The following is a 142,712-nucleotide window of genomic DNA, read 5'->3' as shown; positions in this document are numbered from 1 at the left end:
TTAAATATCCCCAGAGATGGAGATTCCACAAACTCCCTGGGCAATTTATTCCAGTGTTTGACCACCCTGACAGGCAGGAAGTTTTCCTTCGTGTCCAACCTAAACCTCCCTTGTCAAGGAGCATGAAGTTTAGTTATTATTGTATAATATTAAACTTTAGCAGGAACCCTCACAGTTTGCTTCAGCATCTGTGTGCTCCCTTTCTCTGCCACAGAGCATCCTGTGAAATGCCCTGGTGTATTTATGTCTCCAGGGAAGCCAAGAGACTTGCCGGGTCCCTGAGCAAGGTGCAAAGAGGCAACTCTGTGCTCCCAGAAGGAACCAGGCCTTCGGCAGAAGAGGCAGGGCCGAGACAGCCAGCCCTCAGTGCTGCTGGGACCGTGCTCTCGCTCAGCGCTAGCTGGAGGGCACCAGCAGGCGCTCTCCAGCATGCCACTCAGGGCTACAGTGGAGATTTAAAGGGTCCACAGTTCCAGCCGCCACAACTGCTACAGAAGGCAAGCAATAGGCAGCAGCTGACCCCTTCCCTCCCCGCCCCCCCCGACCCAATCATCAGGCCTGATGCCAGCTGGTACCCGAGAGACATAGGAAAGAAACAAACAAAAAAATCGTTATTAAAGCCATCCCATGCAATGACACATTAGAACAACCCGTCCGTACAGAAGAGAGGCCTCACCTGGTTGGGTCAGAGCAATGGTCCATCCAGTCCAGTATCTGTCTTCTCCTTGGCAATGGCCAAAGGAAGATGTCTCAGTGGAAAGTGGCAGCACATCAAGTGGATGATTATGGATTAGCCATCTGGTAGGGGAAGAATCCTACCAGACTGTCCCATCTCCTGAATATAAGAACATAAGAGCGGCCAGGCTAGGTCAGACGAAAGGTATCCTGTATCCTGTCTGCCCACAGTGGCCAATGCCAGGTGCCCCAGAGGAAGGGAACACAACAGGTTACCCTCAGGTGATCCCTCTCCTGTCATCCATTTGCAGAAAAACAGGCTACAGACATCATTCCTACCCATCCTGGCTAATAGCCAGTGATGGACCTAACCTCCATGAATCTATCCAGCTCTTTTTTGAACCCTGTTAAAGTCCTAGTTTTCACCACATCCTCTGGCAAGGAGTTCCACAGGTTGACTGTGCACTGAGTGAAGAAAAACTTCCTTTTTGTTTTAAACATGCTGCCTATAAATTTCATTTGGTGACCCTTAGTTCTTATATTGTGGGAATAAGTAAATAACTTTTCCTTATTCACTTTTTCCACACCAGTCATGATTTTATAGACCTTTATCATATCCCCCTTTAGTCTCCGCTTTTCTAAGCTGAAAAGTTCCAAGTCTTTTAAATCTCTTTTCATATGGGACCAGTTCCAAACCCCTATTCATTTTTGTTGCCCTTTTCTGAACCTTTTCCAGTGCCAATATATCATTTTTGATATGAGGCGACCACACCTGTATGTGTGGGCATAACATGTTTTTATATAGAGGCAATAAGATATTCTCTGTCTTATTCTCTATCCCTTTTTTAATGATTTGTAACATTCTATTTTCTTTTTTGACTGCCACTGCACATTGAGTGGATGTTTTCAGAGAACTACCCACAATGACTCCAAGATCTGTCTCTTGAGTAGTTGTAGCTAAATTAGTCCCCATTATATTGTATGGATAGTTGGGATTATTTTTTCCAATGTACATTACTTTACATTTATCAACATTAAATTTCAGTTGCCGTTTTGTTGCCCAATCACTTATTTTAGTGAGATCTTTTTGAAGCTCTTCACAGTCTGCTTTGGTCTTAACTATCTTGAACAGTTTGGTATAAAATAATAGAATCATAGAATCATAGAGCTGGAAGAGACCTCAGGAAGTCATCAAGTCCAGCCCCCTGCCCTAATCTCAGCTAAATCAACCCAGCCAGGGCTTTGTCAAGCCGAGACTTAAAAACTTCTAGAGATGGAAATTCTACTCCCTCCCTACTTCACCACCCTCCTAGTGTGGTATCATCTGCAAATTTTGCCACCCCACCGTTTACCCCTTTCTCTAGATCAATTAGGAATGAGTTGAATAGGATGGGTCTCAGGACAGACCCTTGGGGGACCCTGCTAGTTACCTCTCTCCACTCAGAAAACTGACCATTTATTCCTACCCTTTGTTTCCTGTCTTTTAACCAGTTATCAGTCCATGAAAGGACCTTCCCTCTTATCCCATGACAACTTTACTTAAGAGCCTTTGGTGAGGGACCATGTCAAAGGCTTTCTGGAAATCTAAGTATATCCACTTGATCTGCCTTGTCCACATGTTTGCTGAACCCCTCAAAAAACTCTAGCAGATTAGTAAGACATGATTTCCCTTTACAGAAACCATGTTGACTTTCCCCCAACAAATTATATTCATCCACGTGTCTGACAATTTTATTCTTTACTATAGTTTCAACTAATTTTCCCAGTACTGACGTTAGTCTTACCGGTCTGTAATTGCCAGGATCACCTCTAGATCCCTTTTAAATATTGGTGTCACATTAGCTATCTTCCAGTCATTAGGTATGGAAGCTGATTTAAAGGATCGGTTACAAATCACAGTTAATAGTTCTGCAATTTCCCATTTGAGTTCTTTCAGAACTCTTGAGTGAATGCCATCTGATCCCAGTGACTTGTTATTGGTAAGTTTATCAGTTTGTTCCAAACCTTCCTCTAATGACACCTCTATCAGGGACAATTCCTCATATTTGTCACCTAAAAAGAATGGCTCAGGTTTGGAAATCTCCCCAATATCCTCAGCCAGGAAGACTGAAACAAAGAATTCATTTGGTTTCTCCACAATGACTTTATCATCTTTAAGTGCTCCTTTAGCATTTCGATTGTCCAAGGGCCCAACTGGTTCTTTAGCAGGCTTCCTGCTTCTGATGTACTTTAAAAACATTTTGCTATTACTTTTTGAGTTTTTGGCTAGCTGTTCTTCAAACTCCTTTTTGGCTTTTCTTATTATATTTTTACATTTAATTTGACAAAGTTTATGATCCTCACTAGGATTTGACACACACTTTTTAAAAGATTTTTTTTATCTGTGTCTGCTTCTTTTGCTTGATTGTTTTACAGGGATGTTAAATTTTATTACGTTATGTCCACTATTTGCACGTGGTCCAGTTATATTTACCTCTTGGACCAGATCCTGTGCTCCAGTTAGGACTACATCAAGAATAGCCTCTCTTCTTGTGGGTTCCAGAATCAGCTGCTCCAAGAATCAGTCGTTTAAGGTATCAAGAAATTTTGTCTCTGCATCTCATCCTGAGGTGACATGTACCCAGTCAATATGGGGATAGTTGAAATCCCTACTATTATTGAGTTTTATTTTGATAGCCTCTCTAATGTCCCTTAGCATTTCATAGTCACTATCACTGTCCTGATCAGGTGGTCGATAATATACTTCTACCGCAATATTCTTATTATTGGAGCATGGAATTATTATCCATAGAGATTCAATGGAACATTTTGGCTCATTTAAGATTTTTACTTCATTTGATTCTACATTTTCTTTCACATATAATGCCACTCCCCCACCAGCACGACCTGTTCTGTCCTTCCGATATATTTTGCACCCTGGTATGACTGTGTCCCATTGATTGTCCTCATTCCACCAAGTTTCCGTGATGCCAATTATATCAATATCCGCCTTTAAAACTAGACACTCTAGTTCACTCATTTTACTATTTACTCTTCTAGCATTTGAGTATAAACACTTTAAAAATGTGTCACTATTTATCTGTCTGCCATTTCCTGATGTGTTAGACTCTTTTATGTCTCATCTGATCTGACCTATACTTCCATCCTGTCCTCCTGACTAGAACAAAGAGCTTCTCTATTAATAGACCCTCCCCTAGAGATGTCTCTGTCTGATCCCTGTGCTCCTCCACATCCAATGGCTTTTCCCCAGCCCTTAACATCAAAAAGGTCGTAGAGCAGTTTTTAAACTAAGTGCCAGCAGTCTGGCTCCATTTTGGTTTAGGAGGAGCCCATCCTTCCTGTAGAGGCTCCCCCTATCACAAACGTTTTCCCTGTTCCTAATAAATCTAAACCCCTCCTCTGTACCCATTTGTCTCATCCAGCAGTTCAGAGAACGCTACCATAAAGGTCCTGGATTTCAGTCTCTTTCCTAGAAGCCTAAATTTGGTCTCCAGAATCTCTCTCCTACCCTTCCCTATGTCACTGGGACCTACATGAACCATGACCACCCGCTCCTCCCCAGCATTACACATAAGTCTATCTAGATGTCTTGAGAGATCCACAACCTTTGCACCACGCAGGTAAATCACCATATGGTACTCCCGGTCATTGCAAACCCAGCTGTCTATATTTCTAACAATTGAATCCCCATTACTAACACCTGCCTTTTCCTAATGACTGGAGTTCCCTCCCCTGGACAGGTATCCTCAGTTCAAGAGGATCCACAACGTCCTATGGAAGGAGGGTCCCAACTATGGGATCGTTTCCCTCTGCTCCCGTTGACTGTTCTCCTTCCCTGAGACTTTCATCCTCCTCAATAGCACAGGGACTGTCTGACCAGAGGCGGGACAGTTCTGCAGTGTCCGAGAAAGCCTCATATACGTACCTCTCGGCCTCCCTTAGCTCGGCCTCCCTTAGCCACCCTGGCTGCCAAAGCCCGTACGTGGTTTCTGAGGGCCAGGAGAAAATTGCACCAAATGCACACACATGCCACCTGCCCAGGGGGCAGGTAATCATACATGCTACACATGCAATAAACAGGATAGCCCCCATTCTGCTGCTGGGCTTCTGCCTCCATTCTCTCTTACAGAAAATTAGATTATTGATTGGAATAAAAAGCCTGTCAGGTAGATTGGTTTTAGTTTAGTTTAAAAGTTTTAAAGAATGTGAAGTGTACATCACTCGCTTCCAACTCCCCCTCTGAACTCCTTCACGGAACTCCATGGGAGCTGGCCCTGGTCGCAACAAGACAAGCTTCCCTTCTAAAATAGGGTATCATTTTATCTAATGAACGGTGGATGGTCTCATGCGCCACATAGATATCCAGACTGTGTTTTGCTTTTGTTCTTTTGAGTCTCATTAAACTCTTGGCCTCAATGATCGCTTGTGGCAGTGAGATCTAAACTGTAATTATATAATTGGTTCATGGATAGCTTACAGGTGGGACAAAGGGGTTACATTCATAGCTCCCCCAGCGCTACTTGAGATACTTAGATAAAAATGCTAGGAGAGGCAATAGAATGGATGTTTATTGTGATGTGAGTGAACCAGTCTTCCATCAGTTATTAAATCCCCCGTCCTACACAGCCTGTGTTCTTCGGGAAGAGAGGGGGGAAGGCTAAAGGAAACGAGCCCTTAAGGCACTATAGCCTGTGGTTCTGGACATCTTGATTCAAATTCTTGCTCTGACACCGACTTGGTGACATGAGGCAAGTCTCTCAGGCCCAGATACTCAGATGGATTAAGGCTCTTTTGAAATCATTGGGAGCTGGGAGCGTAAAGACCTTTGAGACTCCAGGCCTGCATCTGTGTGTGTGTGTCTCCTAAAAGCACGTCTCATAGCACTTCTGTGAGTAAGGATAGTACAGTGCTTGAGGCTATCACTGAGAGATTGCTTAGGCCCCTTGCGGGCTGTTTCCTGGTGCATAAGGCAGCCTTGTAGTTGGGCAATATTATTACAGAGCGACCTGAACAACCCTGTATTAATCAAAGCTTCCTCCTTGGTAACTATATTTTCCTATTCATTCATCCCTTTGTCCTTTCTTCAGTGTGTGAGCCATGGGGCAGGGTCCAGGCTGGCGTAGTACAGGGTGCCCCAGGGGACTCTGATTGCTGGACAACGTCAGGCAGACAAATGGGGGCTGCTCTGGGGGAGGGGGAAATCCAGCTGTGGCGGCTGGTGTGATTCCGAACATCCCAGCATCTGTGTGGCCGCACATGCCCAGCTTATCTGTGACGGGAAGGAATGCCGAGGAGAGGCCGAGCTGTGTTTTGTCATACGGCCCCTCTGGATGTTCTCACAAGATGCTGGTTGTGTCCATGGGGTGACAGAGAGGCGAGGAAGAGAGGACGAGCCCTTTCCATCTGCAGGACAGAGTCAGCGCTGTGCTGTCTGGAGGTAGTTGGAGAGCTGAGTGCAGTGGGGTCTGGCGCATGCACCGGGGCACTGCACAGCACGAGAAGCACAGTGGTGGGCAGTTGTCAGCCCTCTTGGTGCCTCCTAGGTTCACGACTTCAGTGGGGCTGTCTGAGACTGCTCTCAGTAGCACCTCATACCCGAACCTCCAGAGCACACGCCCCAGACCCAGCTCCGGCAAGCCCGCTGCACCAGGCTCAGAAATTGGGGCAACATCGGGCTGATGGAAGTGACCCCTGTCCTGCTTCTGCACTGGGAGAATTCTGCCCCTACCTCCGGTGACATCCTGGAAGCACCGGTACACTGCCAGAGTGGCATGTAGGCTACCAGGACGGGGGAATTTTTGCACCCTACACTGGCTGAAATCCAAGCAACCACCTTTTCTCCATATACTATGTTCCTCTCATAACATAAGGACTGGGAGTCACCAAATGAAATTAACAGGTAGCAGGTTGAAAGCAAACAAAAGTAAGTTTTTCTTCATGCAGTGCACAGTCAACCTGTGGAACTCCTTACAAGCTGATCTTGGGAAGACCAGGACTTTAACAGGGTTCAAAAAAGAGCTAGATAAATTCATGGAGGTTAGATCCATCAATGGCTATTAGCCAGCATGGGTAGGAATGGTGTCCCTCACCTCTGTTTGTCAGAGGCTGGAAATGGGTGACAGGAGAGGGACCGCTTGATGATTCCCTGTTCCGTAAGCAATTTCTGGGGCATCTGGCATTGACCGCTGTCGGAAGACAGAACATTGGGCTAGATGGACCGTTGGTCTGACCCCGTCTGGCCATTCTTATGCTCTTATGTTCTCTTCTCATTTCCAGAACAGTGAGGTTCGGAGAAATTTTCCTAGCAGGGCTCCGAGCATCTTTTGGTCATGTCCTGATGCTTCGTATTGTGACATTCAGAATAACCTGTATTTGTATCTTAAAACAGAGAGTCTCATAAGGGTTTAGAACTTAGTAATGAAGGATTCTTACTTTGGTTCACTCTCCTATACACCTGGAGACACCAGCAGACACACTGAGACATATATACTAGACAATAGATGCACACTGACTGACAAACACCCTCAACTACCCCGTCACACACCGATATACACACTCACGAACAAGCACCTCTACACAAACAAATCCCCACCCCCACATACTATGCACACACCCTTGTGTGCAAATTATCCATCTTCCCTTTGTATTTGGCTTGGCTGAACAGCCTGCGCTCTGTGACTCAGCCAATAGATATCTGGGCTAAGATAAACACCAGACAGTTCCTGGAAGACAGAGATAGTTCTGTGATTTACTGTGTGCGGGGTTATGCAACAGAGGCCCTCCGACCCCCACCCACTGCCCCCCTAGAACAGGCTGTTGCTTTTCAGATTTCTACTTCTTGGGCAGAGATTGGTGGCGAAAAGAGATGCTCCCAAAAGCCACCAGTGTGACACTCAAGTGGAAGAACCCAGTTGCTCAGCTCCCTTTTGTCTGAGGGGGAAATGGTGCCAGCCAGCTTCCTGGAGTACTTATTTTACAACCTTAGAGCTCAGAATGTAAAAATGGGGTGATTTTATCGCAAGATATTTTGGGCCTACGAAGACGAAGGAAATATCAGAAATCGTACAAGCAAGCTTGTTCTCATGGGCTTTACGGCTTAGCTCAGAGTAAGTTCCGATAGGCATTTGAACTACCGAGTGCTGGACGAATGGCTAACCTTTCTGAAGCTCACCTTTAACTATACTTCGTTCTTCTGACTGAAGTCACCACTGTACTGTACCTTCCGCGCTATGGCGTTAGGCATATTGCAGTAGCACCTAGGGCAGCGACGGGCAACCTACGCTAGTGAGTGGTCTGCGTGAGCAGCCCTCCTTCATCTTAGTAGGTCGCAAGATGGTTGCAACCAAGATGGTCTTGTGGGCAAGGGTCGTTTTGCTCACTGCGCTTGCGTACCTAGGATTTGCGGGATGTGCCGACTGAACCGTAGCAGCGCTGTGATTGGATGCTAAGGGAGCATGTGGCTCTCACGATCATTGGTGTGTGCCATCAGCACACACCCCACTTCACACGCCCTTGCTTTATGTGCGTGCATCACTTTAGCAGCACCGGTAGGAAAGAAACCTGTTCAGACAGAAATCTGTAGAATCTGGCGATCCTGTGTGTGAGCAACGGTAAACAAAATGTCTTGCAGGTCACACATGGAACCCCGATGGGCTGCATGTGGCCCTGGGGCTGGAGGTTACCTACCACTGACCTAGGAACCATCAGAGTTCAGTTCACTCTGTGCTCCACACTGTACAGATGCATAACTAGAGGATACCCAAAAAGCTTACAGTCTAAACCAGCGCTTCTCAACCTTTTTTAATAAAGTACCCCTTTTAAAATAAAATTATAAGTACCCCCAGTACCTACAGTTTTCAGACACACAAAATTTTTTCTACCATTGCAACACATTTGTTTAAACAACTTAATCATAGCCGGGCGGGTGATGAAATGTTTGGGTGTAAAAAGTACAAAAATAATAAAGTGCTGTAAAACTTAAAACAAAAATTCAGTTTTCTCCAAATTTCAGTTGTGTTGACGTACTCCCAGACTTCTCTAAAGTACCCCTAAGGGTACTCGTCCCACTAGTTGAGAAACACTGGTCTATACAGACAAGCCAGAGGAAGGAAGCATTGTGATCTGTATAGGAATCAGAAGCAGAGAGAGATTAGGGCTGATCATTGAAAGGGGCTTAAGCGAGTTAGGGCTAGGTTTGTAAAGATATTTAGGTGTCTAATTGACATCGAAACCAATGAGTGCTAAGTGCCTAAAAACCTTTTCATCCCTGTTTCTTCTGAGATCTGGATTTGACACCTGATTCTAACACAGATTAAGGATAAATTATTTAGGGTAGGATTTTCAAGAAGCCCATGGGAGTTAGGCACCCAATGAACTCCCAGTGAAATCTGTGTCCCAGTTCAGAGTCTTAACCCAGAATATTTTTCTTCTCAGTAGTTTTCCTTCTGGAAAATCAAAATGAGGGAGGCTGGCAGAGCTATGGACACCAAATTCTTCTTAGACTCTGGCAGCCACATCTAGAGGCCACTCCCACTTCTAGCTTTGGGTCTAATGCTGTTTTGACCAAGGAAAGGGAAAAAATAGGAAGCTGCTCACAGTGCTATCATAAAAAGCCAAGTCTAAGGATTAGTGAATAAGCCATGGCCTGAGAAAACAAACACATTGACCTCGAAAGGAACTACTTCAAATAATCTTGTGTTGTTGTTGTTGTCATTAAACTCCGCCAGCTGCAAGTCTGGTTTCTACCGGCCGCGGTGTGAACTCTAAAGGCACTATGGCATAGGATGAAATCTTTCCAAAGCTGCTTCATTTGGGGTGGGGAGAGGAGTCTGAAATCCGGATGTGGCTTTGCGATTTTGTGACTTGGACCCATCTTTGTGTGAGATTCTTAGAATCATATATGGCTGAGCATTCCATGGCCTCTATGTGTTATGCAAGTTATAGAGAGGTAGCCGTATTCGTCTATTTCAGCAAAAACAAGGAAGTCCTGCGGCTTCTTTAGAGATGTATTTGAGCATAAAGTTTCATGGGCTGGAGGGTCAGATGCATGAAGTGGAAACCTCAGTTTGGAAGGGATATATCCCTATGCAAAAGATGGGTGTGCTACATTACTATGTGGAGGACTAGTGCTAATGATGCCAGTTCCCAACTGTTGATGAGACAGTTAGAATACGAAAGGAGGGAAAATTATTTTTTGTAGTGAGCTAACCCCTCCCAGTCTCTATTCAGACCCAGTCTGTTAGTTTCCAGTTTGCATGTGAATTCCAGCGCTGCAGTTTCACAATGCAATCTGTTTTTGACTTTTTTTGCTTAAGGTTGGCAATTTTCAAGTTTGTTACTGAGTGTCCAGGGAGATTAACATGCCCTTGTACTGGTTTTTAAATGTCATCATTCTTGATGTCAGATTTGTGTCCATTTATTCTTTTTCATAGAGACTGTCCAGTGTGGCTAATATACATGGCAGAGAGGCATTGTTGACATGTGAGGACATATGTCACGCTAGCAGTTGTGCAAGTGAATGAGCTTGTGATGGTATGGCTGATGTAGTTAGTGTGACAGGATGTGGTCATAGAAGTCCCCTAGGGATCATTCTCCAGTGTGCTGAACATGCCCCTGATACCCACCTTCTTGCTCTCTGGGCCCCCAATGCCATCCTGTCCTACTGGGCCAGATCCTCTGTTCTCCTCCAGACAAGGCACTACGTTGGGTTGACCACCCCCCAGCAGAGCAATGCAGACACTGAAACACTTCAGCTCTGGGGTGGATGCATTTCTAGGGCAGAGCACCCAAGAAACCAACTCCCAAAAGTTTTACACAGGGAAAGCTTGTCAGGTAAACTCCCTTTATCAGTGAAAGAGAGACATGCACAGTGGTTGCTCCCTACAGGTAACAATTATTTACACAGGGTATGACAGTAAACAAAAGTGTTTTTATTAAGTGCAAACAGTAGGATTTCAGTGGTTGCAAGTGAGACAGATAGATCAAAGTAAGTTACTAAATTAAAATGAAAAGAAAACACATAGCTAGTTCTAATTCATGCATGTAAATTCTTATCTTAAAGAGCTGTTCTTATTTCAGACATACTCTTCAAGTCAAAGACAAACTCTTTTACTCTGATTTGGGCCTCCAGCCTTCTTTAAAGTTCTTTGTATACTTTTAGGGTGTGCTGGGTAGTTTCAGAGGCCAGCCAAAGACAAAAGGGGATTGCTTCTTATTGCTTAAATCACCTCTCTCACAACATGGAAACCTATTTTACATCCCTTTTTCATGGGAAAATGCCCAGTTCAAAATGGATTCCAGCACCAGGAGGTACGGTGATATCTCTTCCCAGACCAACCATCTTCAAAACTTACAGGAAAAACTAGGCTGTTAACAAGTTGCCGAGTTGATCACCCAGTCAGTAGGCTTCCAGGGCACAAGTAATGGTTCTCATTAGCACATTTAAAACTATAAACAGACTCACACTTCATATTTCTAACTTCACATACAAGACTGAGGCATGCACTAGAATAGGAGATACAGATTATGACGTAGTGGGGGGTACCTTGCTGGTTGCTATGCTGGGCAGTGGGTTGTGAGTGACCTCCACTGGCTGCTGTCTGTAGCACGGCTCAGCAGGGCAGGGGATGAGTCATTGTGCAAACGGGGCTCCAAACCTGTTTGACCAGCTATCTACCAGGGAGCGGAACAATGGGAAGAAGGGAGAGTGGAGCCCTGGCTGGGGGCAGGGCTGGAAGAGAGTTAGTTTCTGTCTGGGAAGCAGGGGAGAAGGAGCTAGGGAGGGGGCTGGGATTGTAGGGCCCAGCCACCCCCCATCTCAAGCGGGGGCACTGAGGCCTCCTAGCCCCAGTTCCTGTAACCAGATTACATCTGTGCTGTGCTGTATCCTCGAGAAGCAATAAACTCCCTCTATTCTACTGGCTGGTGGAGTCTGTTCGTGCCATTACGGGGGTGCAGGAGATGGGAAAACCCCAACGCGTCGTCACACAGATCAATCAGATCATAACACTAAAATTGATAGGCTACAGGAGGTATTATGTTCAAAGCATCCCTGAGTTATGTACGTCTATTCTCATAAGCCAATTTTCATAAAACATGGGGGCACCATCACAGTTAGTTGTGATGTCACTAGGGTAGTTATGTGGACAGAGTTGATAATAGGGTTTGTGGCAGGGATTGGTTCCTGGGTTAATGTTACTGAAGTTAATGGTAAATGTTTGCTTCAGGTTGGAGAAACAGGGAGGTGTCTGGAAGTGTGGACTGGCCTGCCTCCCATGGTCAGTGAGAGTGCGAGATCATGATCTAGGATAGGTTGTAGATCCTTCATGATGTTCTGGAAAGGTTTTAGTGGGGGGCTGTAGGAAATGGCCAGTGGCGTTCTGTCACTTTCTTTGTTGGGTCTTTCCTTTGTTATGTGACTTCTTCATATACCACCTGAGTATATGTATTATGCAGGAGATCAAACACTGCTGTTGCAATGATCTCTTCTGGATTTCAGATCGATGAATCTACGAACTCTGGATAGCCGGCAACCATGTATCCATACGCAAATAGTCAATAAGGTCTGAGGGCACACGGCCCTTTCCTTCTGCCTCTGTGCTTTCCCTTCCCATCCTAAAGTGCGAAAGGTTAAATGCCGGGGTCTGCTGAGCCGTGTTCTGCCGCGGCGGAGCCATCGGGAGCTTTGTGCAGGAGCAGAGTCCACCCCCGAGGCGCGGCGGCAGCTCCGAGCAGCTCACGCTTTCATGCCTAACTTCAGCCCATCGTGGGCTGAACTCTGATAATGAAATGATTGAGGCTGGCAGTGCTCTGACAACTTCACTGATGGCTGTAACTAGACACTGGCCCACACAGCTGCCAGTGAGCCTACGGTGCAACATAGGCCCTATTGTTGCAGGGCAGGCGGGACCAAGAGCCGGAGTTCATGTGAGGGCAAATGACATGCTTAGGAACACAATACATAGTGATAAAGCCCTTGGAAATATATAGGGTCTATATATGGTATATATACTGACTGGGAACCCTTTGACAGTCTTAGGGCTTCTTCATGCCCATTTAGGAGGCACTGCATGCCACATGTTCCATCACAGTAAAGATGTTTGAACTGTTGGGGTGAGGGATGTGCACAGAATAAATACACACAAGTGCATGTTCCCGAGAGGGGCTGTGCTCTGTGTGTGTATGCATGCAGTGTGTGTAGGAATATGGGCATATACAAGAGAAGGAGGTGAGCATTTCCATGTACATATGTGCATGTGTACTCGGAGTGTGTATGCCTACGTGGAAGATGTCAAGACTTTCCTAGTGTTGCCTTGGTTTTGGAATCTGCTTTCTCTCCCACAGGGCTATCTCTGATCACTGGCATTTTCAAGGGGGTTTGAGATATTCAACTCTTACTGGAATTCAGTAGGAATTGGGGGTCTAACTCATTTAGGATCCTTTAAAAAAATCCCAGATTTAAATCTTTGCTCTTGTCCGTCTCTTACTCCCGCTCATTTGGCCCATCTTGTTTTCCTACTACTGATCTTTCTCTCTCTCTGGTTCTAAACACAACTTGTTGCTCTTATCTTTTCACCCTCTCCTCCCCAAATGGCTGACTCCAGCTTCTCATTCCTGGACAATATTTGCTCTTCTCTTTTGGTTGTCATTATACCACCTCTCCAGGTCTCCCTGTAGCTCTTAGCTAATGCCTGCAACCAGCAAAGTGATTGAAAGGAAAGCAGCTATTGGGGCAAAATTATCTCTGGCATAATTCCATTAAAGACATGCCTCGTTCTCCTCCCCTTACACTGATAAAAATCAAGTGAAGACAATGGAAGCATGCCACAGTAAGCCAGTGAAAGGGGAGCAGAATCTGACTTGTGGTGCCTGGCACAAGAGGAGTAACCCCACTGCAGTCAACAGAGCTGTGCTGCTAGAGGACTGGTGAGGGGAGGAGTAGAAGCATTAGCCAAGCATTTTTCATGGGGCTGGTAGGGCAAGCTGCTGGTGGGCCCACGCCACTTTGTTTACTTAACAAGTCTGTGGCCACTGAGCCTCTCAGCTCTCATTGGCTGCTGTTTCCAGCCAAACTGCAGCTCTGCCTGCCTGGAAAGGGTGAACCACAGCCGACAGGAGCTGCGAGCGGCACATGCTGGCCAGCGGCTTACCCTCGTGACCCTGCGACCCAAGTTTAAAAGCACTGCATTAGGCCAGTTGTGTTTATGAGCAGCCATAACCTTAAATAACACTTGGAAACACTAAGGGTACGTCTAAACTACATGGCTCTGTCGACGGAGTCATGTAGATTTGTTGTTTTGGCAAAGGGAAATGAAGCGGCGATTTAAATAATCGCGGCTTCATTTAAATTTACATGGCTGCTGTGCTGAGCCGACAAACAGCTGATCAGCTGTTTGTCTGCTCGGCGCGCTAGTCTGGACGCTCCCCTGCCGACATCAAAGCCCTTTGTCGGCAGCCCCGGTAAACCTCATCCCATGAGAAATAACGGGGCTACCGACAAAGGGCTTTGATGTCGGCAGGGGAGCGTCCAGACAAGAGCGCTGAGCCAACAAACAGCTGATCAGCTGTTCGTCGGCTCAGCGCGGCAGCCATGTAAATGTAAATGAAGCCGCGATCATTTAAATCGCGGCTTCATTTCCCTTTGCCTATAACCCTAATCTACATGGCTCCGTCGACGGAGCCATGTAGTTTAGACACAGCCTAATAGAAATCTTTTCCAGTGCAGCCTCCCAGTCCAAATAAAGGATTAGATAGGACATCTAGCAACAATCCTTGCTTTAAAAATGTGTGTCCTGTGGTTTAAAAATTCCGTACTACTTGGGAAACAGCCAAAGCCCATGGGCAGGTACCACTACCAATCAAAGCATTGTTCCGCCTGCACAAGCGTTTTACCCTCTGTAGTGGTTCATACCTGATGCATTAAAGGACAGTGAATCCCCATGTGTCCACAAGTAGACTCACGGATGGTGCACCCTCTTGAGGCTGGGCATGGTGTAGGCAGGTTTTGTGCCGCTAGCAGCTCCTGCTTGGAGTTGAGGAGGGATGGCAGTGGTTCGCGTTCGCCTCGTAACTCCGGTGTCTGGCTAAGTGGTGTTTTAATGCCAACCCGTCTGCGGTAACAAAGTCCAGCAAACAACACACTGGAATCTCAGTCCATGAAACCCAGCCCGCCTTTCTGATCGTGAACAAAGGGGATACTATTGTAATTCTATGTCATGGTGACTTTGTTAACAAGGCAGCTGACAACTTGGACACCCCGTACTGTCAGAGAAGCTCCGCATGTGACTGCACAGGAATTTAAGAATCTCATCAAATCCTTCCCCAAATAACTCCAAGAAAACTCTCCAACCTCATCCCCCATGCACCCACTGGAAAGCTTTCTTTCTCCGTGCGTTCCAGGGTTCACAAATAAGGGAAGCCAGGCAGATATGTCATTTCTAGCTGTGGCACTCTTATGGGCTTAAACTGCAGCAAGGGAGGTTTAGGTTGGACATTAGGAAAAACTTCCCACTGTCAGGATGGATACACACTGGAATAAATTGCCCAGGGAGGTTGTGGAATCCCCATCTCTGGAGATATTTAAGAGCAGGTTAGACAGACACCTGTCAGGGACGATCTAGGCAGTGTTTGGTCTTCCGTGAGGGCAGGGGACTGTGCTTGATGACCTCTCGAAGTCCCTTCCAGTTCTATGAGTCTATGATAGCCACGTTTGAAAAGCACTGCATCAGGCCCATTGTGTCTATAAGCAGTCATAACCTTAATCAAATAACACTTGCAGATACTTATCCCAATATTGAAATCTTGTAACCTCTTCCATGGCCTCCCTAGATTTGCCTTTCTTTTAGGGCAGGGACTCACAGGTCTTTCCCCTGGAATCCCACAATAAAACTCAAACAAAGAGTATACAATTAACCCAACTTGCCCTCTTTGAGCTTGACCTTTCATGCCTCTTAAATTTCCCTCACCCTGTTCCTCAGTTAAACATCTCCCACGTCTCTCACCCTGGACTCTGAGTTCCTGCCCTTTTATCAGGAGTCAGCATTGAAGCTTGCTGTACCTCCAGTGTCTGCTTTGTTTCTGTCCTGGGCATCCGCTGGTCTCCTCCACTCAGTACAGGATGCCAGGGCCAACTGTCCATCTGGTCTCTCCACTCTCTAGTACCAGAGAATAACTACAAAGTTGTCCCCTGTATTCTCTTTCTGCTCCATAGAATCATAGAATCATAGAACCAAGAGCTGGAAGAGACCTCAGAAGGTCATCAAGTCCAGCCCCCTGCTCTTTTATGGCAACTGCTCATCTCCTTTCCTTGCTGGGACTCATCTTTAATTGGGGTTGGCCCACCCTCCAAGGGCACCTCTTGGGTTAATTGGATTCTGAGGCTTTTATTTATCTTTTTTTAAAGCTAGGATGGTTCTATACGCCATCACACCCTAGTGCAACTGGCCAACTGCGCTACGCGGTACAGGAAGGAGGAGGAGTCTTTTTTGATTTGCTGCCATGGTCCCTTGATCCCCTGAAGCACAAGAGCTAAGAAGATCCAACTTCTCCAAGAGCCACAGGGATCTAGAGTTACCCATTTCATTCTGTGTGACTGGATATGGGGAAAAACCAACCCCCTAGGATTTTTTCTCCTTTCATGTAAAATTATGTTGAATGGGAGAGAAAAGAAACAGATCCCGGCTAACAGAGATGCAAGTAAATAATCGCCAGCCTAATCCACTTTGACAAAGAAAGAAATTCAAGCAGAGCATTTGGAAGTCTGCAACTGACCCTGTAGCTGAAGCACGAGGAAGTAGTGTCAAACGAGGAGGCAGGTTCTTCTAAAAGCTTTTCCATTTCCAGACCCAGGTCCCTAAGCCAAAAACCCAGCGCAGGCTTTGAGCCATGACATCTGAGAGCACAAGCCTCACGGAGGGACGTGCTAAGCTCTGCTGGAGAGACAACGGATCAGGAAAATATCCTAAAGGAAGGAGGCCATCAAGCCAGAATGAAAAATCTCTCACAGGGGGAGGCCTACAATTCACTGGTTAAATCCAATAGCAGGTGGACCCGCCTCCCATGGGGACTGGTGGAAGCCCCGTCATTGGAATAATTTACACCCGGACTGGAGAAGTCATTGTGGGAGAATCCATTCTCGGCTCTCTCCGTGCAATCCCACAAAAGTCAGTGTGCACCTGGGTAATCCTGCTCGCTGCAGGGAAGGGTAGCCTCAGGGCAGGGCGGGGTGGAGGGATGTGTTTTGCCCGGCTCTCGTTTGAGCAGCGCACTTGATTCTCACCCAAAGAGGATAAACAATGCATGAGGCCTAATGAAGTGTGCACCCTGCCCCCAGCAGCCTGATTGCACAGGGCCAGGGGAATGGCCAATGATAAGCTAGCGCTGCTAGAAGCAAGGGGTGATTAGGAAGGCCTGTTCTCCTACCCAAGCTAGTCCTCATTGCCCGTGAGATGGCGGCCACTGCTAGCTGTGTGCATGGGGATGGGTACCTGGCACAGTGTTAGTGCCCCAGCTGGCAACAGGGAACATGGAAGACACACACCAGGCGCCAGTTCCCTAGGAGGAGAACCAGACAGTATCTGGCCTCAGGGTTGCAACACCAAAAATATGGCGTCAGCCCCCCTATGTGGGCATGCCTGGAGGAGAGAGGGAGCTCTCTGGGGGGCTGGACATCTCCCCGTACATGTGACCCACTGTGACGGGGCAAGGCAGCCCCGCACTGAACCTGCAGGGCCCAGCCAGGGTTACCTGGCTGCAGAGGCCCCTTCCCCACAGCCCTACCGAGCATGCCCGGGCTGTAGCTGTGCTATAAAAGCCTGGGGAAGGACTCAGTCAGGGGAGACAGCCGGAGGAGAAGGACCGGTGCAGGGAGCTCCCACTCAGCTGTTGCTGGGGACTCCAGGAGAGGCCGGAAGGGACGCGGAGGCGAGTTGGTGTAACCCAGGGACTGCCTGCCGAGGGGACGCCGGCACGGAGCTCGCAGCAAGCTGGGCAAGTACAGGGGAAGGAACCCCAGGGGACCAGGTAGGAAGCGGCCCAGGGCAGGAGCGGGAGCCGCCTCTCCCACCCAGGGAACCTCGGCGCGTTTCGGCCGGATTGCCCCGCCGAGGGAGAGACCCGTTAACCGGTTGCTCACAGGGCCCTGGGCTGGGACCCGGTGGAGTAGGGTGGGCCCAGGTCCCCCTACCTGGGGTGCATCCCCGCTACAACTCTGAACTACATTGCGGACTCAGGCCGGAGGGCCTGGGCTTGCTTAAAGGGCCAGCTATAAACTGCATTGTGGACTCGGGCCAGGGGGCCTTGGACTCAAGAGGGCAGGCGGGAGGGGCCCACCACACCCACATATAACCACTCGGCAGCATCCCAGGGCCTCGTGGCAGCTCACCACCCCGCACTGACTATGGTGCTTTGCTGGAGCGTCGTGCAGCGAACATACCTGTAAAGAGCAATAAGAGGGCCACCGTGGAGAGGCAGATAATTGGTTAGCGCTTGACACCTTCCTGCCCCTGCTGTACAACACCGGCAGCGCAGACAGCTGCCAGCTCTCCAATCAACGCTGTAGAGCGGTGGCCACATCAGTCTTTGATCGATTTCCAGGTAAAATGCTTTCCGTCCTGCAGCTTCGAGACACACTCCCGCCAAGCCCCAAGTCAGAATCCATCCTAGCAGCAATGTTCTGCGGGGCATAAGAAGGCTCGCACACAAAGGGAACAGCCCATCATGGTACATCCACATGAAGAACCACATCAATACTCCAACTTACCAGTCACTGGACTGCCCTCCAACCTCCAGCAAGGGGTGTGGCTTCCTCAGGATGCTCCTGTATTCCCCTTGTTGTTCCAGGTCTACTTAAATCTGGCTAGCGATGGTACCAGAAACAATGCAGCAGGAGACAGGATATGTCCAGTTTGCATGTATTAATGCCTACGCACTGGAAAGGGATCTAGGGGTCAGAATGGATGACCAGTTAAACATGAGTCAACACTGTGACACTGTTGCAAAAAAAACCAAACCTGATTCTGGGATGCATTCACAGGAGTGTTGTGAGCAAGACAGGAGAAGTCATTCTTCCTCTCTACTCTGCGCTGATTAAGCCTCAGTTGGAGTATTGTGTCCAGTTCTGGGCACCACATTTCAAAAAGGATGTGGAGAAATTGGAGAAGATCCAGAAAAGAACAACAAAAATGATTAAAGGTCTAGAAAACATGAGCGATGAGGGAAGACTGAAAGAACTGGGCTTGTTTAGTTTGCAAAAGAGAAGACTAAGTGAGGACGTGATAGCAGTTTTCAAGTATCTAAAAGGATGTTATAAGGAGGAGGGAGAAAAAATTGTTCTTCTTGGCCTCTGAGGATAGGACAAGAAGCAATGGGCTTAAATTGCAGCAAGGGAGGTTGAGGTTGGACATTAGGAACAATTTCCTGCCTGTCAGGGTAGTTAAACACTGGAATAAATTGCCCAGGGAGGTTGTGGAATCTCCATCACTGGAGATATTTAAGAGCAGCTTAGACAGACACCTGTCAGGGATGGTCTATGTGGTACTTGGTCCTGCCGTGAGGGCAGGGGCCTGGACTTGATGACCTCTCAAGGTCCCTCCCATTTTTAGGGTTCTATGATTCTAGCTGGTGATGGAAATTTCGGGCGTGACAGCCCCTGCACATGCACAGTGGCCGATGTCCTTCGTAACCTGAGCCTGGGAGGATTTGTGACCAGGTGACACATTTTGCCCAGGAAGCAGGACAAAGGCTGGAGGAGGAGCCTGGCTGGGACCAGGAGCTGGGAGTGGGCCAGTCTCCGCTGGTTTGAGCTGAAGGGGGAGTCCCAGGGCTCTGGTCCGGTCCCCCCCTTTACAAGATGGATTGCACTGACGGCGTCTGGTTTCTGTGCTGACAAGTTTGTTCTACACTGTATCCCTTTTGTTTACTAAACCTTCTCTTCTCCCTTCTGGCTAAGAGTCGCATCTGACCGCAGACTGGGGTGCAGGGCCATGCCTCCCCCATAGCTCCGTGACAGGCATTGGGTTGGCTCTTGAGAGCTGTGAGGGCAGATCAGAGTATTCCAGGGTACATCCCGGCTGCAAAGGCAACAGCTCATTACAGGAGATGCTACACTTTGCAGTCAAAGGGCAAGCTCTCTCTTGAAGGCTCTGGGTAGGTCTACACTACGGGGTAAGGTTGAATTAAGGTATGTTAATTGCGTAGCTGAAGTCGAAGTACCTTAACTCGGCTTTTGGCGCTGTCACGCTGTAGGAAGGGGGAACACTCTCCTTTCGACTTCCCTTACTCCTCGTGGGAGCAGGACTATCCGCATCCACCAAAGTGTCGACAGGCCCTGTGGTGGCACAGGCCTCCTGGAACCTATGGGGGAAGTGAAACTATGCACAGGACAAGGCCGGATCCAGATCTGCCACCAGGAGAGTGGGGAGAATCGTGAATGATGAGAGTGATTATTTTACAGCTCAGGGGCTCCCATCACTCTGTTATATCTGCATCCGACACCCTGGCCTCTGACCCAACCTCAAATGACATTGGCTTTCCCCAGCTCTCTACTCCTGCCTAGATCTGTGTTAGACTTTGCAGCTTCAGGTTCAGACCCTGTTACTCTCTGACTCCTCCACCTCCCAGCGGAGCCCTGTTGTACTTGCAGCCTGCACCCTCTGCCTGTGTCGACTGCAGTGACACTTGGATTCCGCTGGGCAAGGGGAAGCATTGAAGAGACCGTGCAGAGAGACAGGCCAGAAACTCTATGCTCCAAAGCCCAGATCCCAGCTGGGTGGCTTATGTTCTGGTTGGGACTCATGTGGGTTGCACTCAGTCTTTCTTTGGCATATGTGAAAACTTCTCTACAAGTGGCACTTTGGGCCACAAAGGTAACCAATACTACCTGGTGTTATAGTGATAGAGATGTAGCCGTGTTAGTCTGGTCTTGCTGAAACAAAAGACAGGACTATGCAGCACTTTAAAGACTAACAAGATGGTTTATTAGGTGATGAGCTTTCGTGGGCCAGACCCACTTCCTCAGATCAAATTCTGGAAGAGCATTGGCATGGCCGTATATACCAAAGGGATACAATGGAAAAAAATGAAAAAAAGTGAGCTGCCGAGTGTAACACACATTCATTTGCTGTTTCACTGGCGTTTGGGGTGTGCTCCCACACTTTTGACACTGTGACGAGACATTGGGGTGCAGGCCAGATCAGCACACCGAGTGGCAGCTGTCACTTTTGCATCACTTATCATCATTAAGCCCATCAATTCTGGGCCCCAGCCTGTGCAATGGCTAAGACCACAGCCCCATCTAGTGTCCTCCCTGGGAGCCTGTTGCAACCGTAAAGAAAAGACCAAAGGCTCCCTCTTATGGAGAACCAGAGGGAGGACCAGGCCGGAGGAAAGGGATTTTCGGGCTAGAGATGTCCCCTGCTCCATGGAAGATGTGAGATAGTGTAGCTCAGTAATGCAGCCAAAGAACAACCGCGTCACGGCAGGGTCTCGTCCATCTCTGGCATGATCAATACGGAACGTGCAGCCAGGTCTGTGGGCGTCTCATTCCAGGCATTGCAATGTCATTGATGCTTTGTCTCCCCAGCGAAAGAGGCAGATATCTCTATCCCCCTGACTGTGACTGCAGGATAAAGACATCACCCTTCATTGTGAGAGTGCAAAGCTGCTTTAGCCCCGTGTGTGCAGATGGCATCGAAATGCTTTTTATGGGCAAGGTGACTCCCCCGTTTTTCAAAGCGTTCGCCTGATGTGCCCCTCTCTTTGGTGGGTGATCTCTGCCATGCCACTGGGCCTGCTGTAAACCTCCCATTGCTGTGACAGCTGGTGTGTGGGGGCCCAAGCCTAGAACCCCTCACAGCTCTGCCAACATACACCGTCTGGCATCGCAGAGTGGAAAGATTGTTGCGTGGCTGGCACACTAGCTTAGGACAATAGAATTGGGTTCAAGTCCTTTCTCTGGCACAGACTTCCCATGTGATCTTGAGACATTCACTTAATCTCTCTGTGCCTCACTTTCCCATTGACAAAATGGGGAGACTAGTACGGCCCTACCTCCCTGGGGTGTTGCGAGGATCAGTGCTTTAAATTTTGTGAGGTGCCGCTCAGATATTATAGTGATGGGGGCCATGGATGTAGCTTAGATCAAAGGCATTCCTGCTGCACCATTCCCGTGTGCTCACTCCGCTCCGCCAGTGCACCTCCATCCCAGACCACCACAGACCCTGCAGCTCCATCCCGTCCCTATCCCACACTCAGACCCGCCAGCACCGTTCATCCTGGTGTGCACAAATGCTCGCTGCACAGCAGTGGGCCTGCCACACTCTGGTCACGAGTGACCCATGCCTGTTGACATGTTGTAGCTATAACATGCACTTCACAGCAGGGCTGGTGCGAAGCATGTGCAGCTGCTTCCCTCGCGCATGGCCCTGTGCCTCGGCAGCGTGTGCTACCTCAGGCACATATGGAAGATGCGGGCTGCACGTGGCAGTGTTGGCCTCCCCGCCCAGCAGGGCCCGTAGCTGACGGGAGAAGAGGAGGAGGCTGCTGTGGGTGCTGCTGCGGCGGGCACCCGGGGTGGCCCAGCTCCCCCCATTTCCAGCCCAGGAGCTCTTTGCACCTCTGGGGAAGCAGCTGCTGCTGTAACACAGCTGGAACCCTGGACCTGGTGTGCATCCGCCGGTGGCCCAGGCCGCAGCGTCCCCTTTGAACTAGGCTCTGAAATAATCATGCCAGCCCAGCTTAATAGTGACCATTCCCACTCCCACGCCTGCCCCCGTCTCTGCAGTCTCATTCTTATGAAGTGTGTTGTTCAATGGGAACATTCTTCGTACGGATTGGCCTGCCAGCATTCCAACTCTCCCCGGCCAAGCCCTCTTCCCTGCATCCCCTTCCAACGCGAACACCGCAGCCCGAGGTCAGGCCGTGTGTGAAGCAGGACTGGATAGAAGCTTTCAGCTTCGCTCTTTCCCAGCGCAATGAGACCCAGAGAGCCGCTGCAAAGACAGCGTCATTTTCGAGGCTGAATTCAATCCGTGCCGTCCAATAAAGGCAGTAAGAGAAGGCCCACTCCTTCATTTTAGGTGTAGCCAGGACATTTTTCCACAAGGGAGCTGAGCCGGGCTCTACCACACTGTGTTCCATCAGGTAGTCTTAGACCACGACAGGGAAATATTGACATTCTCTGACCACTGTGGGGCAGATATGGGTATTTTACTGAGTGTCCTAGCAACAGCCTCACCGCACTTGGGTTGTGTACGTTCACATTGCTAGTTAATCCTGTCTCCTCACTTACCTCACCACCAAGCTGAGCTTTCCAGGGAATATCACCTCTGATGTCTTGCCAGCCTGGTGGTCACTGTCTGTGAGATAACGTCTCTTCATTCTGGGTCTGTGACATAATAACATTCAGTCTCCTTTTGCCGGTGCCCACATTCCAACTTCAGGACAGAAATTGACCAGAGAGAAATGTGAGAGGTTAGTGACATTCTTGGGCTGGGCATTCACACAGCTCTTCGTGGAAAGGAATGGGACCAGGAAGAGACACCCTTGATGTTTATTTTAAAAGTCCCTGATGTGTGATGCACTTTAATACACCCTTCTCTGGTGCAGCTTTTCAGCTTCAGGTGAGCCTTGCACATGGGGCATGACTACATTACTTTTGTTGGTGGAATGTAGCAGGTCCCGTAGAGCCCATAAAAGGACCACGGAACTTCATGTCTAGGGCTCATCTGCACCCAGTTTTCTACAAGACAGGGTTATGGCGAAGAGTTTTATTCTTCCAGACAGAGGTAGCGGTAGGAAGAGACGGACCGCGTTGCCAAATGACATTGTAAGAGGTAGTGTCCTTGGAGGGCCGGACCTTCTGTGCAACTTGTGGTGACATCACAGAGGCAAGGGAATCAGAGATGGAGATCTTTTCCTGTAATAGGCAATGGTCTATATTTGTGGCTGGAGCTTGTTGCAAGAGAGCTCATTGGCAAGAGAGAAAAAATCAGTTGCTCGAATGGTCTGGGCGTGAAGAAGATTTGGTGCAAAGTTTAGATTCACTGGCTAATGCAGAAGGGCCATCCCAAGAGAGCTTTTGGTGTAGAGAGGAGCTGGCGAGTTTGGGAGGTTTTTATTTTCCAGCCAGACATAGGGAAGCACCGTTTAACTGCTCAGCATTTTGCTGCATGGGAGGTGAGCATGAGCTAGAGATGGGAAGTCTCTTTCCTGCCCATATTATTCAACCGTCTCCAAATCCCCTTTTCTAAATGAGCAATGTTCTCTTCAGAGCCACAGCCTGAGAGCCAATCATGTGCATGTTGGTTCAGACACGGCACATGGTGGTTCCATCACTTCTTGGTGGCCTTTCACGTGTGGGGGCATTTGTGTGTTCGTGGAGAGAGGAATCCACCAACTTTTATTGGCCCCATACAATAAAAATGCAGACAGGATCTCTAGAGACTCAGAAGCACACTTTGTTAGCACAAAGGAATTCTTTACATAAAGCTTAACCCCTTTGCATGAGACATAGCACAGAGGCGTCCAGTTAGGAGGGGGGGGGGAAGGGTTAATACATTATGTTTGCAACACCGCAGCTCCTCGAATGGCCCATGCATGTGAACATACATGCAAATCAACAGCACAACGGCATTGCTAGTGACACAGACTAGAGATAAATTACAAGGGCTATTGATTGTCATGCCTCATGGCATAAACAGGGCACCAACTGGAGTCAGGGAGCAATTTACACTGAGGTTTCCTGGCTTTCTCTGAGACATGGTGGCCATTATGAGGGACAGAATACTACGCAGGCTGGGCCATTGGCCTGACCGTATGTAACGATAGCTTACCCTTATATACAGCCATTCATTTATTAGTATGTGTGTGGTGGTAGCAGTCAAAAGCTCCCTTCAGGATCAGGTCCCCACTGCAGTAAGAACTACACACATAGGTGGGCTAATTTGAGTGTATTAAAAAAATGGCAGGGAAGAGGCGAGGTTCTTGCTGGTACTAAATCATCACTAGTTTGAATTCTATACACTTAATTATTTAAATTAGCATCAGCATTCCCATAAGACAGGGGTGGGGAACCTTTTTACTGCCAGGGGCCACTGAAAAACCAGTCAGAGGCCACACAGGAGCAAAAAAAAAGGGGGGGGGAACACAAGAAAACCCCTTACTACTCACCTGCTCCCAGTGTGCCAAAGGTGGGAAGCAAAATAAAACAAAACAAAAAACAACACAACAACAACAACAACCAAGGGCTAGAGTGTGAGGCTGGCCCTTGTGCACCAGCCCAAAGGGGGCAGGGGCATAGGAGGAGCAAGGCTCAGGACTTCTGGCCCACGGTGTGTAGACTTCAGTAAAATCCAAGGTCTGGCTCTGGCCCGCAGGCCGTAGGTGCCCCAGCCCTGCCATAAGATGTGCCACCCAGTCCTTTGCTGGGTGACTGATTTTGTATTTCATTTCATTTATTCATTTACGCTGAGTGTTATGGCAAAGGATTAATAGACCCACAGCACGTGACAACCTGCAGCAGAATTGCTTCACAACTCCACATGGTCCTGCAGGGGTAATGCCGCTAGTGAACAACCGTGACCCGCCTGCCCAGCTGACTAGGACAAGAAGTGAAGTCTTATTTATCTCTTGGAAAAGGAAACTTGGGCTGAAGAGAATTAGCCAAGTCAGGAATTGGTATCTGCTTCGGCAAAAAATACCATGGGACGTTAAAGCGCCAATTGGTCAGCACTTTACATCTCATTTGAAGGACAGAGCAAAGCTGGTTCCGGTCTGACTCTGAAACCCACCAACTGATCCGGGCCCCAGCACCTACATACAGGTGGTTGCCATCAACGAGATGGCCTGGCCCCAGGGTGGCATCTGAGATACCCCGGTGAGTCCATGCACTCAGACCAGGCAATAACGCCAACACTTGGATTCGGTGGTGGGATAATGCTTAGAGCTTGCCTGGACGTAATATTTAATTTGGAGTGAGTGAGAATTTAAAATGCACTCGCGATTCCGAGGAATCCCAGGTGCGGACAAGCCTTTGGAAAAGTTGGTGCTATGGTGGCAACCACAGCTGCGGCCCCAAGTGAATATTGGCCAGGCCCCCTTCTCTTTAGCTCTGTGAGATCTGCTGGGATTGCAGGGAAAGGTGTCAGGGCAATTCCTATGGCTTTATATGCGTGTGTGTGACTGAGTGAGTCACAGTAATCAATTACAGCTATTAAATATCAAGTATTTCCCATGAAGCTGACATTTCTAATCCCCTCATGGCCTTCTCTTTTCACACACCAGCGACTGAGGCGTTCCCCCACTGGGAGAAGCTTTTTCCAATTTCTCCGGCCTTATTGCTCCCTCCTACTTCAAGTTTAGAATTAGAGACACAATAAAGAGCCCTTTAATGGGAGGGGGAGCATTGGGGAGGGGGAAAAGCAGGTCCCTTGCTTGAGCCCAGGATTCATCTGCCTCTCCCTGTGGAGATAAAGAGGCCCTTTCACCCCAGCAACCAGAAGGTTCAAGCTGGATATGTGCTTCCTAGATAGGCTATAGCTGGGAGCTGCCAGCCTGGGGCCTGCTTGTGGTGACATTTTTACCTCAGATTAGACAGTATGTCTCCAAATGCATTAGAGTCAAGGCCTAACTGGTTGCTGGGGAGACAGGCCCTTCATCAGGTTGCAAGTTTGAAGGAGAGCTGCTGTATCTATGAAACCAGGCCTCCGTTGGCTTCAATGGCTGCTTTTCTTCAGATTAAAGTTAATAACAGCCTCCCCCTACCTTCTATGTTGGCAGCAGACTCACAGCGGAGCCCAGACCTGACGGAGGTGGGAGCTTAATGCTTCAAATCTCCCTACCGGAGAGCTCGCTCCTCACCGGCTTTTGTTCTCTGCTTTTGCTGAGTGATTTTCATTACAAATATCCTCTTATGGTGTGTGCGTGTGGAGAGGCCAGGAGGGGTGAGCGGCCCACACAAAGAGAAGGAAAAGGCCACTCGCTATAGAACCTGTAATTACAGGGGCTCTGCCTCGCCTTGCGGAGGAGCTGACGGGATTCCTACCAATTGGACATGGCAGCGTTTCACACGCACAGCCCCTCCGAGGGCAAGCGCTTGTTTTTATTTCATTACCACTGGCGGGGATGCAAGAGAACTTTGCCCCCCAAAACACTGAGCTCCCAAGCGGTTTGGGGGATTTTTTTTAAATTTTAGCTAAAGCTCGACTAACTTTGAGTGTTCCCCAGCAGCCTCTGTGCTCTCTGGTTCCATGCTGGAAAGGCAAAAATACGGCTGCTATTGCTGTAGCCAAGATGCAGGCAATAAGCACCGGAAAACTCAACAGAGTTCTTGTTCTCTTGCTACGAGCGTGTCCAGACCGTTCTAGAAAATGCAAGCGGTTCTAATAATTGCCAAATGGGTGCTGAACCAAACCTCTGAAGCTTGTAAGATCTGCCCGCCTTGGAGGAATATCTGCCTAAACAAACTCACTGCTTCGTTATAAGAATTTTTCATCCATCCTGCTACAATAACAATTACAATGAATACATAGAATTTGGATCAAGATACTCAATTCAGATACAATTAAATGAAAATAGAATGTCACCTCCTAATTACAGCCAGTGGTGCATGCATTGCATGAGTTTCTTCATCCATATTAATATTTACACTGCACCATTACCATTATAACCAACAGCCTCATACCCTTTAATATACTTTACACCACAACTCCCATTTTAGAGATGGGGAGACTGAGGCGCAGAGTGGCTGACTAATTGGTCCAATGGGAAGTGGATTTGTCCATCTGGGAAGTGTAAGAGAGCAGCCGAATACGAGCAATTATCTTTGAGACCTCCTGAAGGATGGGGGCAGTCCCAGAAGACTGCAGATGGGTCCACAGTGCCCAAGATGTTGGCAGAATATGTGCCAGTGTATGCCAAGGATCCCCATGCCTCAACTGAACACTGACAAATACACAGCTGGAATAAGCCCGGCTCATCTGTGTGTTAGTATTGATAAAAGTGATTGTCTAGGAAGGAGTCTGCAGAAAGGGATTTAGGGGTCATAGTGGACCACAAGCTACGTATGAGTCAACAGTGTGACGCTGCTACAAAAAAAGCAAACATCCTTCTGGGATGTATTAACAAGAGTGTTGTGAGCAAGACACAAGAATGCATTCTTCTGCTCTACTCTGTGCTGAGTAGGCCTCAACTGGAGTAGTGTGTCCAGTTCTAGGCACTACATTTCAGGAAAGAGGTGGAGAAATTTGAGCAGGTCCAGAGAAGAGCAACAAACATGATGAAAGGTCTAGAAAACATGAGCTAGGAGGGAAGGCTGAAAGAATTGGGCTTGTTTAGTTAGAAAAGAGAAGACGGAGAAGGGACACGATGGCAGTTGTCAAGCTCCAAGGAGGAGGGAGAAAAATTATTCTCCTTCACACCTGACGGTAGGACAAGAAGCAATGGGCTCAAATTGCAGCAAGGGAGGTTTGGGTTGGACATTAGGAAAAACTTCCTGCCTGTCAGGGTGGTTAAACACTGGAATAAATTGCCTAGGGAGGCTGTGGAATCTCCACCACTGGAGATATTTAAGAACAGGATAGACAGACACCTGTCAGGGATGATCTAGACTAGTGTTTCTTAAACTTTTTGAGATTATGGAACACCAAACAATATTTTTTTTATGCAGAAGACCTATGAAAATTTTCTTCCAAAAAATTGTTGTCAGATAAAAAAAGACAAAAACAAAGAAGACCTGGAAGTTGTTCATGGAACACCAGTGAGCCGCAGAACATAGTTTAAGAAACACTGATCTAGACAGTGCTTGTTCCTGCCGTGAGGGCAGGGGACTGGACTCAATGACTTCTCAAGGTCCCTGCCAGTCTTAGGAGTCTATGGACGTAGGTATTCAAATTCTGATCTCCAACAGAAGGTGTCATGCCCTGGCCAGTAGAGAAGATTCCTTGACACCAGAGAGCCTACTGTGGAACATTAAAAAGGACAATATCCCCTCCCTGACTCTCATGAAGATAATGGCATAGAGTGTAGAGAGAAAAGACTTAGAGGTGACCTGGTAATGGACTTTAAATAGGGGAAGGGCTATTCAAGAGAATCTAATGATCAATTGCTCTCCATGGAAGGCAGGACAAGAGGTAATGGACTTTATCTGCAGCAAGGAAGGTTAAATTGAGAAATAACAAAAATGTTGGTAACTCTAAGGCTAGTTAAACTCTGGAATAGGCTCCACAGGGAGGCTGTGGAATCCGCCAGTGGAGGTTTTGAAGAACAGGTTGGCCAAACACCTATCAGCATCGGTCTTAGGCTTCCTCGGTCCTGTTTCTCTGCAGGGGGCCGGATTGATGAAAATTCAAGGTCTCTTCCAAATCTACATTACTATGATTCCTTGACAGAGCAGGGAACCTGTTTCTTTCAGCTCCAGGCTTATTCTTTAACTACTGGAGCCTCCTTCATGACTACTATCTCGATCTTCAGTTTGTTCTTGAGTGTAGTAGGTAAGAAGCACGTCTCCTATTTTTAGTAATTTCTTCCTGTTGCCCTTGGCTACACATTCTAGATCAGGAAGCATGCTATGCAAATGTGGGGCATCTGCAGAAAAGCTCACACGTGGGCCAGCATACCTACTGGTCAGAGATGGGAGACCTGGGTATTAATCCCAGTTCTGCCAGGGGTGAATTGTGAGACCTAGGGCCACTTTGTTTATTTGTATCTCCATGTCACCGGCTGTAAATCTGGGCTAAAAAATCCACCCACCTCTGTAGAGTGTTTTGATAGCCAGAATAAAAAGGAAGGTGCATTCTAAAAACAGCTATAAGACCCCAGTCAAAATCACTGTGCTAAAGTCAGTCCTTCCCTACAAATGCTTAGGATCTATACAGAAGCCTGTATATGTGTTCTGCGACCCACCCTATAGCTGTGAAGGTTGGATCAGGATCCTGGTTTGAGTGTCTATTGTTCCCCCACCTACCACAGATACATTCCTCATGGGGGAATTCAGCAAGTGTTGCATTGGGAGCCATCGTAAAATTGAAGAATTCCTGCAGGACTGATACATTCAGGCCTCGGCTTTTGAGTTGGTTCTCTGTAATGAGGTTCAGTTTTCTAGCACACCAGAGGCCAGCTCCCAGGGTTCTACTTTGGATCAATCTAATTCCCACCCTCTTTTTTCCTTCCCCTTTTTACTTGTTAATTTCCATCTGGGTCTTAATTTCCTTCACCCTGAGATCTGTCCAGGCCTGGCCTCTGCCTACGTGTGATCACACGCTTTAGTCCTTTACTTTTCGGGGAAAGGTCAGTAATAGAGTTTTAGTGTGTGGAGAAGAAAGGCAGGGGCAGAAAGACAGAGAGTGCTCACAAAGTTCTGGCTGTGAGCCTCTCTGAGAAAATGTCAGGTTGGGGAGTCTATAACAGTCTTAATCTGCAGTACAAGGGGATTAAAAAGGCCATTCTCACAGGACAAAAAAGAAAAGTAGAAGCAGAAGAGGAGGGGGAGGTAAGAGGCAGGTTAAAAACCCAGAAATAAAGAGCATCAGGATTTAAAAAGCTCTGTCCCCTGGTGTAATAAATGCATCTGAAGTGGCCGGCATGGAAAAGGGGCCTTAGCAAATGGCTTTGCTTTTGCTTTTCACACTAAGCACATGCACTTCAGCTGTCTTCAATCAAGACAGACTGTTTTGTTTGGCTGGGTTGATTTCCAATGGCAAAGGAGTGGGAGGGGAAAACAGGTCCTTAATGAGTTTCTGCCAGACTCAGCACTCCAGAGAACTGGTGGGTATTATTTTAAAAGACTGATTTATGGTCTTTGATCCTCATCACCTTTGTCCACCCTCGGGACTGGCGCTCAAGTGAGCCCCACATGTGAGGACATGGGGGGAAAAAGGGGGTCTGGGAACAGGAAGGGAGTGTGCTGAATTCTGGGAGGATTTGCTACAGGGATGCTGAGCAGCCTTTGGAGTGGCTCAGTGAGGGGGATGAAAAGATTAAAGGAAGGAAGGAGATTTTTAAATACAATTGAAAATAGAAGTTCCTTGGGGAAGATGTAAAGGCCCCTGAGGTGCAGGGCAGCCCGGGCCACAAAGACCGTAAGCAAGGAGGATGGATGCTCTGAGATGGCCACAAATTATTTGCACTACTATTTACTGACCTGTATGCCTGCGAAGGGGGACCCCTTTGTGCTAGTGCTGGATACACAGAGTAAGGAACAGTCCCTGCCTACAAGGCTGTACAATCCACTCCCCAGCCTACAAAGCTTATCGTAGGCATGGACAGATGTCCCATTAAAGTCAATGGGACTATCGACACTGCATTAAGTAGAGCATGTACGGGAATCTTCAAAGGGGAAACGGAGTGACATGAAGTGATATCATACAGCTGGTCACAGCTGGAAAGAGACTCCCCATCTATTGCCCTATCTGCTAGATGGCACTGCTGCCAGCAAAACACTTTCCTATGCCCTTCCACTGATTGTAGAAGCAGAAGTGGGTTATACAAGTGAATACAAATCGACTCTGTTTAATGAGCTGTTCACCGTAGAGTTAGGGCCAACATTAGATTTCTACCTGGCTTTCAAAGAGACAACTTCCTTATCTATCGCCTGCCACCATCCCCATCCCTTGTGCTGTGCTTTCACCCACTTTCTTTAGTCAAGCAGGGTGGATAATCATGAGACACCCCTAAAGAACATCTGGAGGGCTGCAGAAAGTGATGTAGGCAGTTCAGTAGGCAGAGGTTTATCGATGAGATCCAATCTTGCAGAATGGAGTTAGCAAGCGCCAGAGGTGGTCGAGTGCCTTGAGAAGTTGTACTAAAATGTAACAGTACTGGCGAAGTTCACACTGGAAACAGGAACTCACATATCCAGCGGGGCCTGGAAAATGGGGTGGCAATAAGATAAGAGGAATATAGCTACCGGAGCACCATTATTCCAGTGCTCAGGTGAAGGGAAAGGCCTTTGAATGAATCATCATCCGCCATGCTCTGCATCCCTAGGTGGTGACTTCCCTAGTGCTCTGACACTATCCCTGCACAGAGTGATGCAGCAGGTACATCACTTGTCTACTCCAGCAAGGCTGTGCCTGCACATCTGGTGCATTGGGAAACTTGGCCCCTGTGCGCATAGTCCTGGGGGTGCGCTGGATCAGCATTTAGCCATGGATATAGTTCCAAGCAGGTTCTGTAGAGTGTAGTCCCCCACCCCCCCCATTGGATCTGGTATTAATTATCCAGTGTTCTGCAGAGAGATAAGTACTTAATCCTCAAGCTGTTGACACTGGAAATGGACCAATCTTCCCTGGGGTGGATATTATGGAAAGGAACTTGGCTCCAGCAGCTCTCCCTGCCACATGTGCTGTGCAAATGTTCTCTTACTCATAGGTAATGGATTTCATAGAGCATATGGGATCTTTCTGTGGCAAAGCTAATCTGCAATAATATATGACCCAAGCGCTTAGTTGTATATGATTTCTCCCATTTTTTAACCTAATATTTTAATTCCTACTTGGAATTTTTCTTTTCTAACTCTCTCCTCCTTTTTGCTTTTAATTATCAATCACCATCACTACACAAAGGCATGTAAACTGGTGAAAATGGTGAAACGTGGGCAATATTTGTGCGACAAAAGCTTTAGTGTTACTTTCACTTCTCTTCTGTGCCAGGATTTGCCACCTACGCTGTGGGACAAGCTATTCACCCACTCTCTGGTCTCTCCTCAGTTTTTGGTCATCCTCCCTGTTTTATACTCTTCTTTCTTCACCGTGCTTGGTGTGCAAGGATATGTTCCGCTCAATATGCATTTAAAATCCACAAGCATGTTTGCATTTTTAGGTAGAGTATTATATACACATGACAAGAGCACACTTCACAGGTATTTTGGTACACTATTTGTCTACATTGCTATGTACAGGTGTTGTTATGCACAGTATTATCATACACAAGTAAGTCCTCACAGAATTGGTGTCTGGTTTTGTCCCCAAGTGAAAACATAGGGAGTTGGTGCACCATTACAATTCTGCCGCTGTTATAGGGGGTTGTTGTTATTATTTGGGCTGTGGTAGAGTTTAGAAGCCCCAACAAAGATCAGGGCCCTGTTGTGTACTCTATATACACAGTCCCTGCTGCAAATGGCAGGTGTGGAAAGAAGCACATAGACGTGAAATGACTTGCCCAAAGTCACCAAATATGGGAGCTGTCGATCTCGGAATAGAACTGAAGCCTCCAGTCCGGCAGGGTCATGCCCTGTCTGCTGGAGCACAATGTCTCTCTTGTGGTACAAGCTGAACCTCTCTAGTCCAGTTCCCTCGGGACCTGACTGGTGCCGAACCAGAGAATTTGTCTGATCAAGGGAGGTCAATATTGTCTGGCAGCATCGCCAACACTTCCACTGCTTACTAGGCTCTTAGGAGACAGTTAGGGCTAAGCTGGAGCTAAAGAACAGCCCAGAACCCTGAGAACCAGAACTGGGAGCTGTAAACAAACTTTCTGGGACCATGGGAAAGTTGGCCACACCCAAAACGGGGTGGTCACTATTTATTTTTGTTTCTTCCACATGACAGCTCACGCAGTGCTTAAGGCTCCTCCACAAAAGTAGCACAGGGCTTGTCACATCTGAGCCATGCTCTGTTCTGTACCTTGGGTAGGGATGGGTAACTGCGGAGCTTTTGCTTATGAATCCCAAAATATTGAAGATTTCCTTGCTGTTCTCCTGTTCCTGCAAATGCCCCCTTATTAACAGGCTGTGACAAGCCCCTGAATTCCTGCCAGTAAAATGAGTTTGCGGAGTGTGGTGTAGCGAGGAGGAGGCAGCTGGATTCTTGCTAAAGAGGGATTTTCTGTGAGGGATAAGAGGAGATACATTGTTAACTCAAACCCACGGAACACTTTTTCCTCGGCACTTTTTCCCCTTTTCATTTGCAAACTCGGGCCAAGTGGCCTGTGCAAAGGACAGAAACCCTAAGAGAAGCTTGATCTTAATACGATGCGCATAGGCATGTGCAGGGGGTGTGCCCAGACACAACCTAATGTCTCAAAAAAAATGGCTTTGCGTTTTAATGTAATCACATGATATGCTCTTTTATGTAAAGCTTAGTTGTTAATTTAAAAAAAAATAAAGTTTAGTTAAGTTTTAGTTTGTTTGATGAATAAAATAATGTCCTTTATGACTGAGTATTCAATAAATGTTCACCTTAAAAAAAAACCTCCCTGGGTGCACACCCTAATGAAATGTGCTGCGCACGCCTATGACAACGTGTGCTGGGCAATGGCAGCAGACAAGCTGGGGCTTTCAGAGTAAGCCAGCAACAGGCTTTCTCTTCCTACTTCTACCCCTGTGAATGTGGGCAAGTCACATCACCGCTCTGTGCCTCATTCCACCACGTGTCAGCCAGGAGCAAATAACGCAGGGGAGCTCCGGAGCAGCATGCAGTGAAGTCTGCAAAGTTCTCTCAGCTCTGTGGACAAAAGGGACAACACAGCACAGCACAAGCAGCAGCGTGTACGCTTGACACGCCTCCCACTGCAGCACCAGGGCTCTGGCTATGTCCTGCAGAGTCTGCAAGAGGAACTCACTCCCCAAGCCCAGTATGATGAATGGGAACTGATTCATTCATCCACACCTGCCCTCAAATAATGTCAGAGATCAAGGCAAGATATCTGAACCCGAGTCTCAGCCTCTCTGCTTCCCAATCCTATTTCCTCCAACGTACAAAAGTGGCTTTAAGGATTGCAAAAATACCCCTCTCCCCTGACTTCTCTGTGACACTGCACGGTCTGATTTATAGGCGAGGGGCTCGCCCACCTTCTCACAAAGCAGCCTTTTTATTTTGGCATCTCCGGTTGACGTTGGGTACAAGTTGGGACATCCAAAATCACGAGCTCATGACCACGCAGCAGCCCAAGAAAACCAGCCAGGGCTCGGTAATGTTCTTTCAGAGACTGGCCTTGTCTCTTCGTGCCTCTCCTAGGCTTCTTTCGGGCGAGGCAGGTCAGGGCATGCCGTAAACTCAAATACTGGGCAAGGGGAGCAAAACAGCAAGCCTGCGAGTCAGGAGGAAGGAGCAAAGTGGGACGCTGAAGGTCAACCTGTTCCCTAAGAATGAATAAAGGAAAGTGAAGCTGGGAAGACCTACGGGGTCCCGACTTCCATACCACGTGTTCTGCCACCAGGGAGGGACTATCCTCTATAGTATGTTCTCCAATTCTTTGCTCAGATTCACTCTTGAAATGACTCACCCAATGGCCTGTATCCCTTTCCACTTGGGAGGCTAGTCCTTCCCCTAACGGATCATGGCACTGTTAGGAAGGCTTCACACGCAGGCAGCCTAAAATTTCCCTTTGCTCAATTTCATCTGATCCCTCTTTGCTTGTAGACTCCCCCAGGCCATCCTAAATAGCCCCCATCCTTGGCATCTCTACCTTTCACATCCTTGTAGGCAACACACACCAGAGTTGATACCCACATGGTGGCTGTCTCCCTCTGGGAAGAGCAGGGTCTGTGTCTTCGTGGCCAGATGCCTACCCCTCTGGCTACACGTCCTCTCCAATGAAAACCCTGTGCACCCGAGTCCAGCACAATGATTAGGGAACAGCAGGCCGGTGTGGCCGGCTAATACATTTCTCTTTTTGTGCCTGGAGGCTTGAGTGTGGCACATGCAAAGGAATCACATTGGGGTGTTGTGCAGAATGCAAATGATGGCCAGGACCTTGCAGGCATCTCTCATGCCAACTCTCTCCCACTCACTGTTTTAGACTGCAGAGACTCACAGGAGGCAGGGTCCCCTTGGACGGCAAAGTCCAATGCCAGCCAGACTGCGGCTCGTGACCTGATGAAACATGGCCCATGGGCTGAAGGAAACGACAATACTTTTGCTGATGCCTATACTCCCCGCTCACCTTTGTAAAGTTAGTTCAACAGCTGGGCACCATAAGCCTTTGGTATGTAGAGATCGTCACCCGGAGCATCATACAGTGATGGGAGATTATATATAATCACCTTGTGTTGCTTCTATAACATCCCCTCTTTCTAAAGCACTGTGCAAACAACAGAGCAACACTAATAACACACCTTTTTACAGCTAGGGAAACTGAGGCACAAACAGGTTAAAGTGACTTGCTCACAGACACATGGCAAGCCAGGGCAGAGATGGAGGGGTGGAGGAGATTTGCAGTCCTAGGGTTCTCACCTATCCAGAGCATTCAACCATCCTGCCTTGAACTCTGACATTACCTGAGGGCAGGTTTTCATGAATTATTCAAGTTCCCATTCACCACAGTGGGCCCGTGGAGTGAGTTCCTTTTGCAGACACGGAAGGACATGCCCCTGTACTCGCTGCCTCCTTTAATCACCTCCCATGCATCATCGCACGGTGAGGTGAGGCATCTCCAAGGACTCGCAGCAAGAGGCAGTGTATGGTGATAGCAACTAGCGTATTGCCCGTGGGCCTCATATGGGTTGGTTCCTTTTCTCCATAGAGCCCGGCCATTGTAACCCAGGGACCTTCCCCCCCCTTCCCGCCACACTTACTCGATGACATGGGGTGGATGAGCCATTGCCCCATAATTTTCCATTTTCCCTGCAGGGGCACATGACGTGGGGGGAGGGGGCTCTGCATTTCTGTTTCACCCCAGATTCCTCTCCTCACCCTGGGCAGCAAGGAATCTCAAACCAAGATGATCTTGGAGTTGCGATGGTGGGAGGCTGCTTCCCCTACTGCTGAGGAGGGCATGGGCTTCTGCTAGTCACCCGGCGCTTTGGAGTTCCCAGAAATGTGGATGGTTGCTCATGATGCCGACTTGGGGCCATGGAGGAGGTTCCACTCCGTCATTCGGGGAGGCAGAGTTCTTCCCTCTTGCTTCACGCTGGGCAGACAAATGGGCAGAGTGAGCGATGGGCAGAGGAAGGAGACCAGGGGGAACGTGCCTGGAGACGGGAAGGACAGCACCAGAGGCAGGAACTCTCCCCGGGGATGTCCCCATCTCATCCTCGGGAGGAACGGAGGTGGAACGGGGACATCACCACTCACAGAATCTGAGAAGGTCAGGCAGCTCCTCATTGGGTGAAGGCTGCATGGGGCTCAGAGTCCTAAGGGGTGAATTCATTCCCGAGGAATAAAGGCTGGATCCTTCTTCTCGTTGCCCTGGATGGTGTGGGAGTCGATGGGCGTTCTTGTGACACCACGTCCTGGGGCCACATCTCCGCACATCATTGCCAGAGCCCGAAGCCTTCCACGTGCCACCCTGACCACTCCGGGAGAGGGCAATGCAGACGGAAGAGGGCAGGGTGTGACATTACTTCCGAGTGGGTTTTGTGGCTGGCCTGGTCTCACTTAGAAGCCCGCTTGCCCCAAGAGAGATCAGGCGCTTTCCCGCCATGAGCTCCTTGCTCTCCAGCACGTGAGTTATGGAACGGGCACTTGTGTTACACACAGACATCTGCCCTTGCCCTCACTGGGTACAGTCAGTCGCCCCGCCAACTAGGAGAAGCCTGGAAGAAGCCTCACATCAGACCAGCTGGGGAGTTGATTAAGAAACTCCTAGGCCTGCCCAGAAAACACTGAATGCCAGTCGCCGGATGCCTGGCAGTTCTTCACTTTTCTCTGTTGCCCGTTCTCCTGTGCTGTGGGCAACCACGGCACTGCTTAACCCGGGGACGTGCCTGTGGTCTGGAAGCTGTTGGAGACAGATGAAGCTACAGCTGCTGTTCTGGGGTCCTCCCCCGAGTTGTTAAGTATCAAAAACTCCAGCAGGACATCCGAGAGGCGATAAACCAAGTGCCTGAAAGAGACAGAAGAGAAAACAGGCTCAGCACTGCACGGAGACAGGAGTCCCACCTCTCTGCTACCAGAGGCGACTCTGCACTCATGCAAGCAGGGTGTGCCATTAGAGCTCACATTCTCTCAGAGACCCGGGATGGGGTGTGGGCAAAATCCCACATACTGAAAAAGAAACACTTCAGTGGACAGGTGATTCCCCTCCTCCCCCAAACAATGCTTGTCTGCTGCTGCTGCTGAGAAGTTTGGAAGGTTAGAATCAGTCCCAGGGAGAAGGATTAGTACCGGCTGGGTGTCTGTGTGGCTCAGAGATGCATAATGCTCAGTGGCCTGCCGTCTGTGTATGCAGCACATCCCCGCAGGCCCACGAAAACCAGGAACAGGACTGCCCTGTCTGGCTGTGCCCATGGGGATGACTGTGCCTCCAATGGAGCTATAAAGTGTAGAACGGCGTAGCTATGGCAGCACCGGCAGCAGAGGCACAGCTGGGTCACGCAGAGAGCACGCCGGCCTGAAAGGGGTGGGCATGTACTTGGCTAGCTCAGCTGTGCCTCTGCTGCCACGGACTGTGCTCCCGCAGCCACACGACTGTTTGTTCTCACGCTGGCTCCAGGAGAGCTAGTGTGCGAGGGTGTGTGCACACCTGTGGTGCAGACATCATAGTAAAGCCTTTCCAAACAACTGGGCAACCCAGGACTGGGTCCGGCTTTGTCTCCTGCCGCACCCTTGGTCCCAGTGAAATCAGCAGCTCGGCTGAGCGAATTCATGGCATGGTTAGATCACTATTTCTGACCGTGCTCTCAAGTCAACGTCTCAGGAGATGAGCTTTCAGAGTGAGGCCCCTTGATCTGAGACTTTACTAGTTGCAGAGAATTTCCCCATCACCTGAAACTTTCAAACCAGGGGGTTTTCCACAGTCCACCACACAACGCACTGCTTAGTTGTGGCCTAGCAATGGCCATCGCTTTTGGAGGCTAAGGCGGCCCTATCGTAGAGGCTACCTGTTTATGATGGGTTGTTGTAGTGATTCCAGCACCAGGTTCCAGCGCAACTGACATCTGCTTGTTCCAAGGATTTCCAGAATTAAATCTGTAACATCAGAGACACGTTTTATCTTTAAAAAAAACCTCCGTGTTTTAACTACTATACAGGACACACTGCACTTGTTCAGGAATTTCCACTCAGTTGATATTAAAAAGGCTCTTTTACCTGATTAAATGTCCCCAAAAGTGATACTGAGCTGGAGAAATGCCGGTAAAATACACATCTTAAAGCCCAGACTTAAAAATCCAGCTCTAGACCCGAATGTAAACCTCCAGCTAATTATAATAAACAGCAGATGGGCAAGAATCTTAATGCACTTTACAAATGCACTTTACAAATTATCCACAGATAGATTACTTCACCCACTTCTGAAGTGCAGCCACCTCTGGGGTGAACCGCAGAGGGAATGTAAAAGAACACCAGCTGGCCAGCACTTCAGGGTTAATGGAACAGTGGCCCAGGGATAAGCCAAAGGAACTCTGTTTTATAGCTCCTCTGAGAGACCTGAGGTGCCTTCAGCAGAACAGCCCGTGCTTGCTGTGCGGGGACATGAGCGCCCTAGGAAGCGGGTGAAGGAAGAGCACTGCCTACCTCGTGGCCAGGACAAGGAGGAGATGAGGAGGCCTGCATCAGAAGTCGCCAAATATCAGGCGGTCTCCCGCCGGGCGCTGGACTTTGCTGAGGTGGCACTGTGAATTATCTCACAGGACTGTCCGCTGGGAGCTAGTGCAGACCCAACTGGTGGGCCATTTCCCTCCTGGAGTGGTGTGAATTTGCCGTGACATGGATGGAGCCTTGCCGGACAAGGGTGTCCAGAGGGCACAAAGTTCAGAAGGCGGGAGTTAACACTTCCCAAAGGGTTTCATACGAGAGGGGCGAGCGAAGCAGGGATGGCTTCAAGTCCAGGCCTCCACCATCACGCCTGTGTCAATACAAGGAGGCTCACTCGTGCCCTGAAACCAGGTCCCTGAGGTGACAATGCAACCTGTTCATGGGCAGAGATCCACAGCCGCTACTTTGCCCTGTTCTCGGGGGGGGTGGGCACCCAACTTATGACAAACTCCCACTGGTTTGCCAGCAGCCTCTCACTGCTCCCGGCCTGTGGCGCTCCGTGGCTCCAGGAGTTACTGTCACTCCCGCTCTCCATCATAACAAAGGGGTGGGGTGGATTTCAGCGCCTGAGCCCTAAAGAGCCCAAGCGTGTGAACCGGTTACCACAGCCCGGGGCTCTCGGGTGTTTACCGCAAGGCCAACTCACCAGGAAGGATTCCCATCAAGCTTTGCAAGGCCTGCTGTGCCGCTGCCTCCTTCTGCGCCTGTGTCCTAACAGGTTTAGGCACCGCCGGTAAGACTCCCCCGGGCCATATGGATTCCTGCAGCAGTCGTAGGTATTGGACCCAGCGCTGGGTGCAGGTCAGGTTAGCCACCTGAACTTCCAGCCATCTACCGGCAGGCAAGGGGAGAGAGGAAGCGAGAGAGGTGAAAGATGGGAATTAGCTCTTGAGCCTCCCCGTCTGGGGAAGGGTTATAAAATGCAAATGCAAATGCGGCCTCTTTCACTGCAGCGGTGTGACGTAGTGGGGGTACCTGGCTGGTTTCTATGCTGCTGGCTCTGGGGTAACCCCCACTGGCTGTCGTGGGGGCCATGACCCAGCAAAACAGGATGAGTCACTATGCAAACCAGTGACCAGACACCCCCCATGGAGAGGAACAAAGGAAGGTGGAATGCTGCCCTGGCTGGGGGGCAGGGCTGGAAGTGAGAGAGTTGGTGGCTGGCTGTCTGTGAGGATGGAGGAGACAGCCTAGGGAGAGGAGCTGGAGTTTAGGGGCCCAGTCTCCCCCCAACTCAAGGGGGCCTGAGGCATCCTAGCCCAGCTCTGTGACCAGATTACATCTGTGCTGTGCTGTATCCTGGAGAGGCAATAAACTTCCTCTATTCCACCGGCTGGTGCGGTCTGTTTGTGCCATTTCGGGGTGCAGGAGACAGGGGACCCCCAACGCGCCGTCACAAGCGGTCACAGGGCATTGCAGCCGCTTCACAGTAATTAGCTGCTCCTCCTCACGCACCTGAGGCAGGCAGAGATGGCTACCCCCATTTTACAGATGGGAAAATTGAGACACTGTGCACAAAGGCCAGATTCTGACCCTCTTGTGTGCCCCGGGGAGGAGTTACTCCCATGAAATCAGTACAGTTACTCCTTTAACCGGCCCCTGGTGGGATCAGTGCTCCACAGATCAGATTAGTCCTTGAAGCCTGTGCTTTGTGCTAGCTCTTAACACTGGTTTGAGGGCAAACTATGGCACAGACGGCAGTGGAGCCCTGGGCTTCTTGCTCCAAATCTGGGGCCTTAATGCTGAGAGCATCCTTAGTGCTTTTGGTTTCAGAATCAACCCGGCTCAGAGACTGAGATCCTCTCAGCTGAAGACAAACACAGGCCTCCCGGATGTGTCACTGGAAAAGGAAGACCGCTCCCAAGGCTAGGGTAGCATGCGGGGTAGTCGGTTTCCCTCCCTTCCCTGATCCCATTGCCAGCATGGTCTGGCAAGGGACTCTGGTCCAGCATCCAGAGCCCTCCTTGTCCCGTCCCACTGCTAGGAGATAAAGTCAAGTCAGGACCCTGTGTGAGTGATTTGGTGTCACTTGTACCAAAATCTAGCCTCGGGCATGAGGAGCGGCTAAGGAAAGTGCCAAGGGGAGGCACTCGGGAAAAGAAGGAGCTGTAAGGAGACACCCGAAAATCTTTGCTAATGTCGGTTCATAAGACTAAAGCTATATCGTCCAAGGGCAGGAGGTGAGATATACTGCTGGCTTTCCATCCCCTCTCCCTTAGCTCTGCTCACCTCCATCGCTGGAGAGCAGGGAAATGATTGCAATGTTCCTCCAAAAATGTAAGCTGTACGCCTATTAAAAGGACAGTTATGTACCCCCCAAAGAAACTTCTCGCTGGCCCTCCTGCTGGGTCAGGACTGTGCCCTTTATATGGTAACAACCTGCAAATCCCAAGGCGGTGGCCACGAGAATGTCATTCCAGGTTGGAGCCAGGAGGCATGTGCAGCCAGTGCAGGAAAGTTTCGTTGACACCACCCGTGCTGGCCAGCAAATGTTACTAAATCAAGTGTGGGTCCCTAGCCGCCAAGACATTCCAGCGCTCTCCCAAGTAACAGAAAATGCCTCTGCAGCCAGCCAGCCCTCAGCTCCAGAGCTCCTTCTCCTGCCAAAATCAGCCATGCTGAGTGGAACCCGCCACGATCCTAATCCGGATGTGCCCGTCCATGCCAAGGCTCCCTCTGACTTTAGCAGGAGCAGGACTCAGCTCCGCGGCATGGAGAAGGCGGGTATGATCGCCCCAGCGCTGGGACGCTTGTCTCTGCCAGGAAGGGGCTGTTCAAGGAAGAGCGAGGACTAAGAGAAAAGTTTGCAATTTCTCCAGCCCTTCCATTTCCCACCTCCTGGTGCCCTGCAGCCTGGAATTCAGCATGAGCCAGGGAGTCCACACAGCAATGAACAACCCAAACTCTCCTAGCCTGAGCTGGATGGTAGGGGACAGCCCCGGGCGTCTAGCTGCTGTCCCAGCAGATACCAGTCCACAAGAGCGGCAGGAGACCTGTCCCATTTGGCAGCCTGCGCGGGTGCTCGCAATTCCATCATCACTATGCTCCAGTGGCTTGTAGTTCATCCAAGAGCCAGGCCCTGCCAAGACAAACTTTATTTAACCTGCGCTCTGCCAGACTGTCTGCATTCTTCTCGGGCTGCCCATTCGGGCCCAGGGCTTCTTTCCCGGCTTCCAAACGCAAGTGGACAGAACGAGAGCAGCACTAAGGATAGAAACACCAAAAGGTAACCGAGGGAGAGAACTCTGCGTCCTCCCAATGGCTGTCTGGGCAGGGCTGCAGTGATCTTACTCCTAGTGCACCCCTCTCTCACGCCATCTCCCTAGCTATAAGCTTCCAGGCACCCACGTGCACACACACACACACACACACACACACACACACACACACACACACACACGGGTGCACACGTGTCTCCATGTTAAAAACAGTGACTCAAAGTAAAGACAAGAACATGACACCAGCCTTGGTTCTACCGAGCTGTAAGGCCTTTGGAATGCCCCTAAACAGCCCAGTTCCCGGCCCTACTCTGCGGCGCCTGGATGATTATTCCAGAGACTTGGGCCAGCAGGGGAAAAGATACCATCAGCAGCGCTTTGTGTCTTCCTCTGTGCCCCACGGCCCCAACCAGGTTCAGAGCCCTCTTGTGCCATCCCAGCACGTCCTTGGGGCTCAACAGACGCGTTTCCCCCAGCTGTGGAGGGCAAGGTAACCAGCTCCTGGTCTAGATGAGGACAACACGCATGTTTGAAAATGCGTTGGCTTGCGCTCAGCTTTGCCCCCAGCATCAGCATGCTGGAACATCTTTCAAATCTTGCCAGTCATGCTTAGTTGGGCCAGGAACGCTCTAGGGTCAGCCACCACCAACGCGCATGGTGTACAGGGCGTGGCACTGCGCCAACTCTACGGGCACTGTCATGCTGAAAATCCCATTAATGAACAGATTTTCAAGTGCAATCTATTTTCCCAGTCTAGGCAGCAGCTAAGAGGGTTGCAGAACTCCAGGGACGTAGCGTCAAAGCATAGCAATCGGGCCAAAGATCTTTCCAGGGATGTTAGATCAAAAGCTGCACTGGATTAATCTCAGCTATGCTCAACGACCTTTCTCTACTTGCTTCTGACAAAGAGCAAACACGTTTCTTGGCAGGAATGCCAGCGAAAGAGCGATTTTGGAGCTAATATTGCAGAAAGATAATGTTGAACATGGAATCATGAGTATCAGCAGCGGAAGACTCACCCGGAAAAGTTGCTCTCCTCCAGTTAGGGGACTGAATGTGCAAATGGGTGCAAGCCACAGCCCAGGACGGGTAGGGATTATTTAGTACACTCTATAATTTTGCATTTTCAGTCTAGTTCAGTGCCTCCCAAGCTGGGAAGTGAGTGCAGCACCAGAGGAGAGGACGAGTCCAGATCTGCTCCCCATCAGGCACCCACGTTTCTCCCTGCTCCGAGGTCAGCCCCTAATGCAGCTCGTTTCAGGAGCAGTTCATGTGAGCAGGGATGCGGCAGTCTGCTGTCCCAGCTGTGCTCAGCTGCAAGAGCACCCACGAGCTGGCTCCTTTCGATCCCCAGTGGGCACCGCTGTCCCAAGCAATCTGTCTGCTCTGGGGAGCAGCCCCACACACAGAGAACAGAAAAGAATCAGCATTAGGGAGTGAGATGAGGAAAAAAGAAAGGAAAGAAAGCGAGACACAAAGTGGAGGAGAAACAGAAAAGAAAAGGGACCACGGTGGGGACTCCCTTATGCCATGTCAGAACAAGGCTGGGAAGGTCAGAATTGCTAGACAAAATCAGACAAGAGTTCCCTCTAACCCCAAGCGTGGCCGATACCACATGTAAGAAATGCCCAATGACCTGACCACAGGGGAAGTTCCTTCCAAACTCCCCACTCTTCATGGCTAGATCACTGGGGGTATGTCTACACTACCCTCCTAGTTCGAACTAGCGGGGTAATGTAGGCATACCACACTTGCAAATGAAGCCCGGGATTTGAATTTCCCGGGCTTCATTTGCATAAGCGGGGAGCCGCCATTTTTAAAACCCCACTGGTTCGAACCCTGTGCAGCGTGGCTACACGGGGCACGAACTAGGTAGTTTGAACTAGGCTTCCTAGTACGAACTACCGTTACTCCCCATTTCACGAGTTAAGGGTGATGTTAATCGTTTAATCAGTCACATCCCTACTCTGTACCAGGCTCCATAGACGTCGGAGAGGTTCGCATTTACTTTAATGAGCCCTGGATCAAGCCTCTGTATTTCTGTGGACAATAACTTTGTATTACAGAGTCACGGAAGTCACCAGGAGCACAAGGCAGTCACCCGAGAGCGCTGAAGGAACTCAAAGATAAAATACCGAACTAATAACTGTGGCAGTTAAACCAGCTAACAGAAAGTTGGGACTCATTAAGGAAGGGATAGAGAACAAGACAATATTGTGTTGCCTTGCTACACATCCATGGCATGCCCACATCTTGAATATTTGGGCAGATCTGGTCGCCCCATCTCAACAAAAGATATATTGGAAGTGGAAAAGATACAGAAAAGTGCAACCAAAATCATTAGGAGAATGGAACAGCTTCTGTATGGGGAGAGACGAATAAGACTGGGGACTTTTTAACTTGGAAAAGAGATGACTAAGATAGGATAGAGTCTATAAAATCATGACTGGTGCAGAGAAAGTAAATAAGAAAGTGCTATTTACTCCTCACAGCACAAGGACTGGGGATCACCAAATGAAATTAATAGGCGGCAGGTTTGAAGCAAACAAAAGGAGGTGTTTCTTCACATGACACAATCAGTCTGTGGAACTCCTTGCCAAAGGGTGTTGTGGAGACCAAGACTGTACCAGCGTTCAAAAAAGAACTAAGGGTAAGTCCATCAATGGCTATTAGCAAGAGTGGGCAGGAATAGCGTCCCTAGCCTCTGTTTGTCGGAAGCTAGGAACAGTGACTCAGCATAGCTGCTCTAAAACACCTGGCATTGGTCACTGTCAGCAGACAGGACTCTGGTCTAGATGGACCTTTGGTTTCACCCAGTCTGGCCGTTCTTATGTTCTACATTCATGTGGGAGGCAGGAGTAATGTTTTAGACCCTTAGGCTGTGTCTACACTGGCATGAATTTCCAGAAATGCTTAAAACAGAATAGTTTTCATTATAAGTATTTCCGGAAAAAGAGCGTCTACATTGGCAGGCTGCTTTTCCGGAAAAGCCCTTTTTCCGAAAAAGCATCTGTGGCCAATCTAGACGCGCTTTTCCGGAAAAGAGCCCCGATCGTCATTTTCGCGATCGGGGCTTTTTTCCGGAAAAGACTACTGGGCTGTCTACACTGGCCCTTTTCCGGAACAGTGTTCCGGAATAAGGACTTATGCCCGAGCGGGAGCAGAATAGTTTTTCCGGAATAGTGGCTGATTTTGTACAGTAGAGCATCGTTGCTTTTCCGGAAATTCAAGGGCCAGTGTAGACAGCTCGCAGCTTATTCTGGAAAATCGGCTGATTTTCCGGAATAAGTGGCCCAGTGTAGACACAGCCTTAAAGTTTCCGGAATAAAAATGCCTCTTCTTGAGGCCGAGTGGATCAATGAATTGAAACCCCAGAGGATTCAAACCCAAACTCCTGTGACAAGCTGCCACGGCCAGCCGGCACACCAATTACACTCAGCTCCAGCCCACAGATGTGCACCAATGCCATATGACAGCTAAGGGTTAACATTTTTCGTGCCTGAACTTAAATGTGTAAAGCTGCCAATCTGGCACCTTTCACTGGCGCTAAATTCACAAGTAATTTGTTGTGTTATTAAAGCCCTAATATTTTAAGGTAGACACCCAGACGAGACACGCACACACACAGAGGAAATCAGGTAGAAATAAACCTGCTGACAAACACAAATAGAGCTGGGTTTATTTGGAAGAGCGATAAGTTGCTATTTTCACTCTGGTATTTTACCCAGAAATAGGGCCCCAAAAGAAATTACAACAAACCCATCCCTGAACCATCTCCTTGTGTTGCAGAGGAGACCTGAAATAGACAGCAATTGACCCCTGAGGCTCAGCCACCAAAAAGCGCTGAAAATGCCCAGTGTCAAGAGCCAGAATGCAGAGGCAATGGGCCCTCGCCTCTTGTCTGGAGGAGCATAACTTGTCCATGTGGTAAGGATCCTCTTTTTGAAATAGCTATTGATGGAGGAATGAAGTGGCTGCTAAAAACGAGCTGATTTAATACCAGGGCTTAGGATGGAACTCCAAGGTCAACTGAAGGGGCCCCATAGCTGGAACAGGGGCTCGGGGATGAGCGTGCACAGTGGCCCTGTTTCACCAGCAAAAGATGATGGGCGCTGCTGATCTGGGAAGATCTTGCAAGGCAGGTACGGGAAGGTCTTGTAGGGAAGGCACGGCACTGGGGCTCAGCAGAAGTGGAGAAGGAGCGGTGTGTGGACTGAAATCTTGCTTGACTCTTAAATGCAAGATGGGCTTCTGTGCCCAGAGAGAGCTTGGCTGGCCGCCTACTGGATTCCTTGCAGATGGAAAAGCCTGAGTACAGTGTCCTCTCAAGCTTGGAAGGGAGCCCTTGAGACTTTGTCTACACACAGGAGTTGCAGCAGTTTAACTTAAGCCTGTTTTTAAACCAATGTAACTAAAGCAATGCAAACCCTTGTGCAGACACACCGATTTACAAGTGGCTTATTAGAGTTTAGCTTAAACCTGTTCCTAATGCACTCAAACTAAACAGAAGTAAGCCTGCCTTCAACTGAAATGCAGGTGCCCATGCAGGCTTTTGCAGCAAGTTAGCTAAATCAGTTCTCTAGCCCTTGAGTTAAATCAGTGAAGCCCCACATGCAGACAAGCCCTTGGGCCACCAATCTCAAAGGGCACGTCTACACTATGCAGAAGATCAATGCTGCCATGGTAGATCTTCTGGGGTTCAATTTAGTGGGTCTAATGAAGACCCACTCAATCGCACTCCGAGGGCGCCACCATCGGCGCTGGTACTGCAGCTCCACATGAGGAGTAAGGGAAGCCAATGTCAGCCTCCCACTGTGTAGATGGCATGGAAACTCAATTTAAGTCAGTTGACTCCAGCTACATCATTAACCTAGCTGGAGGTGCATATCGTAATTCAACCTTCCGCTGTCGTGTAGAACAGGCCAGATGGATTCAAATCCCTGTTTGCGAGAAGTGAAACAGGAATGTACTGATCCCAGAGTTGCAGCTCACCACTCCCTCCCATGATCAATGACTGAAACAGAGTTTAATTCTCCAATTAATGCATCTCCCAGGCAATCGGAAAGTGAAAAGCAAGGCTCCCAAGGGAGTACAATATGCCAAAGAGAAGGGTGAGACATGGAGATAAATTCCTGGCCTCGTCTGCAGGGCGAGGATGGAATCCCTCTGTCTGAAACTTCAGAGGGCATTGTTACTCCAAACTCAGCATCACAAATGTCCTGCCAGGGTTATTTTGACTAGACCCAACAACTCCTTAAAAAACTAGTATTCTTCAGTAGCCACAAGTGGGCAGGACCTCCGAGCCTCAGCTCTTATCAGGAGTTCTTCCTTTGTAACATCCAGTAGGTAGATTTTTAAAACAGACACACTCCTCCTCTATAAAAGACAGGCACCTGGACAATTCAATTCAATTCGATTTCTTATCCCAGGTGCTCTCCTGCTGGTTGTCAGTATCTGCAGCAGTATTCTTCATTCATCTTCATTCATATGCTCTCCCCAGGGATAAGTTCACTCGCAATACAAATGATTTTTAAATGACTCAAGGCACCACACGCTGCAACTGAATCATGCCCAAAACCACGGGGAGCAGGAGAAGGGGAAAGAAATGAGGCTACATACGATTTTGTTTTTGGGGCTGTTAGAAGAACAGAAAATAAAGAAGGAAGATGGAAGTCCAGCAGTGGCTAGTAGCCAGGAGGGGTAGAGAGGGTGTCCCTGGTCTCTGTTTGCCAGGCTAGAAATGGGTGACAGGGGAGGGATCACATGAGGATTCCCTGGTCTGTTCCTTCCCTCTGGGGCACCGGGTATTGGCCACTGTTGACAGACAGGACATTGAGCTGGATGGACCTTTGGTCTGACCCAGTCGGGCCATTCGTATGTTCTAAGATATCCTCCCTCACCAGCCTCCACTTCCGGCACCCGGTGATGCTACAATGACCAGAATTTCTCCCTCGTGCTGTCAACAGAAACGCACGGAGTTCAGAGCTGGAAAACTTGGATCCACTGCCTGCCAGGCAAACCAGCCTTCATACCGTTTGCTGAATTGTTTGCAGCAGACAGGCAGGAAAAAAAAAAGAGCCCTCCATAAATCAAAGACTATGAAGCACCCTGAGCCCTTTTAAAGAGCTGGCCAAGAAGAAAGGAAAAGAAGTAAACCATCTCCTTGAATTACTGGAAATGTTCGTCTCTCGCTGCCCTGTAAAAAGTTTACAGTGGTTTAAGCTGCGAACAATGTGTTCCATACCCCCAGCCCGAGGACAATATGATGAAGTGTTTGTTCAGTGGTGCAGCAGCCTCCATCCTTCAGGGCTGAGTGCTTTCCCGTTGAACAGGCTGTCTTGCCAATTTCACACCTGCTAAACACACCGAGCACGCTCCGCTCTCCCTCGTGCTGCAGGGAAGGGAAGGCAGCAGAGTGAAGTGGAGCTGATCCAGATCCAGTAGTCTCATTTACACCAGTACCAAGGGGGTCAGAATGGGAAGGCTTTACAGTCACTGGTGTAAATAACTCTACTTGATTCGGGCCAATGGGGCATCAGGCCTTTTCTTTTTCCCGTCTTACCCCACCGACAGGTTTGAGACAATGGGGACTATGTGTGGGGGGCAATCGTGTTCTGCTGCTCTCTGGGGTGCACCCGATATGCAGCCAGAAGGATTCATTCCTCTGGAGCTCTCAATCTTTCCCCGGGATTAAAAGCACCAAAGCTGCAACTGAATCACTCCCAAAGCCACTGAGGGTAGGCGAGGAGGAAAGAAACAGAGAATAATGATAATAATAATAAAGTCCCATGTCCTTGATTTATAATGAAGACAGAAAGTTCCCCTGCCTCCGATAAGGTCTTAAGTATTATTGAAGCACTCGGCAATGCCCCACAGTGACGATGGTGACTGAGAGCCCTAAATTGCTTCATTAGCTCAAGTCCGACATGACACACAGAAAAGCACAGTTAACCCTTTGCCGGCGAGATAAATTAACCCTTACTAAAGCGTGGACTTTTGCAGTCAATCCAAGGACAAGAGACAGGGTTAAAACAACGTAGTGACAGAGTTTGCCTGTTTCTAGATGGAAACGTCTGAGACAGACACAAAGTTTAGAGGGACAATTCCCAGGTGTTTAGGGAGATCTGGATTATGCCATTATCCAACAGGATTTCAATATGCTTCTTTTTCTGTCTCTTCCACACACACCCACTGCTCTCACCTGGGAAACAGAAATATATAGCTAGCTCAGATTTGGAAATAAGATGGTATAAGATAGACTCTCTTACAAATAGAGTCCATCACAGACCCTCGCTGTGCAGAAGAGTCTAAGAGCATGTAATTGACAAGCTGAGAGGCAGGCGAAAGGGAAAGTAAGCTGGGAGTAGCTTGAGGTACCCTTTTCTGTTACTGTCCTTCTCTTGCTGCATAGTCCCCAAGGTGTGAGTTACCCCAGCTCAGATGGCCTTCAGCTCAGTAGGAGGAATTCCGGGGTGAAGCATGGGGTGTGTGTGTGTGTGTGTGTGTGCATTACTCACACAGGATCTCTTTGGTGGTCCATGCTGGGGTTATTGTATCTGAGCAGCCATGCCAATGCAGCTGTGCATTCCATGACAATGCCTTGTACCAATGGGATTGGTCCCAGTCTCAAATCAGTGCATCCTGCATTGGTGCAGCACATCTGCACTGTGAGTTCACATAGGTGTTCACCCATCAGTGCAGCCACCTTCGGACAAATATCCCCAGGAGAGAGACGCTCTGAGTTATTACAGGGTTCCTGAGCTTCGCTGGGCAAAGCTATCGCGTGGCTGCCAGAGAGACGCCTTCCAGACTTTCTGGGACTCCTTTCTGAATGCAGAATCCTGGATTCGTTGGGTTCACGTGGAGAAACCCAACGCAGGCACTTCTTCACCACTCCTGCAGAGCAAATGATTGGACAAGAGAGACGGTTCCCGGGTGGAGTTTCGCATCCAGACACCTTTGCGCTTGGGAAGGGGGGAAGGTCGGAGCGTTCTCAGTTCCGTTCTTGCAGAGAGGGGGGTACATCACAGTCAACCCCCCTAGCATCCTGACGGCCCCTTTTTTCTTGGTGGCCTCAGCAGAAGCCATCAAATGGGGCATGGAGACTCAGTCCCCTCCTTGTCCCTGGGGAGATCCCACCAAGGACGGTGGCTGTGCGGCTGTGGAAGAAGCCCGCACGGTGAGGTGCCACTCTAGTCCTGGTCCAATGATGAGCAGAGGGCCTCAGGGCTGTCACTGCACGTGGAGGGTAAAGCCAATTGGCAAGGAAGCGTGGCACCAGGTGAGGCGTAGGGTCCACCTGTTGGGACAGCTGTACAGCTCAGTTGCTTCCTCTCCATGTTTTGTGGGATGGGAGGGAGGTGAAATGACCCCCAATTCCAGAGCTCTCCCTGCCTCCTCACCTGGTAAGTGCCTGTCGCCCCCCAGCTGCCTGTTAGCGGGGGTGGCCAAGTCAGACTGTAACACCGGGCAACTGGCCTCCTCCTGCCCACTTGCAGAGCCAGCGCTGTCTCAGGGCGATGGCGGCTGTCACAGCAGGGCGCGGCCGCCCGTTGAATCCACGCACACGTGACAGGAAGAGCAAGATGGGAACAAGCGGCGGGGGCGGGGGCGGGGGAGGGGGCAGCGTCTGCAGCAGGGAAGTTCTTGCTTGTTTCCTGGGGAAGGCATGGCCAGCCTCGCTGCAGGTGCTGGCGTTGTGTGGAGACGGCAGCAGGAGCTTTCATGGCGTTCTCCTGGCAGCAAGATTCAGATTCGCTGCAGTCTCTGGTAGCGGGAAGAGAGGCCATCAGCAGCAGCCAGTGTTCTCATTTTTCCATCCATGTGCAGAATGCATTTTGTTATCTGCACCCAGGCATGTGCGGATGTGCACCGCCAAGAGACACACACACTGCCGGCTGTGGGTGCTCTGCTCATCAGCCAGGCAGCATTTGAATCTCTCCTGGGTGGCCGCAGCGCACCACTTACAGGGAACCCTGCCAGCAGCCTGCCTCTAGCGCTGCTCAGTGTTCTGGTACCCCGGTTCCAACCTCGGTCCAGTTTCCCAGGGGCTTTGCTTGGCAGGAATGACATCCGTCTGGATCAAGGCTTTGCCCTCTTTCCCTTGATCCGCTTGTGCGGCTTTCCGCCACCAGCAGCCAGCAGGATGGCAGTGGGAGTGGTGTGTTGCTTTCTGAGTCATGACAGCACCTGGACACGCCCTGCAGAACGAGCCGGCGACGGGAGCAGGCAGAGACCCCACAAGCCCGTGTCCTCGTTCGCCTGCGTCTGACCCCCAGAAGGGAAGGAGGTGGAGCAGAAGCAATGACTTCCCCTTGCCACTCTGGATGCGGTGCGAGGGAAGGAGGGAATCCCTCCCCCACCTCCATGCAGGGGGGACACCAGCCGTTCTGGGCCAGCAGAGCGAACGTCACTGGCTTTTAGGACAGCAACAGCCTTCTGCAGTCAATTCAGGGGAAGCCCTTGACTTGGCCATCTAGGCAGGACACAAGTCAGGACAAACCCCTCTCCTAGTGCCACAGGATCTGACATGGCTGCAGGGACGCCCTTTGGTTCTGTCTCTCCTGCGAGAAGGGCAGGCGGGGGTCCTTGGCGAGGCCTACCCTGCAGTCCCGGCAGCTGGATATTCGATCCCGCCCTCTCGCCCCATGTTCCAGATGGCTCTGGCAGCCACGCCGCTGATTCACCTCCCTCCGGGCCTCAAGGAGCTACAAAGCGCAGGTGCCCGGAGACTTGGGGCCAGGCCAAATGCTGGCAGTGTGAACAGGCAGGTTTGCGCAGGTGCAAGAGGGTCGGGAATGCCGTGCGTCTTGGCCCCTTCTGCAGGCCAGGGGAGCCCGGAGGCTGCGCCAAGCCATTTGTTTTTGCCGGCAGCGTTGGCAGAAAGCGCTCGGGAGAGAGGCGGAAAAACCAACCAACCCCCAAGGCTACAAGCGCCTTGAGTCACACTTGGACGTCCAGGGCTGCCCGTGCTGGTAAGATCAGCTCATTCCAGCCTCAGTGCCCAAAGCCAAGGGGGCAGGGAGACGATGCGGCCTCCCCTTTCAGCTCGCCGAGTGGAGAGCGCCCAACAGGCTGGCCCATGAGCACCCGGGGAGCTCATCGCGACTGCCGCGGGGCTCCCCTTCCAGCCCCGAGGGGGAAGGACGATCAGCGACGAGGCTTTGATTTCGGAGTAAGCCGAGGGGCCTTTTTGATTGCGGTGCCCAAGAACTTGAGCGGCCACCGGCCTCCGGTCTTACCTGTGGCACCCTTTGCTGGCCCAGTCCTGGACCTGCTCACAGCTCGGCTACTGCCCCTCACTCCTGACCGGCTGCATTCGCCCCTGCTCCAAGCTGGGACGTCCCTTTCCAGCGGCACGTGACAACCATTTCCAGCCCTGACGGGGGAGGACAACGGCGGGGAACCTCAGGCCCAGAGGCTGGATGTGGCCCCAGCTTGCCTGGATTCAGCCTCCGAGGACTCCCCAGGCATTGGGGACCCTGCGCTGGCACTCCAGCCTCCCCGGTGTCCCTCCCCAGGGCCGGAGCACACAAAATCTACTAGTCTGCGCCCCCAGCCTCTGGGACGGGAGGGGGACATGGGGAGGGGGGTGTCATCCCTCTCCTCAGGTGGGGGCCCTGCCGGTGAGGGGGTTGGTTGGTTGGTTAGTTTGTCGCGTCTCCCTCGCGTGCGGCCCGACTGCAGTCTGGGCAGTTCAGCGGCCCCCGACCCAGAAATCTTTCCCGCGCCCCCCCCCCCCCCCCCCCCCCGCTCTCTTACACATCCCTGAGGTCTGAGCCCTGGGCGGGCCATGGAGAAGGAGGCAGCGGTTCTATCGCTACAGCAGGAAACTGAGGACACGCCCTTCCCCCGTGCTCGCTGGGGCCTGGCTCGGACACCCAGCGAGCCGGGAGGGCACGTGGAGTCAGGCTGGCTGAGGCTGTGGACGGTCACGGAGCCAACCCCGAGCGCTGTTCCTGGCCGGCCCTCCCACGGCCCCTTGTGGCCGCCTCGCCCCCCGGAAGGAGAGGAGAAAGCCTTCCACGGAGCCCCCAAGCTGCAGCACGTCCCCTCCCGCACGGCGTGGACCATTCTGGGCAGCGCTTCTCTGTGTGCGGGTCCCGTCCCCATCCCCCGCACCAGCACCAGTGTCTGAGCCCCGCCCCACCCTCCCGTCCCCCCGTCAGACAGGGCAAGGCCCACAGCTGGGGAACCGCGGCGCAGGGAGTCTGCGGGGGGAGCAAGGAACTGAAGTCTCCAGTCAGTGCCCTAACCACTGGACCACCCTTCCCCCGTTGGTCACTGAGAAGAGCGCTGGGAGCGAACTGGACGAGGGAGAGGCACAAGGGAGAGGGGATGGAGAATCCAGCTGGGACACGGTGAAACCTTCCCATTGCTCCTGGGTGCAGGGCAGATTTCAGCCACGGGCCGGCTTCTCCCCTCCATCTGCTCCGCACGGGACCCTCACCGCACGGGCGCTGCCTGCACTGGGGCTTGTCCCCCCGCAGAGCCAACTCAAATCCCCTGTGACGTCCGCTGCCCCCCCGCCCGGCGCACTGGGGCTTTTCACCCCAGCTGGCCAGCCCAGGGGGGAGACTGGCCTCTCGCCAGGGCGTCCGTCCCAAGGGTCTGTGCACCGAGACGTAGCCTCTGTCCTCTCTGCAAAGCAGGCAGGCTGCAGACCAAGTCAGGGCAGAGTCTGGCCTCTAACCCACCCTCCCTGCTGGGTCACTAGCCCAGGCGTAAAGCCCCTCTAGGGCAGTCAGAGGTGTCCGTGTGGGGAGGGAAGGGGGCTAGGCTAAAATCCAGGAGGAGCCCGGGCTGAGCGTGCCGGGAAGACAGACGCTGGCTGGAGAGGCGCCCTCTGCGGAGACAACTCCAGGCTCAGCTCTAAACACTCTTTGCGTCCACACGCCACGTGGTCGATATGCAGCTAGAGACCGTGGCAGCCAACAAGCGTCACCCCCGTCAGTGGCCTGCCCTGGCGCAGCTTTGTCATCGAGTGACACACAGGGGCGAGTGCACCGTGTAAACGGGCTCCCTGAACTGGCCCACCAGTTTGTCTTCCTCCGAGCGCTGTGGGTAGTGGATATCCGGACTCCAGCTGCCCTCCTCCTTCCCTCAGGACAGTCGCGACGGCCCTGGGCATGCTCCCGCCCAGCTAGATCTCCTGCCGAGGCATTGCGGGACAGCTGGCCAGATTTTCCCAGGATGCCACGCACGGTGGGTGGTGCGGCCGTGCAAGCTTGGCAGGCACGTGGGCACCACGGGAGCAAACCCGGCCTATTGTAATGGCACGTCCTCCCACCACGTTTCCTCACTCTCGTGTGAACGGCGGCCTGGCCCTGTTCTCAGGCGACCCGTGTTGGGGAGCCAGCTTTCCAGTGCAAAGTCCCGGGAGTGGGGGGGGGGGCCTAATTAAACCAGCCACGCAGCTGAGCCACCGCCCCCAGCCGAGATGCGGCGTGGAGGTGAAGCCTGACGGGGAAGGCGGCCATGGAGGTGATGGCAATTTATTGGTTGTCCTGGTGACCAGGGGCCTCATTCTTCACGGGGACTTTACCTCAGTGGGGAGCGACCTCCCTCGTGGCCAGCTCCCAGGCCGAACCGAGGGGCAGGAGGGGAACGGAACAGAGCCTGGCTGGGAATGGGCAGCCCCAGGGCAAGGCCTGTGTGAAGGCCGAGGGGGAATCGTACTCCCCACCACCAAATATTCATCCAGGCTGCCGGTACAAAGGGCCACTGTCTGAAAGGAGAATAAATAAAAGAGCTGGAATACCGTGGAACCAGGCAGGGTCCAAAGATGCTGCAGCTGCCCCTGGGGCCCGCAGGAACCCAGCCGGGAGGAGGACGCGCCACGAGGCAGATAACGGGATGGGTGTGTGGGGAGGAGTGATGTTAAGAGTCTCTGGCCTAGCGGGAATAAAAAACCAGATAGCCCATGGATTCGGGGGGAGGGGAGGCAGCAGTGGAGAGCTAGAGCACAGGCCGCTTTCTGTGATTTCTCCAAAGTACATTCTTTAAAGGGCACTGCAAGAAAGAAAAACAATGGCAGGGCATCCGCGGTCACAGCTTCACGGCCGCGAGCAGGGACAGCGCCCAGGCGCACCTGCTCCAGGGCCGCACGTCTCCGCGGTCAGACTAAGGGAGTTTCCACCAGCAGCTTTTTAACCTCTCCAGGCCTCGTACCACTGGAAGGGGAAGTGGCCATGCGCACAGGCTGGCCGTCTAGCCAGTGGAGGCTGGGCTCCTGCCATACAGGTGGGACCCCACTGAAATCAGCCTGAGGAAGGGCAAAATTTGACGTATGGTGCATAACACTCACGTGTGCCCGCGTGCGCGCACACACACACACACACACACACACACACACACGTTTTGGACTCAGCCCTGGTGGGTGGACACGTCCAAGCAGAGTGGCTTGCGCAGTGTCCCACCAAACACAAGCCTCTCGGTGGCCAGGTGTGTCTAGCAAAGCAGGAGGAGACGGGGCGACAATACAGAATACGCCAGGGCCCTGTGCAAGCGGGGGCCGCCAGTGGTATCCCCTTGCGCCATGCCTGCACCCCTGCCGGCGTCAAAAGTGTCCAAGTCACTCGAAACTAGGCCACTTTGTCAAACCCAAAAGTCTTACGAGTGTGACGGCCACCGGAGTTCGAAGCATGACGGGTCCGTGTTGGCACCACTGTCGTGTCTCTGGCCTGGTGAGGACACGCCGGGCATGCTCGGGGGTGAGGCTGGCACTAAGGAGAGAGGGGGATGGTCTCGGGTGGCTCCACAAGGTAAAATCTGGAGCCATGAGACTCAGCGAGTGAACGGCAGGTGAGGTCTCTGGACGTGGGATGCAGGGAGACTGATCAGTTTCCCCAAAGGATGCAGGGCCCATCCCACCATTTAGGAGATTTCAGACTGGGCAAAATGCTTCAGACCAACGTATAGGAACAGGGCGGACCTGGCCAAAGAGAATGGCTAAGATGCCAGCCAGTGGGAGGCAGGGATCCCTCTCCAGCGTCCATCAGGGAAATGAGATGTAGAGGTCCAACTTCTTCCAGCTCCCAGGAGAGAAAAGACGGAGACACAACAGCATCACGAGTCACCGTCCTCAAGCCCCGGAGCATCCATCCACGCCCCAGACATCCCCAGGCCTCATCCTGGGGCTAAATCCAACAGCCCAGATACCGCCTGCAGGTCTGTGCGTGTGCGTCTGTGCGTGCTGCCTTTCACACACAACTGGTTGACCCCACACACCGACTCGACCCCCTTCTCTCCCCGCCCCCACCCACATGGATGTCCCAGGCTGCAGCAGAGACCAGGCTATGGTACCACAGAGCTGCGTTGGGGCAGAGGCCTGCGTCGAAGGCTGCCAGCCTTGGGTTACTGATCTGATGGCAGGAAATGGACAAAGCTTCCCCCCGGCCCTGGGCTAACTCTCTAGACACCCATTGAATACTCGCTGGTGCCAGCAGGCACCGTGAGCCTGTGTCGAAAGCCTGGCTTCCTTGGGAAGGTCGTGCAGCCATTCTGCACCCGAACCGGAGCAGATCCAGGAATCCACCTGATCGCAGGGAGCTGTCCCACACTGCAGAGTCTGGGGTGTTGGGATCTGGGAGCCCGGTAGCAGGACTCTGACCCCTCCGGTGCTCCGTGCGGCCATGCAGCCCGGCTCTCCCTCCATCCACTGACTGCTGCGAGTGCAACTGCAGCGCAGGCGGGTGGAGCTCCGGGGGGAACCCAGGCTCCTCGTGCTTTGCAGAGGACGGAGCTGGGGGGCTTGGGGACGGAGGCCTGGCCTTATGATTGGGTAGGTGTCTGGGGCAGCTGCCGCTGCAGTTGCTTGGTCATTGCTCCCGTGAAGCAATTCTACCCCTCGGCCTCGATCCCCACGGGCCATGCTCCCCCCGCGCCAGCCCAGCCTAGCCACACGAGACCCTCAGCTTCACGCCCGCCCGCCCTTCCCAAGTGTCACCTGCCAGAGGACGGCAGGTTGGCCGGCAGCGCCCCCTGGTGCCCACCGTGAGAAGTGCAACACCCGCCACCCCTCTCCACTCTGCCAAGGGGAGGCAGGTGGCATCTGGAGAACAAAGCTGAATCCGATACTTCCCCCCTGCCAGGCCTGAGGCCCCCCCAGCACAGGCAAACTCACTGCTGGCTAGAGCTCACCCCCGCCAGGGAAAATTGTGGAGAGATATTGCAACAGGATGACGGCAGGTGAACACAAGCACCCGCCCTGGGCATTTCTCGCTAGCACTTCCACTAGCCAAAACCCCCAAAGTTCTGTGCCAGTTCCCTCGCTCACCCGCGAAACAGGCCCAGTCCTCCTCCATCCGCCACAACGCTCCTGGTCTCCCTGGGAGCGAGGGGCCATTCGACTCTCCCCCCGCACAGACATGGCTGCGACGTAGACTGAGACCTGGCCAACTCGTGTCACGCAGGTTTGTCCCAAACGCCCTCAGATGGCCACAGCTTCCTGTCCCCATCAGCCCGGCCTGGACTCCTGAGGCACTGCACCGTGGGCAAAGACCGCGGCGCGCCGGAGCCAGGCTGGATGTGGTCCTGGCGCCCCGTGCGTTAGACTGGGAGTCAGAGGCCCCGGCTCTATTCTCTGCTCAGCCACTGCCTCTCGCTTTGCCTGTTTTCCCTCCTGCCCCTTCTCTGTCTTCTGCTCATAGACAAAGCTCTTTGGTGCAGGGGCAGCTTCTGTTCTGTACAGCACCTGGCACCGTGGGGCCTTCGCATCCGTTGGGGCCTCTATGTGCCCCTGGAATATAATCATAAAAGCCGCCCACCACCCACTGGACACCCCTCCCCCCTCACTGGAAATTCCAGGGCTCACCGAGAACTTTTCAGCCGAAGCATGTGAGGTTGCAATTTTGCGGCAAGTGAAATGACTAGAGGGCTGCACATTTTGCTGCTTATACTTCAGGTGCACACCTTGAATTCCTTGCCCCCCTCAAGCTGTGTCTAGCATTTGAGCCCTCCATTTCAGGGCCCCCCTGAAACACCCCCAGCCCCTCCCTCTTGCCAGAGGCTCTGCGTGGTCCCTCATTCCCCCCTTCGCCAGAGTCCCCCAGCTCAGAACTAGATCTCCCAGGGTCTCAGAGCAGCAGTTCCAGGATCTCAGACTCCCCTTGGGTCTGGTTCTTGGATGGATCCAAAACCGCCCAGACCCTGTTTCAGATCCTGGCTCAGAAGCCAGCCGGAACTGGAGAACCAGCAACGGACATAATCCACAGCCGGAAACCAAGCCCACGAGGCCACCAACGTCCCAACTGCTGGGAGGGTGGCAAGGGCTGCCTATCTCACGAGATTCCTGCCACGTGGCCTTGCCAACAGCCTTGCTGGGCCACTGGGCAAGGTAGAGGGGGCCCACTCGGTGCTCCCGGAAGGAACGGAGCCTCAGGCGGAAAGGGTGGGACTCCCTTGACCCTTTTGCCCTCTGCTGCCATATGGAGCATGCAGATCGCCAGCTCATGAGACTCCAGTGCCGGTGAGCCCTGTCAGCCACTCCCTTGACTCTCACTTCCCACCTGAGCACTGCCTGGCTAGCCCTGCTCACCAACGGCCTACCTAGGCTGCCTCCTGCTCCTCTGCGGTGCACAAACAGGGAGTGTTGCTCCCCACAGGTGGCAGGACGGCTCCTCTGGATCCAGGGCCCAGGCTAACGGTGCAGACAGTGGGGAACAAAGGCAGGGAGAGAGATCTGGAAGAGCCACCGGGGCACATGACCCAGGGAGCAGCAGGACGGGGGATGCTGATCGGCCATCCGCGCCAGGGATGCCTTTTCATTTATTTTACCTCTAGCTCTGTGCCCTCGAGAAAGCCCCGTGGCACCCGGCAGCGGCAAAGCTGACTGCCCCTGCCACGTCTTCCCTGAGAAACCCACACGCTCCTGAGCCCCAGCACGGTCACCACATGCGAGACAGCCAGGGTGTGACATGATGCAACCTCTTTATCTGTGTGCGGATAAAGCTTTTGTGAGTCTCGGGAAGGGTCGGGGGCCGGGGGGCAGCTCACTAGAACGGCTTACGGCCAAAAAACATCCCCAAATCCCCAAGAACCAGTGATAGAGATGGAAGGTCCGTGGGGAATGTTCAGATCTGGAACCAGAGGGGTTTATACCCAGTGTTTTAGAACATACGAATGGTGAGACGGGGTCAGACCAATGGTCCATGGATCCCACTCTCCCATCTCCAACAGTAACACAGGGACGGTGAGCATGAACTCTGCATGCTGGGAGCGCGTGGCACAGGCCCCATCGTTGTCCACCCCTTATATCCACATGGCAGCCCTATTTCTGGCCCACAGCATCCTCTACTGGACCTGTGGCACCCACACTGGGCGCCCAATACTCCTGCCCCCCAATCCCGCTGCTCTGCCCACCCACGCCAGCAGCCCCTCCTGCAGTCGCACTGCGTGGTCCCTGGCACGGTGGCTTGCCACATCTTTCGTCCCAGCGCCAGGGGCTTGCGGCGGCCAGTCTCCACCCGCTTTGTACTTGGGTGCCTTCGCCTGGGGACGCGGAAGCCACGGAGAATCGTTCAGCCTCCCCCGGTCACTGCGGAGCCGCAAGAGGGGGCTCCCACAAACGCCACTGGCGGAGACGGAGGAGGCGTTTTTAGAGGCAGAGCAGAGACATTATCACCAAGAGGAACCCGAGGGAGGGGAAGAGTGTCAGGCTGGGGGCGACTGGACGTCACTCCCATTGGCTGTTCTGCAGGACATGCGATGGTGGGTCCCCAACATTCATGGGATGGCCTCAGCCTAGAACCGACCGCCACAAACACCGAGGCTGTGTCTACACTGGCGCGTTCTTGTGCAAAAACGGCCGCTCTTGCACAAAAACATGCCGCCTGTCTACACTGGCCGCGCGTTCTTGTGCAAGTAAACTGATGTACTGTAGAAAATCAGGGCTTCTTGCGCGAGAACACTGACGCTCCCGCTCCCGCTCAGGAAGAAGCCCTCTTGCGCAAGAGCTCTTCCAGAAGAGGCCAGTGTAGACAGGCAACATGAATTTCTTGTGCAAGAGCCCCGATGGTTAAAATGGCCATCAGAGCTTTCTTGTGCAAGAGAGCGTCTTCACTGCCGTGGATGCTCTTGTGCAAAAGCACATGCCAGTGTAGAAGCTCTCTTGTGCAAAAAGCACATGCCAGCATAGACACTCTCTTGTGAAAAAGCACATGCCAGTGTAGATGCTCTCTTGTGCAAAAGCACATGCCAGGGTAGACGCTCTCTTGTGCAAAAGCACATGCCAGGGTAGACGCTGTCTTGGGGAAGAGTTTCTGCACAAGAAGCTGCCAGTGTAGATGTAGCCCGAGTGAGGCCTGAGCTTACATGCCAGGAAGCGGATGTCTCGTTTCCAGGAGACGCCGCCACATTGGAAAGTGAGGGGTTAGTGTCAGGCTGACCTTGACGTGACCAGGCCAGGCCAAGTTCCTCTTTCCCAGGGTCCCACAGACAGCCCCCACCTCACCCGTTCCTGGACCCGGCTTCTGAGCCCAGGGCATGTGGCTGGGCAATTGGTTCGGAGAGACCCAGACAAGGTTCCCCTAACTCTTCTCCCCCAGCTAAGCTGGAACTCCGAGAGCAGCCCAGATCTAGGCTGTCACACAGTGCCCATCGCCATGGCGTCGGGGTGCCCGTCCCTTTGACCCAGAGGCAACAAGGGGACAGCGTGAGGGCAAGGAGGGGGACGTGGTCACGGTGTGTTCCAACTGCCCAGCCGTGTGTTATCACCGCACTGACTCGCCCACTCCAAAGGGGACTGCGATTGGCAAAATGTTTCCATCCTGCACTGATACCCCAGGAGCCAGGACCAGCCCCATCTCTGCTCCCCCGTGCAGACAGCCCCTGTGCACACCCTTGCTGCACTCCAATAGGGAGGACTCCAGTCCCCTTTCCTCCATGGGGGCTGGGAACATTTTTGGCTGCCCCAAGGGAGGGAAGAGGCGGTTTCACAAACGAGGGGCATGGGTCTGGAGCAGAGCCCAGGGCTTGTTTACAGACACGAGCTGAGCAAGCGGCGAGGGCTGTGCAAACTGGAATCTTCTCTTGGCTCGGGGTCCTCTCCACTCCCCGCTGCCCTCTACCCCCACCCCGCTTCTCCTAAAAAGGGCCCCTCCGTGCTACATAATGGGATGCGCCCCGCACCGCTGCAGCCAGGCACCCATGTCCTCCCTTTTACTGAACAAGACCTTTTTCGGTCATCTAGCTTCCCTCCTCTCCTGTCCCCTTGCCATGAAACTGACTATCAGGGGAGATTTATAGCCCCTGGCTCCAGCCACAACTATTCCAGCCATGGAGAGGCGGGCTAGGAGGGCGGGGAGGGATATTTCTAAGAGAGGAAAGGAGGGGAATTGTTACAAGCTAGCAACAGCCTCTGGCATAGGACACTTGTAATTGCAGGTATACGCTACAGCAGCTGGTGCAGGTAACAGACCGAGAGGGGGCTCCAGGAAGGAACGAGAACCCGCTGCAAGTCACCACGGCGGGAGGCAATGCCACGGACACAGAGAAATGGAGATCGCCAGCCTACTGCTCCTTCGCCTTCAGAGCCACCACGCAGCTTGCGCTGCTCCCACGGAAACGCCGGCGCTCACCTCCCACAGCAGAACAGCCTCGCCCCTGCTCTCTCCCTACCCCGGCGGTCATCCCACGCTGGGGCTCAGCAGCACCGAGGGGCCTAGCCCACAGGGCCCAAGAGAGCCACCAGAACAGCAAAGAGAGACGTCCAAGCAATTGTAGGTTGAACCTCCCCAGTCCAGCACCCTCGGGGCCTGACCGGTGCCGAACCAGAGAATTTGCCAGACCACGGGAGGTCAATGTTGTGAGGCAGCATCGCTAACGCTGCCACCGCTTGCTGGGCTCTTCGGGGGCATTAGAGCTAAGGAACAGTACGGAGCCCTGGCAGCCAGGACGGGTGGCTGTAAAGACACTTCATGGGGCCATGGGAAACGTGGCCATGCCCATGCTAAGTGAACATCCGGCTAATTCAAATCATGTGTCCCCTGTGGCAAGGGAGATGGGGAGAGGAGAGGCAGCCAGGCAAACGCCCCCTGCCCCCCTGCACGCAGCAGGAGCCCTGTTACCACAGGACTCAGAGCTGCAGGACACAGGGCGGGTCCAAGCAGCCTAGCTCTGCACAAGAAAAGCGAGCGCCCGGGCCCGGTCCTGAGCGAGCCAGCCTCGGGGAGGTCAACAGCCCGGAGCCTGCCACGCACACGGGGGCGGTCTGCAGCCGCACGCTGCCCAGGGACAGTGGGTTCGTTCCTTTGCGGGCCATCGTGCAGGGCAGAGCTCCGGCCAGCCCTCTGGGTGTCAGTGGGGGCCCCTTCCCCTGGGGTTCTGGGAGACTAATGCGTGTGGAGATTCGTAGCGACGACCCTCCACTGACTCCCCTCGTATTCCCCCGGGGCAGCCGCTGCGCTTTCCTTGCCCAGATGAACCCACGGCCCTTGGAGAGCACCCACTGGAGAGCCAGGGAGACGCCTCCCCTGGACATGCTGTCCCACTCCAGCAGCCTGAGACCAGGGTTCCCTGTAAGCTGAGCTCTTGGGCGGCCACCCAGGAGAGATTCCAATGGCCCCCCGATGATTAGCAGCGCATAGCTGGCAGCAGGTCTTTCTGCCGGTGGTGCACAGCCACACATGCCTCGGGGCACACAACAAAATTTAGTCTGCACATGCATGGAAAAATGTAGCGGTCACATTGCCTGGGCCCTAGTGCTGTGGCTCGGTCCTTCCAAGGACCCAGGGGCTGCATGTGCCAAGGGAGGCGGCTCAGCCCTCTTCCCCCGAGGACGGGCAGCACTGCACTGCTCTTACCTTTGGATCAGGGACCCGAAGAGCAGGTGCAGCACCTTCTGCATGTTCTCAGTGCAGAGCCAGCTCCAGTGATCCACCATCAGCAGATGCAGCAGGTCCAGGGCCGTGTCTGCCAGGGGCGTCTCAGAACCTGCTAGGAGATGGCGGGGGACGGGGGGGAAGAGGGGTGTGAGAAAGCCGGCTCACACCCATGTCGCTTGCTGCATGGAGCGAGAATGCAGCTGGGCAATCACAGCAGGAGCCCTGCACCCCGGGGGGACAGGTGCCCATCCCTATGCACCCCTCGCCCCCAATGACCACCTCTCAAGACTCCGGCACGTGCCCAATGCTGCTGTTTGCCTAGAGATATGCCAGGATATCCCCACCCTCTGCCGGTTCCCCTGGCATCTGCACTTCCTTCCAGCTCAGCCCGGACATGAGAGCTCTCCCCTCCGCAGCCCCTGCCTTCCGAAGCACCCGCCGGCCTCCCTCACCTCCGATCCCACCCCAAAGGGCCCCTTCTCCTGCTCACAGCTCCCAGAGCGGCCATGGGAGACGCACACTAGGCCAGACCCCCACCCCCAGGTGCGGGCGTGGGGCAGGCTCTGCGGCTCCAGCGCCTCTCAGGGCCGGGTTGATGGGAAAGCCCCCTTGCACTGTGCATACGGAGTCACCCCTTCCCATGTCCAGTGCAAGAAGGCTTGGGCCGGGCCACCAGCCAGGAGCGGGGGAGAGCAGCGACCAGCAAGGCATGCCAGGATTAAGGCTCCATCGCCCGACAGCCCCGAAACAGACAAACAAGGGGCCCCGCCAGGAGCTTACAGGCAGAATGATACGGGCAGGGGGGGGAGATGGTGATTCCTGGGGAGGAGGGGCGGGAGCGCTGGAGGCGGACAAGGGGGTGCGTGCAGGGGGTGGGTTGAAGGACCTTAGGCTTGGAGACGCGTCCCCGGTGGAGGGGACGATAACGCATGGGGAGGAGACTGGGAAAAGCGGGCGGAGGAGACCTGAGTGGGGGTGCCAGCTATGGGCACGGGGCAGGAAGGGGCTGGAGCTCAGAGAGGGCAGCCCGGCTGGAACGGGGGCAGGAAGCCGTAAGTGGCTGGAATATGGTCTTGTGGGGAAAAGGCGCGTGGGGGAGCTTTCCCCAGGCCTGCGCCTCACTGCTCCCAGCCAGCGGGTGTCCCAGCGCTTGGCTGCCCCATTAGCAGGGCGGGGCTGCCACCTTGTGGCAGGCCCTGCTCCCTGCATGGTAGAGGTGCAAACCCAGCGCAGCCGGTACCGGTGCAAACGCACATCGGTCAGCAGGGATGTGCCAGCGTCTGCCCCTCAGGCTCCCTAAGCAAACCGCGCAGCAGCCGTTCTCAATTGCAGGTGGTCTGTCTAGAGAGCTCTCGCCCCCTGGACCTCAGGGCACGCCGCGCAAGGGGCAGGCCTCAGTTTCCCTGTATGCCAGGGGGCCAAACTGAAGGGCAGGTTGCAAACCTGCAGCTTCCCCCCATTGTCCCCGTCTCAGACCCTTCCGCAGCCAGAGCAGGGTTCGAGTGCTCCCGCCGCTGCGTGTGCTCAAGCGGCCGCACACAAGGAGGGCAGACAGGGCTTTCGCTTCCACTCCTTGCTGCCTGGGAGCTGTCCCCTCGCCCCACCAGGCTGGACACGAATGGCTTGCTAAGATGGGTGGGTCTGAGCACATTTGGCCACCAGCAAGTCACGGGGATGATTTCCTTTCGTGCTTTACATTCCGCTGGGGCTTGGATTCCCCGGCAGGCGCTCCCTGTGCGCAACCACCCAGGCGGCGGGACAGGACAAGTGATCGGGAATTAACCTTGTTTGCTCCCTTCACGCCCATTCCCCCAGCCCATGTCACTGGCCGGCCAGCCTCGCCGTGCCCCGCTCCTCTGACAGGTCACTTACTCACAGACATGGCCCCTGGCCTTTGGCAATCCTTTCACAGACATTCCCCTTCTCCCCAGACCGTTCCATCCCTTTGCTGCCTCCAGGCCTGGTGATAAGTCAGCCTCAGTTGCGCAAAACTTCCAGGAGAGTTCAGCCAAGCACAACCCTCCATGTCTCGGCTGAGCTGCACAGACCAGTGACCTCAGACCGGGCAGCCTGCGGTGCTGTGCATTCGCGTTCATTACAGGCAGGGTGGGGACCACTACCTACGCGGAAGGACGCCCCCCACTTCCTATAACGCAGCCGTGTGTTCAGTTGCTTGTAATGTCACCAAACTTCAACCGTTTCTTCTGTCGTCTTCTAGGGTCAGAGTTGGCCTCGTGCTGACATTGTTGGGAAAGTTTCAGCTGAAACAGTTTGGCCGCCGCCAAGGACAGACGAGGCGTAACATTGTTTGCTCGTGTTCCACATATTCTTGCAACTGCTCTGCTGACAAGCTCTTTCTCTTGGAAAAGACACTTGAAATGCGGCAGAGTGGGGGAGTCACCGTAATGGCACGGATGTGCCTTTTGCTCCCATTAAATCCATTCAAATCTGGTCACGTTCCAAGTCTCTGAAAGCAGGTTTGAAGCTGTGATGACGCGTCGGGGTTCCCCTGACTCCTGCACCCCCGTAGTGGCACAAATAGACTCCACCAGCCAGTAGAATAGAGGGAGTTTATTGCTTCTCCAGGATACAGCACAGCACAGATGTAAGCTGGTTACAGGGCAGGCCTAGGATGTCTCAGCCCCCTTGAGATGGGGGGGACTGGGCCCCTAAATCCCAGCCCCTTGCTTAGGCTGCTTCCTCCATGATACCAGACAGAAACTGCCCAACTTCCAGCCCTGCCCCCCAGCCAGGGGCTGCACTCCGCCTCCCTTCCTTTGTTCCTCTCCCTGGGAGGTAACCGGTCGAACAGGTTACCTACCTGACCCATCAGCTACTCTGCTGGGCCGTGGTACCGACAGCAGCCAGTGGGGGTCACCCACAGCCCAGGCCTAGCAACCAGCAAGGTACCAACACTACGTCCCAGAAGCGGAAGGGGACTGAGCGACAGCGGCAGGGGTAACCTGAATTCCGGCCCGGCCTAACTTCGGAGGGCTTGACTTCACGACTGTCATGTTCTTTGAATGGAGGGTTGTTGTTATTTTAACACAATATTGACACTCAAATGTGTCCCCCGACCCGCCTCTAGGAGATGCATCTCTCCATGCTCTTCAGAAACATCCCTTGCATCTCAAGAGCCCTGTCGGGTAGGGAAGAGTCATTCTTCCCCGCTTGCTTGGAAAAGAGAAACTAAGGGCCACACAGGTGGAATAACTCCCCCAGGGAAAAACCAAACAGGAGTGCGGCCTCCCGCTCCCAAAGCTCCGTGGGGGCTGCCGGGGGCACTTTCTCCCGGATACGTTCTGTCGCAGAGCGGCCGCGTGCGTCTGCCCAAGCGGTAGCTCTCCAGGGTGCCGCCCGCAAAGACCACTGAGGTTTGAGCATCATTCTGATTTTCTATTACAGATCAGGGTGTAGCAGAGACACGAAACAGCGAGCCGTCCGTTCCTCCACTGTCCACCTCCAATGGGACACAGCAGAGCAAGGCAAAACAGCGCCAGGGCACGGCTTGTTTTCTCCCAGCTGCCCTGGTGATCACCGTGCACCACCAAGTGTGAGACTAGGCACTCCCATTCACCACGTACAGCTAGAAATACTACAGTGTGTCAGACTGTTCAGTCCCTTCTCGTACCCTGCAACGGCTGCGTCTCTCCAGCACCCAGGTAGGAAATTCCCCGGCCCGTACTACACTGGATGGAGCTGTGTGCACCTTTGTGGCTTTGCCGATTGTCAGCCACTAGCTACTATTTACTGCTGGAGTTGCTGTGGGGTCTAGAGACCTCAGCCAGGGGCGCGGTTCATGTTCAGAACAGAGAGAGCCAGCCCCTCGCCCAGAGAGGCACCTTGAAGCAGCCTGGAGCAAGGGAGGAGTTTGCAGAGAGCTTCTGCTCTCGGGCCACCTCACCGTGGCAAGGAGCTGACGGAGCCATGCGCACAGTACCCACGTGGCTCCGGTTCCTCCCTGTGCTTCCAGCGACCTCGCAGCATGGCACCAGAGGGCTCCCCACTATTCCAAGCACCCAAAGCACGGCAGCAAGGGGGCCCCCCAGGCACATAAAAGCCAACCCCTGGGCGCAGGGCGGGGCACTGGTGGGCAGGAACTTACCAGTGTCGTCTTTCTGGCTCACGGCCTGCAGTGGAACGGGCATGGAGCCAGCCCCCTGGTTTTCCGGGGCCTCACCGGAGGACGCCTCCAGCAGCTTCTCCTGCTTCTGAAGGAAGGACCCCATCCCGGGCAGGGACCCGGCGCCAGAGACCTGGGGAAGCAGGGATGTGTCATGGCCACAGGATAAGTATCCACCATAGGAGCAGCTGGCCGCTGCCCAGAAGCCGTAGTCTCTCCCAGCTCCCGTCAGGGCACTCCCTGGCCTGGCCCTGAGCATAAACATCAGGTCCCAGGGCGTCACCAAGGGCAGCCACTGATTGCCAGGGCACGCCGTTTGTCTGGCTGCTCTCGCGTTCTCCCAGCTCTCGATCCCAGCTCACCTGCCCTCAGCAGCAGCCCTGCTCCCCCGACCAGCTCTGCCCATTCATCGTGTGGGGTGCGGTGTGCTGGGTGTGTACAAAGCGACACAAAAGAAAGGGCTGCTGCCGCCTTCGGTCCCTGCAGCCCTCGCTTCCCCAGTGGCTCAGTGAACGCTCGTCCTGCTTGTACGGCAAGAGTCCTGCTAGGCACGGAGCTCTCTGGAACCCACGGGGCACGCAGAAAATAGCGTCAGACTAGCAAACTCATTGCACGGGTGTCCACCTCCAGCAGCAGCTAGCTCTGGGGTCCCCACTGCTCCGCAACCCTTGTCCACCTGGATTCTTCCCAGTCAGCCCTCCAACAGCCTCCCAAAGACCGATGGCCCTGGCCACCGGATCAGCATCCTTGGGCGGGATGGCACTTACAGCGCTGCTGTCCCTCAGCCCGTACAGGATCCTCTCGTGTGCTTCGGCCACGCTCAGCACCGGAGCGATTTTACTGGATGGGAACCGCAGCCTGGGCCTAGGGGAAGGGAGACAGAGCAGAGTTTAATGCCGCGTCCTGAATCCGATGCGAGGAGTTTCTAAAGGCCACCTTGTTGGCCTAGGGTTTGCTTGGTCCTGTCACAGAGCAGCGGGCTGGACTCGAGGACTTCTCAAGGTCCCTTCCAGAATTAGATTTCTATAACCAACCAGACAATAAAGAGAGTGAAAGTCCCACCCTATATACACACATGAGCGAATAGCTCTTCTCTTGTCCACTGGCTGACGCGCATACGGGCCCTCCTCCGCGGATCAATTTGTCTTGTTTAAAGAGCTTTCTAGTCAGCGAGCAGTGGTCACTTGTCCATGAGGGTAGCTGGGGAAGGAAAACTGTAATTTCAATATCTGAGTTTGGATTTGGTCCAGGTGTGGGGATTAAGCCCTGCACTCTCCTTACCAAAAGGTCCACCAAAAGCGGCCAGCAGCACAGTGAGCGCAGGGGTGTTTATCGGGTGGCATAGACTGAGGCTGTGTCTACACTGGCACCCTTTTCTGGAAAAGGGATGCTAATGAGACACTTCGGAATTGCAAATGCCGCGGGGGATTTAAATATCCCCTGCGGCATTTGCATGAACATGGCTGCCGCTTTTTTCCGGCTCGGGGCTTTGCCGGAGAAAAGAGCCAGTCTAGACGGGATCTTTCAGAAAATAAAGCCTTTTCCAGAAGATCCCTTATTCCTGATTTTAAGAGAAATAAGGGTATGTCTACACTGCCACCCTAGTTCGAACTAGGGTGGTAATGTAGGCAACCGGAGTTGCAAATGAAGCCCGGGATTTGAATTTCCCAGGCTTCATTTGCATAAAGCTGGGCGCCGCCATTTTTAAATGTCCGCTAATGTGGACTCCGTGCCGAGGAGTAACGAGGAGTAACGAGGAGTAACGGTAGTTCGGACTAGCACGAGTCCGCACTAGCGGACATTTAAAAATGGCAGCGCCCGGCTTTATGCAAATATCCCCTGCGGCATTTGCAATTCCAAAGTGTCTCATTAGCATCCCTTTTCCGGAAAAGGGTGCCAGTGTAGACACAGCCTGAGGGTTCTGCATGTTCTTTCCTTCTAAGTGTTTACTATCTGCTGTTGCTACAGTCAGCAAAAGCTGCCAGGCCGCCCAGTGATCCATGGCTGCAGTGAGTGTCTAGGTACATATGTACTATCCTGAAAAGGGATGTTTTGCTTCAAAAAACCGCTCTGAACATTTTTTTAAAACCAGATTTGAGGAAATCTTGGCTGGAAAGAACATTCCTTAGCAATAAACAGACTTTTTAATTGGATCAAAAAGTAATGGGCCCTTCCAGATCTCTCAGACTTCTCCATGTCTACAAATGTAATAGCTGGATTACACAACCCTACTTACGGCTTTTGATAGCAAAAGGTTTTGTCAACTGATGTTCCGTTACCGTATATACTCGCCTATAAGCGACCACTGCTCACTGAACAGAAATCTCTTTAAAAAAGAAAGAATGATCCGTGTCGGAGGCCCGGATGCGTGTCAGCATTTCAAAGCACCCAGCAACAAGTCTGGTGCAGCCTTGAAGCATTATTACCCTACGTGAGGCCTATGGATACAGCCCAACAGGCCGTGTGTAGCCTGAACAAAAGTCCTTACTTATTAGCCTTCTTCCCATCCGTCTGGGATTTCCCATCCGCCTCCACCTCGCTCAGCTCGTCTGTGGGGCTCTGCGGCTCCGACCTGGGGAACGCCGTCTTCAAGGTGTCCACGATGGCGTTGACCATGATCTGCGAGGGGTGGGGGAAGCACGGTGGTTAGCGCCAGGGGCAGGAGGAAGATACCACACTCCAGGAAGAGGTGACCCAGCTAGACCGGCCTGGCCTGTAACTGCCTATCGTGGAAGAGGCGGGGGAATTTGGTACGGCCAGAGCAGCCTTCCCTTTGGGATCGGGGGGACCCAGTGCGGCACCCATCACCCGTACTCCTTCAGGGCCCGCCGCTGTCAGTGGGACAAGACATGGACCCAAACTGCGCTCACTGTGGCTTTCCCATAACAGGCTGCTGGTGGGGGCAAAGGGGCAACGGAGAGGCCCAGAGGAACGGATGGGCAGCTCAGACCTCCACTGAGATCCAGTCTCTCCTTCCCACCTCTGCTCCCATGACTGACAGGCACTCCCCGCCCTAGGACCCGCCCACACTGCAATCGGTGGGGAGGGAGGGGGGATGATTACAGCTTGCAGAGAGAGACCCCCACGCCAGGGGTGATCTAGCTCAATAGAATACCAGCAGGGAAGCTGTGCATAGCGGGCCGCTAGCAATCATTACTCAAGCTAGCTGGAGTACAGCTGATCGGGGTACCTCTGCATGCAGGGCAGACACCTCCCACTGAGCCTCTCCAGGAAATATATTAGAGGGAGCCTCTCTCCTGCGTGGCACGTCCGGTGAAGACCACGTCTTCAAGCGGCCCTCCTGGGGCGGCTAGGGGTTCAGAGGAGCGGCAGGTGCCCACAGCCCTTGCTAGGGGGTTGGGGCATGCGAGCAGACACTGCAAAGCCACATCCCATCTGGGAGGGGAGGTGCTAGGATCTGAACGCCGCAGCGAGAGCGGGAAAGACCCGGGCTTCGCTTTGGTTGTGTTCATGGGCAGCCAGGAGAGGAAACGTGGGCCGGCATATCGAGTGTGTTTACATTAGCCTGTAAGCTGCTGGGTGCAAAGGACTTTAAACTGCAGCAAGGGGACATTAGGAAAAAACTTCCTAATTGCCAGGGTGGTGAAACACTGGAATCAATTGCCCAGGGAGGTTGTGGAATCTCCATCCCTGGAGATATTCAAGAGCAGGTTGGACAGACACCCATCAGGGATGGTCTAGACGGTGCTGGGTCCTGACGTGAGGGCAGGGGACTGGACTCGATGGCCTCGCGAGGTCCCTGCCAGTTCCAGTGTTCGGTGATTCTATGACCTGCTCTGAACCGCTTTCCCAGTGGCCTGGATTGTGGGCATCCCACAATGGACAGAGGCAATTGGAAAACTGAGACTTTGGATAAGTCAAGGAAAGCTTCAGCGTGACGGTAGCCGGGGAGGAGGGGCAGGACCCTGTTTGGGGGATGGCTGGTGCGCTGGGCTCTGTGTATTTCTGTGCTCTGGAAACTGAAACAGCCAGGAAGGGTGAGCTATAAAAAGCATCACTCTCATCCATTCAGAGCCAAACACAGTCTGCATCCAGCCAAGCCACAGCCCTCGTGGTTTGAACAAGCAGTCATGCCCCAGGTGCCCAAGCTGACAGGGATCTTTGAAAACTTTCTATTGCTCTCATTAAATAACACCCGCCAGACTGCCCTTTAACAATCAGGGACTGGCCACCTGATGTAGATATGGAGAACCAGGATATATGAGATGTGAGGTCAGACTACAAGGCAACGTCTAGCATCCCCATTTTACAGGTGGAGAAACTAAGGCACAGAACTGTTAAGTGCTCAAGGTCACACTGCAAGTTAGTGGCAGAGAGGGGAAGAAAACCTATGAGTCCCAATCAATGTTTCATATAAGATAAGTGCTTGGGTGGCTATCCAGGAGAGATTCAGGTCCTGCCCAGCTGATTAGCAGAGCGCCATAGCTGGGAACATGAGTTTCTACCAGTGGTGCACATCCACACATGCCTTGGTGCACATAACAAAATGAATTCTGCACATAGATGGAAAAAATTACAGGAAACATTGGCCCCAATTCCTTGTTCTATCTATTAGACCATGCTCTTTTATCTAATTATTAAAATAGCTGGGCAGTAAGGTTTTCTGGGAAAAACACCCTGGGCAGGAGGGGTGTCAGATACCTACAACCCATAACCGCTAGCTCAGGTAACACACGCTGCCATCTGTGAGGTTTGCTCACAAAGCTCGCGATCCAAGAGACCTGGGAGACAGAGCCCAAAAGTGCCCCCGGCGTCAGGACCTTTCTGAATCACCACTGCTTGGGCTCAAGAGCTGAGCCGGGTGCTTGCAAGATGGGAGGGGAGATGCTTCTCTGTCTCCTTTTCTTCCCCCTTCGGCTACCCGCAGTATCCTCTGCTTGGGAGTGGGGGCACCATTTTGGGCCACCGATGCTGTTTGCACAAAGCAAGCAAGGGTGGCCTTGTGGTAAGGACAATGGAGTGGTCATTCTGGTGGCCCAGACTCCCCAAGCAAGCCGTGCGATATTTCTATGCCTCGGTTTCTCCGCCTGCGACATGGGGATTATGCTACGTAACGTCTCCACTGCTGTGTCTATTAGACTGTAATCTCTTTGGGGCAGGGCTGTTTCTAACTAGGTGTGTGTACAGCACCTAGCACGATAGGGCCCCAAAGCTCAGCGGGGCCTCTAATTGCTAATAAATAACAACAGGCCGACAAAAGCCTAGAAGGAGAAAGTATTTTAATGCGTTAGGAGGAGACTCTTTGCATCAATGGAGCTCAGCAGACGGCAGCTACGCGCGGGCATGAAGGTACCTTGTCTATTCTGGAGACCACAAAGGGTTTCTTGACAAATGCGATCCTGGCGTCCGTGTTCAGGGCGAGGAACTCCTGCACCTCCTCACTGTTGGCAGTCTCAGGGATGCTGCACAGTTGCTTCAAAGGAAAACACAAGGTTGGGGTCTCAACTCCACCCTACCCATAGAAACCAGAGACACCAGTCCTGGTAAACCTCACCATCCCTCTCCCCTGATCAGACCAGCTTTTCGGCTACAGCCTCCAGATGTCTTCCATCACGCCCCAGGGGACAGTCTCCCACACTGTGCACAGGGAGAAAGTTACGCCGTATCTGAGTGATTTGTGGTCAGTAGCAGGGAAAAGCAGGCCCAAAGCTTTTCTTGTCCCACCCCCCAAAAAAATGAGAAGACAGTTCTGAGTTTGACTTGTCCAAGGTCACATACATGCGGCAAAGGCAGGATAAAAGCTCCGAAGCTTGGTTCCCTCTCCCCTACTTCAACCAGTCCATTCTCACTCGGCTCACTGACGCAGACAGAGCTAAGTCCCCTGCCACAGGCTATGTCTAGACTGCAAGCCTCTTTCGAAAGAGCCTCTTTCGAAAGAGAGCATCTAGACTGCACGTGGAATTTCAAAAAAGCAAGCCGCTTATTCGAAAGAAAGCACCCAGTGAGTCTGGATGCTCTCTTTCTAAAAAGCCTGTTTGCTTTCAAGAACGCCTTCTTTTGAAAGAGCACTTTCGAAAGAAGGCGTTCTTCCTCGTGGAATTAGGTTTACCACCATCGAAAGAAAAGCCGCATTCTTTCGATTTAATTTCGAAAGAACGCGGCTGCAGTCTAGACGCAGGTGAAGTTTTTTCAAAAAAAGGCTACTTTTTTCGAAAAAACCCCTGAGTCTGGACACAGCCTAAGAAAGAGGCTGCTGAATCTCACAGAAAAGAAACTCACAGAATATCTCACCTTCAAGAACGATTCCAGGAGACCTTTTCTGGCTTCCACCTTATCACTGTCCATGTTCCCAAAGGGGAGATCCGGGAAGAGCTTCTTTGGGCCTTTGACATCTTCCAAACAAAACAGATGCACATGTAAAAATAAGACACATCCATAAGATTAATAAAGGTTTAATCCTGACTCATGATGAGGAGTCGCTTCCTACACCCATAGGGCAAAGGCAGAGAAAGTTAATGCTCTGCAAATCTGGCCTCAAATATATCCAGAGCTTTTATCTCAAGCATTGTCAGAAAGGGTAGGGTACACTGCGGGGGTTTTCCAAAAGGAGGTATGCAAATCGTGCTCTTATTTGCATATCTTCTTCCAATTCTTTTCTCGCAAGAAGTTTTTCCGATATTTGTCCCGTCTACATGGGGCCAAATGTCGGGAAAAAACCTCTTTTGAAAGCCCCCTTATTCCTCATAAAATGAGGTTTTCAGGGGCTTTCAAAGGATGGTTTTTTCTGACATTTGGCTCTGTGTAGATAGGCCAAATATCGGAAAAACCTCTTCCGGAAAAAAAGTCAGAAGAAGATATGCAAATGAGAGCATGATTTGCATACCTCCTTTCAGAAAAGCCCCGCAGTGTAGCCCTATCGAAACACTCCCCACTGCCAAAGGTTTGGAGGTGTTGATTAAAAGAGAAAAGCCAACCCAAAAGAACCCTGGAGTTGGGCAAAACGTTGAGTGGAACCGTTTTCCACTGGCCAATGAAGTTTTGTCAAAATCAAAATGTTTCATGGCAACATTTCATGTCAGCGTGGAGGAAATTTTCAAAGGAAAAAAGCATCGAAAGGAATCACTTGGAGGGGCTTCTTTCATTTATACAATATCCATTGTATTATCTGTAGTAAGTTATTTTACAAGTTTCATTTCAAACCCGACGTTTCATTCCAAAATCAGAATGAAAACAGTTCTCCAAACCGGAGGCACCTTGGTGTTTTGGCCGCATGCTGGTCTCCCTCTATCATCGGCCCGGGCCTTGACCGTCTGAGGTGTGAGCTCTCCTTGGAGTTGCCGGGAGCTGTGTGTTCTTGCTCAGCACCTTTGACTATCCGGCCAAGGACCTATCGTCACATCTTGACCTGACAGGCACTCGGAGAGCCTCGAACCGAAACCAGGCAGAGTGCTGGCCTACATGGGCAGGGCTTTCTCCTGGGACCTACCGTGATGCTCTGTGGAGCGCCCCCCAGGATCAGGGGTGACAGCTCCCGCCCTGGGGAGCTAGCCTGGCCCCTTGGCCAGCCCACGGCCCCTCTTTGCTGCTGTGGATCCCAGTGCTCAGCGGGGTGGGGTGTCAGGAAGGGCAACGCTGCAGAGGCTCCGGCTGCAGGGATTATGGCTAGGGCCCTACCAAATCCAGGCAGAATGCATTGTGGGCCGTGAAACGTTGCCGTATGTGTGCACGTACCCGGCACTATGCCGATTTCATGGGGCGAGACCAGCGTTGCTCAGACTGGGGGTCCTGACCTGAAAGGGGGTTGCTGGGGGGATCACAAGGTTATTTTGGGGGGTCACTGTATTGCCACCCTCACTTCTGTGCTGCCTGCAGAACTGGGCACCTGGAAAGCAGCAGCCATTGACTAAGATCCAGGCTCTTCAGGCAGCAGCGCAGATGTGAGGGTGGCAATGCCACACCGGCCGTCCTTACGTCTGTGCTGTGGCTGGCGGTAGCTCTGCCTTCAGAGCTGGGCTCCCAACTAACAGGCACCGCTCTCCAGCTGCCCAGCTCTGAAGGCAGTGCCACTGCCAACAGGAGCGCAGAAGTAAGGATCATAGTGCCGCCACCTCCCTCCAATAACCTCCCCAACTCTTTTTGAGGTCAGGACCAATGTTTCCTCTAATTGTTTCCATTCATGTGCGGAATAAATTTTGTTGTGTGCACCAAGGCATGTGCAGGTGTGCACCACCTATAGAAACACATGCTGCCAGCTGTGGGTGCTCTGCTAATCAGCTGGGCAGCATCTGAATCCCTCTTGAGTGGCCACCCAAGCACTCAGCTTACAGGGAATACTGGTCAGGCCTCTACAATTACAACACTCACAATTTTCAGATTTAAATATTTGAAATCGTGACATTTATCATTTTAAAAGTCCTATGACCGTGAAATTGACCAAAATGGATGTGAATTTGGTAGGGCACTAATTATGCCTGATAGACACCGAGGGGGTGGGGGTGGAGGGTGGAGATATACCCTGTTGTAGCCAGGAGAGCGCACTTGGGTATTCAGAAATACCAAAGTCATCCAAGCCTTCTGTTAACCCACCGTGTGCTGACTTATCGACACCTACCAGCCCTTAAGGGCGCACTCATTATATTCAGCCACTCAGAGGTAGGAAGGAGGGGCAGGGGAGTGGGGAAGGCAGCTGGGGCTTTTACGTGGCACCAGCTTCAGTGCTGACTTTTTATGAATTTCCGCAGCTCGGGTTTCTCCTCCAGCCTGGTCTGCAGGTTCAGAAACTCGCGGTAGCGCCGGTTCACGGTGTGGTAGGCCACTTGCTGGAGGCTGCTGGCGTTCTCACTCTCCAGCGCTGTCTCGTACTGGGGAGAAAGAGGGAGGACCATTGGTCAGTCATCATCTTTTGGAGACCAGACGAACCTCAGGGAGAAAGATCACCAGTGATGGGATGGGACCCAGCAACCCCATTCACAATCTCTCACACTAACCACTGGGCTGCACGGCCCACCCGAGTGGATAAAAGTGGAGGATTTGCTTGTTTGTTTGTTTTATTTCAATGGGATTTGATTTTGTTATTTAAAATTAGAACACATTTTTGCTTTTGAAAATAAACCTATTGAAAATAAAATCTGAATGGAAACACAGAATCTGTTCAGGCTTAAATTTATTATAATCTCTTAAACCAGTGTAACAAACAAAAAATATGCTGACTCTCTGAACCTCTGGCAAAACTTTTGAGTTAAAAGCCACTTTTTTCTATAGACGGAAAGCATCAGGGAAAACCCATCTACCTGGTGAGGCCAAGCTTGATAAACCTGGCATAGGAGTGGCAAATAAGCACTACCAGTCACCATTTTCCTCCAGACTAAAAATTGACGAGTACAGTCTGAAAATAGCAGCTTCAATAAATGCCGTTAGTTACAGTGTACTTTCCGTATCAAGTCCCAGGCCGAGGCTCTATTTCACTATAAATCAGCATGTCTTTGTGATTACATCAGCCAATGAGAACCCGTCTTTCTTTAGAACATAACTGAAGTACAAATGGAAAAGTTGATCGTGATGGAGGATTTCAGATCAAGGTTTCCCGGTGGACTTGTCAAGCCTGGATTTAAATCCCCCTCCCCTGCTGGGGCAAAGGACACTTTGCTTTGCTGATCCCACTTCCAGCCCCCCGCCCGCCAGAGCAAATCACCTTGACTGTGTAGAGCGTGTAGGGGTGGAAGCCGGTCCCGGTGTGCTCCCGGGCAGTGATGGTTCCGGTTATCCGCAGGTTCTGGACGACGACGGGGCTGTCCGGGCTAGTGAGTGGCTCAAAGCTGAAGGTATGGGAGGAGAGGAGCGGGAGAGGCAGCTGGCACAGGTCCTGGGGGCTCTTGGCTGGGTTCTCCAGGAAGGAAGGTCTCCTCGAGGAAGACGTCTCAGGATCGGCCAGCAGGAAGGGGACAGAGGACAAACTCTCCTCCCTCTCCACCGCGGGGTCGATTTGTACGTCAGGGCAGTGGCCCAACACGGAGGGGAGAGAGCTGCGGGCGGTGCTGTCCTCCAGGTACCCATCCTTGGCACACACACCATCCTCTTGCTCCAAGCCCTCCAGCCCCTCCAGGACTGCAAACGGGTCAGTGAGAAATTCCTCCGTGGACAGGAGTGCCACGGAATCGGAGTCCTTGCCCAGGTCAGACAAGGGGGACTCCACCTCCGAGTCTTCGCACGGGAAGAGGGAGCCCAGGGCCTCTAGCTGGGGGAAGTGCACGGGCGTGCTTCTGGCTTTCCTCCTGTCAGTGTCAGCCCCAGCCTCTCCGCCCGTCGACTCCTTCCCCTCGTCCCCCTCCTGGGGGCTACGCTCCAGCCCGTCCACCTCGTCGTAACAGGGCGGCTCGGAAAGGCTTGGGGACAGTACCTCGACTTTCAGTGGCAAAGAATTTGGCACTGTGGGCTGGCAGGGGGAGGTGGCCAACGGAGGCTCCTCCCCCTTTCCCCTTCTCACCCCTTTGCTGCCCATCTTGGAGAAAATCCCGATTAGCAACAGGTTGACCCAGTCAGGGTCAGACATCTTCTTGACCATGGGCAGGAGAACGTTGCAGGTGACCAGCTCCCCCACCACAAAGCGCCCGGTCCTGGTTTCCAGGTGAGGCTTGGGCACTAGCACCCGCAGCAACAGGTCCACGATGCTCCGGGCGTAGTTCACTTCCATGGCCGGGCTCTGGAGGGCTGGGTGCGGGGCAGAGAGCTCGCCGTACGCTCGCCAGAGCTGCTCCGCCAGCTGAGCCGCTCCCGCAGGGCTCCGGGCGGCCCCCACGTGCTCCTTCGCCTTCATGTAGCTCTGCAGGTGGCAACCCCACAGCGTGAGAATCTTCTGGGCCAGGGCTTGCTTGTCCACCTGGGCCATCCTCCTGCGGAGCTCCAGGGCCAGGCCGGACATGGCCTTCCTCACCTCGTCCTCAAAGGCTCGCTCGCTGCTCACCGTCCGGTACCACGAGGACACGAAGTCCCGGATGATCTTCTGGATCATGCGCTCGATTTCCTCCTCCAGCTGCCTCTCCGCCTCGGGGCTCCGGGGGCAGGTCTCCAGCAGGACGAACCGCTCCAAGTGGAGCCGGCTGCGGGTGCCGAGGACGGCCTGGGACCCCAGCCATCCCCCCAACACTGCCAGCAAACCCGAGAGGATGCAAAGCAGCCAGATGTTAACCAGTAAGTGGATGACTAATAGCCAAGCTAACAGGGCTCCACAGACCATCAATTTCCTGTTCCCTACCAGATCCCTCAGCCCGCTGGCCGGGCTAGCGCCGGGCTCCTGCGCCCTGAGCATCCTCTGCTTTTCCATCCAAAGAGCCAGGGAGTTCAGGCTGGGCTTGCAAGTCTGGGAGCAGATTTCCAGCCCTGGGGGAGCAGCACCTTGGAACCGTCACATCCAAGCAGCCGGGGCAGAGGGAAAGCGAAAGCTGCTCTGCTCTGGGCGAGTGCCAGACCGCAGCACTCAGCCAGCCTGGCAGAGCCCCCGACAGCAAGGGAGAAAACCCTCTGCTAATGCACCAGCACCCTCGCTTGCACCCACTGCCTCCCGGCCAGCCAAGGGCGGCTTGACACCCTGCAGCTGGGGGAAAAGCTTCCTGCTTTGCAGAGCACAGAGGCGGGGTGGCCCAGCCTCCCCCCAAACATCTGCCCCCCAACTTTCCCTACACCAAGCCGGTGGGCTCTCAATCCTGCTGCCACCCACAGGGCCTTAACTGGGGGCTGGCTGCAATCCGCCAGGGGTTTGTCTGGGGGCTGCGCTGCCTGGCATGGCTGGGGCTTGGCTCCTTTGCTGTCCCCCGGCTCTGGGTGGCATCTGGGGCTGGCTCAGGAGCTGCTCCCCTGCCTGCGGCGGCCCCTCTGCTGCAGGGAAAAGGACCTGGGCTTCTGCCTGGGAGCTTCCGGATGGGCCTCTGCCAAGGAGATGCTGGGGAAGGGGAAGAGAAAGGCCCAGCGCAGCCGGAGAGCTTTTCTCAGTGCCATCTAGTGAAAGGCGAGCGGCAGCACAGACCAGAGGGCTGTGATTCCAAACCCGGCCTCTGTGCATGCAGCCATTAGGACCAGCCCCAGAGCCCTGACAGGGGGGGGGGGGGGGAGCCAAGGGGGGCACGTGCCCCAGGCACAGTACATTTAGGGGCGCAACATTAACAATTAGAAAGTTTAAATATGAAATATTTCATTCATAGCTGTGCTAGCATCTAGTTGCAATCTCAACATATGTGCAATTAACAACATGTGCAAGGAATACAATTAATACACAAAATGAAGAATGTTATTGTTTTTTGGGGTGGGGGGGCGCAGTTCAGTACCTTGCCCCAGGCGCAGAAAACCTTAGTTTCAAATCTGGCTCCCCCTCCCCCGCTGTTTCAATTGCCATGCCCCCCTGCGGCCCACTCCCATGGGGTCAACGACATGCATTGCTCCTCACCTCCCCGAGCCCTGCTGGCAGGGTCTGTGTCACTGCTCTTGTTTTACGAGGGGGAAACTGAGGCACAGAGCCGGCGAGGTGACTTCCCATAGTCCGTAATAGAGCCTAGGAGTTCCCTCGCCCACAGCCCCTTGCTCTAAACCCAGGATTGCGCGGTGTGGTTTTATACCATCCCAGAGGAGGCTGGAGAACGTGCACCCTAGAGCCGAAAGGCAGAAGCGAGAGGTTAGAAATGCCGTGTCACAATAGCACTCAGCTAACAGCACCTGATCCAGTTAACCACAGTGAAACAGCCCGGCATGGAGAGGAATGAAACGGGGTTTTCAGATCCGGACGCCCCCCACTTTAGGGAAGCTCCTCGCTGGTGTCCTTGGAATCAGAGCAACAGACCCGAAAAGCTTTGAGCTTTGGGAAGCGCAGGTCTGGATCCAGGTGAGGCACAAACTTTACAGCGTGACCCCTCGACTCTCGTACTGAACGGCATCCGCAGCCGCTACCGCTTTGGGGATCAGGTGTCAAGCGCTCAGGAAATACAGCCAGGCCAGCTCTGCGCTACAGCCTCTGCCTCCGCTTGGTCTGTGTCTGGGGAGGTCTGCCTGCCTCAGGGCCTGGCTTCCCAGGGAGAAGTTTCCAGACTAGGGGGGCCTCTGTCCTGTTTAGCTCAGCGCAGGCCACTTATTGTGGAGCAAGCGAGCCACTTGGTGTTCACAGGGAATCACTCCAGGTGCAGTCGGGTTCTTACGTGGCCTTAGATAATTATGTGGCCTCCATTCAGGGGGCAGTTGCCGTGGGTCCCAGTGATTTAAAAGTGCCCGGTGCTCTGGAAAAATACTGCAGCAGCAGCGCCTGGAGCCCGGGGCTTTTGAACCTCCACCAGAGCCCCAATGACACAGCCCGGGCAGCGCTGAGCCTACCTAGCACCTAGCCCTGCCCCTTCCACCTAAGGCCCTGTCCCTTTGGGGGGGGGGGGCACAGACCTAAAACCCCTTCCCATTGCCCAGCTAATTCTGGGACCAGCCCTGCCTCCATTCCAGTGGCACAGAGATGAAGGCGCCGAACTTTGAAAGTATTTAGGTGCTCAAATAGCTTTGAGGATAGGTGACATGCCCAAGGTCAGATAGAAGGTCTGTAGCAGAGCAGGGTGTTAAACCCAGGTATCCTGAGTCCTCAATTAGCCCGCTCACCACTGCCCCGTCCTCCTTCGGGGTCTAGTGATTCTCCCACTGGCTCCCTCTGGGGTGTGCACCCTGCAGTAGAAACAAGCCTCCCAGGCCAGGGTGGACAGGCATGTGCTGGCAGATAGCTCGGGGCTGGTCCTGCCGTGGCGGGGGTGTAGCAAGCGGCACACAGAGCCCCACCAGGCTGCACCGTCTGCCTGCAGCAGAGAGCCATGCTGGAGTCCTCAGCCCACATGGCCATAGCAGGGCAAAGGAGCTGATTCCGCTTGGCCTTGCACAGCTGGGAGCCATGAGCCAGGCTGACGAGCTCCTTAGACGCCAGCGAGCTCAGGCCTGGCTAACACCCAGTAGCCCCAGTTGGGCTGAGAGGCAGGAAGCCTCAGGGCCTCGGTCTGCTTGTGGGATCCGAGCAAGAGGGCCGCCGTGGAGCCGATTGCTGGAGCTCAAGACAGCGGTGAATAGTGCAGGTAACGGTCCTTGAGGGGCTCAGTGATGGCAGGGGGTGAATGGGCAGGGAAGACAGATTCTGCCTATGCCAGTCAGTGCTCAGGATGGCTGGGCCTCAGCTGCAGACTAAAACCTACGTCTGCCATGGCAGCTCCCAATGTTGCCCCTCAGCTTTTCCCTCCACAGGCAGGGCTTTTCCCCCCATCCCTGTGCGGAATAAATATCAGTGTGCACTGGAGCACGTGTGACTGTGCACTCTCCGTAGAATCACACAGCCTAGCTGTGCGGAGAGTCAGCCGGGCGGCATTTGAATTGCTCCTGCATGGCTGCCCGAGCACACGGCTGGCAGGGAGCCCTGGCACCCCTTGGCGCCAGGATGGAGCACGGAGCAGTAGGAGGGGCTTATGCAGCTGGGCCCAGCTTGCTGCTGCAGCATCCTGCCCCAGTAGGTTTCTGGACCAAGCGGAAGGTGCTGCATGAATGGAATCTGCTTTATCTTAGTCCCCAGCTGCGTGCTCTTGGGGGGGGGGGGGGAGCATTGGAGTGAAAGCCAAGGTCACGCAGATCAAAAAGGCACCTGTCTCCCCGGAGGGTGGCCAGATCCCCCTCTGGGCCCATGGGACGGTCTCTGGCTCGGTATCTCCAGGAGCCGCCATCCCCCACAGAGCGGAGGAAGCCAAAAGGGAGTTTTGCAGCTCAGGGAAAGGAAAGGACTTTCCGTGGGATTTTTTTTTTTAATTGGCGTCTTCCAAATAAATCTCTCAGAAATTCCCGGATCCCCACATCAGAGACCCATGCTCCTAAGTGAGCTGCTGAGAGCCACGCTCCAAGCCAGACCCTCCGGCTAGGGCCGATCTGTCCTAAGGGATGCCTGGGGAAGAGCCGGAGACGCGGAGAGGTCCGTGACAAGGTAATGCCAAGGGGCGCCGACGGAGCTCTGCTTTCCTGGGGTGCTCAGGGCCGACTCTGCCCGGTCTAGGCGGGGATTAGGTCGCACGGGCGGGCCCTTGTGTAAAGTAGTGAAACCTTCTCCTGGCGGGTGGAATTAGCCGAGCTCGGTGCCGGACTCAGCCTGCTTTGGTCTCTGAGCAGAGGCCGAATTAGTCTGCACAGCAAAGTCCTCCCTGGTGGCCTGTTGTACTGAGGCTTTGGGGGGAGGCTGGAGGCCCAATGAGGAGGATTCAATGTAACCCCGCGGTGTTTGCTCTGTGCAAAGTTGCCTTCTAAACGGCGCCTGGGAGTCCCAGCGGCTGAGGGTCATACGGCAGAGAGGCAGGCCAGGCCCTCGCTTCCGTGCCTGCCGTGTGTTCAGCGGCCCCTTGACGTGAATTGCACTAGTGACGCACGTGCACAACGTGCTCTCTCCCCTAGGAGCACCATACCAAAGAGAGCGTTGTTTTACTAACCTGTCCCCTACTGAGCAGCCTCTGCGGAGGGGCTGTGAGCGCAGACGGTGCCTCTGACCATGCGACGCTCATTTGTGTGAGCTGGCCGTGCCTCCTTGGGCACATTGAGCACTTGGGGATTGCCGGGGTTCCATGAGCTTTGGCCGTATTTCCTCCCCCGCGCTGCTCACCCTGGGGTGACTTGCACCAGGCCCTGCAGTGGGTGGCACGTGGAAGCTAGCATGGCTCCTCTGGGCCACGCAGCTGGCCACGGGATCTGCCCTCCTCCTGCCGGCATGCTGGGCAGTCTGAGCTGAGCGGCACAGGGGTACAGCTGGCGTAACGCCACCGATGGGAACAGAAGTACCTCAGCGCGAGATGGCAGAGAGTGAGAGCCGGCTTGTCACTCTCTAGCATGATCATTTTGGATGGCTGCAAAACGATCTCTTAATATGGCTGTCAGGCCTGAAGGGCCCAGGAGAGCTGGATAGAAGCTGACAGGGAAGCTAAAGGAGCGGCTGTGACGTATGGGACGACAGGGGAGGGAAATTAAACCCAGGGAGATGTTGAGTAGGTTACTTTGTGTGTGTGGGGACGCCCCCTGCCCTCCACCAGGAACTTTAGAAATGCAAAACCCCGTATTTGAGCTGTGGATTCCAACTCCCTGAAGCCGGATTCCCCAGCTGGTGTAGAACAGCCTGGCTCCGTGAAAGGGACTGGAGCCGGTTTATGGTAGCCGAGGACCTGAGGGCACCTGTAGCCATCTGGATTGCTCGTGATGCTTCTATTCTATGATATGCGCAGAGTGAACCAGCATAGAACTGGAAAGGACCTTGAGAGGTCATCGAGTCCAGTCCCTTGCCCTCGCAGCCGGACCAGCACTGGAATTTATTCCAGTCTTTGACCACCCTGACAGTGGGAAGTTTTTCCTAATGTCCAACCTAAACCTCCCTTGCTGCAATTTAAGCCCATCATCCTAGTCCTATCTTCAGAGATCAAGGAGAACATTTTTTCCTCTCTCCTCCTTGTCACACCCTTTTAGATACTTGAAAACTGCTCCCATGTCCCCTCTGAGTCTTCACTTTTCCAAACTAAACAAGCCCAATTCCTTTAGTCTTCCTTCATAGTTCATATTCTCTAGACCTTAAATCATGTTTGTTGCTCTTCTCCTGACCTCCCCCAATTTCCCCACATCTTTCCTGAAATGTGGTGCCTAGAGTTGCCAGGTGTCTGGTTTTGAACCGGGCAGTCTAGTATTTGAGCTTTCTGTTCGGGAAACAAATTGAGGAAAATATCAATGTCCGTTATTTTCAAAATAAGGTGTAATGTAGATTGTGATGTAATGTCAAATGTGTCCGGTATTTTTGTTGAAACCATCTGGCAATCCTAGTGGTGCCCAGAACTGGACACAATACTCCAGTTGAGGCCTAATCAGTGCAGAGTAGAGCAGAAGAATGACTTCTTGTGTCTTGCTCACAACATTCCTGTTAATGCAGCCCAGAATTATATATTTTTTTTCCTAACAGTGTCACACTGTTGACTCATATTTACCTTGTGGGCCACTCTGACCCCTAGATCCCTTTCTGAAGGACTCCTTCCTAGGCAGTCGCTTCCCATTCTGTATGTGTGAGACTGATTGTTCCTTCCTAAGTATTTTGTATTTGTCCTTATTAAACTTCATCCTGTTTACCTCAGACCATTTCTCCAGTTTGTCCAGATCATTTTGATTTGTGACCCTGTCCTCCAGAGCACTTGCAACCCTTCTCAGCTTCGTATCATCCGCAAACTGAATAAGCGAACTCTCGATGCCAATCTCTAAATCGTTGATGAAGATATTGAACAGAACTGGTCCCAAAACCCACCCCACAGCACCCCACTTGTTCTGCCCTTCCAGCATGACTGTGAACTTGCTGTGCTTGAGGTCACTGCTTCTTCTGCAAACTGAGTTTTAAAAGCCCAGTGAAGGGCATGGTACAGGGCAGCTTGAGAAAAGGGGATCTAGTGTCCTAAACTTCAGTCTCTCTTGCAGCTTTAGGCATAAAACAGCTCCACAGACCTGCCTCCATTAGCTCCCCTGGGTCTGGCATGCTGAAGATCCTGTCCTCTTGCCAGGAAGTGTTAATGCTACTCATGTTAGGGGTGTGGAATGAAGTCGCTCCTAGCGGGGTAGCATTGACCCTTACTGAAAGACAAGCCCCGTTCCCCTCGCTCTGACTGGGATCTGACTCACTAAAACTTGCAGGAGACCTATGCGGCTGAGGGGGAAATAAACAGTAAGAAACTCACCCGGGTGCAAGTTTTTGCTGGGGGTGAGGGTGACCATCCAGGTTGGCAATCCAGGTTTGAACTGAGGACCTCTGGTGCTAAAAGTGTGTGTTGCTGTCGCTGGCACTACAGAGCCAAGTTTCTGTAGCTGAGACTGGAACAGATTCATGTCCTGTGCGGATGGGACACAGGGATCTGTCCTCTTGGCAGTGGATTATAAATGCACACAGATTTCCATTTGTGGAGATGTCGATTGTGTAGACCGTGTGTGTGTGTGTGTGTGTGTGTGTGTGTGTCTTTGCCCCTATGTTCAAAAGGAACTGAATGCAAATTGTAATAAGGCTTCTTCCAGCTGCTACTTTCTCAGCAAAGTCCTCTGTGTAAACACTAAGGCAGCTGGGCAGTATCTGGAAGGGGGTTTTCTTCCCTCCTCTGGGTGACATTTTTACTCTTCATCAAAATAAAATTTTCCAATTATGCTCAAAGTTTCTGAGGTTAGACTGAAAATGGTCAAGGGATGGTTTTGTTTGTGTGGGCTGGTTTGTGTTTGTTTTGGTGTGTGGGGTTTTTTTTTTTTTTTTTGCAGAGCTGAGGGGAGGATTGATTAAAAAAAATTCTAAAGACAGCAGACACTTCATTTAACCTCCCTGGCTATAATCAAACCTCCGCCTTTCCATTAAGTACAATCAGACGATAACTTTTTAACCAACCCTACTAAACGCTCTCTTTCCAGTGAGCCCTACAGAACAAGTGCATTGCCTGTTGTGTCTCTTACATAGCCTGTGACAATACAATCACAGCACCAGAAAGAGATACAACCACAGAAACCATCAAAAAAATCTTTTTAATGCTACAACCCCTTCCACAGAGAGAGCACCTTTTATCCTGATGGGTCCCAAAGAACTTCTCAGCTCAGGGACCTGATGCTTCTTGCCTTTACACGAATGTAAATCTGGAGTAAATGTAACCCCACAGAGAGAACCCAGGAGCGCAGAGACAGACCCATTGGTCCAGGTGCTGTTCCATACCAGTTCTATATCCATTAGGTCTGGTGACTTCAGCAAGGTCACTCCTGAGTTCATAGAACTGGAAGAGACCTCAAAAGGTCATCAAGTCCAGCCCCCTGCTCTAGGCAGGACTAATTCCAACTCAATCATCCCAGCCAGGGCCTTGTCAAGCCAGGACTTAAATGCCTCTAGGGATGGAGACTCCACTACTTCCCTAGGTAACCCATTCCAGTGCTTCACCACCCTCCTAGTTACGCTAATGTAAGTGAAAACAGAGTGGGGATCTCAGCCTGCAGCTGTGTCTGACACTGCTTATGGAATGTGTCTGTTCGGACATGAGGCGAAGGGTTGCAAGTGCTTTGGAGGATAGGGTCACAAATCAAAATGATCTGGACAAACTGATTGGAACTGGGTGAATATCAGATTTTTCCATTCAGCCACCACACTGAGCAATTGGGTGGGGGAGGAGGGGAGAAGAACCCCAAAATTGGTTTTGATTGCCCAACACCTTTTCTGAATCTTTCCAGCCAAAGGAAGACCTCGCAAATATTTTGGTTTGGGTGGCTTTGTTTTCTAAGTTTTTAATTTAAAAAAAAATTCAGTGGGAATTCTGAAACAAAACCCCTTTCTTAAACAAAAAATCAAAAGCTTTGGTTTGGAAATGCTGAAAGGAACCACTATAGCACATCTGAAATCTGTATTATCTGGCGAAAACAACTGGCAAAATCTGACCTGGAGTTTTCCAGTTGTTTGGGGCAACCACTAATTTGTAGCGCCCCCCCCCCCCCCCCCCCAGTGAAACAGTATATATATTTTTTTTTAATGAAACATTTTGCTCAGTTGTAGTCCTGGCTCTGTTTACATGGCAGAGATGAGGTGTAATTGCATTGGCCTCGCTCTTAGATGTAGCAATCAGGCCTGAAAGGTGTTTTTAGTGGCACGAAGGCATGGCTGAGTTCCACCCCCAGAACTAGCTGCTTTTCAGAGGTAGATGCCTGAATCCTGCCTATGAGGACAGACAGGTTGTACTCTTGCTTCCAAGAGAGCACATAAGAGTTAACCTCACTGATTCTAGTAGTGTTGAGTGCCAAATTCTAGTCTTGGTTACACCCCCTTACACCTGAAATAGCGTTAGTGCCGATACTGTGCTGGCCAAATAACATACAAATGGTTAAATAACTTATCTGAACACTGACTAAGATGCTGATCCGTTGAATTGTTCAAGGAATGGTCTTAGGACCAGAACTGCTGGGGTTTTGTTTTGTTTTAACCATGGTGCAGCCAAGTTGACAAGGAGATCTCATGTGGCAGGTTCCTCTTGGAAACCATTCTGACATGAGATCCCCGAATATCACCGAGCTGAGCATCTGCAGAAAAGACCATTGTCCAGCATTTCAGAATGTGCTAAGAGTCGTGGGCATGGTTCCTGCAGCGGTCGGATGGGCTGGCCAGTGGTCCGAGGAGAGACACGCTGGTGACTGTGCATCGCTCGAGTCCCATTCAACCCTGGCTTTGCCACAGACTGAGTGTGGGAGTTTGGCCAAGTTGTGTGGGACCTGTCTCTTTCAAGCATTCGGCACCCAGCCGTGGAGCCAGCTCGGCTCCCATTTCAGTGTCTAAAAGAAGTGGCCAGATTGCCATGAATGTTCAGTCCCCAACAATTCCCCCTCCTCTTCTGGGCATCGTTGGGTTTGGAGCAATTTTGCACATCTGCCCCTCAATCTCTCCATGGGTTTCCCATCTATAAAATGGGGAGAATAACCCTTTGCTGACTCATGTGGGGGTCAGGGTGAGTTGGTTGGCATGAGACCAGGGACATACCAATCCCTGAACAGGTAGGTACTTTGTAAACATCCTTAAGGACATCACCTCTTCTTGTCCCCCCACCCTCCCAAATCCAGTGAAATGACTCCAAAGCACTGAGCCATTCGTGGTAAGGAGTCTAGGTGTGGACACCTGTCTGCAGAGAATGAGAATTGCAGGTTGCAGCTATCTCTAGGCTGAATTTTTTCCTTCTGGGGGAGAAATCGGGTCATTAGTCTTAATTTCTCTGGATGTCTCACCCTGTAAAGGGATTTAAATTCAAGGCTATTGCTGCCTCTAAAGCTTCAGACATAAGGTGGAAAGATGAGGTAGCATTGAAGCTGAATGCTGATCACGCTTTGGCCCCTATCGATCGGGAGTAACTCCCCAGAATCCAATGGAGCTGTCCGCGGCAGAAAGCTGGCAAGCCGGAGAAGAATCCGGGATTGTTTACGGTGATTAGGGTAATGATAATGGATAGAGATGAGGGGGAACAAGGGGACTGTGGTGCTGGAGTTATCCATCTCGCCGAGCGATTCTGGCTGCGTCAGAAACTGCTCAAGTGGATTAGCATCCCACCGGAGACCCGAGATGGATTGGCTGCCAGAGCCATCAGCCCCTCCAGATCCATTAATATTATTTAAAAATAAATAAATCTTGCCATGAGTGGAGTTCCTGCGAGTTTTACATTGAGTGAGAAGCCATTTCTTATGTGATTTCAGCCCAAGAATGGGGAACTGTTGAAGTAAATGGCAGGAGAGCTGGAAATACATTTTGATCTCGACACCAGACCTGACAAATGACTTCATTGCCATGCAGAGAATGGGATTTTTATCGCTAGATAGAAAGGGGATGTGCGGGGGGAGGGGCGGTGTGTTTTATCAGACTGTAACTCTTCTGTAGGATATAACAGAGAGGTGTAAAAGGCCACAGGGAGCTATTCTTCTGCTGTTGCATGATTGGCCTGGAAAGCAGCCCAATTAAGAGGGATTAATTTATACCCAGTGCAAAACATGAATCTGACCGTGTATTACTGTTGTTGGCTGTTCGGAAGAGCACACGCCACACGCGGCGCAAAAGGCATCTTGTTCATCTGAGCCATGTGTGCGCTAGCTACCTACTGCTATTTAGATCCTGGGCACTTCCCAATGAGAGCTGATTTGACTTCCAAAGCTGGCTTATTAATGGGACCCTACCAAACACATGGCCATGAAAAGCACATCACAGAAACATGGGGTTGCCCCATGAAATCTGGTCTTTTGTGGGATTCTACCATACGCTATATGGATCAGGCTGGTCTCCCCAGCAGTTCTCAAACTGCGGGTCTTGATCCCCAAGGAAGTCATGGGGGGAATCACAGGATGGCCATCTGTGACGTAGTGGGGGGTACCTTGCTGGTTGCTATGCTGGGCAGTGGGTGGTGAGTGACCTCAGCTGGCTGCAGCACGGCCCAGCTGGGCAGGGGATGAGTCATTATGCCAGGGGGCTTCAGACCTGTCTGATGAGTTGTATTGGACGATCTGCCTCTGTCAGGGGAATATTGGGGGTTCTTAAGTGCTCACAGCTGTACTGCGCTTTGGGCGGAGGGCTGCATGCTTGTCTTGGCCCACGGTTGACATCTCTGCTGACGTTGTGGGAGCTACTTGGGGGGGGGGGGGCTTTGTGGTGGTAGAATGCAAGTGACTGAACTGACTCTCACAAGCTGTCTGCAGGAGTTCCCACCCCTGAGCAGTAACTTTGCTTCATCGCCCCTCATTTTGACGGTGGCTTCTGTGCCACAGACATTCCTGACAGAGGAAGGAGGGTCTCGTGGTCACAGATCCAGAAAACATGGCTTCTGTTCCCTGATCTACCACAGACTCCCTCGGTGACCTTTGGCAAGTCACTTAGTCGCTCAGTGCCTCAGTTACCAAATATGTAAAATGGGATGAATGCCTACCTTAGTGAGGCCATGTAAGAATAAAGACACTGATGGTTTGGAGATGCTCAGATACCATGGTGATGGGGCCCTATAAGGCCATTAAGTCAGCTGTGTTCCAAGGGGCCAGGTGGGAGATGTTCAGCAGCCAGCTTTCTCGGGATTCCCCTTGGGCATGGTGACTCCTGGCTTGGGACCATGGCACAGCTGAGACAGGATGATCGTGTGGCTACAGCACTGAGCAGGCCTCATGTCCTTGCCACAGGTTCCCGGGGCAAATCCCTGCTGGACAGATTTGTAAAGGGGGTTAAACGATTAAAGACACAGGCGTGAGAATCACACGGGGCACCCATGCCCCCAACAACCCCTGATCTTCAATAAATCCAGCAAGGACCCTAAGGAGCCTAAATACCTTTAACATCTGGGCCTTAGTCGCTCTGGGCCTCCCTTCCCCCACTATTGGTGGCAATACCAATTTTCTCCTGGGCTCTTTTAGACCGTGATCTCCTCAGCAGGAGGGTTGTCTCTGGCTGTACAGCACTGGCACAACCGGCCTCTCCACCAGCAAGAGCCTTTAGGTGCCACAATCCACCACTGACTAAGAAGCAAGCCAGTCTCCAGAGGGTGCTGATCAGCCCAGGCACCTCCTGGACCTTGCGGTGAGTGAACAGGTGCTGTGGCACAGCCGGTGCGGGGGCCCTTAGCCTTGGTTTGGGCCTTTCTTGTTCCACTCTGCTTAGCATCATGTCCGTCAATAAGCAGACGCAGTAATATCCACCTCGCGCTGAGCCATGACTTCTTCCTGCCCAGGGAGGCATGCCAGGCTCTGCAGGTCAGGGTTGTGCTTGTCTGGACACACGCTCCATGGCCATCCAGGGGAGGTACAGTGTGAGGCTTACAGGTAAAGGGCTTGGACGGGATGGCCAGTCCCTCCTGGGACTGGGCCTTTACTACCCAGTGCAGGGGGCCAGGAAGGTCCTGGCTTATGATGTATCCGCTGGGAGGTTTTGTCTTGCTACACTAGCACCTCCTGCCGATTCCAGCAGGGCTGGGCTGAAGAGCTCTGCCTTGTCCTGCCAGGCTGCGCAGGAGTCACAGAGCCAGGCAGGTGCTGTGGGCATTCTAGCAGTGGAAGAACAGCATGGCCTCCTGCCCAGGCCTGAGTGAAATGGGGGACCAGCCCACCTGGGCAGCTCCTCAGTCATGTCAAGGTGTGACCAGGTGAAACCCAAGCTGAGGCCCGTACTCCTGTGTCCCCTCTTTGGGTGTGTCCGCACTACACAGAGGAGCATCGCTGCCACAGTTGATTTTCTGGGGTTTGATTTAGCGGGTCTAGTATAGACCCGCTAAATCAAACTCAGAGGGCACTTCCATCGGTGCTGTTACTCCTGCTCCGTGCGAGGAGTAAGAGAAGCCCGCTGTGCGGAAATGCGATTGAGACGTCAACTCCAGCTACGTCATTTACGTAATGCAGAAGCCATTCATATTTACCACATCACTACATTCGGGTGCATCATCCTAGTATAACTGGCTGTAGCACAGGTGCTCACCTGGCGGCTCATGTAGTTGTGTACCATGTTTGCACTAAGGCCACAACACAGCCAGGCACTTGAACGTACTAAACGTGTAACACCTGGCCAGTTCCATGGGAGACAATGGCTCCTAAGCACTTGCTTATCGCTAAGTGTGTGGCTGAAGAGGAATGGAGTACACCGGCATGTGCATGACTTCTAACTTGAGGCATAACTGGAGGGCCCTGGTCAGCCAAATTCTTATCTGGCATAACGCTCTGTCCTGATGCAGGGGGCTCCTTGGAGCACATGTAAACAAAGACTCACAAAACTGCAGCGAGTGTTCTGCACATTTTTCAAATGTGTAAACTGACCCACGCCAAAATTAAGGGAGCTCTCCAAGGTCACACAGCAAGCCCAAGGCACTGTGGCTTACCGAAACCAAGAATCTCTGTTTGTTTGGATTCTATTTTTCCCACCTCTGATCCACACTTGTCTAATCAGGCAATGCTGTTTAGGTGAAAGGAACAACATGGCTGGTAGTAAGAAAAGTTCCCAGGTGAATTTTTGCACACTGGTTTACTAACACATTCCTAGCTCAGTGATAGAAATGTAGCCGTGTTAGTCTGGCGTAGCTGAAACAAAATACAGGACTATGTAGCACTTTAAAGACTAACAAGATGGTTTATTAGATGATGAGCTTTCGTGGCCAGACCCACTTCCTCAGATCAAATAGTGGAAGAAAATAGTCACAGCCATATGTACCAAAGGATACAATTTAAAAAAAAAAGTGAACACACATGAAAAGGACAAATCACATTTCAGAACAGAAGGAATAAGATTTTATAAAATCAAGAATACATATTCCTGCGCATCCAGAAATATAATTTATGCTGTCATGTGCCGAAAGTGTCCGTCTGCTTTGTACATTGGACAAACATCTCAGACACTTCGCCAAAGGATTAATGCCCACAAAACAGATATTAGACAGTGTCCTTTCTGGTTGAAATGGCAAGAAACTGTTTTTTCTTTGTGATCCTGTCTCAACGACCTAATTACCTGCATCCTACTCCAGAAGACTTTCAAATCTGCACTTGAAAGGGAATCCTCTGAACTGTCATTTATGCTAAAATTCGACACTCTTCAAGGGGGGCTCAACAAAGACACCAACTACCTTACCCATTACAAAGATAGCTTCCCCAATTATCACCTCTAATATCATTAACTCACAGACATTTACCTTCCTCCCCCCCCTGCATCCGCTTTCTGTTCTGAAATGTGATTTGTCCTTTTCATATGTGTTCACTTTTTTTTTAATTGTATCCTTTGGTATATATGGTTGTGACTATTTTCTTCCACTATTTGATCTGAGGAAGTGGGTCTGGCCCACGAAAGCTCATCATCTAATAAACCTTCTTGTTAGTCTTTAAAGTGCTACATAGTCCTGTATTTTATTCCTAGCTCTCAAATCTAGGACAACGGAACTGAGAACTTTCCTTCCTTCAGCAACACTTATTTCAAAATGATTTTACAAGGTTTTTTAAGAAACGTAGCCCTTAGGACTCCGTCAGCTAAACCCCATGCAGTGTGACAGTCAGACCTTTATTATGCCTACTGTATTAATCTTGGAATGAAGCAATTTGTTTTCCTTCCCTGCTTTTATGGGGCTTAAATGCAGGTACCGTCCCCCTCCTCCCAAATCAATGACCAAAGTGATGAATAATAAAAGCCGCTGTGCTGAGTGATTCATAGAGATCTGGAGGATGTAAGTTTCACTAGCAATGACTGTTTGTTATCCATTAACTCTGTGGACTAAGAAGAATTATGCAGATTTTAAGAGCTGTATCAACATGAGGACATCTTGCTGATTGGATCCATGGGCCATCCTTCTGCTAATCCGGCCTGCAGAGGAGCTGATTATACGAGAGTGCATTACCCGTCTGGAGATGCAAAGTGAAGGGCTGATATTTGTAGTATTTGAAGATGGGCATAAAGTGTGGGATTTTCAATAGCATGCCCGCTGCTATCCTAATTCTTCTCCGTGTTCACGGCAACGAGGTTTTTACCATTGGCTTTAGTGGGAGCTGTTCTGAAAGCCCCGCTCCACGCTGTTTATGCGCACTGAGTGGAATTCATCCCTTTGCAGTGGAGCCGCCTTGCACTCTTGCATCGCAAAACTCTCAAGCTACAAGCAGCTTTGTGCTACCTGGCTTACGGATGGCTGTTCAGGGTGGGTCAGGCAGTTTCAAACACCAGCTGAAGACAAAGGGCTGATGGCTTAAGTGGACTTTCCACCATGGTGAGAATCCTTTGTTTTGCATCCTCCCCACACCTCCCTTCCACGGAAAAATATCACTTCAAAATGGCTTCCAGTACCAGCTTGCACGGTCACGTCTTTCTAGGACCAACCACCCTTTGTTCCTCCTGTTAACCCCCGGCTGTTTACAAATCATCGAGTTGATCATTGAGTCGTTAAATACCTAATGGTCCTCATTAGCTCATTTAGGCCTATAAACAGATCCATACTTCATATTTCTAACTTCACATACGCCAAAATCGGATACACGGATCCCACAGGCTGTAACATTACAATCGATAAGTTACACGCACTCTTTTGTCTCAAGCATTTTTTTTAGTTCTGTGTATTTAACTTCCCAAGCCAGTTCTCATACGGCCTGAGAAGGCGTCACACTGGTTCTGCACATGGGGATGTCATGCTACCCAACTTTGATTGCTCATGAAAGTTAGGCAATCACTCCAGTTGTGGGCATAACTTTGGTAACTCTGCTGGCAAACACCTAATTATGTTCATCTGTGCATGTCGTTAAGCAGTTTGCTGGTATCATGGTGGTTACTCCACACGAAAATTAGGTGCACACCCACTTTTTTTTTTTAAAGAGATATCAGTACTTTAAAGTGCCTTGTTTTCTGAAAGCAGTGATGGGGAAGGCAGCAGTAGCACCCTCCAGTTTCATATCAAGCTTTTTAGCAGTAGAAGCTAAAGCACTTTGCAAAGGAGATGACAGAGCCCAAAATAGAGCCCAGGTCTCCTAATTCCAGTCCACTGCTTTATCTATCAGGCAAAGAATTTTAGTACAGTTGAACCTCTTTAGTCTGGCACCCTGGGGGCCTGACCGGTGCCGAACCAGAGAATTTGCCAGGTCAATGTTGTTTAGTAGCATCACCAGCACTGCCACTGCTGACTGGACTCTTAGGAGACATTTAGGGGTAAGTTAGAGCTAAATAACAGCCCAGAACCCTGAGAGCCAGGACTGGTGGCTGTAAACAAACTTTACAGGACTGCGGGAAATGTGGCTGCCCCCGGGATAAGTGGACTAAAATCACGCTCACTAAAACCGTGCTGGTCCATAGATGTTGCCAGACCAGAGAGTGCCGGACTAGAGAGGTCCAGCCTGTAACACTAAAACCCCGTTTCACTCCCCTGGCAGTTTGTAATGGTCCCCTGAAGGTATCACAGAATTCTCAGCCCCATAGAACTCCCACTCAGCTGATACCCAGCATCCATGCCTCTTAAACATGAGCTAAAATGTTGGCCGTGGGATCTTGTGATGGCTGTAGCAAACTGGATAATCCATGCCAAGAAATGCTCGAGTACAAGGATGGCTCGTTGACATCTGCATGCTCCATTTCCCCCATCATTATCCATCAGTTCAGTAATGCGGCTTTCCCCCCTTGTTTTGACTTGTAAGCTGTCAGCCAAAAACAGTGCAGGTTCCTTCTGCTACCTGAAAATCAGCTTAGCTTCTTCTAGCCATTTCCATCAGATCTGGCAGTGCTTGGGCACTTAAGACCCGGCCTTGCAAAGTATTAAAATCCAGAGAAGTCATGCCCGGAGCTGGTCACACCCACGCTTTCCTGAAAATATAACACAACATTTTAAACAAAAAGCTGAAAAATGTAGATGAAAATGCAAATTTTCCTTTATGCCGAGAAAAGTGTGAGGACAGTGAATACAGGAAGTCCCCGGGTTACATGGATCCGACTTACATCGGATCCCTACTTACAAACGGGGTGAGGCAACCCCGCACTAGCTGCTTCCCCCCAGCAGACCAGGGAGACGCGAAGCTAACGCCCCCCCCCCCCCCCAGCAGACCAGGGAGACGTGGAGCGGCTTTTCTCAGCAGACACCTCAGCTTGAGAATAAAGGACTGAGGGAAGTGAGGTGTGGGAGAATAAAACTGAGCTCTGGAGAAATGTTTGGCTAGAGTTCCCCCTACACTATGTACCAGTTCTGACTTACTTACAAATTCAACTTAAGAACAAACCTACAGTCCCTATCTTGTACGTAACCCGGGGACTGCCTGTATTCAGTCCTGCTCTGTGTTGTTTTCTGTTCTGTCCATGATGCAGGAAAGAAGCCTGCTTGTGTCTCTGCAGCTAAGCTAGCCCTGCATTGCACATCATGATGCTGTTCTGAGTTGGACACTAAACTTAGCAGGGTATCAGGAAATGTACTGGGGTAAACGCCTTCAGCCAAAGACAAATGGAGCAAAATGTGGATCATGCATAGGGCTCCAGCTATGTAACATGACCAGTGGAGAGCAGATGGCAGTGGTACAAAAGTGCTGTTTTTATTTCATTCAGATCCCACCAGAACATCTTTTGCCTCTTCTGACGTGAGATCTAAAGGTTATGGTGTGGTGCAGGGGTGGGGTACCTCAGGCCTCAAGGGCTGGATCCAGCCTCAGAGGCTAAGGACCCTCTCCCAGCATTGGGGAGCCGGTGCTGGCGTTCCAGAGCCTCTGCTGCCCCACCGTGGGGTTGGAGCGCACAAAATCTACTAGCCTGGGCCCACTGGGCTCTGGAGTGTGAGGGGAACGTGGGGAGTTTCTTTCTCCTTCTCGGTCAGGGGCCACGCCAGTGAGGGGGTTTTGTTTGTTCGTTTTTGCTTCTCTCTTGTGTGCGGCCCCAGACTGATTTTTCAGTGGGTAGTGGCCCCTGACCCAAAAAGGGTTCCTCACCCCAGTGGGAAAACACAAGGGTTGGTTAAAGGACAAACAGCTTTGGGTCACCGGTTCGAATCCTGCCAAGGTCAGTAATGAGTAAAACTCCATTGCCATATCATCCTTGTCTGGTGCCCTTTGTGAGAGCATTTTCTAATTTCTGGGGCCAGGTGTTCCTATTGCGCCCCCCCCCCCCCCGACATTTACTGATCCTCTTAGCAAGGGAGATGGGGGCTGAAAGAGCCATGGAGACTGAACTCTTACGCCATGGGCTGTGCGGGAGGGAGGGAAGCCTGTAAGTGGGATTCACTCCCCAGAGAGACTGATCTGTTAGGAAGAAATTTACAGAGAATTGCTTATTATAGAATCACAGAACACTAGAACCAGAAGGGACCTCGAGAGGTCATCGAGTCCAATCCCCTGCCCTCATGGCAGGTCCCAGCACCGTCTAGATCAGTGGTTCTCAAACTTTTTGGGCCCCGGAGCCCTTTATAGGGGTAAGAATGTATGTGGCGCCCCAGCGGTCCACTGATTGTATGTGTTGTACCTATCGATGTTTCCAGTTTGTCAACCTCGCGGAGCCCCTGGAGATAGATCGTGGAGCCTTGGGGCTCCGTGAAGCACAGTTTGAGGAACACAGGTCTAGACCATCCCTGACAGGTGTCTGTCTAACCTGCTTTTAAATATCTCCAGTGATCTCCTTCTTGGAGTGAAGACAGACACTAAACGTAGCTGGGGTATCAGGGGAAAACGCCTTCAGCCAAAGACAAACAGCAAAATTTGGATTATGCATAAGTGGAAGGGGTCAGAATTGCTCCCTTTGCGATTTCTGGACTGGAACTCTGTAGCCTGTCGTAGCAGCTCTCGGTTCCCCGACCTAGCTAGCTGCTCCTTACCAAATAGATTTGTGCTTTCCAGGGCAGGGCGGCGTGCGACTGTGACGTGCACGGAGTGCGGTTCTGAGCGCACTGTCTGCACAGTCGGGGTAGCTGCAATGATGAACAGATCAAGAAAGAAAAATCCAAGGTACTAATTGAAGGTGGTTTCAACAGAATACTCAATTAAAGTTCCCTTTCTTTACAGATGGTCTGAAAAGGGGCTGTTGTCCCCTGAGGGGGTGTAACTGTGAAACAAGGAGATGAAAATGAACGTTTAAAAGCTCTCCAATTTAAATCCCATTCATCAGCTTTATTAAATCTTTGGCGGGGAAGGTGGGGGTGAGAACCAAGTGATGGGATTAAGAAAGTCCCTCTTCTGTCGCTGGGTGAAGCTGCGAGGGAGTATCTAAGGACTCTTTGGTGGCTGATACGGAATTAACTGGTGATCTCAGCCTGGTTCTTCGTGCAACTGCACCGATGTCCCGTTTGGGTCACTCGTGTGCTCAACAGAGAGGCCAAGGAGCGAAAGCTCCCTGGAGGAGGAGGAGATGGTCCCTCCAGGGCAGAGCAGAAGGGGAGACCATGCTCTACCTGCTCTGTGCCCAGAATCTTTTGTTGCACCATTACCAAACTGGAAACGTTTGCCAGCAAAAGTAGCCACACAAGGGTCGTCCAAACCAGGTTCGAGTTGCTTTGAATCTCTGGGTTTCCTCCTTCTTCCTGTGTGGCAACATAGCATGTGCTGTGCTGGGGAACCAAAGTCATTGATTTGCTTTCGGAGGGCAGGGGTGCGAAGGGTGTATGCCTCTGATCTCAAGCTGCCAGAGCCTAAAAGAGGTTTCCACTGAATACCTGGGTGTGATGCTCTCAAGCTGCCTCCGTGAGGTTTGCAGGCATGAATCTGAAAACGCAAGGAAAGGCATTCTTGCTGTTCTCCCAAAGATGTACAGCAGACTAGACCACAATCTCACTTTAGCCTCAGTATTAGGAGTGCAGTCCAGTAGATGGGCTGCAGTCTTTGAAAAGGCCCACGTTTCGTGGCCACTAACCATTTTTGGGCAAGTCACCTCTCCCAAGATTTGATAGAGGTCTATAAAATCATTACTGGTATGGAAAAAGTGAGTATGGAAAAGTTATTTACTTATTTCCACAATATAAGAACTAGGGGTTACCAAATGAAATTAATAGGCAGCAGGTTTTAAAACAAACAAAATGAAATTTTTCTTCACTCAGCTCATAGTCAACCTGTGGAACTCCTTGCCAGAGGATGTGGTGAAGACTAGGACTTTACCAGGGATCAAAAAAGAACTAGATAGATTCATGGAGGTTAGGTTCATCAATGACTATTGGTCAGGATGGGTAGGAATGGTGTCCTAGCCTCTGTTTCTCTGGAAGTGGGAGACAGGGGAAGGATCACATGAGAATTCCCTGTTGTGTTCCCTCCCTCTAGGGCATCTGGTGCTGGCCACTGTCGGCAGACAGGATACTGAGCTAGATGGACCTTTGATCTGACCCCGTTTGGCCGTTCTTATGTTCTCCTTGTCTGTCTGGCTTGACGATTTAGCTTGTAAGTGCTTTGGGGCACGGACTGTCACTTTTTACTGTGTACATTCAGTACATGGCATAATGGGGCCGTCATTTTAGAGTCTAGGCGTGGCTCTGAAAATAAGCAGTGGAAGAAGTTCTGACTCCACCGTCTCTAGCTGGCCGAAGGGTGGTTATTTAAGAGGTTAGGCGTACATGGCACTACAAAGTCAAGCGCTAATTTGTGCTCCATGTCCAAGCATGATTTCCCTGTGCCAAAGCATTATTTATGATGAGTACTTAGGCCTATTTTGCAGCGGTGATAGTGTTGTGATAATGGGGATTTATGACTTGCTCTGACAAGAGACCATAAACAAACCAGCTAGATATTTTTGCTGTTGCTACAGGCTTAATTTGTAACGTAAAGCACTTAATAATTGTTATTAATGTACCCTCTGTGGTTGGTCTAAAGACGCAGCTGGAAGTCACATCTGTTCTCCGACTTGCAGTCGACGCGTGCGCGTCCAATAAAGCATGAGGACCGTGAGGAACAGAGAGTTACAAAAGGAAGTGACATCAGTTGGCCTGAGGAAGTACTTGCAGAACAACTGTGTGTGTCTTGTATCAGAGGGGTAGCCGTGTTAGTCTGAATCTGCAAAAGCGGCGAGGAATCCTGTGGCACCTTATAGACTAACTGAAGTGTGTGTGTCTTGTAGACCTGTGGTTTTGAGGCAGGTGCTTGCAAACGAATCGTGATACGGAAATTCCCCAACTCAGGCAGCAAAGCTGCTCCAGCCCCTGTCATTACAGATGGAACTTTTGCGTGCTGGAACTCTGGCACCCACCATGCCTCCTCTGATCCAGCAAACTCCCTTGTCCAGCGCCAGTCAGGTCCGGAGGTGCCGGCCCGGGGAGGTCCAACCTGTGGCGTGGTAAAGATAAAATAATATGAGGGTATTTCACACTCGTGTTCAGAAATAAGAAACAGATTTGTCCCTACACAGGCCAGGCCTACACTAAGGGAGAAAGTTGAACTATGTTATGCAACAGCAGCAACGTGAACAGCGTCACTGGAGTCACGTACCATCGGTCGAATTTCTGCCGCGTCCCCGCTGTGAGAGGTTGATGGGAGAAACTCTCCCGTTGACTCCCCTTACTCCTCACGACCTGCTGGAGTACCGGAGTCAAGGGGGGCACAATCAGCAGTCAGTTTATCCGGTCCTTACTAGACCTGCTAAATCAAACCCAGGAGATGGATCTCCTCATGTCGATCTTCCGGTAAGTGGAGACAAGTCCTCAGAAAATGCAATTTTGCAAAGCAAAGCCATGCTGGGATTGGAGGTCAAGGGGGAACCTTTAGGATTTTATTGTCTTTCTCAAAGTAAATGTTAGGAGGTGAGGTAGGAACATATTACCCAAGAGAACAACAGACTTGATTGAATCCTTATGGTCTGAATCCGAGGAATGATTCCATCACTTGGAGGTTCAGGCTGAGCTTTTCAATGCAGCCCTGTGGATTTGCGCACCCATCTCCCATTTAAAATTAATAGATGGCGTGGCCAAGAGGTTCCCAAGTGGCCAGTGACTTTGAGTGATTCTGGTTTTAGATTCCTAATCTAGAAGGGCAGGTGTTCATCCCTTTATGAAAGTCAGGCCCTTTTAATGTGTCTCAGGTTAGGAATAAAAAAATTCACTATCCAAACTCACAAGTCGTTTTTTAAATTCTTTCCAAGATGTCCGAATCCCTGAGGTAGACTGGGGGAACCCAACCTCTGCGTGTGTGTCAAGAGCGGGCTATGTACATATTTTGTTAGGATGTGCTTGGAACGGTGGCCTTCTTCGTGGGGCAAGGCTCCAAATGAACGACCCTGGTCAATCCAAGGCACTGCCAATTGACTCTGTCACCACACAGCCTGTCCTCGGCTAAGTCCACATACTCTCTGGACAAGAGAGAGTTTTCTGAATGCTGTTTGAGAGTTTGGAAAAGTTGCAGTAGAACGACTTTTCTCCCCCGGCCCCGTCAAGCCATTCGTCTGCCAGCTCTACGTTTCCATGCGCCTATCCTGCATCGTCTTCATTGAAACAAATAGCATTTCGGCAGCCCCAGGATCCTGGCTAGGACAGGGACACAAGCTAATGGCTTGGCTCCGGGCCCAGTCCTGCAAGGTGCTGCGTGTCCTCTGTGTTCAAACCAGGGCTGTGGCCTGTGTTATGCAGGAGGTCTGACAAGGTAATCAGACTAATCCCTTCTGGCTTAATGTGCTATTAAATCGCATCAGCAAGCTGGCTGCCCCTTAGTGTTGCTACAGCATGTTAGAGAGGGAGGGGGTAGTTAGATATTCTCAGGCCAGCCCTCTTTGGTGAGTTCCCCAAAGCCACAAGGGGGCTCTCACATTCTGACATCAGCTGGAGGCAGAATTTCTGGGCACTGCAAAGGCCGGGCGTATATCCCTGTAGTGGAGGGAATTGAAAGGAACTGTGGTCTCATGCTTAACGGAGTAGTCGAGGGTTTCAGAGATGGGGGTTCAGTGACCTGCTCTGTCGCAGGCTTCCTGCATGACCTTGGGCTTGTCACTTAGTTGCACCTTGGTTTCCCATCTGTAAAATGGGGATAACAGCACTTCCCACTTCACAGGGGTTCTTGTTTTGCAGAAAAAAAACATTCAAGATTGCAAGGTGCTCAGGTACAATGGTAATGGGAAACAGAGAAGTGCTTAACTGTGTGTCATAGGCCCAGTACTGCTAATAACAAAGTCTCATTCTCCTTTCACTCACGTGGCAGGGTTACGTGCCTTTGAATTTTATCCCCCTTTCTCTTGTGAAATACTGAGTAACCATGGTGTGGAGCAGATGCATGAATTTCTCATAGGAAAAGGCCAGCCCCTCAGTCAGCCTTAGCCTTCTGAACCTGAAGGGCTCTTCTGGCAGCTAACTATTTATGGCTAAAGGGCGAATCTTTTCTAAATAGCAGCCAATGCTATATAGTTTGCAGGCTGGCCCAGGGGTTCAAATGCCAGCCCTAAGCAGTGGCGATGGGAGTGGCAGGGTTGGCCTGCAAAGAGTGTGATCCCAGAAGTAAACGTGACCCTTGGTTGGACTCTAGGACTTCTTGGTCATACGCTGCAAAGCACTTGTCAAACACAGTTCTGCTGTTTGCTTATTACGTCAGTGTGGCCTAGCAGCTAGGGAGTGAGCCTGGTGGATGCCATTTTATTCCTGGCTAGGACCTTGGAAAAATTACGTCCCTTTCAGGTGCCTCAGTTTACCCAGCGGTAAAATGGTGACCATGATCTCTGTAAAACACTTCAAGATCTCTGACTAAAAGGCACTGTAAGAAAATGACACATTACTCACTTGGCTTTTGTTGAAACTACATGATACTTCGCGGCATCATGAGCCCATATTTGCAAGTATAATGTTTTGCATAATTGTTCCGTGGAAAGACCTAATGTATTATTTAGAGTTACACAGCCAAGCGTTAATTTAGGCCCGTTCCGCTGAGAGTGACTGTACTGAATGAAAACGTTATTTATGATGCGTCTTGGATCTATTGTGCGCCATCGATAGTGCTGTGATAATGGGCAGACCTAGCCGGCTCTGACAAGAAGCTGTAAAACAGATAGCTGGCTGTTTCATCATTGCTCCATAGGCTTAATTTTTAATGTGGACTATAATGGTAATAGTCATGGAGGTGGTCAGAGAATCACTGGATACCAGCGCTGGGGGGGGGGAAATGTTGATCATCATCTTTCGGAAAATGCTGTTTTGTGAAAGCTGGAAGCGAATGTTTCATGGGAAGCTGTCGGCGTGGATGACATTTTCGGCAGACAAAATGATTTGAAATTGAAAATGGAGTCTTTTGTTTCAGCTTCCTAGTTACATGTAGACTCGTGTGTGTGTGTGTGTGTGTGTGTGTGTGTTAGCATAGCCCCTTGAGTCACAGTGTCAGGATGTCTGCACTTGTATTTCTCATGCATGATCCCTCAAGAGTATCCACTTAAAGGTTTCCAGCTCCCCGCCATCTGTTCTCCTGGACAGAGACACATCTCCCTTCGCTCTGACCAGCACAACGATTAGCTGTATGCTGCAGTATCTCCACCTGAAGGCCAGTGCCTGTGTTTTGCTTTTATTTTCCACACTAGGAAGAGTGTATGGCCAGTAGTTACAAGTTAGCTCTTTCTTGGGTATGTGCCTTTATTCTTAAGGCAAAAACATTAGGGCAGTGGTTCCCAAACTTTTCAGCATCATGCCCCCTTTTTGATTTTTTGAAAAACCCTCACGCCCCCCCGCCCACCTGCAAAAAATAGCAGCAAAGCTTGTTGAGCACAAAAAAAAAAAAAAAAAAGGAACTGACTGGGGTAGCAAAACTGGATGGGGGAGGCTGGGTCGCCTCGAGACCCCCCCCCCTTGGAATTTCTTCGTGCCCCCCCAGTTTGGGAACCCATGCATTAGAGGGAAAACAACCAACCAACAAAAGTCCTTGAGCATGTGTTAAAAAGCTCATCTCCTGGGGGGGAGGAGAGGGGCTGATAAGCCATCTCTGTCCAAACCTTTCGCAAGAGTTGTAGCCATTGGATAAAAAGTCCTGCTCATTTGCTGGATCTGAAAGAACGTCCCGAGTCAGTAACACAGCCCCTGTAAGCCGAAAGCCCTCTGAACCAGTCTAGTTGAACCTTCCCCAGGGTGGCACTTTCTCTCTCTCTCTCTCATTCCCAGAGGACTTGTGATAGCTCTGCCCCATGGTGTGGAACACAATCGTTCAATCTCTGGCCCATAGCGATACATACACTTAATGCAGAAATGTTCCCCCAAAGGCACTGTATGCAGTTGCAATATCTGTCACCTCTTGTTTGCACTAATATATTTTCATAATCTGCTGCTGCTGCTCTTTTTTGTATGCTAGTCGCATGCAAGGGCCCCTCTCCCTAACCCAGACCCCCAAGGACAAGTTCCTCTACAAACAGAACAATAGGAAGATCCATATTTGTATTGTATGTCTATATTCCTAGCAATTTATACACATTACAATGTTTAACATCATTGAAACAAAATGCTGTGATTCACTAAGGCCCTTTCAATGCTTGGCAATTGCTATATCATGGGAAAACTGACTTTTTGTTCTGATTCGGGAGGGGGGGGGGGACACAGTGTGAAATGTTGGCATGTCGCACAGGTAGGATATTCCCTTTTCCAGCTGGCGCTATTGAATCCCCGGGGGCATTAAGCCATTAGGTAGTGCTGTGCCTGCATACACGCACTTTCTGAGCGATAAGGCTGGTGTCAAAATGTATCTCATAAGGCTTTTTGTTCTGTGCTTGTACAGCACAAACGACGGGTGCTCCTAAGCGCTCCTGCAGTAGGAATAGATGGTGCTGAAACACGGACTAACCCCATGAGATCGGTGCAAACGCAGCGGAGACCCTCCGCATCTGACCTGCAGGCTGGTCTTACTAAGACATTGAAGAGTTTCACCTGCTAGGAATATGTAAGAGTGGCAGGCCCACCCACTGGGAGGGAGGGGCAAAGGGGCCCAGAGATTTAAAGGGGCTCAGGGCGTCTGGTTGCTGCTACTGTTACCAAAGTCCTAGCCCCTTTAAATCACCGCTGGAGCACTGTGCTGCTTGCTCCATGTGACTCGGGGGGTTGAGGAGGCAGGTGCTTCACTCCGCACTGCACAGTGGGCTGGCTACCTCTGGTCCTGCCCCTTCTGGGAGCACAGAGCGCTCCCCCCACACCTTTTCCAGGGCTCGCTGAGGCTGTTGGCTTCCCTGATGGGCCAGATGCAATAGGGCAGAACTTCTAGCCAGGAATGGTGCACTGTCCCAGGTACAGCATTGCACGGACAGCCAGGAGCCCTCTGGGCCCTGCCAAATTCATTCTGCCTTCCTCTGAACGTTAAGGTCTTGGCTCTCTCCAGATTGAGTGGTGTGTTCCGGGTTGGGAGCGCCGCTCTCCGCAGGGTGCCTTGTGTCTGAGTGGTTCTTTAAGGCAGAGTTTCCCAATTTTATTTGGCCACGGAACCCTTTTAAACTCGAAAAAAAAATTGCAGAATCCTTAATAACAGTCTTATATATGGAACTGAAAAAAATAGACCACAAATAAGTAAGGATAATAACAAACAAATGCTAAACAGGGTCATGAGATCAACACTTAGTTGAATTGCACCTATTTAAAAACAAAAATCACATTTAATGCGTACAAAAAATTTTAATAAAATGTTATTGTAGTGGAATTTTCTCGCGGAACCCTTATTTTCACTTCGCGGAACCCCAAGGTTCCACGGACCACCATTTGGGAAACACTTGCTTTAAGGGCATAGCAAGGTGCAGCAAAAGGCCAGGGGCTCCGGAAAAGCGCTGTCAAGGCCGGGTCCAGCTGCTGGTGGATGCGAAGGAACACGCGGCGCTGTCCATGCATGGCCCGCAGATGCCCAGTGCCTTGCTCGCAAACGCATCACGCATGCCACCCCTGGAGGTGACAGCCCTCTTCTCTCCCAGACACGCTGCCGGCGACGGCAGCCGAAGAGGGCGGGTCTCTGGTGGGTGTTCGCCGCTGGCAGGCTGGCCACGGGCTGCGGAAAGACGCCTGGCGTTCCGGCGGCCAGCTCCGGCACGGGTTGGAAATGGACACTCCGATACTGCTGGGGGCTCACTCCGGCTCCCGTGGGAAGAAGGCAGAGCGCGATGCTGCAAAGCAGCAATGTGGAATGAGAGACCCTGGCCTTCAGGGATGAATTTGGCTGCACCCTTAGGGGTGGATTGTGCTTCTAGGCCAGTGATTCTCAACCTTTTTCCCATGGAGGAACCCCTAAAATAATTTTCCATATCCTGAGGAACCCCTACCTATGAAAACGTTTGCTTGGCCAGAAAAAGTTGACAGCGGGGAGTGCAATTCAATTACTGCTACATTTTTTCAAGAACATTTATTTGTAAAGAGCTGTTATATATATGTCAGCTTACATTGTAAGAAAAAATATTGGAGCATTTTTCCTGTCTCTCTTTCTCTTCTCCTCCCCCTTGCCTCTCATGTGCGGAGCCCAAACGGCCGCTTGTTCCCATGCGGCAGCCTGGCTGAGCAGCGCAAAAGTCGGCCAAGCGCCAGGGCGGGAGGTGAAGGGCGTGACAGATGCTCCAGGCCCCGCCCAGCGTTATTTATTCCACGATTTCTCGTAGAACCCCTGATGATGGTCCGCGGAACCCTGGTTAGGAAACACTGCTCTAGGCATAGCCAGGAACAGGGGCCAGGTGTAAACTGCACTTTTCCAGGAGCTGCTAAGATGAGTGATGACCGGGAGAGGCCAACTGGTCCCTGGCTGTGTGGGGACAGGGGGGCATGACTTACCGCCGTCTTTGAAAAGCGGCAGATTCCCTCAGACCTGAACAGCTATTCAGTGCAGGGGATGGACCAGGGGCTAGGAGTCCAGCTACTCTCTTCCCTGCTCCACCCCCTGCCAGGTGATGGGCTGCCCTTCTCGGCCAAGTAAACTATGGCCCCTGTCCAGCCCTTAGGCAACTTTCATCTCAGGCACCAGCAGTGTTAGAAGAGGCCCAAACGCAAAGGTACAAAGAGATTCCAGGGATGAGTGTAGTGACTCTGCAAAACGAAGAGGAATCTCCAGAGGGGAGGAAGGTGGGAGGCCACCCCTCTAGGAAAAGCACATGAGGTGCAATGGCCCAGATTCCCCGGCTTAACAGAACTGCAGCATTAGGTCTCCTTCCATGTCCTGTGCCAGGCCCAGCTTAGCCGGACTCAAGGATCCAGGTTTTCTGTACAAATCTGTCCATTACACAGGATGTTGCTCCAGATAAATCAGCAGAAGGATGGTCCAGTGGTTAGGGGGGTAGCAAGGGACCTAGGGTCACTTCTTTCCTGTGCCACAGATTTCCTTTATGACCTTGGGCAAGTCACTTAGCCACTCCGTGCTTCAGTTTCTCGTCTGTAAAATGGGGAGGATAAAATGGGAAGAACAGCACTTCCTCTCTTCAAGGGTGTGATGTGAGGCCAGTACATTAAAGACTGAGGCACTAAGGTATCCAAGGCTTTTTTTTTTATTATTATTCTTTTGGATCAGCCAGGTGGCCCATCCTACTGAGCAGTGGAAACCCAAAGTCATGCTTCCAGTCACTTTGGGGCACCACCAGCAGCAGCAACCCAGAGGGAGATGAAGAGTTTCCCAACGCTGCCCATATGTTCCTACTAAGAGCACAAGACTCCTCCCACAATGGCTAGTCAGGTGGTTACAGGACAGGACTGACTCTCCCCGACTCCGACAGTGGCTGCATGACTTGGAATCCTGGAACTGGAAGGGCCCTCACGCGGTTGAGTCCAGTCTCCTGCCCTCATCCAGAGCCCCCTTCCCAGCTGTCCCACTGTGGTCGTTCTGCAATATAACCATGCCTGCCAGCAAACCCCCTCCTTTTGTGTTTTCTGAGAAGCAATTCCATTCCAGGCACATCCCATTGTCCTGGCACAGCCAACCCACAACCTGCTTTAAGTTCTGAGAAGAGGAAGCTGCCTAGCGAATTTCGTGGCCTTCATCTTACCCCTTTAGGAGGAGTTCTTGAACAAACAAACTCACAGATGGGCAGGCAGACACATACACTCGCAAATATATAGCAGGGAGTAAAAATGAGAAAATAAGCTATTTTTTCAGTAATAGTGTGTTTGTGTTTTTATGTCCGATTTTTATGAGCAAGTAGTGGGGTAAGTGAGGTGAAATTTGGGGTAAGCAAGACAGATCAGGCTCCTGAAAGGGGTACAGTAGTCTGGACAGGTCGAGAGCCACTGATCTAATGGATGAAGAATGGGGCCAGGATGAACTCCGGACTCCCAAATTCAAGTCCCAGCTCTGCCACTGATGTTCTGTGAAGCTCTGGAAACCTGCACTCTTCCGCGCTTTTGTCCTGACTCTTGCACCCTCGCCCCCCAAATCCGATTTACTGTGCAGCACAGTCATTTGAGCAGAGCTGCATGAAAGCTGGAAATTCCGTTTGATTAAATATTTCAAAATGTGATGTTCAGCATCACAATATTCCCCCCAAATGTTGATTTTTTTTCTTTTCTGCAGAAAATTAAAAAAAAAAATACAGTTTGGGATCTATCCATGTTTATTCTAGAGAAATATTTTCATTCTGATTTTTGTCTAAAACATTCTGTTCCCAAACAGGTTTTTTTTGAATTGCTAATGCAGACAATTTCAATTTCTTTCAATTTTTACTTTACCAAAATGTTTCGGTACACTGTTGCATGTTGTCACACATCATGCAAAATGTGCGCAATTTCAAAGTCCTTTTTCAAATGAAGAAAGAATCAATATATTTCATTCTGGAAATGTCAAAATACTGTCAACACTATTTCCCCCTGCATGAAATTTTGATGAAATCATTCTGGGTTTGCAAAGCATTCTGATTTGGCTGGATCTTTATTCTCCAGTGGAAAATGCTGCCAGCCAAGTTTTTCCAGCCAGTTTTATCTTTTTGGGATAGACGATCCCTTCTCTCACTTGGCACGCTTCATTGGACATGGGGCATTGTGGATGCTTTTGGAGCAGCTTGTGCTGTTTCAAAGCATGGTTATCACTGGGCTATGTCATCTGAAGGCACCCTTGTGACTTCTAACCCAACGTGAAGCAACGGTATCCCATTCCAGACCTGTCCTGAGAATTCTGAAGTCTTTGCAAAGAACCCCAGTCATTTGAACTCAGCTGCGGCGTAAATCTGATTCTCGTCTGATTTCCCTAGTGACTGAGCCGGGGAGATGACAGCTATTGAAGGGGAAGCATGGGCCAGATCAAATGAGAAATGGCAGACGAGGGGCAAGCTGGGAATGCAGAGGCAGGCGTGACACGCTCTGAAAATGGAAAAGAATAAAGATTTTACAGCAAATGATAAAAACAAATATGAAACGATCGCTGTGAACGTAAACCCAACAATTTACCAATAGCCTCGTGGCAGTCAATCACTTTTTACCTGAATCTGACTGTGCAATACATTGGTAGAAGAGTTTATGCAGATCCACCTTGGCTGAGGAGCAGAGACAAAGGGACGTGTTCAAATTAGCGAGGACAAAATCGGAGGTAGCTGGGTGACTGTGCTAATGACTTCCCTGTGCATTTGAAGCTTCAATTGTGGCGGTAGAGGCTGGTGATGGTTTCAACTGGATCTACAAAAATGGAGGACCAGTCTCTACTCACTGGAGAGGCAACATGGTCCAATGTCCCTTGCTCTGTGTACGTATAGCACCAAGAACAAAGTGGCCCCGATCATCGTTGCAGCCTCCAGATGCGATCACAATCCACATAATCATCTTGGATAGGTTCTTCGTACCTCAAATAGCTCATTGCAAATGCTGCTTACAAGGATCACCATGTGTAGGAGAATCTGGCCCTGTACCGTCCTCTGCCACAGCTAGTCGCATTGCTTCACTGAAACACTTCTGGAATAGTTTCATATTTGCTTTTATCATTTGCTGTAAAATCTTTATTCAGTTTGAGTGTGTTTGGCTTTTCAGATTTCGAAAACTTTTTAAAATCAAAAGCTGAACATTTTTGCTAGATGCCCCCCCACACATCCACACCCACAATTGAATCGACAACACTACATTATTTTTCGGAGCTGTTAAAAAGGAATGGATTGATGTTTTCCTCTGTACTCAAGACAGGCTATGTCTACACTGGCACCTTCTTGCACCAGAAATATGCAAATGAGGCTAAGCGTGGACTATCGCCGAGCCTCATTTGCATACCTAATGAGCCGCCATTTTTGCAGAAGAGGCTCTCACGCCAGAAGGAGCATCTACACTGCCCCTTCTTGGGCAAGAAAAACCTTCTTGCGCAATGTCGCTACGCTGATTATTTTCAGGAATAACGGCATTGAGCAAGAGGATTTTCCTTGTGTGAGAAAGGGCAGTATAGACGCTCCTTCTGGCGCAAGAGCCTCTTCTGAAAAAAATGGCAGCTTGTTAGATATACAAATGAGGCTCAGCGATAGTCCACATTAAGCCTCATTTGCATATTTCTGGCGCAAGAAGCCGCCAGTGTAGACATAGCCACAATGTCCCCTGGGTAGGGGATAACCAACCTGCTCAGCCCCTGGGCACTGTGGGCAGAGAGTCGGTCTCCGTACTCCTAGAAGGGGTGGGGCCTGGCATAGAAGGGCGGGGCTGAGGGCAGCCAGTCCTCAGAGCGGCTGGGAGTGCGCCGCCGCACCCCGCACTCCAGCCAACTCTGCACCCTGCCTGGAGCACACTGCACAGGGCTCCAGGGGCAACTTAACGGGCCCAGGGCTCTGGCCTGAGGCAGCTGGGAACCCCAGCCCTGTGGATTGGCTGGGCCCTTGCTCCCCCACGCCCCATTGGTGGGCCTGTCCCCAGGTATCAACCAAAGCCTCAGAAATCAACCTCACCGGTTATATCGACACTGAAAAGCAAAAGCAGAGACACCAGTTCTCCGAGCCTGGCTCGCACGGCTCGGGCTGTGGGGCTACATCGGCCATGGAGCTGCTCTGGCTGCACCTGGTGAGGGGAGGGAGTCTCCGCGCTGGGGCTGCAGCCGGAATGGGCACTGGTGAGGGCACCTGGAGTCGGTGGACCGCCCTGTAAATCCTGTTTGCGAGGGAAATCGTCTCCCAGCGCGATGTGACAGCCCCTAGGCTCCAGCACCTGTGGCTTGAGCCCCGTGCGCCGGTGTTTCTTTGCAGTATAAATGCAGCCTCAGTGGCTCCAACTTTTTGGCATCACGCCGTCCCTTTTTGATTTTTGACCCTCCCTCCCCCAAATAGCAGCAAAACGTGTTGAGCAAAAAAAAGGAACCGAACGGAGCAGCAAAACTTGTTGGGGGGGGAGGCTAAGTTGCCTCATGCCCCCCCCCCGGAATTTCTTCACGCCCCCCCCTTTGGAAAACCCATGCTTACAGTGTGTTCTCTTCGGCCGCATGTGACGGCGCGTTGGGGGTTCCCCGTCTCCTGCACCCCGAAATGGCACAAACAGACTTCACCAGCCGGTGGAATAGAGGAAGTTTATTGCCTCTCCAGGATACAGCACAGCACAGATGTAATCTGGTCACAGAGCTGGGCTAGGATGCCTCAGGCCCCCTTGAGATGGGGGAGACTGGGCCCCTAAACTCCAGCCCCTTCTCCTAGGCTCTCCTCCATGCTCTCCCACGGTAACTAACTAAATTCCCTTGCAGCCCTGCCCCCCCAGTCAGGGCAGCATTCCACCTTCCTTTGTTCCTCTCCATGGGGGGTGTCTGGCCACTGGTTCAACAAGTTTGGCATTACCTCTGCCTAGCGAGGTTTTCCCTGCTGGGTCTTGCTCCAGACAGCAGGGGTCACCACAGCCCACCAAGTACCCCCACTACGTCACAGTTCTCCCCCCTCCGAGAGCGAACTGAGCAGGGTCACTCCGCTCGTGACCTAGGGAAGTTCGGGTCCTCTGCGTGGGAACCCGCCCTGGGGACATGGGTGCTCCCCTTGACTCAGGCCGGCCGTGGCAAGGCTCCACATGAGCTGGCTTCCCTCTGTCCACTCGCCGCCCCGCTCCAGGGCGACTGGCGCAGGCCTGTCCTCGGGGGTCACACCCACCCTTCCGCTGGCCTTGATCTCTGGCCAGGGTCTCTCGGGCCGGGGCCATGAGCCCAGTGAGCCTTCTCTGGACAACCAGGGCGGCTTCCACCCCCGAAGCTCCATCCAGGGAGGTCTTCCCCTCCCATAACTCTCTCAGCAAGCCCAGAGGGTCTATCTGGGGTAGAGACCCCCAAGCCGCTTTCCTCCTGTCTTGGGCCTTCCCGCCCCTCTGGCAGGAGTCACAGGACCGGCAGTACCGCTGCACGGCTGTAAAGATTCCCGGCCAACAGAAGTGCTGGAGCAGCTTCAGCAGGGTGCTCCGGATCCCCCGGTGGCCCCCAACGGGGACATCGTGGGCCAAATACAGCAGCTTGAGGCGATACTTTCAGGGGACGACCAGCTGCCGCTGGACCCCCCATGCCCTCGCCTTCCTGGGGGGGAGCCACTCACGGAACAGGAGCCCACGCTCCCGCAGGAATCTCTCCTGGCCACCTCTCCCCCGGGGCTGAGCTGCATGGAGGCCAGCCTGGTCCCTCAGCCTCTGCAAGGAGGGGTCTGCCTGCACCTCAGCCTGGAATTCAGCTGCTGAGGCAGGGATCGGGACCTGTCCCCCACCTCTGCCTAGGTCCGGAGTCCCAGCCTGGCTGGACCCCGTGTCCACTGGGATGGGACCCTGAGGACGCTGCCAGGAGTCCTTCCCTGGACCCACGTTGTCAGCCCCCCGCTGGCTCTGGCTCCGGGTAGTGACTAGAGCCCGCTGGGATCCATGGGGCCACTCCTCTAGGTCATTCCCCATCAGCACCTCGGTGGGCAAGTGCGGGTGCACCCCCACTTCCTTGAGGCCCTCCTTGGCCCCCCATTTCAGATGCACCCTGGCTACAGGCACCTTAAACGGGGACCCGTCTATGCCCTTCAGGGTCAGCTGCGCGTGGGGTAGTATCCGCTCCGGGGCCACTATGTCAGATCGGGCCAGAGTCACCTCCGCCCCCGTGTCCCAGAAGCCCGTCACCTTCCTACCATCCACCTCCAGGGGTATGAGGCACTCGCTCCGCAGGGGCCGTCCTGCCCCCACCCGGTACACGGAGAAATCCGCCTCCTGAGAATCAGACCTCCCAGGGGAGGTGCACTGAGCATCCTTCCCCTCTCTCTGAGCTGAGGTTTGCCTGCCAGCCCCTGCCTCTGGGGCAGCCTGCCCTTCCTCCCGCCCCAGCCAGTTAACCCTGGAAAGTCCCCGGTCCTGGGACCTGGTGCACTGAGCCCTCTTGTGGCCTTTTTGCCCACAGCGATGGCAAGTTAGGCTTTGGGCTGTCTCTGTCCAGGCCCCGGCTGGTTCTCTGGGGCGCAGACGACCTGTTCCTTGGTCTCGCCCCGTAGTTGACTCCCTCCGTCGCTCAGCCGAGATCCGGTCTCTGCGCGGTTCCCTCTCTCTCCGGGACTCCCGTTCACACCCGGACCGGCTCTCCGTGAACTCATCCGCCAGCCTCCCAGCCTCCTGGGGGTTCTCTGGTCTCCGGTCCTTGAGCCACAGCGTCAGTTTGGGTGGGCACGCTTCATAGAACTGCTCCATCATGACCAGCTTGAGCAGCTCCTCTGCGGTCTGGGCTCCGACTCCAGACACCCACTTGCGGCAGTATTGCGCCAGGCGGGAGGCCAGGTCCACATAGGTCTCCCGTGGCCCTTTCTGTACCCCCCGGAACTTCTTCCTGTACATCTCGGGGGTCAGCCCGAACTTGTGCAGCAGGGCCTCCTTGACTCGGTTGTAATCCCCTGGCTGTAGGTCCTTCAGCTGACTGAGCACTCCGGCCGCCTCCTGGTTCAGTGCGGGGATGAGCTCCTGCAGCCAGTCAGCTGGGGGGACCCGTTGCAGTCCACAGGCCCTCTCAAAGGCACCGAGGAACCCGTCTATGTCACCCATGTCCTTCAGTTGGGCCACCACGAGCCTCTCCAAGCGTCTGGCAGTCCTGGGACCCTGGGGCCCATCCGCACTTGGCGCAGCCGGTGCCCCGCCGGTTCTCCGCTCTGCCATGGCCAGCTCATGCTGCCGCTGCCTCTCTCGATCTTGGCGCTCCTTCTCTCGATCTTGGCGCTCCCTCTCTCGGTCCTGGCGCTCCTTCTCTCGGTCCTCTACTTCCAATTCCCTGATCCGCAGCTGGATCTCCAGGCGCCGCAGCTCCGCTGGGCTGGCCCCTGCCCTAGATGGGCTACGGCTTGCAGGCCTCCCGGGAGACGCTGTCTCATCTCTCCGTTGGGTTCCAGCGCTCCTCCCCCTCTCTGAGCCTGACACACTCTCAGGGGGGGTCTGGCTGCTTCCCCTGGGGACAAGATCCTGGCCCTGTGGCTGGTCATTATCTTCCAGCTGGGCAATCAGCTGGGCCTTGGTTGCTTTCTGCACAGGCAAGCCCCTCTCTCTGCACAGCCCCACCAGCTCGGCCTTCAAGAGTCGGGCGTAGGCCATCTGCCCGCTGGGCCCCTCGGTGCAGACTCACCAGTCTAGTGCTGCAGCGCCCCACGATTCCCAGGAACCGCTTCGCTCTGTCTCCAGCACGCCTGGCTCCAGGGCTCTTGCTTCTACTGCGCCTTGTCGCTTGCCGCTGGAAGCTCCATCCACGGGGTGCAGTGCATCCCACCCCTGACACCAGTGTGACGGCGCGTTGGGGGTTCCCCATCTCCTGCACCCCGAAATGGCACAAACAGACTTCACCAGCCGGTGGAATAGAGGAAGTTTATTGCCTCTCCAGGATACAGCACAGCACAGATGTAGTCTGGTCACAGAGCTGGGCTAGGATGCCTCAGGCCCCCTTGAGATGGGGGAGACTGGGCCCCTAAACTCCAGCCCCTTCTCCTAGGCTCTCCTCCATGCTCTCCCACAGTAACTAACTAAATTCCCTTGCAGCCCTGCCCCCCCAGTCAGGGCAGCATTCCACCTTCCTTTGTTCCTCTCCATGGGGGGTGTCTGGCCACTGGTTCAACAAGTTTGGCATTACCTCTGCCTAGCGAGGTTTTCCCTGCTGGGTCTTGCTCCAGACAGCAGGGGTCACCACAGCCCACCAAGTACCCCCACTACGTCACACCGCACTACGAACCCCTTCCTCACCCCAGCAAGCATTTACTCCCGGGAGTTGTGCCGGGAAGTTCGTGTACAGAGTTCACCCCGACTCTTTGAGATCATTCTCATAGAGAATCTCACACCCAACCCAGCAACCCACGGGCATAACTTCACAGGGGCTACTCACCCGACTAAGTTACACACATGCTTGAGAATTTGGAGGATTGGGGCCATAAGAGATCAAAGAGACTTATTGGAAAGCTTCAAACCGATCCCCTAATAGGCTCAAGCTGTGCATTTGTTAATAGTCTCTTCTGAAGCTTTTCATTATGATTCATTTCTTACATCACATTTTAAAAAATCCCCCTTAAACTTCTATAATTAATTTCTAAAAACCCCTAATCTTTTGCAATTACAATTGCAACCCCCAAATGCTCCCCCTGCAAAAAAAAAAAAGCCAACCCCCCTCCTTTAAAATAAAAAGGAAAATCTCAGAAGGTCAAACTGGTCTCGCCCTTATATGAATTGAAATAAATTGCTTATTTCTAGAGCATTCCTAGGCTGGGGAAGACCTTCTATGTGTAGAAATGATTGTTATAGAGTTTCTGGGTCATTAATTACATTAGATTTGTTCCACTTGTTACTGCAAGTCATTTTCATAAAGGAGCCAAGATAATGGGGAAGGATAATGTAATCAAGTCAGAACACAAAGAATGGAGTGCAAAAGCATAAGCATTAAAATGCTGTTTGTTTATATCTGTGTAGGGGCCAGATCTCCGACTGGCGTAGCCCCATTAAAATCAATGAAGCTACACCACTTTACGACTCTACGTCAGCTGAGGATCTGCCCGATTATATATTTAGGTTCATGGGAGAGGTACTGGTCTCATTCTCGTTGTTGTTCTCCCAACTATTACAGTTTAATAGACTCCGTGGGCCAGATCCTGCTCTCGGTCTTGCTGGCGTAAAACAGCGCTAACTCTATTGGAGTCAGTGAAGTGATGCTGGTTTAAATAAGATCCGAATCAGGCCCATGGTGCCTTATTTACTGCTCAAAGCCACCTGTTCCAGGAGATAAAACAGCTGCTATCTGTCTAGCTTTAAATGTGACATTCAGCCAGTTATATTCCTGGGCCCCTCATCACTTTAGATGTTGTTGATTTTTCTTAAATGTCAAAAGAGTTTTTAAACTTCATTTGAATTCTCCTACCTAGCCTGCTCTCAGGGCTCTGTCACCTCTTCCCCCCCTTTCCACTGAGAGCCGTCTGCTGTGCTGTTGATGCTCACTAGTCTATTAAAAACGGGGAGGCGGGTGGGAGGGAAATCATGCCTGTTTTTTTTCCTAGGGAACTTTTCGTTTTGCGTTTTTTTGGGGGTTTTTTTCTCCCCTTCCCTAAGAGCAGAGCTGTGTTCTGGGTGGGTTTGTTCAGGTTTGGCAGCACATCTGCCTTTCCATGGGTCACTTTCCTGCAGCTATGCCCATGGATTCAGAAGAGACTAGGGAGGACCGGAATCAGGATTGATTTATTTTTCAGATGGTTAAGTTGAGGTGCCTGATTGTCTGTCTGTCTGTCTGTCTGTCTGTCTGCATTCATGGGACAGGAGGTATGATCCAGGGGATAGACAACTGGGCTGAGCATTAAGAGACCTGTGTTGTATTCCTGGCTCTGCCTCTGATCTTCTGTGTGAGCGACTTCGGACAAGTCACTTCTCCCCTCTGTGCCTCCATCTCCCTTCTCAGTCTTATCGATTTAGATTGTAAGGCCTTTGGGGCAGGGGCTGCCTTCCACTAACCATATGGTGAGCACCAAGCACTTGGGGCTGAATCCTGCTGGGCCCGGGTTTCCCACGATGCTCCTGGGGATTGTGGCTGGCGGGGTTTCCTCTGCCGTGTCTCAGCTGGCCTGGCCGAGCCCTGCCCCGAATTGCTGAATCCACGGGGGCCACGAGAGCAAATGGACTTTCAATGACTTTCCAGCCCCGCCTGGCGGATCCGCTCTGGTGCGAGCCGTGTTCATGTTGCTCTGTTGCGTGATCCCCAACTTCCAGCCCGCCTGGGCCAGCGCCACACGCTCCTTGGCCAGTCAGGTGGTGTGACTGGCCCCCTGCTAGACATGGGACGACGCGACTGTCTAGGGACCCTGCCGATTGCCGGCTACTCGAGCAGCTGGGGCAGGGCAGGGGATGAAGATGCAGCAATTCATGCCCCTTGTGCATTTGGCATTATGAGGCTCTTGAATCAATTCCATCAGGTCATACGACTTTGCTCCAGAGGACCCCTGCCTCGCTCCCTGCAAATGTTCCCTTCTGATAAGCTGCGTTCACATCTAGCGCCTCATGCAGGACAACCAGGGCTGAAGGCCCCACCCAGCAGCCAAGCTTGCTTTAGCTAGTCTGGGGGCCGGAGAGCCAGAGAGGACCACGCTGTCTGCCTGTGTCCAGCAGCCTCCGGGAAGATTCCCGCGGATATTTGTCAGAACCAAGAGCTTTCTCTTCCTCCCGGGGAGAGGCTCCAGCGTGCAGCCACCCAGGGACCCTTCTTCCACAAGCAAAAGTGACTCATGGGCGCTGTCGGCGGTGGAGGAACGCAGGGAAAAGCCGTTCGCTGTGTGCGCCTCCCATCTGCAGAGCGGAAGAAGGGCAAGAGAAAACGAAAACGGAAAGGCGCTGACAGCCCATGGCCAGGCATTGCAGCTCCCACACAAACCATCCAGTGGTAATTATAGAATCACCTTCATTTGCATGCAAATGAGCCCGTCGTTAAGATGAGGGCCCTGGCATTTGCCAACATTTCCCCCCAGTGCCCTGGGCAGCTTTGGGTTCTGAGCCGTTCCCCACTTGACTGATGCTGTCGCCCTGCAGGATTGTGGGGCCAGGGAAGGGAGGGTCTCTGTGGGGTTGATGATGCAGGACATTGGTGCTTTGCCCTTTCTGCCAGCCCCAGGGGAAGAAGGAAGGGGTCTTGCTCACAGCCCCATGGGACTCTGGGCTCTACAGCTGAACGCAGGCTGCAGGTTGCTCTTTCACCAGCCAACAGAGAGGAGCAGCAGAATCATAGAACATGAGGACTCTGGAGAGGTCATCGAGTCCAGTCCCTGCCCTCATGGCAGGACCCAGCACCGTCTAGACCATCCAGGCCTGCCGCCAGCAATCCTGGATCCCAGAGCTGAACAGCCAACGAGGCCCCCCCATGCACACGCCAGCTGTGCCCGCCCGTGTCTGCCTGATATTTGACAGTGCTGCGCCCATACCGCCAGCTGTGCTGCATAGAGCCAGGACTCCCCCAGGCCTGCCCGGCTGTCTTCGCCACCCCCGGTACCACCCCACTCATGCCAGGCCTCCCAGCCGTTGCTGCCAGCACCACAGTGGTGGCAGCCAGGGAATCCCAGCGGCGTGGTGGCGAGGGTGGCGGCGTGTGCTGGGGGAATGCGGCTGAGTGGGGTTGCTCAGGTGGCAGTGGGTTGTGATCCGACAGAGCTGGATTCTGCTTTGGCTCGGCCGCAGGTTCCCTGTCTCTTAGCTCTGGCAATGTCCTACCGTAGCGCCTGCGGGGATGCAGGAAGAGCAAGATCATCTCATGCTAGGTGCTGAATGTTCAGAGAGCAAGAGACCGCCCCCTCTAACAGGCTGGCAGGGGAAGTGTTGGCCGCGGGAGGAGCAGTGTCTTGCCCATGGGCGCAGGGGGCACTGACCGAGCTGGGAGAGGATCCTGCCTGCATAGCGTTGGGCAGGCCCCTTCATCTCTCTGTGCCTTGTTTCCCTCTACAGCACCACCGGCCTCCTGCTCCCCATCTGTCGTGTGCATTCAGGCTAGCGGCTCTCCGAGCACAACAGAGCCTTGTTCTCCCGCGGGGCGTTCAGGGATCAGACCGTGATCACAGGAACATCTCCAAGTGTCAGAGCAAGTTTTCCCAACCGCCTCCGGAGGCTGATCTACACCCTCTCTGCTGGTCACCCTGGCTATGTCTAGACTGCCATGATTTTCTGCAAATGCTTTTAACAGAAAACTTTTCCGTTAAAAGCATTTGCGGAAAAGAGCGTCTAAATTGGCACAAACGCTTTTCCACAAAAGCTCTTTTTGTGGAAAAGTGTCCGTGCCAATCTAGATGCACTTTTGTGCAAAAAAGCCCCGATTTCCATTTTCACGATCGGGGCTTTTTGGCGCAAAACAAATCTGAGCTGTCTACACTGGCCCTTTTGTGCAAAAGCTTTGCACAAAAGGACTTTTGCCCGAATGGGAGCAGCATAGCATTTCCGCAAGAAGCACTGATTTCAGACGGTAGGAAGTCAGTGTTCTTGTGGAAATTCAAGCGGCCAGTGTAGACAGCTGGCAAGTTTTTCTGCAAAAGCAGCTGCTTTTGCGGAAAAACTTGCCAGTCTAAACACAGCCCCTCAGTGCTGCAAATGCACCAACTCTGGTTTTGCTTTGGACCCAGGCTAACGGCGTCGTTTGGCAAATGCCAGCTGGCGTCTCGTACCTGCCTGCACACTGGTTTCCTCAGTGTCACTTCATGTCATAATCTGCAGGGAGCCTGTGTGCAGAACCGGAGCTGGCAGCGTGTGCGCCTGTCCCTGCGTCTCCCCCGGTTATCAGCCTCTTTCCTTCCCCCAGGCTCGGGGAACGCGGGGGGAGCGCGATGCTGCAGCAGAGCGGCCCTTGTTGAACGGCTCGTCTGCAACCTTTGCTTAAACTGTCTCCATCTGTATTAAATGTTATCTCCTTGCCTGGCTAAAGACGCACGAGTCAGGGGAGCAGAGATGCTTTCGATTGTGTTTATCTTGCGCTTTGAAAGGGCGTCGGAGGGATTAACGGTGCAGCTTCGGGGAACTTGAATGTTCTGATAAGTGGCTTACTACTGCATCTCCACCCACCCCCAGCCTCCCCTCCGTAATGGAGCATTTTCTGGGTGGCCAGCAGTGGGTCGGTATCATCTTAGCGCTAGAGGAATTCAGCCAAACATTGCCAGCTACCTGACATGCTGAAGCTAACTAGCTGCTGCCTCTCCTAGACATCCCAGCAAGCCAGGTGGCTGGAAGGAAGGCTGATGGAAACTGCCAATTACAACTGAATCCAAATAAGGGTTGAGATGTTTCAAAAGCTATCTGGGGGTTTTAAACCCCCACTTCCCACTGAAATGTCTGGGAGCTGTGTGGTTATATATCCCATCACTGAGACGCTTGGCCAGATCCACTGCGATCTACACTCTAAACACTTTTCTAGAGTGATTTCCAGCCACAGAAATCCAGGTGCTTTGCAGGAGTGGAGATTTGCAACATGGGGATGACAAGGAGGAAACCGGCTTAGAAGTTAAGTGACTTGCCCAAGTGTAGGCAGTGAGTTAGTGGCAGGGCTGGAAATGGAACTTGGGAGCGCCCTGCTTGCTGGAAAATGAACTAGGCGCAGATGGCGTAATGCCATGTAACACCTCTTGTATTCATCTTCAGCAGCCCCGTTAGCAGTGCAGCCAGTAACCCTCTCCCCCCCAGGAAGGCAGCAGCTCTTGTAGACCCCCTCCAGCATGGTCGGGCAGGGAACATCTTCGCTGCACAATGGACCCAGGCTCGGATGGCCCCAGCCCCCCTCCCGCTGCCCAGGCTGGTGCTTGAGACCCAGCCGAGTTGTGGCTTGGAGCCGCTTGGCCCCGCCCGCGTGGTGGTGAGGAGGCAGGCGAACCCACCGGACAGCCGCCAACCCTTCGTTACCCACCCACAGCGCCCCCTGCCCCGGCTCAGCCCCAAGTCCAGCAGCCTCAGCAAAGGAAACCCCCTGGGCCTTATTTCTCTTTGCCCTTCGTATTGCCTGGCACACCAGGGCCCCTCATGGTCATTCCAGCCATGGCTCATCTCTTCCGCTGGCTGCTGCTGAAGTCCACCCGGCGGCTCGTGCCCGAGAGGTCACTGCAGAGAGGGGGCCAAGGGGGAGCACAAGAGGCCAGTGTAAACAGGCAACATGAATTTCTTGCACAAGAAAGCCCGATGGTTAAAATGGCCATCAGAGCTTTCTTGTGCAAGAGAGCCTCTACACCGGCACGGATGCTCTTGCGCAAAAGCACATCTCTTGTGCAAAGGCACATGCCCATGTAGACTCTCTCTTCTGGCAGAGTTTTTGCACAAGAACTCTTCTGCATAAGAGTTCTTGCGCAAGATCATGCCAGTGTAGAGGCAGAATGTGTCTAACTCTGCAGCTGGCGCTTTGATACCAGCCCGTGACAAGTGCGTTTCAACATACAGCCAAGTGGGCAGAGCACGGAGCGAGGTGGCCGCAGGCAGAGCGGCATTTGCGCTGATGTGGGACGAATGGCCCAGGACAGGTTATAAAATGGGATATATAAGCACCATGAGAATCCACAGAAGCGAGGGGATGTCTTAGGCAGGCCTGTGTTCTTCTCACTGCCCACCAGATGGCGTCCTTTCCCCACACACATCCAGGTGGCGGGGCACCCCTCTGCCAGGTCGGGGGAGGGTTCAGCGGCTGGCGGGGCAGAGCCTGATTTGGGAAATCAGCCTGAGCGCCCAGAGGTGCTGAACACGCTGCGCCCGCTGCTCCGCCCTGAGGGCTGGCTGCTCAGCACTGCAGATCAGGCCCGAGGGGTGTGCAGACAGCAGCCCCACATCAACCGGGCTTGGGGGATATGCTGCCCTTGGGGGAGTGTTTTCCTCCAAGCCCCCGGGGGATGGGACACAGGCTGGGCCGTTCCTTCCCCACTGCACATCCCCGGGGCAGGCTTCTGGTTTGGTCCCATTGCCTTCAACACCCGTGGAGACAGGGACATGGAAGGCAGGCTCGGAACGTGATTTGGGTCACTGGTGTTTCAACCAACAAACAAAACAAAGACATTTCATCCCGACTCCCAAAATGCAGCCAGCTCCGGTGTGGGCTGATTGCTGAGCTCAGGCTGTTTTCCAAATGCTCCAACCGGCCCTCGCCTGGCCTGGGTCTGCTTGTGGCTGAGAGGTGCTGCGCTGTAGCGTGTTCATCGCAAGCAGACAAGTGACTTAGGCAGTAGAGTGGGAGTTAGGTCCACTGAGTTCTGCTCCAAACTCTGCCACTCATTCACCCTGGAGCCTTGGGCAAGTCACTTACGCCTGTTTTCAAAAGTGCCGGTGGGTTTGGGGGACTCCACTGAAGCTACACTGAGCCTGCTCCTCTGCTCTGCTCACCACCTGCAGTATCTGTGGGTTTCATGTGGAGTTGTGGCATGTGCCACCTCTGAAAATAATATTTCACTGTCCAAAAATCCCCAGTGAAATAGCCCGACACCTCCAAAACAGGGACACTTCTGGCCATGTCGACTGCCTGCCTCGACTGCCTCAGCTGTACACCTATTTCTGCAAAGTGATTTCAGGAGTTGCCTGTGAAAACCGCTAGATGATCGTTTAGCATGATCATAAATGAGCCAGTGGAGCAGAAACTCAGGGGAGGGGGGGGGGTTCAGCAGCTGCACGTAAGGGTGTTTTCACCATCATTAGTTGTCTAATGGCGTGCCCATGCTGAGCAGAGGTAGGTGCGTGGGTAGCGCCCGATGTTTTATTGATTACTGCGGCCATTGGAAAGCTTTGTTTCCCCCCCTTCCTACAAATCTACCAGCTGAAAGTCAGATGTGGGTCGCCCCCAATTGCTGTACATTTGTAATCTCCTTCGCATTAAATTTGTACTGATGTTCAGCACACAGCCATGAGAAGAACCACCCACAGAGCCAACGCGGCCAAACCCACGACAGCAAGGGCTGCTGGCGCCACATGGGAGCGCAGTCATAGCAGCTTCTCCGGGGAAAGCTCGCCAGCAGCGCTCCCGGTGCCCCTACTCATGCAGGGGCCAAGGCACGGAAGCGCAGGGTGCAGCTACAGCAATGATCTACCCTGTACGCCCCTTCCCTTGCGTCTCTGATCAGCGAGAAGGCTGAAAAGGCTTCCCAGGGCTATCGGTGGTTCCCCTCCTCAGGGGAATCTAGGTCGCCCAGCGGGTTGGCTCCAGGCCCGTTCTATATCACAGGGGTCGTATTGCAGTCGAGGTGCTGTTAGGTGGACGTGCACCGCCCCTCGAGAGCATGTGCCCTACAGGATGGGGCAATGCAATGACATCACCTGCTCACCCCACACGTACACAGGGAGGCCCATGTCCCTGCATGCCCAGAGCTCCGGAAAACAAGCGCCAGGAGCCCCGCTGGTCAACACGTGAGTGGATCTAACCACTTCCGTCCAGCAGAGAGCTGCCCTGGGCCCCTCCCGGCTCGGCCCCGGGTGTACATGGCTCCCGTGCTACCAGCTGTCACAATTACTACATCATTGTGAATAGAACTCCTGTGAGCCAGCTTCACAAATTGGCTTCTCCTGGAGGCACTGAATGGTGATGTTTAAGGAGTCACTCGCTTGCTACGTCCCCATAAACCCTTCTGTGGCCTGGCCAGGCGGGATATCAGCCAATCAATCATACTGTCAGTGCAGGGTACTGCAGGTTTGAACCCCCAGCCCAGTCACGTGATCCACGAGCCACACTGGACACCAAATGGCAGGAGGGGAAAGAAAATTTGCAAGCTCTGCATGGCATGCCCCCACGGCAGTCCAGGTGGAGAAATTAGGGAGCTTCTCCTATGCCAGACAGCAGGGGGCTCTGAGTGAATGCACCCAATGACATCAAAGTCGTTTTCTCCAGCCTCGCTCGCACCCACCATCTCAGAGCAAAAACAAATGCAATCCAGAAGGGTAAGGCAGCGGGTGACACCAGTGGTGTGGGCGGAGCAGTGGTCAGCATGGCCGTCGGTCTGGGTATAGAGGTGTGTAAGTCCCGGCATGGTACAGACCTGGCTTGGATGACAGAGTTGGGGTTGGTCCTGCTTTGGGCAGGGGGCTGGATTCGATGACTCCTGGGCTATGACTACACTCGCAGCTTCTTGCGCAAGAAAAACCCTCTTGCGCAACGCCGTTATGCCTGAAAATAATCAGCGTAGCGGAATTGCGCAAGAGGGTTTTTGTTGCGCAAGAAGGGGCCGTGTAGACAGCTCCTTCCAGTGCAAAAACCTTTTCTGCAAAAATGGTGGCTCATTAGGTATGCAAATGAGGCTCTGCGAGATTCCACACAGCCTCATTTGCGTATTTCTTGCGCAAGAAGCCGCAAGTGTAGACATAGCCCTGAGGTCTCTGCCCACCCTAGGGTTCTGGTTGAGTCCAGCAGAGGACAACACCTCTCGTAAGGCTCCAAAGCAGCCAGTGCAATGAATTTCCTATTCTCCAGGACTAGGCCAGTGGTTTGTCTCCTAGTGTTGGAGAGCAGCTGGTGACTGTGCAGATGAAGCCTGCACTTGTAGGGGGACCACCGCTGTTGAAATAAGGGAACAGATGAAAAAGGGGGACGAGTGCTCTGTTCTGAGCGGAATCTGAAGCCTATAATGCGTCTTTCTTTCACGGGCTCGTTTCTACAGCTTTTGAGTATTCAGTGCAATTATCAGAAGCGTCGCGTTATTGCTTAAAATGGTACTTGCTAGTTTTCGTACATTTCCACACATCTTTGTTTTTTTTCTGAAATCAATTCATAAAATGTGTGCAACTGAATCTAACTTTAATGTGGAGCTCAGCCTTAACCGAATCCATGTGTAGCAGGCTGCTGCTATCTGTCCAAGTCTGCAGACGTAAGGGAAATCTTCCTTTCAGTGCCTCTGAGGCAGGAGCGGACATAAGAAATTCCACAAGTTTTAAGAAATTCGGAGGAGGAATAACGAGCCATTGTCGTTCAAAGCCTGACCCCTTCACTTGCTCATTGAACCTTTGTGGAAATCAAACACACCAGTGTCTATATTTGCTGCTTATTTATTAATAAATCTTTCCCTTTTCAGTAGTTTTCTAAATTCCTCTTCGCATTCCCTACCTGGGTTACATGTGCAAAGCAGCGTTGGGGTGAGCATGGGAGAAACTTCTGTTTAACACGGTATGTTCAAACAAGAGTCTCATCCTTGATTTTCATTTCCAGGCGTGCAATTTGGTGCAGTCCTAGAACAATCCAAATGGAGAACTTGTTTGTAAAACTTACAGCAGAGATGGATAATGGATGGGGAAGGTTGCTATCGGCTTTGTTGATGTTACGGCGTTTAGATCCTTTGATAGTCTGTACTCTGGGATGCAGGCAGCTGTTCTTCCCAGCTGACCCTTTGCAAGCTAGCAGACTTATTGGCCATCTATCCTAGGAATTGTGCTTATTGGGGTTTGCCATACCCCAAATCCAGATGCACCATAAGACTGGGGACTTTCAGAGTCTGGTTTGGAGGATCACAGCTGACTCTGCCTCCAAAGGGCCAAACCAAATCCTTGAAGCTCAGTCTGGGGACTGGCTAAAAAAGGATGTGAACCCCCCAAACCTTTCCTGCATGTCAGGTTGGCACAGACCCCTAGGTTCATCACCTGGCTCGCCGTGTTACTGATTTCCTCCCCCTCTCCCCTCCGGCCACATCCACAAAGCATAAGACTGAAAAAGGACAAGACCCCTGTTACATTACCGGAGGCAGCACCAGCTGATTCTAAGGTCTACTGTCACAGACATGTCCTTTTGCATCTGGGAACCTTATGAAATGGGGATAAAACCCACGCTTTCTCCCCAGCACACTGGGTAAGAGAGAGTCTATGCAACAGTCGGGAATGCAGAGCTGGTGGAAAGCTAGAAAGTGCACAACTTACTCACCTGCATTCATTTCCCAGCTCTGTTATTAGCAGACAGCAGCGCAGAGGTGTATTGAGTCCGGCATCCCCTTGTGCTTGGTACAGCTCTCACACAGAAGGAAATAACTGTGCCTTTCCCAGAAACCTCCCAGTCTGATGTTTCAGAACTGTACAATTCAGCCGATACTGAGGAAATGAATCCAGGAATGTGACTGGCTATGTGTTGTGTTTCCTGCTGTTCAGTCAGCCTGGCTGTCTAGCTGACCTATTGATTGCACCCAGCAGCAGATCCTAAGGCAAAAGCTGCCACAGAAGGGCAAAATGAAAAGGAAACAAAAAGCAGCTCATTGTAGGTGCACTTGCAGCTGTCACCATTATTTTCGAATTCCGTGGGAGCAGAGAATGCCGGCTCCTTTGAAAACCAGGGTACCAGTGAACAGCCAAACTCTCCTTCCTTCTGGGAACGCCTTGTACCGCTGCCCAGTCGAGGGCGACCCCAGGGCTGTTTGCTTCTAGTTTGGACTCCAGATTTGTGACACCATGACCAAAAGTGAGACAGCCTAAGTACAACTCTTTGAATGCACATTGGAAAGCACAGCCCCAATGACACAGAGACACTGATGGGTCTAAATTAGCTGTTGCCACTCAAGCGGGATCCTGGAGTCATTGTGGATGGTTCACTGAAAACAGCCACTCAATGTGCAGCGGCAGTCAAAAAAGCAAACAGGATGTTGGGGATTAGTAGGAAAGGGATAGATAATGAGACCGAAAATATCACGTTGCCAATATAAATACATGGTACGCCCACATCTTGAATATTATGTGCATCTCTGCTCACCCCATCTGAGAACAGATCTATTGAAATTGGAAAAGATTCAGAAAACAGCAACCAAAATTATTAGACGTCTGGAACAGCTTCTGTATAAGGAGAAATTAATAAGACTTTAAGCTTGGAAAATCTACACTGCAAAGTGATTTTGGGATACTAGAGGGTATCCCGAAATAGCTACTCTGTGTCCAAGGAACGCGCCCGTTATTTCAAAATATTTTTTGAAATCATGTATGCGCTATTTCGCCATCCCTGCAAACCTTGTTGCACGAGGGATAAGGGATGGCTTGAAATAGCACTTTATTTTGAAATTTGGCACCGTGTAGATGCACCAAATTTCCAAATGGCCTATTTTGAAATAAAATCAAAATAAGATACTCAATGTGCATAGCGCAAATTGCATCTCTTATTTCGAGTGTAGAGTGCAGTGAAGATGCCCCCTAAGAGGGGACAGGATAGTGGGCTATAAAACGGGTGTAGAGGACGTAGATAAGGAAGTGTTATTGACTCCTTACATAACATAAAAACTAGGGGTCACTACATGAAATTAATAGGCAACAGGTTTCCTTTATGGGGCACAGAAAACAGCAATCTAAGGGAAGTACAGGTTGAATCTCTCCAGTTTAGCGCCTCAGGACCTGACTGGTGCCATACCAGAGAATTTGCCGAAACCACAGGTGGTCAAAGTGGTCTAGCAGCATTACTAACACTTCCACTGCTTCCTGCACTCTTAGGAGACACTTAGGGGTAAATCAGAGCTAAACAACAACACAGAACCCTAAGAGCCAAGACTGTAAACAAACTGCACGGGGTGCAGGAAACTTGGCCTCACCCGTGCTAAGTGGACACCCAGCTCACTGAAATCACGCCAGACCACGGATGTTGCTGGACCTGAGAGTGCCGAGCTAGAGAGGTTCAACCTGTATTTCTGCACCAAATGCACAGTCAGACTGTGGGACTCTTTGCCAGAGGATGTTGTGAAGGCGAAGACTACAGTAGGGTTTAAAAAAGGATGCGGTAAGTTTATGGGGATAGATCAATCAATGGTTATTAGCCAGGGTCAGCAGGGATGCCCTGGCCTCTGTTTGCCAGAAGATGGGAATGGGTGACGGCGGAGCGGGGGAGATCACTTGATGGTTCCCTGTTCTCTTCACTCCCTCTGGGGCATCTGGTATTGGCCACTGTGGGCAGACGGGACACCGGGCTGGAGGGACCGTTGGTCTGACCCCGTCCGGCTGTTATTACGTTCACATACATGCAGGCAGATTACAAACTGCAGAAGAAATATGTTACCGATCAGAGTCACCAGCACAAAGCACTGAGGATTCCAGGTCGTAGGAGCTTCTAATGATCCCGTCCCTGGAAAAGTCAGACAAAACCTCTGCATCAGCCTCTGTTTGCTCGGGGGAGAGCTATTCGAGCATTGGGGGAGAGAGCTATTCGAGCGTCAAGGGAGAGAGAGCTATTTGAGCGTCGGGGGAGAGAGCTATTCGAGCGTCAAGGGAGAGAGAACTATTCGAGCGTCGGGCTAGTCCAGTTCCAGCGTCAAAGATGTGTGGGACTTAGCCAAAAGCGGTCCAGAGTTCTGGGGAGCAAGATCCTTAAATCGGGCCCAGCTAGGGGGGCTAACATTTGCTGGGTTGCTTGGTGGACTTGTGTGACATGAGCTGGTGGGTTCTCCGGCCACAATCCAATGGGACAAGGTGTTTCTGTCCTGAGTGGAAGAGAGACCCAAAGACACAGTGAGTTTGCATCCTCTCCCTAGAGGTGGTCCCTGCAGGTCAGGGGCTGATGTGACTTGTAGGAGAGCATTGGCAGTGCTATTTGCCTCCCTCGGGATGGGAGCAGGGTCCTCTGAGGCCAAAAAGGAAGAGTCTTTGTTCCTGTCTCTGTGGTTCATGGAACAGTAAGGACCCAAATAACTGAAGTGGATGGGCTTTTTTGTTTGGGCTTTGACGTCAGTATTCTTCCAATGTCTCAATTTGCAGCCAAATCACAGGAGTTGGAGACTGAGAGCAATTCATAGTTGCCATAACAACTAATCAAGTGTAATTAGTCAAGGAGCAGAGAGAAGGGTCCAGAGCACAAATGGGAGACGGAAGAAGGAGATTTTTCAATGAATATTGATACTGAGCTGAAAGTGGGATCAGAAGCAAGACCTGGGTATGATTTCAGGTGTCACCGGGGTGGCGGAAGAAAGAGAAAAGGAACCCCCATTTTGTGGCACTTGTTATATATCTTGCTCCCAGAGGTGCCAGCCTGGTAGCCTGAAGGATGTATGCTTCACAGTATCACTAAGCATTTGGTGATTGAATTTGGGATGCCGGGCAGGATGGAGATGGCTCCACACAGGAATAGCAGGGATGTGGGATTGTTGGGCACGGAGGTGGATAAGTCGGGACTGAGCTAACACACAGCGTACAACTGACATGCAGTAGGAGAGTTTTAGGACCTAGAAATGAAGAACATAAGGCTCCATTAGGCCACAGTGTAGTTTAGACTAGACCAGGTGACATTTTTCATCTTTTTTTCTGGCAAACAGTGCATGTTCGGTGACACCAAAACTTTTTGCAAATTTGTATCCTTTTCACTCAGTTGTTTTGTAAACAGGAAAACAACCATCCCCCAAATAAAAGAAAAATCTTAAAAAAAGGCAAGTTTTGACAGGTTTGAAACCCAACCTTTTCCTATATTTTTCTTGCGGGGGGAAGGGTTGGAAGTGATTTTTTTGTTAAAACAAATTAAACTATAATAATGAACATTTCAGACACTCAACATCAAACCAGCATGTTGCATGTCTGGATGAACTATACTTTTCGTTTGATCCAAAAAGTTTTTTCTTCCCCAACCTTTTTGTTTACTGAAAATTAAAAACAAATTTCAGTTTGACCTGAAGCAAAGTAAAACGATTAGCTTAGGAACAACACTGAGCATCTTGAAAACACGTGTATTTAGCAACATGTTGCACGGATGTGAGACATGGGTGATAATGAAAGACTTGAGGAGAAGGATATTGGCGTTCGAGAGGAGTTGTTCTAGAAAGATCCTGAGAACAGGATGGATGCAGAAGGTCACTAACGAGGAATTCTATAGGAAGAAACAGCCGAAAGAGAATCTACTGCATAAGGTTGTACAATGGAAGTTACAGTTATCCGGGCATATCTGCAGAATGAATGATGAGTGAAAAGTTAAGACCCTGGTATTCAGTAGAATGGATGGTCCGAATAGGAGAGGCAGACCCCACAGCGAATGGGTAGATGATAGAGTAGATTGGTGCAGAGCTAGTCTACAGAAACTCAGCCATTCCGCACTGGACAGAGAAATTTGGAAGGAAATAGTGAGGGAGGCATTGGACCCCAATGGGCATTGAGCCCACGCTGGCTGATGATGATGATGATGATGATGGATTTCTTTGGACTAGCCAGAGACTCAGAACACCCCGCTCTGCACGATGAGTCTGTGAGTTAAGCGTGCCCTGCTCCGACAGAACCAGTTGCATTCCTTCCTTCTGGAGCTAGAATAGGCAACCACTCCCTTGGTTTCCAAATACCCAAGCTCCCTTCCATTATCCCAGCATGAGCAACAAAGGATGCCCAGGTAGGAAGGTCCATTCTACAAGAATCCCATGGGAGAGGCTTCCAGCGGGCCAGCTGCCTGTCAGACCCCAGCTAGCTAGGAGCGGGAGGCTGATGGGACGAGGGAGCTTGTTTAGCAGAGAGGAGAGCATGGCTCTTCAGGTTGGACTCATGGCCGTGGGCACAGTGGGCGTGAGGGTAGTGCAGGGGGCTCCGGGCCCCTGGCTCTGTGTGCTGGGGGGCTCTTCTGTGGTTCTGCTGCCTGCCCTGTGCAGTGGGTCCTGGCTGCTGGCCCCGTGTGCCAGGGCTTTACCCCCACCCTCAGCTACCGGGGGGGGGGGGATAAGGGGAGAGTGTCAGCGCCCCCCTTACAAATGCTCCCAAGACTGGTAGAATCTCTGAAGCGTTTACGCCAACTTTCTGCACGGGGTTAATTCCACCCTGGGGCGCTGACACCCTCCGCAGGTCCTTGGACAAGGGGGCGGGGCATCTCCGTGCTCCCAGAAGGGGCGGGACCTTGGGCAGGAGGGGCGGGGCCAAAGGCAGCCAGCCCAGAGTGCTGCTTGGGATGTGTCACCCACCCCCTCCCTCAGCGGTGGCCGGGAGCCCCTGGCCCCTTTGAATCGTTGAGCACGGGGTCAATTGTTCCCTTTGCCCCCCCACAGTGGCAGGCCTGATTTCACCTCTCTGAGCATGCCCTCCCCTCCCCCCCCCCACGTAACAGCCCACAGCACCTTCAGCATCTCGTAGGGTTCAGCTAAGAACCTGCCCTGCCTCTAATTCGATCCCATGCACGGCTTATAACCATTGGAAGCCAACTGCATGATGCTTTCGTCAGGGCAGGCCCTGCCATGTGGCCAACTGAGACAGCCGCCTCGGGTGCCAGACTGTGGAGGGGTGGCACTAGGACCCAGAGTGTAGAAAATTGTGTCTGCTGCTGGTGCAGGTGTATTCTCTCTGCTCTAGATGCACAGCGACGGGGGAGTGCCATGAGAGGAGTAGAACAGGAAGGAGGCAGAATCGAGACCTTTCAAAGTTTTGGCCCAAGCGAGGGGACACGGGGGCGGGATTTGAGCGCCCTGCCTCTGGTGCTAAAATGTTGGGGGCGACCCCGTCTTTCGTGGTGTAATCTATTTTATCCATCCTCTCAGATCCCAGTAACGACCGACCCTTGTACCTTCTGGTCTTGGCGATGTATTATTCATATGCTCTCTCTCTTCCTGCACAAGCAAAGGAAACCTGATACAGACTAATTCCTAGGCAATACATCTATGTAGACGCAGGCTTTCTTAAAAGACTTAGATCTGTTCAAAGAGCTGCATTCTCCATGCAGCCCAAGTAGCTGCTGGTCCCATTCCTGCTCTTCTTCTCCCACCCTCCCCGCCCCTCTCCCCCCACTTCCCATTCGGTTAGATATTGTGTCTTCTTAGTATCACCGCCGCACTCCCTTTTCATATGCCTGAAATATACACCATTGTATTTCAACTTTAGTTTTGTGCAGAAATTCCTTTCATGTCTCATCTTCTGTAAGGTCCTTTTTTCTTGGCAGTCAAGTGCACGAATGTTTGCTGCCAGGAGATTTCACTTCTATTGTATCCGGGGGTATTATCATATTTTTTGTTCTGTATTGTCTGCGACGTGTTGCTTTATGTTTTCTTCTTTTTCCTAACATTCCTCTTTGCATGCAGATGGCTCTCTGCCAGCATCTCCCCTCACTCTCCTCCCAGTGAGAAGTGAAGAGAATAAGCCCCCTAAACAGGCATGCAAGAAAACTGTGGGACAGAGAACTTCAAATAACAACACTTGGCAACTCCAGTTAACTAATGACTCACCACACCCCTGTGCTGCAGTTATTACCAGCTTTCCTTCTGCAAATGAGGAAACTGAGTCACAGAGAGACCAAGTGAGTTGACTAAGGTCCCACAATGACTCGGTAGCAGAGAGGATAATGAGCTTCAGAAGGCCTCCAACAGGATTATCAGGCCATTAGACCAGAAAATGTTTGATATCTTAATTCTGCTTTCAACTGGCAAGGGATTAATTCCTTTAGCATCAACAGTACTTCCTGTCCCCCCTTATCTGTGACTTGCTGTTTTGAATGGGAATAATTTCCAGCAATAAATGGGGCTCTGAGGCAGATCTGGAACTGCAGAGAACAGCCACAGCAGCTTTTGGGGAGCTGCATGTGAGGCCAAGCGGCTCCTAGCCCTGCTGATGAAGATGACACGTGGTAGAGAGAAGAGACAGTGAAACTTAACCCTTTTGCATGTGCATGAAACTTCTCCAAGAGGACAAGTGGGAAATCAAAATAGCAATGGGCTTTCACTGAGAGATTAATTCAACTCCAGAAGCAGATGGAGCAGGAAAGATCTCTCTGCTAACACAATACACTGAGAGGTAACCATCGTAGCTGCGGATGACTCTATCCAAATACTCTAATCGGCTGAAAACCCATCTCGTCAGCTGTGTCCAAGGAATAGAGGAAGCAGGACTGTCTATGGAACACCTCTACCAACCAGCAGGCTTGCCAACATAATCATGAGTCAGCCAAATCATAAAATTAGCTTGCAAATCATGAGACTTTGTATTTAAAAAGAAAAGCTGGGCCCATTTCATTTGCTTCTGAGAATCATGTTTTCCAGTTTTTCTCCACAATCAGCGAAGGCTAGAAACTTACTTTCAACAAAAGTTGTGATTCTTATGTACGAACATGAGTCTAGATGCTTTAAGGGCGGAAAAAAAAGATCTATCAGGAGATTAACAATGACTATGTGAGAGGAGGAAACAGTGCGTCTCTCTGGTTTTTGAACAGGGCAGTGTTTGAAGAGCTGATCCTCATCCTGAAATATTCAAACACAGATTAAGGGATAAGGCAGGGTGACTCAACTCGGAAGCCCCGGGGACCACAATGAAACTCACAACACAAGAGGAGGGCTGCAATTTAAGTGTAGTTGCATATGAATGCAAATATATATGCAAATATATGTAAATAGCTTCTTTGACACTAATGGGCATGAATACAAAGATTAAGCTTTAAGCTGCCAAACGTGGCCAGTATGAGCCAGTCAGCACCTTGCGGGCTCTGTCCACAAGGCTAATCAGCCAGCACTTCCCACCTCCTCCCTGGGGCTAGAAATGCGACATCCTGTACCCGTCAGTTCCAGCCAGCCAGTCCGCTGGCGTCTTTCTGTGCTTGCCCTGCCTGGGAGACGCCTCCGTCGTGGGGCGTGTTCCCAGTGGAGGCCGTGAACAAAGGATCCCACCCGCATATTGAGCCCCGTGTAAACCCAAACCACGCCATGGGCCACAAACAAATAGGTCGTGGGCTGCATGTGGCCCGCAGGCCGTGTGTTGAGTAGCCCTGGGGTAAGGGATCATTGGAAGAAGGAGCCCAGGTTTCCCGCAATTTGATGGCTTTGTAGGACATAAAAACATAAGAGCGGCCAGACTGGGTCAGACCAAACATTCATCCAGCCCCGTGTCCTGTCTGCCCAGAGTGGCCAATGCCAGGTGCCCCAGAGGGAACAAACAGAACAGGGAATCATCAAGTGATCCCTCCCCTATCACCCAATTCCAGCCTCTGACAAACAGAGGCTAGAGACACCATTTCTACCCATCCTGTCTAATAAGCATTGATGGACTTAACCTCCATGAATTTATCTAGTTTTCTTCTGAGCCCTGTTAAAGTCTTAGATTTCACAATATCCTCTGGCAAGGAGTTCCACAGGTTGACAGTGCATTGTGTGCAGAAATATTTCCTTTTATTGGTTTCCAGCCTGCTACCTATTAATTTCATTTGATGACCCTTAGTCCTTGTGTTATGGGAAAGTGGAAATATTTCTTCTTTATTCACTTTTTCTGCACCAGTCATGATTTGATGGACCTCTGTCCTATCCCTCTTAGTCATCACTTTTCCAAGCTGAAAAGTTCCAGAAGAGGGTGAATTATTTTTAATAGGATGCTCCTGCCATCTGAGATCAGACAGCTCCTCTTTCCCCTGAACAGTCCCACTTTCCTGGCCCTGATGAGGGCCCCCCCGCCGACTGCACCTGAAGCCCACCGATTATTTTTAATGATGTCTCTATGCTGTAGCTCAGAAACCTCCCAGAACAATTCCATTTAGCTCAGGAGCCTCGAAAGGCTTGAACAGAAAATCTGGATTAACATGCTGATGTTCCCTAGAAAGAAATAACTGAACTTATCTGGTGCAGGGAAATTCTTTTAAAATGTCTTCTGTTTAACCAGCTCCTTCTCTAGAATGTGCCCTGCAGCGCTGGAGTCACAGGAAAGGGTCAGGAGCGTGGCCAGGCCTCCAGAAGTGCCCTTCTACGTTGAGAACTGAATTCAGATGGCCTCCCAGCCAGGACACGGCAGGAGGGTATCACCCGATGGGGGGCTGAAGTACACGTGCTGGAGATGTCGCAGGGACCCCCTACCTTTTCCATGGGAATCCCAGCCCAGCTCTGTAGGCACAAGGAAAGATTTGTCTCCTCCCATCGCTAGCAGCAGCTCCACCGACCTTCCTGTCAAGGAGCGGAATGAGAAGCGGGGAAGAAGTGGGGCTCGCAGCTCATTGCTGTTTGCTTTTCCTAATGCTTTATTACAGGACTGCCATGAAAACACTCATTAGGCGGTGTTGATTTTCATTAATGCTGATTCACCTGGAGCTTAATCAATCCTTTGTGCCCCACGACCCCATCCCCAAGGGAGAGCCAAGCTGTTAACGCACACGCCTCGCAGCCCAGAGGGAGAGCGTGCAGCTGCGGGCGCAGAAACAGTGTTCCAGGGCTGGTGCCGGGCAGTTTGCATCTTCACTGAAACACGGTCGGGGCATGGAGCCGTTCTTCTCCCTTACCTTAGCCGTTATTTGTCTCAGCCCTTCGCATGCACAGGGAGCGGTGGGAAGGACTTGTGATTAAAGCCCAGAGCCAAGAATTTGGGTTCAGTTCCTCCTTCTGCCACAGACCCCTGGTGTGACTGGAGGGAAGTCGCTCCAGGCTGGTTTTCACAAGCGCCGGCTGATCCTGGGTTCCCTCCAAGAGCTACTCAGGGCTCTCCCACCCACAGAGCTACCACCGGTCGGGGAGCTGGAGCAATTATGTCAACAGGAGAATTCTCTCTCCCCTCGGGGCCCGTCTTCACTCACCGCACGGGAGGTCGACCTTCTGGTGTTCAGTTTAGCAGGTCTAGTGAAGGCCCATGAATCGAAGGCTGAGGGTGCCCCAGCTGGCACCTGAACTCCTCGCAGTCATGAGAAGAAAGGGAAGCCAACAGGGCTGTTTGCTCCCATCGGCTTCCCACTGTGTGAACGCCACCAAGCCCAGCTTACAATAAGCCAACTCCAGTTACACAGAATATGTAGCTGGAATCGCGCACCTTACGCCGACCTTCCAGGTCTAGTGAAAAGCAAGCCTTGGTGTAGAAGTGTCTGCACTAGCTTCACTACCACGCTGAAGCTATGTCCGTACAATTGCACCGTTGTTTAGTTTAGTGTAAACTAGCCAGTAGGCCAAAATCCCTTTGTCAATGAGATTTAGGCTTCTAAAGCGTGCCTAAATCGCTTTAGAAATCTGATATAGGCTCCTAAATCACTTAGATGCTTTGGAAAAGTTGCTCTTAACCTCTATGTGCCTCAATACTCTCTCTGAGAAGTGGGATGGTTACAGGACTCTCATACCTCACATCAAGGCATGGATAAACCTGGGAGCCACTCAGAGACCGCGATGACGGCGGCCATGTGGAAATCCAATATATTTAATCCCAGAGCATAAAGTTCACCCTGGAAACATCTGATGCACTGAAATCCTTGAAATGTGCACATGGAGGGCTTGTCTACACGGGGACCCACAGTAAATCTGAATTAACCAAAGGTAGGAATGTAATATGGATTAGTTAAGCCTAATTGAACTGCCTTGTGAACAACATTCTGACTTACATTTGTCTTAAGGTATGTATGCACTGCACTAAAACCCCCCCAAAAAACATGGCACTGGGTTGCAGAATCCAGGTTTGCTGACTCAGACATGTGGGGCAATAAAACTTCAGTGTAAACATTCATCAGGCTGGATACTCTTGCAGTATTTAAGATCCTGGACTTCAGACCGAGCCCAAACTTCTACTCTGCACTTTTATAGTCCCACAAACCTGAGTCAGCTGACCTGGGCCAGTTGTGGTTGTGCTGCAGGTTTTTCATTGCAATGTAGACATAATCTTAATTCAGTGTATCTGATTTCACTTCCAAAGGAAAGTTACCTAGCCTGAATTAAGGCCACTTTAATGCTGAATAGTGGCATCCACAGAGTTAATTTGGATGAATTTTCCCATGTACACAAGCCCCAAAGGAAAATGTAAAGTGCATCAGAATTTCCCAAGATTCTGGTTCTCCTCCATATGTGTTTGAATATTCTCTACTCCCTAGAAGAGACACTGCTGCTCAGACGGTCTCATTTCCCCCTTCACATCTAGCTGTGCAGGCCTAGGGCCCGATTCTGCTCTGTTTGAATGGTGTAACCCGGGCTAGCACCACTGAATTCAATGGAGTACTTGTAAAACTTGTGCATGGGGTTTGACGGCTGTGGCGCTGTTCTGAGGTAATTCATAACGACTGTATGTTGAGCGGGAGCTCAGGTGGTTTGCTGTCTGAATACGCTGGTCTGGTTTAACAGGGAAATGAGCAATACGGAAGGAAAATAACTTAAGCCAGTGCTCTGCAAACACCTGAGGGGCCTTACAGGACAGGGGCAACACCACTGGCTCTGAGGTGTCTGAACTGACCTCCTGGGTAGCGAGTCAAATGGTTTGACAAGCAGGGCCGAGGAGCAGAGAACAGATGAACTCTGGCTGAGTATTAATATTATTTATATTATCAGAGCACATGGGCGCCTCAGTCACGGACCAGTACCCCATGGTGCTAGGTACTGTACAGACACAGAACAAAAAGACAGTTCATGATAAAACAGACTGTCTCTTTCCAGAGGGAAAATGCAGGACAATGTAGCACTTTAAAGACTAACAAGATGGTTTATTAGATGATGAGCTTTCGTGGGCCAGACCCACTTCCTCAGATCAAAGAGTGGAAGAAAATAGTCACAACCATATATACCAAAGGATACAATTAAAAAAAATGAACACATATGAAAAGGACAAATCACATTGCAGAACAGGAGGGGGATGCAGGGGCGGGGGGGAAGGAAGGAAGGTCTATGAATTGATGATATTAGAGGTGGGGAGAGTGGGATGTTTGTGAGTTAATGGTAGTAGAGTTGATAATTGGGGAAGCTATCTTGATAATGGGTAAGATGGCTTCTCAAGGGAAGAATGGCCAGTGCTGAGCTCTGTTGGACCTGATGGCTGTGTCTAGACTGGCAAGAAAAACTTGCGAGCTGTCTACACTGGTTGCTTGAATTTCTGCAAGAACACTGACGATCTCATGTAAGAAATCAGTGCTTCTTGCAGAAATACTATGCTGTTTTGCACAAAAAAGCCCCGATGGCGAAAATGGAGATCGGGGCTTGTTTGCGCAAAAGCGCGTCTAGATTGGCCATGGATGCTTTTGCATAAAAGCATCCGTGCCAATCTAGACGCTCTTTTCCGCAAATGCTTTTACCGGAAAAGCTTTTCCGTTACAAGCATTTGCAGAAAATCATGCCAGTCTAGACGGAACCGATGAGTCCACACGGTCAGTTCCCGGGGTGCTATACGCTGGGCCTGTCCCCAGAGTGAGAGCAATATCGAATTCCATCCCAGCACAGCTGAAGGCACAAGCTGGTGCACTCCAAGAGCCCCAGAGAGGAATGGAGAGGCAGTAGCCCTGGGAGCCTGACAGGCGGGATCAGAATCGGACCCTCTCGGGCTGACAGCGCCACCTTGTAGCACCCTCAGAGCAGAGGAGGCAGGGTTCGGCTGTAGGGAATATAGAGGGGACTCCAGCAGATCCTGGGGTTCCCTAGCTCCCCGCTGTGCTCCCTTGACTCCCTGCATAGCAGCTGCCCACAGCGCCTGTCGTCACGAAGCCCCCAACTCATTCCACACCGGCTGCCAACCAGCCGTCTGATTGGTAATGACTTTCCCTCGCCGGCCTGGGCTGGGCTCGCGCGGCTGGTCCAGAGGTGAAAGGCCCCTGACCCCATTACTGATCCAATTTCCTCGACTTTTAGATAGGAGCTGCCAGAGCGGAACAGCCTGACGGGCCAGTGAGCCTGGCGTCTCCGCTCCGAGAGCGGCCAGTGGTCGGCACCCAAAGAAAAGCCATCCCGGGAGGTGATTTGTGATCAAACATCCCGTCACTCGCGGCCCCGGGGAAGGGAGGGAGCCTGCAGTGTGTGCGCAGGCTGCAGGGGAGGGTCGCGGCGGATGTCTCCAGCATGGGACACTTGCGCTTCCCCCCCACCCCCGCAGCCCCTGTTCTGATGGTGCCCTCAGGGGATGGACGGGAAGGAGTTTTTGCGGGGAGCAGGACCCATGGGATCCTCATTCTGCAGGATCTTTGCCTTAGAGGTCCCTGCCCCGACAGGTTGTTTCTCTGAGGTAACGTCCCCTTTGTCTGCCGGGGTGGGGGGAGGTTCAAGATAGAGAACAATGGGCCCTAGAGGGGATGAGACCACGGGGGTCTCATCATGGTGCTGTGGGGAGCCTGGGAGGATTGGAGCTGAAATGAGAGGGACTGAATTCTCCCATTGTAGGTATAGAGGCAAGGACAATTTCCTTTGACCTCTCTTAGGGGAGGGTAACAACCTACTGCTTTCAGAGCTGCGATCCTGTTTTGGAGGAAGATCCCTTATTTGGTACCTGTCCCGTCCATACAAGGCTCGCTTTGTCCCATAGTGCAGCAACAACTATGCAGATCATCACAACTCTCTTCTGAGCCTCTTGCCCTTGCTGTCCTGTGTATGATTTTGTGTCACACGTCTCACAGGTTAGGATGCTGTCCTATGTGTTCTCAGCCTTGTTCCCACTCAACTTTTCCATCCATGTGCAGAATATTTTTTTGAATGTGCACTGAGGCAAGTGCAAATGTGCACCACCACCAGAAACACAAAACTTAGCTGTGGGCACTCTGCTGGATGGCATCTGAATTTCTCCCAAGCAGCCGCACATGCACGCAGCTTACAGGGAAGACAGGTTATAAGTAGAGCTGATTGGGAAATTTTTGGACATATCGTTTTTAGCTGACAAATGCTTATTCATCAAAACTGAATTTTGGGGTCAATTAAGTTGAATTTCTGGACCTGAGAATTTTTTAGGGGGAAAATATGTTGAATATGTCGAAACATCCCTTTTTGCCATTTTCTCAACCAAAAAAAAATCCACTTTTCGGGTTCAAAATGACGTTTCATTTCCAAATTTAAGCTAATTAGAGTTTAAAAATAAAACCGTGGTTGAAATGGAAATGAACTGTGTCAAAAATCTCTGATGACACATTTCAACCGGCCCAAATTTAAAAAATGGCTTTTTGTTTCACACAATGTTTTGAGATTTCAATTTTTCAGTCTGATTCAGGGTGGGAAAAGGTTTTTAAAATCTCAAAAAAAAAAAAAAAAGGGCTTTAGTGCAACAGGTTCCTTTGTTTCATTGAGGTGCAGCCGATCACCCTTGCTGGATGTTTAATCTTCTGGATGAGCCAAAAAATCAAAACTTCCAGGCTGCAGTGGAAAATGGGGTTTCAGAAGATGCATTGGGTTTGTAACTTACAGTGCCACACGCTTGCAGGAGTTTGCTTGCAGATAGCATGGACGTCAGTCAGCTTGGGGCATGTGCAGGAACTACGAAAAATCCAACCTCCCGGAATTCATGCTGGCCCTTCTGCCCAGAGGCGAATTCCACGCTTGGGGAAGGTTGCTCATAGTTGTGGAGAGGAGGTTAAATCCAATCCAGGATTCATGTGAGCTCTTACACATTAGCTGACATCTCTATGTAGCGGAGGCAGTCTTTCAAGACTGATTAATTTGCCCACCTGAGTAGTAGTCTTTCAATTAGAAACCTCCAAGAAAACAAACCCATGGCAATCGATAAAGAAATAATTTTGCAAATTGTGAGCATAAATCATTCACGATAGGTGTGCATGTGTGTTTGTTAAAGGACAAAAAGAGGTAAATCAATTTTCTTTATTAGAACACAATCAGTCTGGCTATTACTACTTTAAGTAGGAGCGGAGGGGAAGAAGCAGGTTGGGGCTAAGATGAGAGCTCCCTGCATTCCCAGGGCATGCCTATTGTACTGAGAGATTTAATTGGGGAATTAGGTTTGGAAGCCTTTGTATCAGCCCAGATCATGTTCCAAAACAGCTCAGCAGTAGGACTGAAAGGCTCCTTGGCGGGTAGGTGGGAGCGAGGCAGGCTTGAGCAGAAAGCCCCACGAAAAGCACATTTGTCAGTTCACTGGCAATTCTGAAAAAGCTAAAAAAAGGATCCTGTGAGGTTGAACCAAACCCAATTTGTTTTTCAATGTTTGGGCCAAGCCAGATTACGTAAAATGAAATGTGTTCATGAAACACCTGAAACATTTGTTTAATTTTTAAAACAATTCAAACGAATTTGGAACAAAACATCTTTTCAAACCGAAATCTCGTTGTTTAAAAAATGCCCCAAAGAAATGTTTTGATTTTCTTTGCAAGTTTGTTTTAGGGTTTGGGGGGGGGGGAGTTGTTGGGGGTTTGGGGTTTTTTGTAATAATATGGCAAAACCCACATGAATTTGTAAAAAGGCTCATGTGATCCTGGGCTGCATAAACAAGGGACTGTTGAGAGGGAGCAGAAGGGTTATTTTATCTCTGTATTTGGCACTGCAATGGGGCAGGGCAGCGTGGCCTTGGGCGCAAGGGCCGGGGCAGCCCCTCAGCACCACCCGAATCCCATTCTGCCCCTCCCCCCAGCCCTCGGAGCCATGCAGAACATGTGGGGGTGATTTAAAGGACCCCCAGTAGCAGCAGTGGTGGCCAGGCGCCCCAGGTCCCCTTCAATCGCCTGCAATGTTCCCAGGAAGCTGCGCACTTGTGCGGATGTTGAGGAGAGATTCCAATGCCACCCCGCTGATTAGCAGAGTGCCCACAGCAAGGTGTTGTATTTCTACTAGTGGTGCACATTTGCGCGTGCCTCCGTGAGCATAAAAAATGATGCTGCACATGGATGGAAAAGATAAGAGGGAACATTGTTACCGAGCCATGGGGCAGCTACCCCCTTTTTCCTTCCTCCCCCATTGTCGGGGGTGGGGGAGGTCTGGGGTTCAGAGAAGAGCCACGAGGAAGATTAAAGGGTCAGAGAACATTCCTTACTACTCTATATTTGTAGGCAGTTTGTCTGGTTGTCTTCCTGTTTGTTCAAGAACTCCGAAACGGTAAGGGCTGGGGCCACCACATTCGCTAGGCAGCCTCCTCTTAAAGTGCGCTCGGGTTTGGTTGTGCCTGGACAATGGGATGCACCTGGAATGGGATTGCATCTCCCCGGACAGAAAAAGACAGAATCTCCAAAGCAAGACCAGTTAATTCCTCTGAATGAACACAACCGAGTGAATGCTGAAAGAGGTGGTGCCAAGACGAGCCAGAAACATAGGATGAGCCTGGAATAGGTTTGTTTCATAGTCAACCTTACGGAAAAGAGATGCGGCGGAGAAATGGGCAGTAGCAGAGTGTCCTTGGGTCAGGGTGCTCTGCCATGGTGAAACCACGTAGAGTGGGCTGGGAGAGGGCAGGGTAGGTGGAAGAGAGCAGGCTGCTGGGTGTCTCCAGCTCCTGCCGCAGTGGTGAGATGGGGGGTGACCTCTGTAATCCCCTAGGCCCTGCCCGTAGGACGATGGAGGCAGCCACCGAAGGGCCTCCCACAGTGCAGGGCCCGGCGTGGCATCCCTGAACCATCCTATGGAGGGAATGGCTCTGAATGCTGCGACCCCTCTAAAATAACCTGGCCACCCCCTTGCAGCTCCCTTGTGGGTCAGGACTGAGCAGGACTGGTCGTCCCTGTGGAATCTGTAGTGTGTATGGCAAAAGCACCCAAGGCCAGATGTCCCAGGGGGCTGGATTTCACAGTCTGTAACAGGGTTTTCATGGCTATGGATTTGGTGGGGTCTTGGTTAAACAGGAGGCGAGACCAGGTTATGACAATGGCTCCTTCTGGCCTTAAACATCTGTGCAATGGATTCAGGTCTCTACAGCTGGCCAGCACGGTGTGAGCCAGACCCTAGGAACATGGGATTTCCCCATCTGGTGTTCTCCCTTGGTCCTCTCCAAATATCTCTTGTAGGGTCACCCGTTTCAACTGGGCTCCTTTGACAGCTCTCGCCCTTCAGAAACTCATTCTAGTCTCTGTGCCTAAGTGCACCGCCGGCAGGTAGTGTCAGCTGCTGGGTAGGGTTTTGGAATGATAGTCGTGAGAATCCTAGCAATGCCCTGGGGCGAGTCATTTTAAACTGCCACGTGACTCAGTTTCCCCATCTGTAAAACAAAGGCCACGATACTGATCTTGCGTCCTACCGTGTTTTGAGTAGAGCTCTCAGCACGACGGGGTTCGGGCCCGTGAGTGGGGTTCATCGATAATAACAGGAATGAAAAGCAACTTCTTATTGTAATGGGAGTTTTGCTATTCCGCTTAAACAGGATCAGGTTTATTTTCCGGTCTTGATTTGCAGCCATTCTGTCGGGTAAGCGCACCCTTCTACTGAGATATAGATCTGTGGCTGTTCTCAGTGAGCTGAGCTAATGCCCAGGACCATCTATGTAAAGGAGCTCATGTCTCCATTGATTTTGAATAGTATTGATGAGAGAGAACAGTTTTAACAATAAAAACAGGGAGACAAGTAGCCCAGCGTTTTGCACGCTCTGCCAACCTGATAGCAGACCTATGTAACTTTGTTCTCACCCACAATTATTTCCAGTTTGAGAACAACTTATACCTCCAGATCAGCAGCACAGCCATGGGTACACGCATGGCCCCACAGTTTGCTAATATCTTTATGGCTGACCTAGAACAACGTTTCCTCAACTCCCATGCCCTTTTACCCCTTCTTTACTTACGCTACATCGATGACATCTTTATGATCTGGACGCATGGCCAAGAAACACTGGAGACATTCCACAGAGATTTCAACAATCTACACCCCACCATTAACCTCAGCCTGGATCATTCTACACGAGAGAATCATTTCCTGGACACCACAGTACAAATCAACAGTGGAAAATTAGACACCACCCTCTATAGAAAACCCACAGACTCATACAGTTACCTACATGCTTCCAGCTCCCATCCAGCACACACCATACGATCCATCGTCTATAGCCAAGCCCTTCGATACAACAGCATCTGCTCTAATCCCACTGACAGAGACCAGAAACTTCAGGATCTCTACCAAGCATTTATAAACCTCAACTACCCACCTGGAGAAATAAAAAAGCAAATTGAAAGAGCCAGACGAATACCTAGAATCCATCTACTACAAGACAGACCCAAGAAAACCAACAATAGAACACCACTTGTCATCACCTACAGCCCCCAACTTAAACCTGTCCAACACATTATCAATAAACTACAGCCTATACTGGAACAG

The 142,712-nt window shown here is 51.6% G+C and overlaps 1 protein-coding gene and 1 long non-coding RNA gene across 2 annotated transcripts; one reads left to right on the top strand and one right to left on the bottom strand.

Moving 5' to 3' along the window:
* Nucleotides 1–33,112: 33,112 nt before the first annotated feature.
* SNX19 (sorting nexin 19) lies at nucleotides 33,113–79,133 on the bottom strand. Its single transcript, XM_006122288.3, has 11 exons — nucleotides 76,899–79,133; nucleotides 75,930–76,068; nucleotides 73,499–73,599; nucleotides 72,561–72,680; nucleotides 69,735–69,865; nucleotides 68,014–68,110; nucleotides 67,229–67,379; nucleotides 63,103–63,232; nucleotides 39,730–39,914; nucleotides 38,429–38,516; nucleotides 33,113–37,431 (listed from the first exon to the last, which is right to left on the bottom strand). Exons 1-11 carry the CDS (start codon nucleotides 78,525–78,527, stop codon nucleotides 37,296–37,298), a joined length of 2,907 nt encoding a protein of 968 aa, XP_006122350.3. The 5' UTR covers nucleotides 78,528–79,133; the 3' UTR covers nucleotides 33,113–37,295.
* Nucleotides 79,134–81,072: 1,939 nt separating this feature from the next.
* LOC142820556 (uncharacterized) lies at nucleotides 81,073–93,687 on the top strand. The gene is made up of 4 exons (XR_012897778.2): nucleotides 81,073–81,288; nucleotides 82,034–82,178; nucleotides 90,143–90,305; nucleotides 92,836–93,687. It is a non-coding gene; the product is annotated as an uncharacterized LOC142820556 (long non-coding RNA).
* The last annotated feature ends 49,025 nt before the right edge of the window (nucleotides 93,688–142,712 follow it).

The sequence above is a fragment of the Pelodiscus sinensis genome, chromosome 25, assembly GCF_052426305.1.
Source record: "Pelodiscus sinensis isolate ZL-2025 chromosome 25, ASM5242630v1, whole genome shotgun sequence".
Lineage (NCBI taxonomy): Eukaryota > Metazoa > Chordata > Testudines > Trionychidae > Pelodiscus > Pelodiscus sinensis.
The sequence above is the reverse complement of the archived record's forward strand: the minus strand, read 5'-3'. Positions and strand labels throughout refer to the sequence as shown.

Excerpts from the sequence above, each read along its gene's own strand:
- SNX19 (XM_006122288.3), bottom strand. The coding sequence starts at position 78,527 with ATGGAAAAGCAGAGGATGCTCAGGGCGCAGGAGCCCGGCGCTAGCCCG. Across the intron at positions 63,233-67,228 it reads GAGCCAGAAAGACGACACTG|GTTCTGAGACGCCCCTGGCA; the intron begins GTAAGTTCCTGC and ends ATCTCCTAGCAG. Across the intron at positions 39,915-63,102 it reads TTCGGGTCCCTGATCCAAAG|ATGGCTGGAAGTTCAGGTGG; the intron begins GTAAGAGCAGTG and ends GCCTGCCGGTAG.